Source organism: Calliphora vicina, chromosome 4 (assembly GCF_958450345.1).
Source record: "Calliphora vicina chromosome 4, idCalVici1.1, whole genome shotgun sequence".
In the NCBI taxonomy this organism is placed as follows: domain Eukaryota; kingdom Metazoa; phylum Arthropoda; class Insecta; order Diptera; family Calliphoridae; genus Calliphora; species Calliphora vicina.
Window position 1 is genome coordinate 75440914 of NC_088783.1, and position 144179 is coordinate 75585092.

Consider the following 144179-nt stretch of genomic DNA (forward strand, 5'->3'; position numbering starts at 1 on the left):
TTTTCACCCATAAAAGCATCATGACCAAACAAGTTGTTTGTAGTGAAATTTTCGAAATTTGGCTTTTAACAAAGCAACAACAAAGCAAAGACATGACCGTATTTTCGATTTTATATGTGGAAATATTAGTACTGGAAACGACAAAGTTGTAGACTTTTGCTTATGAATTTTAGATAGTCCATAAAGTCTGGGAGCCGTTGCTGCTGATTTTCGGAAGTCGGCTTCATATGGGAGCAATGACCAAGCATGGGCCGATCGTTATAAAATTTGGTGATATGACTTATTTATAACTTATTTGTGTTAAATTTTATTGCAATACCAATATTTTGAAGAGATTTATGCTAGTTAAAGTGATTTTCGGAAGTGAGCCTTATATGGGAGCGAGTTTGGCATATATAAAACTTATTTGAATTTGGTTTGGATATCTATATAACTAAGATATTTATGAGAGTTTAACTATTTTCAGATAGGGCAATCGTATGGAGGCTAGGAGAAATAATGAACCGATTCTAAGCAAATTCAATAGGCTTTGTCCTTGGGGCAATGGAAGAGCTTGTACCAAATTTGATCGAAATATCTTTAAAACTGCGACCGGTAGTTTGATTACAAGGTTTATATGGACGGACAGACGGACGGACGTCGCTAAATACACTCGGAAACTGATGCTGAGCAGATTGATGTATGGTATAAATATTAAAATTTTGATTTTAACATTTGTATGGGAGGTAGGCGTAATATTGCCACGCCCACCTCAAATTTTTCTCCAAAAATGTATCAAATCTTAGGAAACCTGTGTTTCAAAAATCATTAAATTATCTTTACCCGTTTTTAAAATTCAGACTTTAGTCCCTCTAAATTACACAAATCTGACACTGTGCAATGCTTCGAAACCGCTAAACAGGCAGCACTTTATTTGGTTATACTTTATATAAGATTCCTCATACGCCCTTGTGTGCAAAGAAATTTGATACTGGAATTGTACAAAAAAAATATTGCATACTTTTTGGTGTAAAATATATAATAGTGCATACCTGCGTATACTTAATATGAAGTCTAACATATTTTGTATGGTACTCATACGACGTGTAATATAATGGAGACTTTGTATATGTGGGATACTAAAATAAAGTTAAAATAAATCTGTAACTTCTAAACGTATACTCCGATTTCAATAATATTTCCCATGGCTATAGAGGACGCATAGTTGAAGTTAGGTTTTGAATTTGGATTTTAAACATTAAGAGGTGATGCTTCAAGGCCGCAAAGTAAGGTACCTAGGGTATATGAAAAATTAAAAATAATGACAAATTTTTGTTCTCGATCCGAATTGAAAGATTTGTATATATATGGAATATACTAGAAAAGATAGACATATAACATCACTATATCTATCAAGATATTTCCATATTTTTTACTTCAGTTTGTTTTTTTTTGTTCATAGCGGATTCAAATCTTTCCCGATTTTTCACAAATACTTATTTTTTTATTAATAATAAATATATAAGTACTTATAAGTCAAATTGTTCAGTCAAAGTTATATACATTGCTGATTCAAAAGTTGTTTGCATTGAGGGATCTCTGTATATTGCCAGTTATTGTTTATTCTCGAAATTAAATTCATGGTTTCTTCCTAGAATTTGTCATATTTTAATTTGTTGCGAAATGGCTAAAAATCAATACTATTTATAATATTTAATATGCCACTTACACTAACGGATAACTAGTATTTTTTGCTTTTATTAGATTGATTGAAAAATTACTAAAATTTCTTTAGTTTTTCCATACAATTAAAAAACTACTTTCAAATTGGTTTCTGATGAAAACAAAATAAAAACTACTTAAAACAATAAATACAATACAGACTTTACACAATATTAAGCTCTTATAAAATGCTTTCATATAAAAATAAATCAAAATGTTTAAGCATTTTCTCAAATTTTACAAATAAAATTGTGGAAAATATAAATTTTTTACAATTAAGAATAAGTTTTAAAAGCACTTCGAATATAAAATAGTTAAAATTTAAAATAATTATTTCTGTGAATGTATGGGTCAGTATTTGTCATGAAAATCTTGAAATTTATTTGTAAACGTATAGGTTTTTTTTTGGCTTTTCTAAAGCCAACTAAATTTTGAATTCTTCTAAATGTACTATAATTTAATTTGTTTAAATAATATTACATATGTTTTATGTCTTATTGTTAATTCAAACTACACTAATTTACAATCAAAGACTATAAACAGCAATGAGCTTTCATTGCTGTTTCTAGTCTTTTAATGTATAGATACACTTTAAATCACATAATCACATACACACTTTTCTCAGAAATATTTTCTTTTTACACAAAAACTAGCTACGAAAATAGTGAAAAGCAAAATATTTTCTTTCTGTAATCAACTGTTTATTTCCTATCGGTATAAAAAAAATATTATTTTAAACACATATTCATGACTAACATACACACATATTTAAACTATGTAAATTACGTATGTGCTTTCATGTAAATAAATTTTTCCGTGTAAAAACTACGTGAAAATGAAATATTATATGCATCGTAGTACGTACTCATGTATGCAAGTAACATGTCTGCTTTATATTTAAATTGTCCAAATTAATGTTCATTAACTGCAGACAACGTTAAAGGAGTGAATGGTGGCAGTTTGCAACTAATGTAAACATATTTTAGATTGCAGTTTTTTCTTACAGCTAAATATTCCGTGATTAAGGAAATATTAGCTTTAAAATTAGGTATTCTGGTGCACTTTGTCTTCTGTATGCAAATCAAACATTACTTTTTACGCACATACTTGAATAGCTGTTTGATTTCTGCTTAATTTGCTATATCATACTTAATTTAATTTTTTTTAATTATGTTTAATTTAGATTTTAATTAAATATGTTTAACGGTATAGCAGCATTAAAACTAAATGTACTGTTTATATATAAAAGCTACTTCAAAGGCATATAGAAAAATCAACACTATATTATACTTCCACTTACATTATTTGTATAAACACCACCACATATATTCAGTTTCTAATTCCATTTGTAGCAATTCAAAATGCCAGTAGCAGACCCAGAAAAGTCTGAATGATTTGTATTCATACAGAATTCTATGCTCAGTTAACCCATCACTTAAAAGCACCAGAAATCCTCAGTGCAAAAGCAACACTAAGAAAATAAATCCGTTTTTCAACTGTGTTCAAAGTTTTCAAATTATGGGCGTATAATTTAAAAATGCATAATTTTTTAAATTTTTAGCTTTTATTTTGAAACGCTTGTTTAATGTAAATTAACCTAATTATTTGCCATTGTTAGCAATTACCTTTTCCCACTTTTCTGGCAACATATTGAATCCGACCCAAAAGATCTGCTTATCGTTTCAGGTCAAGAACAAATCAAACCAATATCGGCTACTCTAAATGTACTGTTTATATATTAAATCTGCTTCAGAGGCACATAGAAAAAAAAACACGCTATATTATACTTCCACTTAGATTATTTGTTTCAGTTTCTAATTCCGTTTGTAGCAATTCAAAATGCCAGTAGCAGACCCAGAAAAGTCTGAATGATTTGCATTCATACAGAATTCTATGCTCAGTTAACCCGTCACTTAAAAGCTCCATAAATCCTCAGTGCAAAATCAACACTAAGAAAATAAATCCGTTTTTCAACTGTGTTCAAAGTTTTCAAATTATGGGCGTATAATTTAAAAATGCATAATTTTTAGCTTTTATTTTGAAACGCTTGTATAATGTAAATTAACCTAATTATTTGCCATTGTTAGCAATTACCTTTTCCCACTTTTCTGGCTACATATTGAATCCGACCCAAAAGATCTGCTTATCGTTTCAGGTCAAGAACAAATCAAACCAATATCGGCTACTCTGTTGCAAAGTGGAGTGTTTTGCATCGATCGAAACAAATAGCAGTCGGACTGGCAAGGTTTTTACTATAAAGCGGGTGAGGCAAAACTTCCCAACCACTTCAGATACAATGGTCAGCATATCTACTATGGTCAGCAACTCAAAATAGATAGGAGGCTTTTGCTCCAACCATGGGTATTTGGCTTTGGTATTGACACGGCTGGTTGATAGAGTTTCACATATAATCTCTTTCGGTTCGGAAATTGTCATACAGGATTTGGTTTATATGCATAAAAATCATCTTTTTTTTGCTATCCGTCCATAACTAAAATTATCATATTTAAAGAACGCCATATTCATTTGTTAGAAATTTAAAAGTTTTTTGACCATTTCATAGAAACATATCAAATATGTGGAAAAGAGTTTATTTTATAACCACGGGAGATCTTTGCGAATAACCAAATAAAGTCAAGGTAAAAATCAAACATTTCAAAATTTAAACTGAAATACCTTTAAAGTATAAGAAACAACTGAAAAAAGTAAAAGTATATTCTTTCTTACCATATTTCCTTTCTACAAAAGTAATATAATCTATTTCTATATTTGTACAAGGTACGAACTTTTCTGTATAAATGGGTATGTCAACAAACAAAATTGTCGAGTTTTGGGAAGATACCAATCTACATGAGATCCAAGAGCATCCATTGCATTCCGAAAAAGTCGTAGCGAAGCCGCAGCGAACTTACATATGCACGATGTCATATTCCATACAGTAGGCATCAATAGGCCTTTTAAATAAATTAGAAATGTCGATTACATATATCTCACACACACTTAATAAAAGACCCTTTATTATAAAACACCTAGTTAATATATTGCATTCAAAACCAATTAATCAAAAATTGTACGTATTAAATCGTTTTTCATTTTATTTAAAAATTTAAACGTAATTAAGTAGTTTTTCTTTGTATTTATTTATATATATTTTTTAAATTGCTGTAAAAAACCATTTAGCATAAATATTATTAATTATTACAGCAAAAACTCATGATTTTTAAAAATAAAATCTCATATTTCCAGTTTGGGCAAATTAAAAAAGTGCAATAAAATTAAGGCCAAATAAAACAAATAATATTAATTAAAATTAACTTAAAACAACAATTTTTATTGCCAACTGAAATTTGTGTTTATTTATTATTTGTTTAGTGTTTTATTGTTCAGCGAAATACCTATTATTAGATTTTGTTTTTTTTTTAGTGCCTTGATTTATTAATACATATTTTTTTTTATCTACTCATTTCGTTTTAATTTTAATGTGGTTTATCGGTTGTGGTTAAAAAATGAGCATATATAAGTAAATTAAGCTTATTGAAGTTAATTTTGAGCTACAGTTACTTAATATTGTTGATGCTTAAATATATAATATAAAGGGTCTTCCAATAGGGACTTCCTAAATTTGACAATTTATAGCGGCCATACTGTTGAAGCTACATCTGTCGAATTGGCTGTCATTTATTCAAATTGTTTTGTGAAATCACAGTGAATAGATATAAAGTGCAAATGATGCAACAGTTCTAGCAAAATTGGTGTTCTGTTGAAGTAAATTTCCAAGGACTTTTCATTAAAAAAAACTCTGTATGAATGGGACATGAGATCTAAGTCTCAGCTTGTAGTGTATTATTGTTTGTCGGCTTCATCGGTCCATATTTAGTTGAGAACGACGTTGTCCAGGCCATCACCGTCATCAGCGAGCGTTATAGGCTGATGATTACTAAATTCGGTTGGTCTGAATTGGATGATATGGTTTCAGCAGAGCGATGCTACGTCCCACGCAGCTAATGCAATGTTGGACATTCTGCGGATTCGATTTCAGGGCGTAGTCATCTCATATGGAAGTGATGTGAACTAGCCTTTTGCTTTCAGGGTTTTCTTAAGTAGGTTTTCTTCAGGGGCCCTCAAAGCCAATCGATCAAAGCATTTGAAGGATGTCATGGGCTAACCATCGATCAAAGATATACAATTGGACATTTCGAATGAGCACCTGCTAGTGAAGCCGAGGCGGACGTTTGCTCGATATTATATACTCCACATAATGACATCGACAGATTCTTCAATTTGTTTTGGTAACATTTTAAGATAGGAAGCTCATTAAGAAAGACCCTTTACATTTATACGTATCTATATATAAATACAAAGTTAATCAAATGTTTGTGTAATTTACATTAGCGTATCTATAAGGCAGTTAAACTGGCTATCAATTTCCATGATTATATTTAGTAAATTAATAAACAAACATTTAGCAATCAGTGTTTTTAACTTACCTTTTTTCACTGGCATTACAATACAAATTAATTTTAAATTTTTCTAGAATATGTTATCTAAAATACCAGTTTACATCAATTAAATTCAAATAATTATGCAAAAGTTAAACATTTATTTAAATAAAGATAGTTTTTCCATCTCTCTGTCAGTTTTTCCTAAATGTTGAAATTAAAATTTTTCTGAATGAATAGAAATGAGGTGAGACTGTCAATAAAGAACAAAAAAAGTGAAGAAAAGTTTCCAACATAAATATTAAACAAAAATTTGTGTAAAAAAAAACTTATGAAATTCTTATTTAACAACTGAGCACCACTATGCACAGAGACGGTGTTGTGGTGCTAATTTGTTACGAATATGATGGTACAATTTAAGGTACTTTATTATAGTACAACTAATAAGGTGTATTATAATATAAGACTTGTTTCATCTTTAAAATATTTATAATGGTTTTTTATCAAATGTTCAGACCGTTTTCAAAAACAGCATTTTACGCAATATTTTTTTAATGTTTTTGAATGATTTTTTATGAAAATGTTTATTATTTCGCTATATATCTCCTCACATACCACCAAGCGACCAAAAAGCTCTTAACCTCTTGTGGATCCAGGCTTTAAATCGTTGAAAAAGTTTTATTTTTTTATGAAATACTGAAAAATTTTAACTTGCATACCGAAAGGGACCAAAAGATAAAAAAAACTCATCTTTTGGCGATTTTTGTTTAGATTTTATTAATAGATTGATTAGTTTTGTAACTTTTATAAAATTTCTATTATAAGTCAATTTTATGGTATTTTACGAAACAGTATTTTTCGTCATTACAACATAAATAAACCCCACAATGAGAACATGAATTAATTTACCGTTATTCTGGGTAAGAGATTTTGCCAATAGGCAAAAAAAATATATTATTCCAATGATGATAGTGTACTTCAAAGTACTTTTGGGCAAAAAGGGTCAAAATATGTTTTGTTTTCATTTTGTAAGCTGGATGGTACTTATAAGTACCATCGGTCGCCAAAGGCTTAAAGGAATATACCTAAACTTTCATTTGAGCAAACAAAAAAGGGCCCATTTTGAAAAAAAATCAAAAAAAAATTTTTTCCAAAAAATGTCAAACATTTTTCCATAGATTGAAGAAATAGCTATCTAAACTACATGGATGAGAAGAAAACACCTGCTTGGCCAAAATGTCGAATTTTAACCCCTCTATCTCAGAGAGTTCTACAAAGATCTTGTTGAAAAATTATGTCTGAATTACTATCGATTGATTTCAAAAGTTGGTTCACTTGATATGAAATCCCCCATATATAAAAAAAGTTTTTTTTAATAAAAAAAAAGAGTTAAGTTCCGCCCAAAAACCAGAAAAAAAATCTAAAAATTTTTTAATTGAAAATCGTTTATTTTTGGATCCACAATCAATGATGCTCTGATATCTTTTGTATATTACTTTAATTAATGTAATTTAGTTGTCTTACTAACAAAAAAAAGTACACCCTATATTTTTAGAGAAGTGGACCAAGGTATTGCAAAGTTTAAAAATTTAAATTTTGAAATTCCTATTACCCGGAAATTATAGGCGATTTATATAGCACAATCGGATTGAATCCAAAAAAAATTGCACGTTTTAAACATTCTACATGTCTAAAGTACCCGTTAGTGGAGAATATGTAGGGCCAGTTATAGTAATTTGAACTCGAATACTCCTTGGCTACTCTCACGTCAAATTATCGATCGAATTTTATCAAAGGGTTCAAAGGCACCACTTTTGAACAGCTTTTCTTGTTGTTGTTGTTTGTGTTAATGAAATAGTTTTAGTATTTTTTAATTAAAAGTCCTAAAATGGTAACAAAAAATATAGCTTTAGAGTATTCAGAAGCTACATAAAAGAAATTTGCGTAAATATTAATGATTTTTGTTCTATTGTGATCGTTAGAAATGGAACACTTGGATAACCTTTAATAAATGGTGAACAGTATGTTGGCAACCATCAACTTCAATGATATAAAAATGGTTTACTGAACTTCGTTGTGGCACTACATGGACAGAAAATACACTTCCTAGACGCCTAGTTAGGGTCTCTACACCCGAAACAATTGAAAAAAATCACGATATGGTGTTGGCCAATCGGAGAGTGAAAGTGCGTGAGATTATGAAAGCCACAGGCATCTCATATGCCTCGGTGGTATCAATTTTGAATGGCCACATGGGTATGAGAAAGCTTTCCGCATGGAAAAAAACCATGAATTGGGCTACGAAATGCTCCCTCTTCCACCATTTTTTCTGGATTTGTTTCCAAAACTCAATATTAATGTCTCGGCGGAAAGCTATTTGACTCCCACATATAATATCTATTTTGATGACCTCGAGAAATCTTATTTTTTGGAAGGGACAAAAACATTTAAGAAACGTTGGACAAAGTGCATAGACCTCGAAGGAGACTATGTTGAAAAATAAAATAATTTGTTTGTCCAAAAACCTATGTTTCATTCAAAAAGTCATGGACTTTATATAGGAACTTATATTTAATGGTGAGTTGTATGTTTAACAGATTGTATTGTTATGTAATATAATATTTTTACCTATTTATCTATATTTAGTTGTTTGAAACATATTTATGTTTTTGTGAACAATACTAAAATGGATAATTGCCATGAACATAAAAAATGTTTACCAAGATATTTATGAAATTGAATTCAAACAAAAATTGTATGTATACCACAACAATATATTGTTACAAAAAATACAGTATAGTTGTCGCAACCATGCCGAAACAAGTTTTTCACTGCGTGAAGCAAAATATCTAAAAAGAATTAAGCCTAAATATTGCTACAATTAAGTTCCAAAATTACATTTTATTTCCACATCATTGGTAGAGTAACTTCGGGTATTGTGGACTATGCGTCTAATGTGGACCAGTGTCTTTTTTCAGAAACTATTGAAGGTATGATAAAACTGATTTGTCGTACATTTTACAATTAGTTTGAAACAACAATTGCACATTTGCTTTCATGAGTAATTGATATGTTGGCTTTTTATTCTTGTATTGAAATTAATGCGCGTGCTCAACATTTTTTTCGGCTCAAGTAAGAAACAAAATTTGGTACAGTTACTTGGTAGAATTTAATGTTTGGTTGTTTTATATAATTAAAGTAGACACGTAGTTTTGCATATATTTGGTAAGAATTTAAGCAAATTTAGATTATTAGGTAAAAATAATTTTTTACCACTGTAACCCAAGTTCGTGTAATGTGGACCACTTAAATTACTTGATTATGTACTACTGGTCCATATTACCCGACAATAACTATGTACTTTGTAAGCAATCTGTCTAAGCCAAGAACGCGACTTTTTAGTTTGTATTAATAAAAATATATTGAAATTAAATTTTTTAATCATTCATGATTAGCTGGTTCATGAATTTTATGTATTAAATACTAGTCCACATTACCCTCATATAGTGGTCCATATTACCCTCCATTTTTTTTAATGCTGTTTTTTGGGTTCCTTACAATATTTTCACATACACTTTTTATCCTTTGACGGAAAAAATTTTCAACTGCAAAAACAATTAGAGAATACATTAGCTAATTTATTGCTTCACAACTTTTTTAATATCCATATATATTGTGGCCAAAATTTAGAAAAAACAAAACGGTAGTCCACATTACCCGAAGTTACTCTACTATTTGCAATTTTTGTTTTATATCCCCGCTGCAGACTGCACACACTGAACACAAATACCAACACTAAAGTTATGATTTCGAATATTTGTGTGTTCTTTTCTTTAATTAAACTTTTGGTTTTTTATTTGATATTTTTTTTCTTCTCTAAAATGTCCTCAGTATTTTTGATCTATTAAAAATTTTACGATATTTTTCTCTCGCTTTCTTCACAATTATTTTTTTTTACTTCTAATTACTTGTGCTTTAGTTTTTATATATTGTCTAGAATTTATGGCACTACAAGAAAGTGAAAAGAATGAAAAGTTGCTTGAAGAAAAAACGGCAATAAATTATGGGAAATTAAGTTTGTTTTTGTATGTGTTTAAATTTGTATGGAAGTATGAAAATATGATGGTGGTGTGTGTATCTTAAAATCTGTGTCTTGTAACTCTTGTTTGTAATAATTTTACTTTTATGTCAGTTTCTAGTTTTTTTGCTTTTACTTCATAGTTTTTTGTTTTTCACCCACTTTTTGCTTTTCATAGAAATAGAAATCAAGTCACTAAATTTAGGTTACTTGGTTGATTTTTAAAAAACGGCTTCAAGGGTTTTTCTAGAATCAATGTTTTGTGTTAATTACGGAGCGTTAAAGATAAGAAAGATGGCAAAAACAAAAACATACTCATACACAGAAAAGGGAAACTTTTTCAAACTAAATTTTGTAATTTGGTGTCAATGGGTCTATGGCATAGACTCTATGCCATTGAATTTCTTTAGCTTTATGAATGAATGAATACTCTTGCTCAAGTGATGAGTTTTTAAGAGACTTTAAAATTATTAGATTTTATTTTAAGTAATAGTTGCTTAGAAAATAAATTGCTATATGAAAATGTTAATGTAACATAAAGACTTAAAAACTACAATAAAGTTTTGATTTTTTAGTTTAAAAAATATTCACAATGGAAAACATTCAAACGCTTCTAGTGCCTTTAATTTTGTCAGTAAAGCCATAAATATTTCCATATTTGGTGCTTTTATGTAAATTAAATATTTCCGATGTACAATTTCAGTGATGTCTTTTAGTAAAATGATTGGTTTATGATTATATAATAAAACTTCTACATAACACTTAAAAATTTGGTTTGAAATTTTGTAGCGTTTTTGAATTTGTTTTCCTACTTGCAGCTTTGGATCTGACTTAAGTAAATTCGTGTGCCTGTTTCATAATCTTATATAATTTGAAGTGATAATGATTGACATCACTTTTTTCACAAGAAGCATTAATTGACTTTATCGGAGACCTTGACCTTTCGACCTTGACCTGCTAGATTCTAGACTCAAAGATATAAATCTTTTAACTCAAGGTACGAAAGTCTCATTTTATCGCTGTCTCAAAAAAGTAATTCTTCCATTATTTATCTCAGAAAATTATGTAGTCTTTTGCAATGACATTGGTATCTTTTTAACCAAAATGGGATTCACAAGCCACACAGCAAAGTTTAAAATGAGTTTTACTATGCAATAAGCATGCATACAGTGGTGTCCAGCTATTTAAGACAAATACTTGAATTTTTTTCATCAACTGAATTTTAAGTGCGTTAGAGCCAAAATAAAAGGACCTCTAAGGGTATGAAATTTATTATTAATATTTCTAGTTTCTCAAAAATGTTTGGACAAATCCGTAAAAAAATATGGACAAGGATATGCGGAAATACGTTGACCAACCTCAGCGAACATCCGCTGTTAATAACATGATATGACCGAAACTAATGAAACTAAAATTTGGTCCAAATATTTTATGATAATAAAAATATAATGATATAAATGTAAAAAAATATGTTTATTTAAAAAGATGTTTGGTCAAGTTGTAGAAAAATCTTATAAGTTAGTGGTGTATATATGAATTGAAACATTTGAATAAAACACACTTGTGTGTTAAAACAGTCCTCATGCATATAATATTTGAAAAAATAATTGAGAATCACATGGAATTTAGCAAACAATTTTTGTCTTAATTACCTGGGCACCACTGTATATACCTATTGATCATTCTATGAAATTAAAGGAGAAATTTAAAAACGTAGATCTTGTTTTCAAACAACTTTAGTACTCGGAAGACCCATGGGGTAGATTCGTCGATTTCAAAATTTTTAATTTCTTGTTAGGTCAACAAAGTGGGTACACTAAATTTAGTTTATTTGTCTCCAAAATCAGTGCAGAGCTGTATTATAATCGTATCATTGATTTTTAAAATCAATATAAGTAATTGTTTTCATTAAAAAGTTATACGTTAATACAAAATTAATATTTTGTTAAAAATTAGTGTGCTGAATTCCCAATTATTGATAAATTCACTGAAATTTATTGTTGGGGGTTCCTATGCGCATTTCACTGTTTTTTTTTAGGCCAGATCGTCAGGAAACCTTTCCCTTTCTGTTTTCTAATTTCCAAAAATTCTATGTAAAAAGTCCAATGTATTTGGCATTGTCGAATAATTTTAGTGTCACTCCTTTGATAATATGGTAACAAATTGAGGGATTTTGTTAATAGTACTTATTATGTGTCACTGTCACCATTCTAATAATCATTTTAACACAACCGTATATATTTGTATCTAAGCCCGACAGTTTGCAAATGTTCAATTTGTGTTGATGTAGAGATTATACCTAGGAAGGCAACTAAAGTGTAATTCTATATGACTAACCATTGATCGCAGTCAATGTGGCCCAGCTAGGTAATGTGGTCCAGCATCAATCCATTTTCCGAATAAAGGATGGTATTGTTGAACTTGATCAACTCTATCTTACAAAATTGAAAAGAATCAATAAAGTTTTTATCACAATTTCAAGTGATATTGGTATAAGCATTTTTCGTCTACTTAAAAATTTCGTGTAATTTCGATAATATTTTAAAAAAAATATAAGCAAGTTCCATATAGTTACCTGGTCCTTGTAAAAAGTTACACGTATTCAATATCGAAACATCTACAATGAAGGAAAATTTTGTTCCGAATTTGGACGCGCTTAACATGTTATAGGCACAAGATAACTATGCAACTTGCTCATATTATTATTTTATATTTACCTCGTATTTAGCATTGAGGGGTATTTATTCTACGGAATTCTACTTCATGTATTTCAACATTCATCAAGTTTATTCACATTAAATGACAGCATTAACTGTGAAGTACCTTTAAAAGCTCTATGTGATCATTGTGGAAATAGAACATTCTAGTTTTTTCATTTGATAATTCACGAAACTACTAAAAGATGTCAATGTGTATATAAATAGTAACAGTGAGCAGTCAGTGTAACTCAGGCGCTATTAGAGTTATATTCAATCGTATTACTAGTATGTTTTTAAAGTATGCAATTTTAAAACTACTCGGTGCTTTTATTTTCAATTTAAAAGAATCCGGTTTATTTAAAGGAAATAAACCATCGGTCTTAATAGGTAAAAACGATTACTAATAACATTATATACTTTCAAGTTTTATAAAATGAATTGATCATGCTCTTTTTTTAATTTTGTATATTATGGAGATGGAACCGATTTGCCAGATATCAAATATATAAATTTATGACGTATTGAAAAAATACTAAGGGGTGAAATGTAGCTCTTTTCAAGCCTTGAATAGCAATATGTGATATATTTTGATTAACAAAAAGGGCGGTATTTTGAGGCATGGCAAACAAACAATTTTTTCATTTCTAGAATCGCCTTCAACTAATCTTTAATGCTAGGGGGTGACTGACAAAACTTTGTTTTGTATGGGGACTGACCCACTCTAATAAATAATATCAGGATTCTTGAAAATCACAAGATAATACTTCTACACTATCGACGATAAAAGCATGCACATGTTATCATTGTTTACCCTTAATAACTGCAAAAAAATTCCATTATTAGTTAGATTTATTTAATTTCTTATAAAATTCCTTACTTTACTTTGATGGCCTTAGTGGAGCCCAGCTATCCAGCAGTTAAGCAAGTAGTAAATTTATCCCTTACAGACAGTAATTGTCACTAATTTTTAACCACTTCGCTGACTTTAATTTATATATTTTCGGTAATTTGACACGTATGTGCTCCTTTTAGTGCAGAGATTTGTTACTTTATACATCCCATGTAAACTAGCGTAAAGACAGTTGTCACTTAAGTATCTATAAGTAATCTAGTGCTGGTGGTCTTTTGTTTATCATAAATTGAAAGTGTTTTAATTTATTTTTCTTATCTTTAATTCATTTTCACAATTAGTTTCCATAATTGTACACGCCTAGCTATTTTATCTGATACTCTAATTCATAAATTCACTTGAAAATGCTATTACTTTTAAACAATATTAAAGCAGTTTATTTGTGTAAAATATTTACACAATTTGCAAGTCCCCATCAATTCCAAGTAGTTTTAACTTTTCTCATATAAGTGTAGTTTGCCAAAAGTCATTTTTCTTATAGCTGGTCCCTTAATTATGGTTAAGTTCTTCACTACATTTTTTTAACATGCCAACACCAAAATACTTTATTTTCAACTTTAGTTTTTTTTTCGTTCTCGCAAATTACTACAAGCTGTTAATACCCCAAGGGGAATAAAAAAGTTGTTTTTTGGTACACAAACGAAAAGCGTAAATAATAAATAAGAAAAAATTATATAATTTCTCATTTGTCTTATTTACTGTTTTCGTTTTCATATACAAAAGTGTTTGTTTACTTGTCTATTAACAGAGTGAATAAAATGTGGAAAAATATTTACTCAAAAAATAGGAGGAAACGTGGTATCGTATTCAAAACTATAGAAAACTAAATTAAGTTGGCGGAAAATACTTTATTTTTTTTATGTTTTGCTGTAACTAACAACAACACTTGTGATGTGAGTCATGTGCCGGCATTTGAATTCATCATTTCTATTAAAGTCAGAATTGCCAGGAAGTAGCGATGAATGTGGGTTTTGGAAAAAAAAAATCAAAATTAGTTTTATGTGGAAATAATTCGACAGATCTATCTTTAATGGTTCTTCAAAGTATGAACAAGGTAAAGTTTTGGATTATTTTAAGAGCTTCATAGTTTTAGGATATGGCAACTAGACAAATATTATTTGCAGGATTTTTTTTATAAAAATTATTTGTTTAAATATTTAATATGTTTTAAGTCACAGTCTTATTTAGACTGATTTAAATTTAAATAAAACTACAGCCTTTAAACTTCTTCAGTAGTATTTACACCATTCAGTCATTTTTAAAAAACAGACAAAATTCTTAAAAAAATATGATTTTTTTTTAAACATTCAAAAAATAATAGTAAAATTTCCAGTCCATGCCAATTTACACAACATTTAAAAGCGAAAATAAATACACAAGGCCAATTTATTCATTCATCCACTCACTCATTCATTCAACCATTTCTATTTGTTGTGTTTCCTGTTAAACAGTTTCTATAATTCTCCATTTAAAGTGGTCAATAGAGCGTTTTTTTGTTTTGTATTTTCTGTTTGCTTGTGCATTGAAAATGTTTATTTGTTGCTAGCTCCCAGAGACGACCTTGATGTGTTCATCTTCCTGTTGAAAGCTAAACAGATACAAATTACAAAAAAGAAAATTGTGAAAAAAACTAGGAAGTGAAAAATTGTTGATATTCCTTTGTCATTTTATCTTTTTTTGATATTTAGCCAATAGAGTTTTTCTGCTGTTTAAGTGGTTGCCTTATGTTTGCAATGATTTTCTGCAAAACTGAAAAAAATATATATTAAAAATCTTGACCTAGAATTATGTTGTTACATTGTTTGTGGGGAGGGTTGTTATGGTTTTGTCGGTAGGTGTGTAAATATAAAGATTTTTCAGCGTTGCAACTCTGAAGCAAGCAAGATAAAACTGGACGTGCGAAAAAGATACATTTCTTAAGTTTATATGAGCAACGCTTAGTGATTAGTCTCAAGCCCTGTTTCTTAACCACTCAGTTTTTAGTATTGTAGAAATATACTTGTCTGATTTAAAACCGAATGCAGATCTTGTTGTCCCTCGGTAGAAAAAAAAACATATTTCTTTATTAATTCATTTTTAATGGAGTTTTTGGAGGATTTATATAATAAATTTTTTTTTTTAATATTTTTTTAAAAAAGTATAAAATCTATAAAAAGAGCCAAAATCCATTTCTATTTAAATTCATTTTCTGAGATATGGGATACAAAAAAAGTACCAAAACTTGGTGTTCGACCGTTTTATTCTACTCAATGTTCAAAAATCAAAAAGTACCACTGTCCACTTATTTTTGCATAAATTCAGATTAAGTTGGATTTTTGGTGATAACTTTATTAGTTATGGAGACGTAGAGATACCGATTTTACCAATTCTAATTTCCAAAAATCCTTTCTTAGTGGATATAAACATCGGGAGAAGTGTCTAAAAAATATTTAATTTTAAGACATACAAATGGAAAAAATTCGAAAATCGGCTTCAGGAATGGAATTAATGGACCTAATGCAGTGTTTTAGGTGTCACAAAAAAATAAAACCATTTTGGAGTTCATCGGTAGAATCGATTTTAATATACAGTGTCGGACAAAGTCGGTGAACCAACCTTCAATGTTAATAATCATAGTTCCCATATAGACCCGTTTCCAAAAATCACTTTAATGTGCATAAATCTCTTAAAAATGTTGGTATACACACAAAATTCACCACAAATAACTTTCATATAAACATAAATAACATGACCTAATGTCATGGTACATAATTATTCATAGCTCCCATATAAGGCCCACTTCCGAAATTATTGATATTTTAAAAGAAAAATGTTTTTGCTCATTTACTTGGTGTATAATAATTGTTTTAATTTTGTTTCTGTTCAAAAGAAACCTCAGGTCTAAAATAGTATGTCTTGAGAGACCTAAGCGCCCACGTTAAGAAAAGTTAGATTTTGCAAAAAAAAAATCAAAAAATTTCTTTTTTTAAGATCGAAGAAATAGCTGTCTATTGGGGACACATTTTGCTAAGAACACATGCTTGACCAAAATATAAAAAAACAAAAATTTCGAAATTTTGTAAATTTTTTTTTTGGCATATAAAATCTATATTTTAATATGGTTTCCCAGATTAAAAAATGTTAAGCCTTGCTTAAAGGTAATTTTATTGCCGAACTTGGTTTATATGTTGTGCAACCTCCTCCAATTCCAAATGACGGTATAACTCGAAAACAAGAGCTAACCTGAAAAAACGGTTAGCATCACTGAACTCAGCGCACTTGATTTACTTTGACCCACCGGGTGCCCAGCTTGACAGTTTTTTCAACTAGCACAGTGTGATTATACCCACTTATTTCTTATCATTTGTCTCAGCCCTATAATTATAATTACGGCAAGTAATTATAATTATAATCTCTGTTATAGATTGGCCTTTATTATTACTCAACTCCCCTCTCGCCATTCTACTCAATAGAGTTTATAAATTAGTTATTCCAACTATTTTCACTATTCAATAGAAATAAGCTTGCAAATTTCATCCCGATCGGCAGACATCGATATAAAAAGTTGGTTCACTTGAAGTGATTGACATTTGGCTATAGAAAATTTTGAGCTATATAGAGCGACACAGATTAAGTAATAGAATGTCTTGAGCCGCAATCGAGAGAAAATATCCACATTTGGTTTACGCTTTCATATTGTAATCAATTATTAGTATGAAATCTTATGCTTTACAAACGTATATATAATGTCTATATATTGACCACATAAATTATAGTTTATGTGGTCGCTCATGGCCCATATACATATATCTTTACAATAAATCTTTACCATTATGACGTTTGATTTAAGTTTTTAAAACACAAAGTTTTATTATCCATTTTACACAAACATCTTATTCACATATTTATTTAGCTCTACGAACATAAACAAAACTATGACAATAAATTTTAACGGATATCCCACTATCATCTAGTTATTACTTAATATCAATTCTCTATTTCCGCCAAATCCCATCCACCATTATAATGAAAATTTTCTATGTAGCACAAGTAAAATAAAAAAAATATTTATCGTTTATGATATGATTTGTTTTCTTTACTTATGAATTGTTTTTTCGTTCGCATTAAAATAAAAATGAAATAAAATATTTGTTCTCCCAGGGCCGGCTTCCACTGGTTTAGTGTAAATCTTTTTCGATAATAATGCGGCTAAATTATGCCAACCATTATCGGATTTTGTAAATAGTTAAAATAACATAAACAATAGCTTTAGAGCATGTTATAACAATCGATGGAAATATTTTATACACAAAATATTTTGCACATCTTTCCACACATTCATCCAAACAGGAACAAAATACATTTATTTTAAATGATCATTTTGATGTCCTTAAGAATTTGTAATAAAAAACTTTAAAGAAAATAATTTTTCCAGAGACTTTATTTATGGTTTTAAACAAAAACAAACTGTTGTTTTGACCTATAGCCCTACATTTAAAGGAATTTTGATTAAGGGTGCGTTGTGTATGGTAGTAATGGCGTCATGTTAAATATAAAAAGATTTTATAATTTTCCTATTGAATTTTTGTAGTATTATAGATTAGGTTAATTTTTGCTGGCCTAAACAGAATACTGACTAGGGTATTCAATTAATCTGGTTCCTTGATCGGTTAGTCGAGCAAATCATTAATCGGTGTTTAGATTTAATCGGTTAATTTTAAATTATTCTAATAACCGAATAATTTGTATTTTAATTTTATATTGAAAGGAGAAACGAATTGTGTGTTCTTTTATAAGCATTTTGTTAACCCTCTCATGCCCAATGTTGCGTATATGCAACATTGTGTTTATGAGCGTCTAAGTACCGCTATTTTAAATATTTTTGTTGAACCTTTAGCAAAAATATAGCCTCAAGTGTTGTTAAAGCTTACAGCTAATTGGTTGGTAGTCAGCTATGCACGTGTTCATTTAGTAGCTATTCTCCCGAGAGCAAAGTTGACAAATTCATTTTGCAAAAAAAACCTTGTTTTAAAAAAGTGTTAAAAAACAATAAATAATTAATTCATCCAAAAAGCAAGTTCAACAACTAAATAATAATAGTTAAGAGAGTAATTTAAAAAAAACCCGGCTTGAAAATATTATTCAGTTTGTCTGTAATAATTTTGTTAATGTAGTGTTGTGTATATGCAACATTGCTCTATTGTGGTAATTTTGTACCGCAGAGACATCACACATACAGACGGCGAATTGAAGCATATGCCGCTCATAAAATTCCAATTGGATGTTGCTACCGAGATTTTGAACGCAATTCAAACTATAGTTATCGCAAGCAACAGTTATCACTCCTTTTGACAATGATTTCAGGAACTTCAGCACCTTCTCCATCGACTCCTTCATAACCAGCACCATCATCACCAGCTCTATCATCACCAGCTCCTTCAACGGGTTCTGAATCAAATCTTTATAAAAGAGCATATATTGCAGAGCCTGAAAAATCCCTACTATTTGATGGTTATAATAATTGGCCGAAATGGGGAACAAGGGGCAGATGTAGGCTATTCAACACTGGGTTTCCAAGCTGTAAATGCGGCAAAAGTAATGTACACTTGTGCTCCAATCGTCAAAATAATTTTTTTGTATCCTACCATACATAAATTGAAATAAACGGCATATGAACAAAACTCAACTTGTATTGCAATTTATAACACCATTGCCCAATGTTGCATATACGCAACATCATGTAGCTCTTAAACCAGGACTCCTAGAACATTGAAATTTTTATCATCTGATATCAACTCTATCTTATATGTCTACTCAAAAAAAATTTAGCCACGCCCGTTTTAATTCGGGCATGAGAGGGTTAATAAAAAAACAAAAGCATAAAAACCAAACAAAATAAAACAATTCAATAAAACAATAAATAGGGAATCTTCTGAAATAATCTTTTAAAAAAAGAATATAATTTAAATGCTTTCCTTTTAAACGATTTTTTTACTTTTTAAAAAAACTTGACTTGACAAAACTATCTCACTGATTGTAGAAATCGAAAGTAAGGCATGATAAAGAATATCGGACTTCTCAGTTCTATTTATAGTTTTCTCTAAGCATATAAAATCCTGCATCATACCATTGGAGTTCTTTTTGGATTTTTTTAGATTTTGAATACTTTATTAGTTTCGTCAAGTTCTGATTAAAGACTCGTTTCAATTATGTCTTCAGTTTCGTCTATTTTCATGTCGTCCTCGGACTCATTAGCACAAAGTTCATCATAGAAACATTCTACAAAAAAGGTCATTTCCAAATTCCTTAGTTTCAGTTTTCGTACAATACTTCAAAAAACTATTGCTAGAAGGAAATGTTCACGAGTTCAGAAATAAAATTTGTGCGTTTTTAACTATATTTCTATATACAGTGCAACAAAAATAAATTTCGGTTAATCGACACAAATTAAGCGGTATATTTCTTATTTGAAAATCGTCAATTTTAAATTATTCGAACAGTTAACCTACCAAAATTAATCGGTTAAACTTACTGACAGATTTAACTAAGTTGACTTATTCCCTTTTTTTCAGCAAAAGGTAACTTGACATTAATTTCAAATAGAGAGAAATTCGAAGTTTCCATAACGTGAGAGATTTTTCTCTAAAATATATGGAGCTTCAGTAGCAAGGATTTCTGTTTATAAAATCCTGCATTCCTAAAGCGAGACAGATTTATTTATACAAAAGCTTGAGCTCCAATAGCGAGAGCAATTTTTCTAAAAAAAATTAATCTTTATTTAATTTTAGCTGGAACAATCGACAACTTTTGTAAACCATCACAATGTGTAAATGTGTCCAAAATTATAATAATACAAATATGTTTGTTGCTATCATCAACAGTTTTACAAAATACGACCTTAGTTTCAAATTGCATCATAAAATACCTTTCAGTATTATAATTATCTCATGTAGCCTGCAGTTACACATGCTACTAACTTGAATCGAGTTGAAAATACGTTTTATAATAGAAAATTTTGCAAAATATATATAAAAGTTTCTTGAGTGAGTACACATGTTAAATTCTAAACTTATATTGAAATCATAGTAAAGCGAATTTCAAAAAACAAAACAATAATAACATTTTAATTTTTCATTTGTTGTTTATAATTCAAATTTGTGGTTTTAAATGAAATATTATGTTTTTAATTAATAAAATTACAGCAATAGCCATTTGAAAAATAAAATTTCTGAGAAAAAATTAAATCGATTCAAAATCACGTGCTGAGTAAAGCTTGTGCCTATTGAAACTGGCTGAAAGCGGTCCATTATTTCATCATTCATAAATGTTTAATTTATATAGGTATCCACACTTAATTGTATGATGATCAGTTCATAATTAGTCATACCTCCCAAATAAGGTCCTCTTTAGTCTGTGAGAAAACAAAATAGCTATATATTTGCAATTAATCATTGTTTTTATTCGCTAATATGAAAGACCTTTTGATTTTTCAAGTATCTCTATTGATTCGGAAATGATTTAGCCATCTATGTATAATTATTTGGTAATTCCCACGGTTAACCAGAACGATTCAGGGCGAAGACTATTGAAATACGCTGAAATCGGTCCATTTTCCACCTAGCTCCAAAAAAACTCAAGTCATTTTTGTAATGGTATTCTACACAAAATTCCAGGATATCCACGAAGGATGTTGAAAATTAACTCTTTTCAGTTTCATCCTTATAAGTTTGACCTTTGGTTCAACGATGCACAGTACTATAGAAAATAAAAAATGGAGGGAAATAAATCTTTAACTTCTAAACGGTTATTTTGAGCTCATGAGTCCACCTGTGGTGCAGCCAGGAGTCCCCAAAGTAGGAAACTTCGGGTATATTACATTTTTAAAACCATCCCATTTATTCGTTTGTGTTCCGATTTCAAAAATTGCATATATAGAATCTGCTTGTTGATCACTACAAAAAACATTGTCGCACAGTGGCGCCCGTAGAACAAGTGAGGTTGCAAAAATCAAAAATTGCATGTGCCCCTAAAAAATATTGAATAAACTTTTACAGTAAATTGTCCAACAATTTTAAATATGGTACTCTAAATCCAATCTGATTGTTGGCGTAGATGATATAGCCCTTCAAAGTCTCATGACTCATTTTCAGTTTTCAAAAAAACAGACCATTTTTAGGATCGCCATTATTTTTGATTCTGTTGATATATATATTCACTAAAAATAGAACAAACAAAATTAGTGCTGTTTAATTTGTATTTGTCCAGGTGAATATGTTCCAATCGATATTTACCAACTATACATTTTTTTCAATATTTCTCAACTTTAATGGAAAATAAAAAACTATCAGTTTCTATATTTTCAAAATAAGTTCCTTGATTATTCCTTTACCTGATGCAAAAATTTCCAGCCGCCCGTTCTTGTCGCATTTTTTGCTATAGGTAAAATTTTGAAAAAAGACATATTTCCGTGAAAAAAACCAACCAACAAATTGTTTTTAATCTTTTCTGGAATAATTTTAAATCACAAAAGCCTTTAAAAAGAAACATAAAAAATTTAAAAAATATTTTATTTTACTTCCCATAAAATTGATCAAATATTTTATGTTATTTTATAAAAAATGTGATTTTTGTAAATTTTATCAGAAGTAAATTATCATTACTCGCAAACTATTTTCGATAATTGGATGATTTTTTTGTTATGTTGGTAGGATAATAGTCTTTAAGAACTGGTATGATTGTAACTATACCGTTTATACCTTATGTGTTATTAATTTTTTTCACAGGTACTATAATTTAGTCAAATTTGAATTTCAGTGGAAGAAAAGTGCTTAGGGTCAAAAGGGATAAAACAAATTTTACTACCAGGAGAAAGGCCAAAGTGTCCTCTTTAAGCATTACGACCTGTTTGTTGAACACATTTTTCATTTGAATGAAATTACTCCCAAATTGTTTTTCTATTTTTATTTTACCTGTTCATATGACGGGCGCAAAGTACAAGTCGCAGTTTTGAAGATATTGCTATAAAATTTCGTACGTACATTTTTTTTCGGCCCGAGGAAGAAGCATATTGAAAATGACTGAATTCGGTCCATTATTTCACCTAGCACCCATACAAATGTTCTCCCGCAATTATATTTTATCGGTCGTAAATGGTTAATTTACATAGGTATCTATACAAATTTTGCTCCAAATTAGTTTTATATAAACTGAATTAATGTCACCTAATTTTATGATGATCGGTCCATAATTAGTCATAGCTCCCATATAAGACCCACTTCCGAAAATCCCTTTAACGAGCATAAATCTCTTAAAAATTGTTGGTATAAACACAAAATTCAACACAAATAGCTTCCATATAGACATAAATCACTCTACCTAATTTCATGGCGATCGGTCCATAATTAGTCATAGCTCCTATATAATACCCTCTTCCGAAAATCATTCACGAAAATAAATTATAGTGTAGGGTATTATATTGTCGAGCTTGGCCGAACATACTTCTTCACTGGTTTTTATCTGCTTACAACTTTTTTATAAGTAAAGCTGATGCAAAAAATAAAAAAATCCGCATTTTCATACTAAATTCTATAAAAAAATAAAAGTTCAACTTTAACCTTAAATTGCTCACCAACTGCTGTATCGATTTTAATGAAATTAAAACTGGAGAAAAATTCAAGAAGCTATCTGTGCACCAAAAAATTTCGAATATATCTCTATCGGTTCAAAAGTTACAGAGTTTTGGCTGATGAAAAACGATAATCAGCCACTGTGCGCCCTACATTTTAAAAAGAGCGGACCAGGGTATGACAAAATTCTTTCATTTCAGTTTTGAAATGCCTATAACTCGGAAATTATAAGAGATTAATAGCACGTAAAAATGGCACGTGTTTAAAAATTTTACATGACCCTACTTTAAGCCCCATAGCGCCGCCGCTGTAACACTTGTAGGGCCCATTTTAATAGCTTAAACTCGAATAATCCTTGGCTACGCTCACGTCAAATTTATCTCGATCGGACCAGCCGTTTAGAAATGACGGATTTATTTCCAAATAATTTTGATTCTGCCCCACTGTGCCGTGTTATTTGTTAAAAATAAAAATGATGTAAAAAAGTTAACAGAGACCACACATAAGCTAAAATTTTAACAAAATATCGATAATTAATTAAAAGTTGTATGAAAAATAGTTTGATTTCATAAAAAATATTAAAATTAAATGATTCAGTTATATACATTGATTTTTTCGATTCTAGTAACAAAAAATCAGTTTACTCCTACTAAAATTGTTCATGCACAAGACAAAAATTCAGTCATTAAGACTAATCATTCTATTAGTAATAAATTTGGTTATCACAACCTAAACAGATTTCTCACTGTAACAAGAATAAAAAAGGATATTATTATTTAGAGAAAATAATGCAATAGTAGTGGTTTCAATTTGTTTGTATACATTGTGATTCGAAAAATTTAGTCTGATTGTAAAATAAACGAAAAAAAAGAAAAGATTTCATCATTACCGCTGTCTAACATGGGCACAATTTCACTGGCATATTACTAATAAATTTATTGTCGGGGTCAAATGTTTAATTTTTGAATTTTTAAGATCATTCTTTAAAATATTATAGGTTTAGAAATAAGTTTGTAAGTAAAACAGATGTAAAATAAAACTTCTATGTTCTTGAAACCACAACCAAATGTGTTGGCTTCTTTTGACTCCAATTGCCCAAAATTATTAATCAAACATTTTTAAATCCATTATAAAATTTCACTATGTTTTAGCTAATAAATTAAAATTTTCAAATTTATTTTGTAGATGCTTTAAGTGTAAAAAAAACTCATTCGTAAATTCTTTTACCAGTTGAATTGTATGAAGTGGTATGGGGTGTGAATCATTGAAGACAACCAGCATGCTTTATGTTATAATACAAATTTTGTTCATGACAAATATAACAATGAGGACCAGCAACTTCTACTTTATTCAATTCCTCAAACTAATATTTCAATGAAAATTGCTGTAAAAACTAAACATATAAACAACATGACAACAAGTAAGAAAGTATTTGTATGATTTCATCATTTGTGGTAGATTAACAAAATAAAAGTTTTCTTTTCAAAATTCTGTCTATGAAATTTAATACATGTTTTCCCTAAAAGCATAAAAATCCATATAAAGAATAAAATTGAGCAGAATATAAAAGAAAAGTTTTTTATGTTAAAAAAATGACAAATAAAAGTTGCGCTGGTGGTGGTCATGGATTTACAAACCTTAAGGGAAATTTAAAGTTTTAGTTTGAATAGAAAAACACTTGTAACTTTTTTATACTTTATTATATATTTTTATATTTATTCTTGGCTTTATATTTTATTTTTATTAGTAATAACTCATTTCTATTTAATCTGCTTTCATAAATTTGTATTCAGAAGTGGCTGAGTTATTTTAATAATATTTTCATCTTTTCATTTAAATGCCTTTAAGTATTAAATATTTTCTTAAATTAAACTTTTTATTGCTTTAAAATATTTTCTTTTTTTCTTCTATTTTATTTTACTCTGTGCGTGCGTGTGTTTTTCACTGCGCTGTATGTAGGTCAGTTTAGGTGACGTTAGAATTGCAACAACACAGTTTCATTAAAACGTTGTGGCACAAACAAGAATTTTCATGAAAAATTTTTGTTTTTTTTTTTCTTTTTCTGCGTTTTTCCCGCTGGCAATAGTGGTTGCCTTAACGAAAGTTAACGACTGGCAGTTGCCACTTAAGATGTTTGAAACTGTTGGATTTTTGTTTAAAAATTGTGCTTTTGTTGCTGTTTTTCAGCGCTGTTGATGCTGCCACAGTTTGATGTAAACAATTATTTGATTTTGCTTTGAGCATTAGTTGAATTGCAGGAGATGTCAGTTTCAAAAGTAAATAAATACTCTTTTGAAAATCTCTTAAATTGTAAAATTTTAAGAGAAGTATAATTTAACAAATCTAGAAATACAAAATCCTTGTTTCTCTTTATTGTGGACTCTGAATCCATAAACCTAAGTCTGTTGTCAAAAACCTAATTCATGAGAATGTATTGTCATGTATCTTGTTGTTGTATCAGTCGTATGTGTGAAAAGAGAGTAATTTTTTCCATTGTTATTCCTCTATCCTTCCGTTCTATAGGTTTATTCTATGCCATAAACATTTGAAAAGCTGTTAAACTTCAAAATTTATGTTATAGTTTCCGAAAAACTTTTATTGCCATAGAAATATTGAACTACATAGTTAAAACTTTGTATCTAATGATTATGAATGGTTTTATAGTAGTAACAAAAGCGTTTTTTTCTCGGTATTTATACGATTTATTTCATAATGCTTTGGCAGAATTAAAACTATCCTTTATAACATTATTTTTTCAGCGTAATAGGGAGAAGCTGTGTTAAATACAATTTAACTCATAATCAGCATTAATAATGTTAAAGTGTTGCAGCATCATTGTTATAAATTGTACAATTTATGTAAGGTAACTTTTTACTATTTCATTATACAATAGCTAATTCAAAGATGAAAATGAGGATAATTAAAAATATTTAAAATAATTTCTCAAGAAGTTAGGTTTTGTGTGTTTTTTTTAGTTATTTGAAATATATGTATTTATTTCTTATTCTTTGGTTACAAATAAATATTAATTTGAGTAACCCCCAGTAACACGAAGGCTGGTTATGTGTTAACTAATAGTTATACTGACAGTTTTCATACAGAAATAATTTTAAACGACAGTATAACTATTAGTTAAGGCATAACCAGGCTTTGTGTTAATGGGTGTTAGAGATTTAACTAGTTTAATGTTGCCTTGCGGTTTCCATTATATTGCATAACGTATAATATTGTAATTTCGTTCTCAATATTTTAATATTTATATTTTAATTTTTATGCTTGGCCGAATCCTTGCCGGGTTGTCGTGGTGCGATTTGAGCCATCGTCTGAAGAACCTACAATAGTTGGATTGAGAACGTTTCCAATGCTGGCAATAGTTCGTGGCGATAGATCAAGCATATTGAAATTAGTCCATGATTTCTAATCATCCCCTTTCTATATTCTTCATATAATAACATAATTATGCCATCTTTCTCTAGGGACTTGTTTAACTCAAAAAAAATAATAAAGCATATCCAAAAATGTTTTCTATCTTTTATTTTATGTTTAATATGTAACAAAATGAATTACAATTCAAAACAAAAAACATCCAGTTCTAAATAAAAAAAACAAAGAAATCTAAAATAACTCGCATGTACTCAATTTTGCACTCCGCAATAACTTTAGGGAAGAATTGCATTTTTTAAAATTTTTTTCAAAATCCGTTATTACGTAAATAAATTTTTACACGCATATTGTCTACCAATTTTTCATTATGTTTAAATTATCCAGAAATTGGACACATCGTGAAATTAGTGAAGAGCTCGCAAGGGTGCTCAAACAATTTGATAAAACAATTTTATCATTTGCATGTGTTGCTAAACGTTATATCCGATATTGATATATAACCGCTACTGCATTGTCAAAACAATCTGAATAGTTCAACAGAGTTAGCTTCAACAATATGACAGCTGTCAACTGTCAAAGTTCGGAAGTCCCAGCTACTAATAACGCCACACACCTAGTTTCCCAATAAAGATCAAAATTAATTAGAAATTTAGTAGAAATTCTAAAATCTCGAGAATAATAAAGGATTATTGAAAACAACAAACATTTCAATAATTACAACAATTAAATCATCAAATGAAATATTAATAAAAATATTTGGAATCTGAACATGTCCACGAAAGATACCATAGAGATTGAATCAAAGATTAAACAGAATGCTAAATATTCTTTTTATTATAAAACTTTAACTGTACTTAATATGAGATGCATAAGGCTTCCACAATTTCTCGCACTTTCAATCTGCGATCGGCCAACACCATATCATGAATTTTTTCAATTATTTCGGATCTCCAGAATGTTCGGCAACTTACGTGTTTGCACGGCAATAGCAAAATTCTATAAACCGTTTTTTTACCAAACAAATTTAAGGTGCAGTGTCAACATAGCATTTATCAAGCATAGCCTTGGTAGGAGTGATGGTTTTTCCGTAAAAATTAATGCATAATGAGTACACGAATCTAACTTTTTCCAATTTCTCTTCAAAGATCGCCCAGGCCAGACAAAAATGTTTGAAGATTAAAAATTAAAAGAATTACTCCATAAAGATTGTTGTGAAACTCAACAAGAGTTTTCAAAATCATTGGAAGCTAGCCAGTCAATAATTTTAGAATGTTTGAGGGCAGCAGGATTCTTGCACCATACGATCTGAAGCTGAGAGACCTTGAATGACGATTTTGCATGTGTTAAATGCAAAAAGAAAATAATTTTGGAACCGAAACATTAATTGGGATAGAGATCGTATATGTAGCCCGACCAATCAGCCGAATCAACACCAAATATATGATAATGCGGGTGAGATGGTCCCTGGGACCTTTTTCATTTTCAAATTGAAATTACTCCTTGATGGTCCATGGGAAGTATACCCGCCCCCCCACATGTATTCCAAGGAAATTTTATCTAGAATAGTTTAAAAAAATCAAAGCGATCTGACCAATAGTTTAGTTTCTATTGAGATTTAAATGTGTTTAGTACGGAAACGTATGAAAAGGGACCTTGTACTGAAATTTCAACAATAGTTTTTTAGGCTGTTTTCATATAAAACTCATAAAATATTAATAATGTTATATAAAAAAGAAAAATTTTTTCTAACATTCATTATACATGTATAATTAGTAAATAATAATAAATCAAAACAAAAAAAAAAATTTTAAAAAATTTGTTTTCGTATAAAATTCCCTGTGGACCTTGTACTTCGTATAAGGGCAAAAACTACTCAACCGTGGGAGGGTTAAAGCGAACATTGTCCTCACCCATCATATAATCAAGACCTATCCCCGCCCGACTACTACTCTTTATATCGATCGATGCAAACTGCTCTCTCTGTGATACGCTTCACTTTAGAACAGAGTATCAGAAATTGGCATGATTCGTCCATAGAAAAGGTAATTTTAGAATACCGAATTTCAATTTGGCCAAGTTTAACTCTGTGAAGTCCTAACGTTTGGCGTTTTTTACAAAGTTAAGGAACTTTAGCTTCCAAAACTATTTTTTTAAAGAACTCAGAAGTATTGATTTGCTCACAGATTGGAAAAATGTGGCACTGAGCTTACGATTGAAATACTCGCATTGTTTAACTCTTTCAGCCACGATTTTTTGTGTATAAGTTTAAAATCCAAGCAATTGAATTTTTACTTTAATCCAGGTTAGGTTATTGTAAAAAGTAAGAAAAAATTAATCAAAACATGAAAAAACCACCCTATTCCAAGGCTTTTTGTGGAGTGAAGTGGTTAGTATACTAACCACCGCGGTGCACCGTGTATTAAAAATAACTATGACTCAAATTTTTGTTTCGTATAAATTTTATTGAAATCAAATATGTTTGACTAAATTGTCTGACCAAACAACAGAAATATCAAAGTAACACTGAATTCGCTGAACAATGTGCTTTATTTGACTGAATGAGTGAAAGTCTCTTAAATAAACTGATTTTTTCAATATTTTCAAATTCATATATTTATCTAACCACAGAACCCTGACGGCAAAGTTTTGCAAAAAAATCATAAACGATGACTTCAAAAAATATAGTTGTTTAGCAAAATGGCAATAGATGCCAATAAACTGTGTTTTAAAGAATATGGAATATGTGCTTAGTAAACTGACCACCCAACAGCAAAGAGTTAAAGTTAATCATGCATGGATATTATACTTTTGAATTCTTTTGCAATTACCCCATGACAGCGAATTAAATATTTTAAAAATTTATTGATGCAGGTTCATGTAAAATTCAAAATCAATCTTTTCTTACATTTCCTTACTACAATTGGTAGTTTTCTTGCCGACACAGACTGTAGTGTGTAAGTGAGTAAAGAAAAAACAAAACAACTTGCTTTATTGTTTTCGCAAGAAAATTAAAATAAAGCAAATTTATCGTAAAAAGGTTATTCGGTACTACAAAATTAATATTTTAGTAAAATTGTCTTTATGCTAAATTACCAATTTTATTGATAAACTATATGGTTTTATATGTATAATATCTTTAGTTTTTCTAAAGCCATTTGGGAAAAGGTTTTCTGATGATCTGGCCTAAGCAACCAGTGAAATGCGCATAGGAACTAGCTTATCCCTCGACTATAAATTTCAGTGAATTTATCAATAAAATTGGGAATTTAGCATAAAAACAATTTTACTAAAATATTAATTTTGTATTCCCGAATAACCTTTTAACTATTTTATTTCCATTTTAAAAATATTTTCATTAAACCGATCAAGAAATGTATTTCTTCCCTTACACCTGCATTACTTATGCACTCATTCAATGCATGTAGCTATTATTTGCAAAAACTATATTCTTGTAGTTGTATTCTTTATTTCTCATTTCCTGTTTTTTTAAATAGTGTTCCCTCATTAATACTCTATAATGTCATTTTGACATCTTCTATAATTTTCAATCATTTGTCTGTTGAATCCGAAACTCTCCAAAAACAAAACAACGCATGTCCTCTCTGCTTGCTCTCTTATTATTTAAGATTTTAACATTTAACTTTTACTCTCACATTTATTGTTCACTCACTGATACTAACATACACACTTCTACAGACAAGAATTTGCAGCCGTATACGCCAAAATGTATGCTACATATAACAAGCCGTATTATTTTCTGTTAACTGCTTATTAAGCCTGCAGTCATTAGCAAACTGTGTGTGTCAGAGAAGAGCATAAATGCATGTGTCTGTATCAAAATGTTAGTGTGTGTGATTGTATTGTGTTGTGTCGTGCAAATAATAAGTCTGGTGTTAACTAGCTAAACTGTTGTAAAAGTCAATGGAAGATTATGTTTTGTATTATTTGTTGTATACATGTACTTGTGTAAGTATGTGGTTGTGTAGATTTGTATGTGTGTGTGTTTGTAAGCTTGATGGTTATTTTTTATCCTTTACTCAGTTCATCATTCATTTTATTTATTTCATTTTTTTATTTTTTGCTCCTTCGTTTTAATTTTGTTTGTGTTTGTAAGTGTGCATGTTTTGTTATTTTTATTCTTTAGAATTGTATGAGTAGAACACATAAAATTTACGATTCTAAATGCGCATTGCATTTGTTGTTATAACTGGGATCCTTCTGCTCGATTCCGTTTAGGTTTTTTTCTTTTATTCTTTCCCTTTTAAGTCTACATGTAGTTTTTTCTATTTATATACATATAATTTTTTATTTTTTCCTTTTTTGTTTGTTTTTGTTTCAAGAATCCTAGTGCTATTGTTTATTCCAGTACAAAAGGATTTTATATGATTTAATACTGGAGGGGTCATTATGTTCAGTTTTATTTCATTGCTGGCATTTGTTTTCGATTTCAAATGAAAAAAAAATATTTTTATGTGAAATATAAGAAACTATGTATGAAAAAATAAAAAAAATAAAAATTAAAGGAGTCATTCTAATGAAAAATTCCGTTTCTATCAAATGATTTTCGTAATTAAAATAAAATGTGAATTTTACATGTTTATTACACATTCCAATGGGGAGACTTTTTATACCCACTACCAAAAATATTGGGGATATATTGATTTTGTCATTTCGTATGTAACACCTTGTCATAAACCCACAAAAACCGATATAGCTATGTCCGTCCATCTGGCCGTCTGACTGCCTGTCTGTGTGTTGAGGGCACAAAGAAGGGAGGGTTAAGACTGGAATAAGACAAACACCATCTAATAAAAAGATCCCCCCCATTATCCCTGAGCACGGCCGGAGTATAAAGTAGCACATTCTTCTAGGAGATAGGGCTCGACTAAGATATGGTTCGTTACAAGGGAATAACAGTTTGTTTAAATATGTTTTTTTGATCAGAAATATCTGGTGTTAAAAATGGGAAAAATCGGTCCAAGAGATCCAGAGTCATGGACCAAGATGTCAGACAACCTCCAAAAAAGAGTATATTTATTTTTGGAATTTTCTTCAAATGTATTGCTGATAATATACAAAAATTTTACACACGTTTTAAAAGAGCATATTATAAAAGAGCATTTTCTGTTAAAAATGGTAAGAATCGGTTCATGATTTCTCCTAACATCTATAGAAATTTTTTCTAGACTATTCCACACAAAATTCAGCAAAAATAAGTTCTACGTAAAATGAAATCACATAACTATATTTTGTTTTGTTTAGTTCCCATATAAAATCACTTAATAACGCATAAATCTCATATAAATATGACTTTCAGGTTCTATGGCGATCGGCCTATAATAGGTAATAGTTCTTACGTAAGGACCACTTTCGAAAATCACTCAAATACGCATACAAATATTTTATAAACAATGCTATCAAGTTCATAATTTTGTATTACAAATGTGCAAAATCTGATAAAAATAAATGTTTTTATATCAAATATGGTGGCGGGTAAATAAGACTCGACACAGCCGATTACTTGTTTAAATTAGGGACAGGCAATAAATAAACAAAAAACGTACACAATTAACAAGGACCATACATATATCATTCATATGCAAATTAGGGTGGCTTCTTTTCTTTAGAACACGCAAAATTAGTAAACGGTCCCTTCTAAAAATAATATTTAATGCTTTCGATTAAAATATCGGAATTTTCTAAATCTTTCAAGCCTTATTAATAATAGTATGTTCCAAAATATATGTGGGGATTTCATGTCAAGTAAACCAAATTTCGAAATGGATGTCTTCCGGTCGAGATGAAGGTTAGTCCTGTGGGATCGTAATTCAGACAGAATTTTTCAACAAGATCGGTCAAAAACTCTTTGAGTTAGAAAGGGTCAAAATTTGACATTTTGGCCAAACTGGTGTTTTTTCTTATCCATGTAACTTATTTCCTATTGCTCTTAGCAAAATGTGTCCCAAATAGTTTAAATATCAATTACTTCAATCCTTATCGTGTTTTCAGCATACAGACAGACGGACAGATGGACGGGCTAGATCGTCTTAAAACTTGAGACCCAACAAATTATATAATTTGACATTATTGTCTTAGGATATATAGATATATTTTCAGTTATTTTAACAACCGCTGTAAAAGTGTCTACGCCTCCAGTCACCATGGAAAATTACAGACATTCAAAATGTCCTAGAAACATTGAATATCTTATCAAAGAAAAGAACACTCAGACTTCAACGGCAACAATCGCGATCTCTGAGCGTAATTGTTAAACGTAATCAATTCTAAAAAAAACTTTACGTCGCCTTAAAGATTTAGTATCTGAGATATAAATTTAACAATTTTCGAGAAAATCAAATTTTTTGGCCATATTTTGGAGAATGAGCTCAATTTCCTTACTGTTATAAATTTTATGTTAATCTTATTCATAATATTATAAATATACTCTGAAAATTTTACTTAAATCGGAAGTCATTAACCCCTAAATCGTGAAGGTCAAAAGTAGAATTTTTCAACATTTAGAATTTCAAATGGAAAGATAGCGAAATGCTATATATTTTTGGACCGATTTTAATGAAAATTGAGAATAATATAACATAGAGTCCAGCATTTACAATGACAGCACAAAAATGTTTGCATTATAGTATATCGAACAATTCTAGTGGGGACGGCATGTACCTTGAAACTTAAATAGCAAAATTTGTTGTGCTGCCGCTGCTGCCCAACTGATAATGGAGATGCTGACTGTCAGTTACTTTGCCCATTTAAAAAAATATGTTGTGTAAATATGTCCTTACCCTGATGTCCTATCGTGCCTTCAACTGACGGACGACATAGTCGGAAAATTACCAGGACCCAGAATATATATGGCTTTTGGGGCTAAGACCAATATTTCTATGTATTACAAACGGAGTGACAAACTCAATATACCCCCATATTTTTGATGGTGGGTATAACAAGGCCATTTGTGACTTTTGCACTCTTATATAATACTTAGGGAAAATATGGCGTCTCAAGACATTTAAAATTGCATAATATAGATACATATATCCTATACTAAAGATACACAGTGTTTAAACTACGGTTTAAACCATATTTAATTGAATTTTTTTTATTTTATTTTTATCAATTTTATTAATTGAATTTTATAATATTATTTGAATTTTGTACTATTAATTGTATTTTATTATTGAATGAATTGTATTAAATGAATTGTGTTAGCTATTGAATTTATATACATAAAATCAAATATTACTGAATTGTTAATATTTTTAAATGAAGTTAAATAAGTACTACCTTAATATTTAACATAATAATTAACTACAATATTAGTAATTAAGTAAGATTAGAATAATGTTGCTAACGGTATGTTAGCTATACATAAGAAATTCCAAAACATCTTCGGGTTTTGGAAGTTAAAACTAGGTTTCCTTATTAAAAACAAAATTATAATTTGTCACTTCTTACCTAGCAACAGAAGCCTTAAGTTGCATATTTTACAACCCTTTTTTTATTTTAAATAAACATTAATTTTATTTATAACGTTTACCGAAAAATCCTTGGCTTTATAAATTTTGGTCACACATATACACTAAAAAGGTAAAGTACCCATCACAATTGTACATATATGTCTCAATATATGTACATATTAACAACAATAATAACCCATTTTACCTTTTCTCTATCTTCATATATCAATAACCCAATAATTATATTCGCTTTATGAGTGAATATAATTATTCATTTTCTCCCCAAAATAATATTAGCCTTCAACTTAATAAAGGAGAAAATTTAAATATAATTTGTTTCCCCATACAAATTATTTCATGGTCCTTAACAAAAATTGAACTGGTCACCTCAGCTCAAAAGAAGTCGGCACAAACAAAGAAGAACAAAGAAGAACAAAATAACTCAACTAGATCAACGTTATGAGGCAATGAAAAATTTCTCACGCTCAATTACATTAGTTCAAACAAAAGGTTGATGCTGTAAGTACAAAACCCCAAATTAAAAAGTAAAAGTGTAAGTTAAAATAAAAAAGCCGTCGGCAAAACAAAAAAAAAGAAATACATAAAAAAAGTAAAAGTGTAAGTTAAAATAAAAAAGCCGTCGGCAAAACAAAAAAAAGAAATACATAAAGTGAAAAAGTGCAAGTTTAAGAAATAAAATAACAAAAAAAAAAAAACAAATTAAGAAAAAAATTAAAAAATACATACATAAAGTTTAAATAAATGAAAAAATTAACAAAAATTGAAAAAATACATATAAATATAAAGAAAACAACATTAAACAAAAAGTGAAGAAATCGAACAGAAACTTAAAAAATAAAAAAAAAAAAAAACAACATAAAATGGAAAGAAACGTGAAAATTTAAGAAATTAAATAACAAAAAGTGAAAAATTAAACGAAAATTGAAAAAAAAAAAAAACTGAACAAGAACTGAAAAATTTTAAAAAAAAGTTAACAAAAAAATGAACGGAATTGAACAAATTTAACAAAAATTGAACAAAAAGTGAAAAAAAAATTGAAAAAAAAAAGAGTTTAAACAAATTTAACAAAAGTCAAAAGAAGTCAAAAAATAAGAAATTGCCTAAAAAAAATTTTAAAAAATTAGGAAAAAGAAAAGAATAAAAGTAATTTAAATTAAAAATTAAGAAATTTATGAAAATGAAAAGAAAAAATTTTCAAGGTTAAAAAGCCAAATAATATAAACTAAGAAAATTAAAAGAAATTGTGAAAAAAAAAGTGCCGTTAAAACATAAAAAACATACACATATAATAAGAAAACAAAAAAAAAACAAAAAGTGCCGGTAAAGGAAAAAAAAGAAAGTGCCGTTAAAATTCATATATATATGTATATAACAAAATTTAAAAAAAAAAAAAAAAGATAAATTTCACTTAAAAAATACATAAATATATTGTTATATACATAAATACATAAAAAACATACAAATATAATAAAATAAATAAAAAATACCGTTAAAAATATACGTATGAAGATATAAGATTAAGTTCTAAAAATAAATAATATTGTTATATACATGAATACATAATCTCATACATATATATGTACATACAAATAAAATTAATTACCCAAAAAAGTGATTTTAATAAATATTGCAAGATAAATTCACTTATATGTACATATATATGGGGGATTTCATGTCAAGTGAACCAACTTTTGAAATCGATGTCTTCCGATCGGGATGAAATTTGCACCAAGGTTAGCTCTATTGGATAGTAACTCAGACACAATTTTTCAACAACATCGGTCGAGAACTCTCTGAGTTATAGGGGGTAAAATTTTGACAATTTGGTCAAACAGGGGTTTTTTCTTATCCATGTAACTTATTACCTATTGTTCTTAGCAAAATGTGTCCCAAATAGTATAGATAGCTATTTCTTCGATCTTTCGAAAAAAAATATTTAAAAAAAAAAATAAAAAATTTTTAATATTTTTTTTCCGAAATCAAAAACTTTTTTGTCTTTTTTTTAAAATACGCTATTTTTTTTTATTTTTTTTTTTTTCTTAAAATAAAGTTTAGATATTTTCCTTGAACACCTACTTGGTCGCTTAGTGGGATGCGAGTGGGATATCTATCAAAATAAATATTTTGTAACTCAAAACATAAAATTTTTGACTTTTTTTGCAAAATCAAAAACTTTGTTGACTTTTTTTTTTCAAAATGGACCCTTTTTTAATCTTTTTTTTTAGGTCAAACAAAAGCTTAGATATTATCCTTGAAGACCCTTTTGGTCGCTTAGTGGGATGCGAGTGGGATATCTATCAAAATAAATATTTTTTAACTCAAGACTTACAATTTTTGACTTTTTTTTTTGCAAATACGATTTTTTTTCCAAATGGGCCCTTTTTTTAAAATTTTTTTTGTAGTCAAAAGAAAGCTTAGGTCCATTCCTTTAAGATATTTTTAGTCCCTTAGTGGGATGCGAGTAGGATATCTATCAAAATAAATATTTTGTAACGCAAGACATACAATTTTTTAATTTTTTTTTGCAAAATCAAAATTTTTTTCCAATATGGGCCCTTTTTTAATTTTTTTTTTTTGCTCAAAAGAAAGCCTAGGTCCATTCCTTTAAGATATTTTTAGTCCCTTAGTGGGATGCGAGTGGGATATCTATCAAAATAAATGTTTTAACACAAAAATTGTATGTCTTGAGTTACAAAACATTTATTTTGATATATATCCCACTCGCATCCCACTAAGCGATCAAAACCATCTTAAAGGAATAGGCCTAAGCTTTCTTTATAGCAAAAAAAAAAATTACAAAAAGGGCCCATTTTAAAAAAAAGTCAAAAAAGTTTTTGATTTTGCCAAAAAATCAAAAATTGTATATCTTGAGTTACAAAATATTTATTTTGATAGATATCCCACTCGTATCCCACTAAGGGACCTAAAATATCTTAAAGGAATGGACCTAAGCTTTCTTTTGACTAAAAAAAAATTTTTTAAAAAGGGCCCATTTTGAAAAAAAATTCGAATTTGCAAAAAAAAAGTCAATAATTGAATGTCTTGAGTTACAACATTTTTATTTTAATAGATATCCTACTCACATCTTCCTAAGTGACAAAATAGGTCTTAAAGGAAAAGACATAAGCTTTCTTTTGAGCAAAAAAAATTTTTAAAAAAAAGTCCCATATTGGAAAAAAATTTCGATTTTGCAAAAAAAAATTAAAAAATTGTATGTCTTGCGTTACAAAATATTTATTTTGATAGATATCCCACTCGCATCCCACTAAGGGACTAAAAATATCTTAAAGGAATGGACCTAGGCTTTCTTTTGAGCAAAAAAAAAAAATTAAAAAAGGGCCCATATTGGAAAAAAATTTTGATTTTGCAAAAAAAAATTAAAAAATTGTATGTCTTGCGTTACAAAATATTTATTTTGATAGATATCCTACTCGCATCCCACTAAGGGACTAAAAATATCTTAAAGGAATGGACCTAAGCTTTCTTTTGACTACAAAAAAAATTTTAAAAAAAGGGCCCATTTGGAAAAAAAATCGTATTTGCAAAAAAAAAAGTCAAAAATTGTAAGTCTTGAGTTAAAAAATATTTATTTTGATAGATATCCCACTCGCATCCCACTAAGCGACCAAAAGGGTCTTCAAGGATAATATCTAAGCTTTTGTTTGACCTAAAAAAAAAGATTAAAAAAGGGTCCATTTTGAAAAAAAAAAGTCAACAAAGTTTTTGATTTTGCAAAAAAAGTCAAAAATTTTATGTTTTGAGTTACAAAATATTTATTTTGATAGATATCCCACTCGCATCCCACTAAGCGACCAAGTAGGTGTTCAAGGAAAATATCTAAACTTTATTTTAAGAAAAAAAAAAAATAAAAAAAAATAGCGTATTTTAAAAAAAAGACAAAAAAGTTTTTGATTTCGGAAAAAAAATATTAAAAATTTTTTATTTTTTTTTTTAAATATTTTTTTTCGAAAGATCGAAGAAATAGCTATCTATACTATTTGGAACACATTTTGCTAAGAACAATAGGTAATAAGTTACATGGATAAGAAAAAACCCCTGTTTGACCAAATTGTCAAAATTTTACCCTATAACTCAGAGAGTTCTCGACCGATGTTGTTGAAAAATTGTGTCTGAGTTACTATCCAAGAGAGCTAACCTTGGTGCAAATTTCATCCCGATCGGAAGACATCGATTTCAAAAGTTGTTTCACTTGACATGAAATCCCCCATATATATAATAAACGGAATTCTATAAAACATACATAATTCGGTTTACATACCTTAAAAAGAAAAAAATTTTTATAACGGATACCCTAACTGTCTTTATTTTTTCAACAAAACGAATACCCTAATTGTTTTTTCATATACAACACAAAGCATACATACATATTTGTAAGAAAAAAAAAAACGTGAGAAAATAAGAATTAAGATAAAATAAAATGAAAATAACAGTTATAATAAATAAATAAAATAGGAAAAAAGTAAAAAACACAAAACTACAAAACAGAAACAAGAGAATTGGTTTCTTCTGCATCTCTCCCACTCAAAAAACCAAAAAAGGAAAACAACATAAAAGTTAAGTGGTCAAACATCCCAACCACAACAACCAAAGAAGCTCAATATCAATTAAGATCTCTTGAAGTAAGAGAATCTAGAATATCTCTTGAGGTAAGAGATTCATCAAGTAAGTAATCTCTATATGTATTATACAAACAGACCTACATCAATTTTACACTCAAACATTTAATGTGTGTAATTTAATTTCTACAAAAAATTCAAAATATAAAAAAAGAAAAATATAATGTAAATTATTATAATAATATAAAATATAATAATAAATAACATTTTAACAAAAAATAAATTTATTTGATTTAAAAATTGCGGTTTTGAAAAATATTTATACAGTTTTTCACAGTATTCTTGTGTTTAAGTAAAGTGTACAAAATTCTCTTTAAGAATCAAAAATACAGTCCACTAAATATAGGGTTCGCAACTCCGGTTTACAAAATCCCTAATTTGTGATTATTTATACCCGAAAATCCCAACGATAGAAAAGAAAATTAGAAAATTCCAAATTGTGTGAAATAATATTGCGATAGTGTGTATTAGCGAATGTGGTGTTTATTCTGCTTAATAAGTAGAATAGAATTAAAAACGTATATGTATTTAAAGTTTAAATTCTAAAACATAACTAAGAATACATATGCAGCCACACAAAACACAAACTTGAAGTGGAAATAGCAAATGTGGTGTTTATTCTGCCTAATAAGTAGAATAGAATTAAAAACGTATATGTATTTAAAGTTTGAATTTTAAAACTTAATTAAGAATACATAATACAGCCACACAGGATACAAACTTGAAGAAAAAATTTTATACACTACAATTCTATATAAGTAATCGGGAAATAAGAGAATTGTACATTACACAATAACAAATATATTACGAAACAAAAGTTAATAAAATATTTAACTACTAACCATTTATCTCAGTAATATTTTAAAAATTTCAAATGTATATAACCCTATAATCATTCGTGCCGGTAAAAAAGTTAAGTGCGTTCTCTATATTAACTTGCAAATCTCGCCGGTAAAACATTAAGTGCGTTCTCTTGAGTAAAATACAAATAAAAAACTTGTTGGAACGTTGTCACTCTCTTTAATGTAGATGAACAAACAAAGAGAATAACACGTATACAATAAAAGAAATGAAATTTACAATTAAAAACTGTTGAGTTGAATTTCTTTATACAAGTGTTTATTGTAGTATATTAAAAAACCCAAAACAACAATTTTTCAAGAATTAACAGTTATTTTGCTCATGGTTTGGTTTGTATAATTTTATACAGTAAAAGGTACCTACAATTTTATAAATCAATTTACTAAGGAAATTTATTTTGTTTAATTTTATACAGTAAAAGGTACTTGCAATTTTCATAAACCAATATACCAAGTAAATTTATACAGTAAAAGGTACATGCATTTTCCCAAACCAATTTAAAAAAGTAAATTTATTTTATTTAAAATAAAATTCTTAAAGTATTTACAAAATAGAATTCAAAAATTATTTCAATTAGAATTTTATAAAAGTTAAAATTCATAATAATCGGAAAAATTTTATAATACAAAAGAATTTAAAAATTCATAATAATAAGAATATTCTCTAAAAGAATAAATTTAACATAAAAGGAAAATTTTAATCTCAACAAATTTAAATAAATTTAATTTGCAAATGAAGAAATCTAAAATTTTAAATATTTCTATAAAAATTTTGTCTCATAATAAATAATTTTTTTTCTAAAAATCAAATTTCAAAAAAAAAAAAAAAATAAAAATCAAATTTAATGATTAATACTAAATCCACTTAATAAATTGATTACGAAATAATTTTCCTATTTGTTCACAATTAACCGCTTAAGTGGTATCTCTGAAACAAATTCACAAAATTGTCTCTATAAAAATCAGAATACCACATAGTACACAAAAATTTTAATGAAATTAAAATTGATAAAAATATTAGTCTACATAGGTACTAATAATTGTTTAAACCGCTTCATTATCAATCTCATTGTTTCATTAAAACTAATTTTTTCGATTATAAGTGTATATTCTATTAATTTTGTTTTACTAGATTACAAATATCTAGTGCATTTACCCCATAGCTAAGCTATCACAAAAGGATATAGAAAAAACACTCTGTAATTAACCGCTGCTCCCATTTGTGTACAAACTATTTTATACTTAATACAAAATTCTAATGATATACTAAAAAGTGAACAAATAAATAGGATTTATATCTCTTGTTTTCTTTTATACTAGTACAGGATCTAGTACGATAATTAAATAACATTATATTTCGAAAAATTTAAAATTAATTAAATACAAATTTAATTATTCTCTAAAAATTAAAATAAAATTTGTTCTAAACTAGAAAAATTTAACTGCACATCTCAAAAGTTTATATCTCAATATAATACTTTATAATTTAAAAATTTTAGTCTGTATAACCACAGAAACCTAATTCCTTGAATAAAATACAATATCAAGTACAATTATCAAACAAAATGCCGCGTGAAACAGAAAATTCACCTGCAGCTGATAGGTCATTTAATCCATCCTACAAAGATTATTTTAAATTTGATTGTGAACATTTGCTTCAGTATTGTGGAAAGGTGAATGAGAGCCGAAGAGAAGATCAAAACGAATCTATATTAGAGGCAAGGTTAAAAGAAATAGATGCAAGATGGACAAACGTAGATACTTCATATCAAAAGGTAATGTTATCTCAAGATGACGTAATTGATGCAGAATTTAAGAACCAAGCAAGAGAGGAATTTGATGCTTGTAATGACGCATATGTACAGAGCACATCACAAATTTTTGAAATTCTTAAAAGTATCCGCTTAGATACAGTACAAATGCCAATGTTCCAATCAACATCTCGTCACTCTGTCCCAAATCAAAATCCAATGAGCGATAATTCAAGTATTTGCATTAAACTCCCTCCATGCGACACAGAAATATTTAAAGGCAGTTATGAACAATGGCCCTCGTTTAGAGACATGTTCACTGCAGTTTATATAAATCATTCAAAACTTACTCCTGTAACTAAGCTATACCATCTCAGGAACAAGACAAGAGGCGAAGCAGGTGCTATAGTTAAACGATATCCATTATCTAATGATAATTTTGAATTAGCTTGGAATGCGTTAAAAACAAGATACGAAAACAAACGAGTTTTGGTAGATAACCAAATCAAAATCTTGTTTGATATACCAGCAGCAATTAATGAAGATAGTGAGTCCATAAGAAAAATACAGTCGTCAGTAAACGACTCATTAGCAACACTCAGAACTCTAGGTGTAGAAGTAAATAGTTGGGATCCCATTTTAATTCGTTTAATATCAACAAAATTACCAGATTGTACTTTAGAACTATGGGAGCAATCACTGACTTCCCCTCGAGAACTACCAAAATGGTCACAAATGTCACAATTTTTAGTTGACAGATACGAAGCGGTAGATCGGCTAACAAGCATTAAAACCACAAAAGACAGTTTTACACTGTCTAATACGAAAAAACCTAATATTCAAACATATACATCCCAAGAAAACATAAACACAAATTGCAAACTATGTAATAATGTACATTATTTAAGAAATTGTCCCAATTTTAGAACTTTTTCAACACAACAAAGAATAGATTATGTTTTCAAAAATAAAATATGTAACAATTGTTTAAGTCCTTCACATATTAAGGCAAATTGTAAAAGTAAAAGAACATGTTTTTACTGCAAAAAAGATCACCATTCATTATTGCATATTGCACACAAATCATCAAATGTACAAAAAACATCTGAAAATACTCAAACCAATGGTAATGGTAATCAAAATAAAAATATTGTTCAAAATACAAATACACAAACAGAACAGCCAAGTAATTCTTACAAAGATGAACTTCCAACTACCTCACGGCGTGTTCAAGCAAACTGCTCTACGAGCAACGAAAACATTTTATTGCGTACAGCATTGATGCAAATAGAGCATCAAGGCGAAGTTTTCACGATAAGAGCTTTAATTGATCCAGGCTCTCAAAGAACCTTCATAACAGAAAGAATAAGAAGTCGGTTACAGTTGCCTTATAGAAATTCATATTTTGAAATTATTGGAATAGGAGGTCAAAAACAATCAGCTAAAAAAGAGTGTGATTTCACATTATTTGCAAGAAAATATAATCTGAGAGTCCCAATTAAAGCAATTGTTTTATCAAATGTTACTAAAACACTTCCAGCTGTTACGTTTAATGCCCCATATTCAGCAGAACTTAGAAAATTGGATTTAGCAGACCCGAATTTTAATAAATCTTCCCAAATTGATCTTATTCTTGGCAATGATTATGAACATTGTCTAAACCTCGAAGGGATAAAGAAAAATATATGTGGCCAAACATCAGCTTACAAAACTATATTTGGATGGGTGCTTAGTGGACCGATGAAAACGAAAACCGTTCAAACATTCACAACTGCTGTCACTTCATCAGAATCTTCAGAACTCAGCACACTATTGAGAAAATTTTGGGAGCAAGAGGAAATACCAAAAACTCGCTTTAAATCCGAAGAAGATGAATTTGTTGAACAATTTTTCACTAAAACAACTACTCGAAGCAAAGATGGACGATATATGGTAAGGCTACCATTCAAAAAGGAATATCCCGAATCGGTTTTCTTAGGATCGTCTAGATTCATCGCACTCGCTCAATATGCCAGTATGGACAAAACATTAGGAAAAAATAAAGAATTGCAAGCTGAATATAAAGCTGTTTTGGATGAGTATTTAACTCTCGACCATATGGAAGAAACAACCTCAAACGAAATCAATTCTGAAGGTAAACATAGCTCTTTTTATTTGCCCCATCACGCGGTCGTGCGACCAGAACATAAAACTACAAAGGTAAGAATTGTGTTCAATGCCTCTAGGAAAACAAAATCCAAATTTTCACTAAATGATGTTCTGTACACTGGTCCTACAATTCAAAATGATTTAATAACTGTAATTCTGAATTGGAGAAGATATAAATATGTGTTCAGTGGTGACATACAGAAAATGTATCGTCAAATCCTAGTTCATCCAGACGATAGAGCATTCCAGAGAATTTTATATCAACCTGAACCAAATGGCCCTATTAAAGATTTCGAATTGAAAACAGTAACGTTTGGAGTAAATTGTGCGCCTTTTCTAGCAATTCGTACGTTACATCAACTCGCTTCAGACTCAAAAGCCGAATCCCCCCAAGCATCATCAATTTTAAGGTACGAAACTTATGTAGATGATATTTTAACTGGAGGTTATTCAATTGAAGAAACTCGTTACGCACAAAATCAGCTAATTAAAACTTTAAAATCTGCTGGATTTTTACTCAAGAAGATAACAGCAAACGATGCTCAATTATTATCAGATTTACCAACAGAGGATATATATGATTCAGATTTTTTACGTTTCCACGAAACTAGCTCAACTAAAACTTTAGGCATAAAGTGGAACGCAATCACAGATACATTTACTTATAATTTCTCATCAATAAGTCCTTCTACGAAAATAACAAAACGCCAAGTTCTATCATCTGTCGCAAAACTATTTGATCCAGCTGGATGGCTAGCTCCTATAGTAATCAGAGCAAAAATATGTATGCAGCAATTATGGTTAGACGGTATAGAATGGGACGAAGAAATTAACGCGGAATCTCTACAAAATTGGAACGAGCTAGTTCAGGACTTGTCTGAAGTTGAACTAATATCAATTCCTCGTTGGATTCAACTTATGCCTAGCGACACAATCCAAATTCACGGATTCTGCGATGCATCGAAATCCGCATATTGTGCTACTGTATACATTCGGTGCCAAACAAAAACTCAAAACACATTCTCAAATTTATTGGTAGCAAAAAGTAAAGTAGCCCCTTTACAAACTGTTTGCCTCCCGCGCTTAGAGCTTAATGGCGCAGTGCTATTAGCAAATTTAGTTAATTATGTAAAAAACTCTATCAATTTCAGTAATAGCGAGATATATTTATGGTCGGACTCAGCTATAGTCATAGGATGGTTATCAAAACCACCTTCATCGTGGGAAACCTATGTGGCGAACAGAACAGCACGAATACACGAATTAATGTCTGATGTCACATGGCGACATGTCCCAACACATGATAATCCAGCTGATCTGGGCACACGAGGTTGTAAAGCCCAACATTTGGTAAATAATTCACTTTGGTGGAATGGACCATCATGGTTACAAAAACCTTCATCAGAATGGCCCAAAAGAAATATTTTAAATCGTAGCTCAGAAGATAAAGAAATACAATCTCTACATGTTCAGATTGAAGCAAATGATATATTGGACAATTTTTCATCATACAGTAGAGCTTTACGTGTAATATGCTACATTTTTAGATTTTTTCATAATACAACGAAGAAAATGCGACAAAATGTTGATGAAAATACTCAAGTCTCTTTGACACAAAATGAGATGAAATTTGTTAAATCGAGACTAATTGTTTTAGCCCAAAAAAGATTTTATAATGAGGAATATCAATGCGTTAATGAATCAAAAAATATTTCAAATAAAAGTCCTTTGAAAAGTCTAAATCCATTTATGGATAAAGACTCAATTTTAAGAGTAAATGGTAGATTATCCCAATCATCACTACCATATGGTGAACGTTACCCAATTATTTTACCAGGCAACTCCCGATTTTGCCAATTGTACTTACACCATTTGCATGAGTTTCTCTCTCATGCTGACTGCGGTCAAATGTACAGAATTATACAAACTGAATTTCTCATATTCAGGTTAAAACCACGTATCAAAGGAATAATACGTAAATGTAAAAGATGTATAATGTATAAACAACAGCCAAGCTCTCAAATAATGGCTCCTTTACCTCCGGAAAGATGTACTCTCTCTCTTCCTTTCCAGGTAACAGGAATTGATTTTGCTGGACCATTCGAGACAAAAACATCGATTCTAAGGAAATCTCCAATAACTAAAGGATACGTAAGTGTGTTTGTATGTTTTAGCACAAAAGCTATCCATTTAGAGCCTTGTTCAGAGTTATCCTCAGCGGCGTTCCAAGCTGCTTTCGCTCGCTTCATCGGGAGGCGGGGGCTCCCCCAAAGGGTAGTTACAGACAATGGACGAAATTTCTTAGGAGCTAGTAGAACTCTTGAACGAGAATTTTCTGCGTTTGTCAAAAATAGTGCCCAAGATGTAGCTCAGAAATACATCACATACGGATTTGAATGGAAATTCATTCCACCTCACGCTCCTCATATGGGAGGCCTTTGGGAGGCAGCCGTAAAGAGTTTTAAATATCATTTTAAGCGAATTGCAGGTTCTCATAAATTTACATTTGAAGAATTCGCTACAGTTTTAGCACGAATAGAAGGAGTACTCAATTCAAGGCCTATATCAGCAGTTTCGGAGGATCCCTCGGATATCACAGCTCTAACGCCTGGACATTTTCTAAGAGGTGCCCCCTTGATGGCATTCCCTGAACAAGATTGTTCAAACATGTCGATTTTAAATCGATGGGAAAAACTGAAAGCCATACATCATCAATTTGCTCAACGTTGGAAAACTGATTATCTAAAATCACAACATAAAAGGTATAAGTGGAAAACCTCATGCAAAAATATGCAGATTGGTGATTTAGTTATTGTTATGGACGATCTACTACCACCTCATGAATGGAATCTTGGCAGGATCGAAAAAACATTTTCTGGTTCAGATGGTAATGTACGAACTGCCAACGTACGCACCGCTAGCGGTGTAATTAAGCGCCATATTGTCAAATTATGTTACCTCCCTTTTTTAAATCAAGAGGAAGCTCAAGTTGACTCAAACCTTAAGTAATCCTCTCAAATATTTTCTTATAATTGTTTCTAAAACAGTCTCAAATATTGTATTCAAAATTATTGTCATAATAAAGATTTCCAATTATTCAAAACTCATTGCTGTTTGGTGGCTTTTACCCACATCCATTTATTATCCAACAATTTCCATATAACATACTAATTGAATTGTGTTTTCCTTATTATATACTTTCCCAGCAGGTCAAATCGACGACTGACAGCAACTCGGGTCCCCAATGAGACTCAAAACCCGACCGATGAGAGAAGCGTAGTCCCGAGGGATTTAGAAGTATACTATTGCATTATTTGTAAAGGGTATCACGGCCTCAAATTTTGCCGGAGATTCCGGAAAATGACGCCAGAGAGAAGACGTGACATTGTTGAGCGTCTTGGCTATTGTACAAATTGTTTGGCTCGAAGCCATACTATAAGGTCGTGCACCTCAATGGAGTCTTGCATAAAATGCAACCAACTCCACCACACCATGTTGCATCCATCGAGGACACGCAGCCCATCGCCCAACATGTCCACCGTCAGCAGTCGACGCAATCGGGATACCGAGACCCAGATAGAACCGCACCAACAACCACTTCAACATCATCATCAACATCGTCAAAGTCATCATCAGCGTCGTCAACATCATCATCAGCATCGTCAACACCGGAACAATCATCCTCGTCAGCCACATCATCGTCGTCATCAACGCCAACAGCCACATCATCGTCGTCATCAAACTCAACAACGTCATCAAACTCAACAACGTCATCAAACTCAACAACATCAACTTCAACAATCACCAGCTCCAGTTGTTTCAACTATCACACCACCAGTGCCAGATCAACATATCTTGGCTGAAGCTATAAAATCGCTGGCCAACGTATTATGCTTTCAAAGCAAGCCAGAATAAACCAGGCAAAGGCCGAGGCCGGCGCCATGTTTAAACTACGGTTTAAACCATATTTAATTGAATTTTTTTTATTTTATTTTTATCAATTTTATTAATTGAATTTTATAATATTACTTGAATTTTGTACTATTAATTGTATTTTATTATTGAATGAATTGTATTAAATGAATTGTGTTAGCTATTGAATTTATATACATAAAATCAAATATTACTGAATTGTTAATATTTTTAAATGAAGTTAAATAAGTACTACCTTAATATTTAACATAATAATTAACTACAATATTAGTAATTAAGTAAGATTAGAATAATGTTGCTAACGGTATGTTAGCTATACATAAGAAATTCCAAAACATCTTCGGGTTTTGGAAGTTAAAACTAGGTTTCCTTATTAAAAACAAAATTATAATTTGTCACTTCTTACCAAGCAACAGAAGCCTTAAGTTGCATATTTTACAACCCTTTTTTTATTTTAAATAAACATTAATTTTATTTATAACGTTTACCGAAAAATCCTTGGCTTTATAAATTTTGGTCACACATATACACTAAAAAGGTAAAGTACCCATCACAATTGTACATATATGTCTCAATATATGTACATATTAACAACAATAATAACCCATTTTACCTTTTCTCTATCTTCATATATCAATAACCCAATAATTATATTCGCTTTATGAGTGAATATAATTATTCATTTTCTCCCCAAAATAATATTAGCCTTCAACTTAATAAAGGAGAAAATTTAAATATAATTTGTTTCCCCATACAAATTATTTCACACAGTATTACATACTTTAGTCAAAACCGAAATACATCTATCTACTCTATACATACTGCAGAGACTAGCCTGTCATGTGATCACTAGAAGTGATATTTTCCTCAGAAACACTGTATGCAGCAATCAAGTCTCTCAACTGTATAAATTACCTAACATAGCAATGTGTGCTAAAGCAAGCCATTTTGAAGTAATCTTTTAAAAAACTAATAATAAAATTTAAATGCTTTCCATTGAAACTATTTTGTTAAAAAAACTCTCGCACATGATAAAGAATATCCAATTTCTCAGTTCTTTTTTTAGTTTTTTCTAAGTATATAAAATCCTCCATCATACCATTTAAGAGTGGGTAATTTGAGCTACTTTTTCTGCTATTATTAATTTCAGCCAAAATTTTGGACCGATATGGCTGAGATTTGGCATTTTAGAGTTTTTCACAGCTGGGTTGTGAATATTTTTATGGTTGCCACCATATGAAAAAAACAGTAAAAACTGAATATCTCGATACATTTTTTTTCGAAATTGAGCACTATTAAAATATGCAAGGGGGCTAACGAAATGGCGTACAAAATCTTGCTTTAAAAAGTCGTTAATTTTTCCATGAACGTTGTGCCACCTTAACGATGAATTTTTACAAAAAGTTTGTACCTTTTGCTTTAACAAAGCCAAATCTTGTTTTGAATCATTTAAATTAATTTCACATATAATTAAATTGTAAACAGCATAAGTTTTTTTCTTTTTATTTTTTTTTCGCATATCAAAACACTAGAAAGTTTGCTATATTTTAAGTCAAGCAAGTCAGTGCAAAAACATTATTCCTTTAAAATATCAATAATTTATATTCGTGACTGTTTTTCGGAAGTGGGCCTTATATGGAAGCTATGATCAATTATGGACCGATCACCATGAAATTAGGTCGTGTATTTTATGTGTATGTGGAGTTATAAATTTTGTGTATATGTCAAGAGATTTAAGCTCGTTATAGTTATTTTCGGAAGTGGCTCTATATGGGAACTATGACTAATTATAGACTGATCGTAACAAAATGTGGTGACATCAATTTCGTATATATAAAACTTATTTGGAGCGAAATTTGTATAGATACATATATAAATTAAACATTTATGACCGATAAAGTCCAATATCTGGAGGACATTTATATGGGATTTTTCAGCCATTTTAAATAGGTTTTTTTCTTGGGGCGAAAAAATTATATGTACCAAATTTTATCGAAATATGTATTCTGTATGTGACCTGTACTTTGCTCACAAGGTTTACATGGACAGCCAGCCAGACGGACGGACATTGTTTAATCGACTCAGAAAGTGATTATAAGTCGATCAGTACTTTAAGGTGGGTGTTAGACTAATATTTTTGGGCGTTATAAAAATCTGCACGAACGCATTATACCCTCCCATCTATGGTGGTGTAGGGTATAACTTCTACACGCGAACTACACGACATTAAATGTTATAAAAGACTAAGTTTTTTTAACTTGTTCTGGTTTCATGTAACATTTTAAAATAAATTTTATTATAGGGAGACATAAGATGATAGTAATTGCAAAACCAATCATATTTGAATTTTAAATAAAAGCTTGTTGGACTTGGAATGTAATTTTCAATGTGTATGAAATTTTGTTTTTCATCTGGGGACGTTTCTTAGACCTTATTTTTTAATACAATTTTAAATGTGTGTTGAACAACTTTGTCTTTTATAAGGCCTTCAAAGTGTAGAACTAACATTTACCAAGTTTAGTTATAGCTGCCAATATCAATTTTTTTTCCTAAATTGACACATCTTTCAGGAGCCAAGAGAAGCACCGAAATCTAAAAATTTTTCCCTTAAACATACATACCATTCAAAATGAAAGACAAAAATAAATGTTTGATTTAGAATGAAAATGTTTTTTTTGTTCTTTTATTTATCATTCCATAATATATTTGATTAAATAAATTTATATGTATTTGTATGTTAATGTATGTAAGTGTGTTTGTGTAAATTATGACTATGTTATTGTTGAAGTGTTGGTGAACTTAGTGAGTGAATCAGATTTAAATTAAATTAAAAAAAATAATTCTTTTTATTTTTAATGCTATATTACGACTTGAATATTATCCTCCAGAATGGAAGGTTTCACTGGTTACCATGATACCCAAGCCGGGAAAAGATCACACAAAAGTAGAATCATACAGACCCATCAGCCTATTGTCTAATATGTCAAAGCTATTTTAGAATATACTTATGAACAAGTTGTACCCGATGTTAACTGAAAACAATTGTATTCCGAATCATCAATTTGGATTTAGAAGAAAACACAGTACTATCGAACAAACCCATAGACTTGTAAATATGGTGAGAAAAGCGTTTGAAGAAAAGAAATACTGTTCTGCACTCTTCATCGACATATCTCAAGCGTTTGATAAGGTATGGCGTGATGGATTAATATACAAATTGAGTCAAAATTTACCGGCAAACACACATAAGCTGTTGGAAAGCTATTTAACTGGTCGAACATTTAAGGTTAAAGAGGGAAACTTTTTAAGTACTGCACAACCCATTGAAGCTGGAGTCCCCCAAGGCAGTATCCTGGGACCTTTTTTATATTTGATGTATTCGTCTGATATGCCAACTAACAATCGCACTCATACATCAACATTTGCTGATGATACTGCTATTCTAAGCATTCATGAAAACCCTCAAGAAGCGTCTCGTCACTTACAAAACCACATATTTGAATTAGAAAAATGGTTAAAACAATGGAAAATTAAAGTCAACGAGCAAAAATGTACACACATTACATTTATATTGCGTAGAGAATCATGCCCCCCTATTCATATCAACAACCAAACAATAATTCAACAATCGGAAGTGAAATACCTCGGAATACATCTCGATCGTCGCCTTACATGGAAAAGTCATATAGATGCAAAGTTGACTCAAATGAAATTGAAATCAATTCAAATTAATTGGCTTATTGGCAGAAACTCCACGCTTAGTTTAGATTGTAAACTTCTACTTTATAACATGATCATAAAACCGATATGGTGTTATGGCATACAGTTATGGGGCACGGCCTCAGCGTCAAATGTAGAAAAGATCCAAAGACGCCAAAACAAGTTTCTAAGAATGATCACAGTTAGATCACAAAGATCTAAACGTGCCCATTGTAAAAACTGAAATCTCGAAAAACGTACAAAAATATTTAAAAAAAACTTGAAGTTCACCCAAACCCGCTGGCCCGCAACATATTAGATAACCGTGGCCACACTCGATTAAGAAGGAGGGACACAGCAGACCTAATCTAGAAGGAAGAATGCCAATTTAACCAAAACAACCATGAACACAAAATTTTTTCGTCCGGCACTGGCTGGACTAATTAAATAATAATATTAGATATAAGATTTGAACCACTTATTGTTAGTTCATTAAATAAAGAAGATACAATAAATAAATGATGAAAAAAAAAAAAAACTTTTATATGCGTCTGTCACAGTGTATAAATGTGATCGTATGTGGGGTAATCTCTCCACTATTATGGTTTATCGCTATTAACTCGATTCCCATTTATCTAGACAGAAAAGGGATAAAAGTTGTCGCTTATGCCGTCGATGTGATGAAGCTTGTATCAGTATTGTTTCCGAATGTGATTAGTGATATTATGTTCACTGCTTTAAGGTTGATCGACAACTGGGCCACAGAAAGTGGTCTTGGGGTAATTCCAAGCAAAACAGAACTTGATCCTTTGGCTGGATTTGCCACTGTTTATATATGGCTGAGTTACTGGTGGTGTTAGTTGGCTCTTGACTGTTGTTAATCAAAGAAAAGTGGATTTTATTTTACTTCTTCCTTTAGCTTATTACATATTTTATTATTTTTATGCCAGCGCACCGACATTGCTGCTTATGTCACGGCATTACATAGTTCACAACAGCTGTTACGTAAATCCAATACAATTGTATAAATTGTCTTATAGTTATAGTGTAATAACAGCTGTAGCATTATTATGTTGCACAGCTGCCGGTAACTCACCTGCAAAAAGAAGACAGAAAAACCAATCATGAAATGTGGTAAAAAGATTTTCAAATATATATGTATGTATTGTAAAACTTTATAGAAAATGAGAACAAGTTTGAAGTGCAAAAGAAAAAAAAATGCAAAAATTACTAATAGCTAACTTATGTATTTAAAAATAGATTGAATTGTCAAAAAGTTTTGGATTAAAATCAAGGTTTACTACCATTACCTCTTAGGTACCGTTAATCCAAAAATACCTATTTAGCTCAACTATCGTTACCACCAAATTTATTGAAATCCATAAAGTTTTAAGTATTAAATACCAACTTTGTCAACTTATTTTTAATTTTTGTTAATTTTATTAATAATTTAATTCAGGATAAAATAAGAATAAAATACCATTTCCGAAATAACAGCAATAAATAAACTAAGAATGTTATATAGCTTGCAAAAAAAAAAGACCGTCGAAGCCCGTCCAATGACTATTCACATCATTTAAAGAAACTTCGGCACCCGCCGAAATAATTTTTTTTTTAATTTTTACGGAATTTCATTTTTAGAAATATTTCTTTATTTATTAATGATTTGTATATATCTAGACCCTACTATAACTTGAAATATAGTAAATACGGATCTTTTTAAAAATCTAGTTTCAGAAACACATGAAAACTTATTTTTTTTTTAATTTTTTATTAATGATTTTTATATGTAACTTGAAAAAAAGTTTATATTAATCTTTTAAAAATTTTTTTTGGAATCGGAGATACCAATTCTATATAAAAAGAGCGCCAAGTAATTTTGTCCACCTAGATTTTGATTTGGAACCACAGTGTCCCGGTAACATTTAATTAAATATATGAATCTAGCAAGGTAAAATTTATTACTGAAATTTTCTAGTAATAGAAAATATAAAACAATAAAATCAGGTGAACTAGATATATGTTTTATATAAAATGCAGAACATTCGGTGCCAGTATTATATTGGTGGTTGGTAAATAAGATTCGGCATAGTCGAATATAAACAGTTTTATATACGACTCTACTTTATAAAAATTAAATTAATTATTCGACTAATTTGATTAATTTCACATATGCAGTCAAAATATTCGAATTAATTAAAATCTATTATTCGAATTCTTCATTTTATACGGGATTTACAATAGATGGCGTATCTTTTGAATGCGGTCTTAATTTTTAATCACTTGTATGTATTTCTGTAATTTGTTCTCACTTAGTTATTAAACATTATGTAACCAAAAATAATAACTTGCAAATCAATCAACTTAATGCATGTCAGCATCTCTTATATTCATGAATCATCTCTTCATATTGTTCTCGTTTCTACATTTAATACAAACGTGTCATCTTAGTTAAAGTTTTTGTGTGTGTGGATTCATTTGATTCATTTTTGTAAATACTATTTCTATTTCTATTTCTAATACAAACTCGTATTTTACTTTTTGTGTCAATATGTGAATGTGTTCAAATGCAGTTGCATGTATCTATCTATGTATTTGTGTATTACTGTGTTGACAATTTTTCGGAGGATTAAGCCATTTTAAATTTTAAACTTAATTTGCCATTTTGACAGGTGTATTGATGGTGTAGTTTCTCTATCTCATACATCTTAACAATATTACTCTTTACTATATATGTATGTATGTATTCCGAAATGTGAATGTATAAAGGTGCGTAAGTATAAAGTATTTGTGTATGTGTTCAGTTCACTGTACATACATATATTCAGTAATTGTAGCCGCAGTAAAGTGCGGGTTAGGTAATGTTATTGCGATTGTGAGAACGTGAGTATATTTGTACTTACCTAATGACACCGCGATTGGTGTCATAGTTTAGTTACGCGCTTACTAAACTATGACACCAAGTTACATACGTATATACGATGGTGGTTGAGGACTTTTCAATATGACACATTGTAGTTCAATGGTACTGCCAGCCCTATAATATTTCTCCGGTATAGTTGAACCATATTCATCAAGTATTTCCACATGAGGAACTGAACTGTAAATACAAGTAACACAGCCATATATAAGAAATTAGTTTAAACATGGTGAAGTTGAATGTTTATCTATGTGTGAGCATTTGTGTGGACTTGTAAATAATGAGCATAATTGTATGCCAGTGTAAATGTGCGGTTGAATTTATTTTGAAAAAATAATAAATTTTATTTTCAAAGAAAAAAAATTTTAAATCAAAAAACATGAATGAAAATGTGAATAAAAAGATTTCATATAATGAAATTTAAACCGTTGTTCTTTTTCAAAAATAATTTAAATTTAAGGGCCGTTTTTTAGTTAATATGCAAAAATAAAATTTGTTTATTTTTTATTCGAAAAATTTAATTTTGACAAAACCCATGCTCTTGTCAACAAGAAATATTGTGTTTGTTGTCGAAACGCTCTCACGTTACTTATTACATCATGATATTTTCTATTGAATTTTGAGTTTTGAATTTGATTATTTTGACAATTGAATATACAATTTTCGTTATTGGTTGAATTTCAAATACAAAAATTATTGAATAGATAATTTTCGTAATTGTAACACAAAAAAGTACAAAAATATGTTTTCAATTACGAAAATTATCTATTCAATAATTTTTGTATTTGAAATTCAACCAATAACGAAAATTGTATATTCAATTGTCAAAATAATCAAATTCAAAACTCAAAATTCAATAGAAAATATCAAGAAATTTTGTTTTTGAGCAAATGAATACTTGATTTAATTATGAAATAATTGAAACCAGTTCAATATGTGACAAATATTTGAATTGAAACGGTTTAAGAAATAGATTTTTCTGTGTATATAAGTCCTTAAATGAAGGCTGTTGATTTACTTGAAAGTGTATATCTATGTATATTTCCTTTTTTGGAGTCTTATATCTTGAGGTGTATTTGAATATGTCATCGGATTTCATTTCTTTAAATTGTATTGTATAATATGGGCTGTAGAACGGTTTGTTTTTTGTGCATTTATTTACAAAGTTTTTGTTTTAAGAGTTGTTATTTAACAAAGATGCCCTCTTTAAGAAGTTGTGGTAAAAACTTTTGAAATACTAAAGGTCAAAAGTCAAAATATTATTGAAGTAGTGGCTAATAACACCACTGTACAAATATCTTTGTTTGAAAGGGCTGCTGAATTAAAATCTGGATAAATGTTTAAAATTGTTCGTTTGTTTGATATTTTATTTAATTATTGTCTTATTAAACAACTAATATGAACTGTTAGACCAACAATTGATACATAATAAAATATGATTAATTTTGTTAATTCTGGAGCTGAGGAATCCGAAAAATATTTAAAACTAGTTGATCGCCCCGGCTTCGCCCGGTAGCATTTACTAATGTTATTTTTTCAAGTTTCTCCAAACCACGCACACCAGCCTGTTCTTATTTATTTGCAAATAAAATATCTAAATTTGTACTGCATACTTTAGGGAGCTTTTTTATTACAGTTGACTGGACTCACAAAAAAAGAAATTCCGAGTTTTAGCTGGAATTTTTGAATTTTTTTCTTTACAAACCATCTCCTGAAAATGTCGAATCGAATAAAAAAAATCAGCCCAATCGCTCCAGCCGTTCTCAAGTGATGACATTACATACATGAACCATTTAATTTTTAGATATATAGATATTTTTCAATTGCAAATAATTATACATTTTTTATATCATCTTATATATAAATAGGCCACACGTTTCTTTTTTGTGGTACACTTTTAAGTATGTCCACCAATATTGATAAAATATATATGGTTTAAAAGGTTTTTTCTCTACACCATTTCCAATTGTATTTCAGAAGTTTCTAATTGTATTTCAGAAATTTCCAATTGAATTTCAGAAATTTCTAATTATATTTCAGAAAATTCCAATTCAATTTCAGAAATTTCCAATTATATTTCAGAAATTTCTAATTGAATTTCAGAAATTTCCAATTATATTTCAGAATTTTCCATTTATATTTCAGAAATTTCTAATTGCATTTCAGAAATTTCCAATTGTATTTCAGAATTTTCCAATTGTATTTCAGAAATTTCCATTTGTATTTCAGAATTTTTATTTTGTACTTAAAAAGTTTCCAATTGTATTTCAGAATTTTCCAATTGTATTTCAGAAATATCCATTTGTATTTCAGAAAATTCTAATAGCAATACCAATGAATATTTCTGAAATACAAATAGAAAATTCTGAAATAAAATTGGAAAATTCTGAAATACAATTAGAATCATTTTAAATATAAATTAAAAATTCTGAAATACAAATGGAAATTTCTGAAATACAATTGGAAAATTCTGAAATACAATTAGAAAATTCTGAAATACAATTAGAAAGTTCTGAAATATAATTGGAATATTCTGAAATATAATTAGAAAATTCTGAAATATAATTAGAAATTTCTGAAATATAATTGGAAATTTCTGAAATATAAATGGAAATTTCTGAAATATAAATGGAAATTTCTGAAATTGAATTGGAATTTTCTGAAATATAATTAGAAATTTCTGAAATTCAATTGGAAATTTCTGAAATACAATTTGAAACTTCTGAAATACAATTGGAAATGGTGTAGATGTGCACAATATAAAAAAATATTTAATGATATCTTTCCATAAAAGTGGTCGAATTTCGACCACCAGGCGATCCTGGTTTTGATAAATATATAAATGGGAAAATCTGAAGAATATTAATTTTATTATAAGAAAGTAATTACTAAATTTCAGCATCAGTTAATCTCGTTGAAGCACTATAATTTTTGGCAGAATGGGAGAACAATTTCATTGCACAATCTGAAATCAGCTAAATAAACAAATCTGTAATAGTTATTGCCTTGGAAAAAATGTCTTGAATATGTATCTAAATGTCTTTGTCTGTCTATGAATGCCTTTTTTTCCGAGATAGAAAATTTTTAACCAACAGATAAATTGAAATTGTTAAGTATGTGAACTATGAGTAGGTAAGAGTGAATCATTTTTTTTCTTTACAATTTTTTTTGCAGGTTTTAATTTATTTTAGCACATAAATGTTGCATATAGCTTCATGTTACAGACACTTACACACACATAAAAATAACAAAAATGAAAGAAAACAAAATATCATCATGTTTATATGAAGTTTGTCTAATTTGTTATGACCAAATTTCAGAATTCAGTCAATACAATCAACATCTACAGCATCTCTAATGCCATAGATACAGATGTACATATCTCAGCAGTATCGACATGTAACATCAACGTCAACACAGATACAGATACACAAACACTTACAGCACTTGAACACATACAAACCATAAACAATTATACAAAGGAATAGGAAAAAATGTAAAGATATTTTGATTTTGGGCAGAGAAGGATGAAAATAATTGTTATTAGTTTGGATTTAAATGACCAAAGGGTATATTTTCAAAGGAATATTTAAAAATATATGTATGAACGGGTAGTTGTACTATTTGCTATATTTTTCCTTCGTTTTTAAATATATTCTTTCAAAGATAATAATACATCAAAACAAATTTTGGCATAGAACGGAAATGAAAATATTCGTAGGAGTTTTATAGTTAGAGATGAAAATATAAAGTTAGGGATGTTTTATAATACAAAACACATAGTTGATAGCATCGTCTTCCATTTCGTAAGCTTATCTTTGCTAAAAGTTCAATTGATAGGGTGTAAAGCTAATGTGCAGCTTTGAATTTTGTGTTGATGTGTTTGAATTTGCAACATTGTGGTTATGATTTGTGGTAAATATAATGTTTGTGAAATGTGCATAGGAACTAGCTTATCCCCTAACAATAAATTGCAATGAATTTATCCAAATAAAATACATAACTGGGACGAAAAAATCCTACTAATATTTCTATTCAAGTTATCTAGATATAACTTGAATTGTACTTAAATTAACAAATTTATGTTAAAGAGTTTTAAAGCATTTTCTATTTCTTCTACATTTTTTTGATGAACATTGGCTCTTGAAAGTCAGTTGTATTTGTAGTGAAATTTTTCAAGAACATTCATACTTTTAACAAAGCATGGGTTGTGGCTAGGGTTGCCAGATTCAGATTTGCAAAAAGCTGGACATTGGGGTCTAAAAAGCTGGACAAATCCAAAAAAAACTGGACGTTACAAAAATTACTGAGAAAATGTTAATTTTGGTTTTGTTTAATCAAATGTATTACACAGTGCTACAGTAAGAAAAAATATGGAAAACGACAAAGCGTGGGTTATAGGTGCATTACAAATTGTGTCAGAAAATTTCAGAACACTCTCAATTTCAGAAGTTTTTCTAAAAAACCGTTTTAAGTGATGTTCGTCAACTTATCGACCAGTCAGTTTTTGTCTGATTTTAATTTTTTAACGGGTTTAGAAAGAAAATTGATTACGCTTTAAAATGTCGTGCATTTTTTGATATATTTGTAAGATATAAGTATTGTTTTTGTTAAGAATATCTAAACAAAACAAAATTCATCAACTTTTTTATTTTAAGTGGCTTTTCATTGCTTATTTTGCTATGAGAGCTTATGCAAATTTATAGCAATGTATAAAGAAAATTTAGTTCTTAACAAAACGTGGTTTTATTCAACTTTTCATTAATACGTTTTTTAGTAAAATAATTGTAGCTTTTAATTTACAAGTAAATTTTTTCGAACTTTTTCGAAAAAGTTTACAAACTTTAGCAAATTTAAACCGATTTTAAAAAGTAATGTCTCGTTTACAAATTACAAATTTGTTTATAACATTGTACAAAAAAATAGTTTTTAATAGAAAATACATTTTATGTATACATTTTGTGAAAGCTTAATTCTTTGCCTTTCCATAACTCTTTACAATTTTTCGGTCTAAAAATGTGTGAGTTAGAGGTACTAAAGTACTACGACCTATCGTAAAACAGTTTTTTTCAAATTAATTAAAAATTTTGAGGGTGTTTCAAAATCTTTGGGTCTACATTTCATTCCTTAAAATTTATTTAACTAAACTTAAATTTGTTCGGTTAAGTCCGTCGTATACATATTTATATTATTAAATACTAAAAACACTGCGACTTTATTTCGTTTTTGAGCTTACGCATTTTGGCCAATTCCAAACCTAGAGGTTTGGAAACCATTTTGAAAATTTTTACAAAATTCCTATAAATTTTTTCGTATTAATATTTCAGGTCGAATTACATTCGGTTTCTTTCTTTAGTATAAGGATTGTTTAAAATAGAAAAAATCTTTCACAAAAAGCTTTGCTTACTGGTATTGAAAATACGAAACATGCAGCTTTTCTTAAATTCTCGAATTCATTCGTTTCAACTTTGGTAAAAAAATAGGACCATATCATTTGACAAATATCTTGGTATTTATTTATAAACTTCACGAATGCTGCAGTAATCAATGTATGTATATTTTGTCGTTTTCTATTTCTTCAGATATTTCAAGGTAAAATTTAAAAATGCTTTTTTTAAAAAAATCTTAAAAGTTTTTTGTTCATTAGGCGAAATTTTTTTCAAAATGCTGTTAACTTTGGAGCCAAAAAATTTGTCATTTATTCTACTTTTGCGGCTTATAAATAGCCTCATAAATAGCCAGTACAAAAGTACGGTCATTATATCGAGCAACTGTACACGAGTTATTCTCAAAAGCTGTAAATTCCTGCATTATGTTTTGCATAAAATATAAATATTTCTGAAAATCCTTAACTTTTACATTCTTCTTCATTGACATCATTAACAGAAATTCCACACGACACGTATTCCCATAAAACATTTTGGTATTTATTTTTTTCTTTCTGCAAAAAATACATACACTTTTTTGCATAAGTTATTACTGTCTACTAATTAGTAGTAAATAAATTTGAAGTAATAAATAATATAGATATTATTGTAAAAAATTTAAATTTAGCTGGGCAAATGAAATTTTAGCTTGAAACTGGACAGGCATCAAAAAAGCTGGACAATCCAGCCAAGTCCAGCCAGGCTGGCATCCCTAGTTGTGGCCTACGGAAAATTCTAGAGCAAATCATCAATTAGAAACATACTCGCTTAATTGTACTGTTTGGAAATTGCTTGGTTTACATTTCTTTGACAATCAACGCAGTTTTGCTGCACACATTACTTATCTGAGCGAGGAAATTAAAATTCGAATGGTAAAGTGCAGCTTAGTGCAGCCAGTTAATAAATTAAAGGTAATAAATCTGTTAAATTTAATGTCATTACAGAAATAACTTTAAACATATAGTTGAACAGGGTTGATAAACCTTTCAGACCTTTTTTTATTTCACAAAAAAAAAGTAAACCAAATATGGGTAAATCCCCATATATTTTCATATCACTTATCTGGCAAATAATTTATAAATTAGCGAATTTTAATAAATTATGTTTACACTTTTGCTATGGCGGGTCAATAAGAATGTAATTTTTAATTTCTCGCCTCTTAACTTCTCCCATCAACAGGCATCAGTCAGTAGACTTCTGTTAAAATTTGATGCGTCATTTAGTTTGTGTTTGACAACTATTGATAGGAGACTATGGCAACTATTGATAGCAGACTATAAAATGGAATTTCGTCTGCTCATTAAGCATTATTTTGTGTCAAGGCAAAGCTTGATAAATACTATGGAAACTCTACACTATCAATGTCATTGGTAAAAAAGTGGATTATTGAATTTCGTTGTGGCCTTATAAACACGGAAGAGGACGAACGTTCCTGATGCCCAGTTGAGATATCTGCACCCGAAACAATTTAAAAAAATCATGATATGTTGTTGACCGATTGGAGATTTAAAGTACGTGTGATTGTGGAAGCCATAGGTATTTCACATGGCTCCAATTTTGAATGAACAGTTTTTCGCAAGATGGGTATCGTGTTTTCGCACAATAGACCACAAACTCAATCGTGCGACAATTTCGCCAGAGTGTTTGGACCGTTTCCCAATCGTGAACGAAACATGGATCCATCACAATACAAACAGACAGTCAAATCAGTAGGTTTTTTGGGGTGAATCAGTGCCAAGGATGGCAAAGTTGGGTTCGTTAACCAATAAAGTCATGGTGACCTTTTTTTGGGATGCATGTGGTATAATCCACATTGACTTCAAAGGGGTAAAACAATCAATGGCGAATATTGGGAATTGGAAAAAAAACAAAAATACATGAATTAGGTTTGGAATTACTTCTTCATCATTCCTATTCTCCGGATTTAGTCCCGAGTTTTTTCTCGGGAAATGGGAGAATTGATTCCAATGATGAAGTCATCTCACAAACAAATACCTATTTTGATGAACTCGACAAATCTTATTTTTCAGAAGGTATAACAAAGTGGAAAAACGTCGCTTGAGTTATCCACATATTTATTATGGACCGATCCTCACAAAAGTTGGTAGAACGATTTATGTTCATATAAAACTTGTTTATCCAATTTCATCGCGATATTAATAATGATAACTCAAAGGGACCTTGTATGAGAACTAGGGATAACTTTTACCCGATTTTCGCGATACTTTACAATATAATTTCAAAGTACTTAGAACTAATTTTTGCAAAAGTTCGAAGTAGTTATGACTGCTCAAATAGTATTCCGGAAGAACATTTGTATGGGGGCTAGGTAAAATCATGGATCGATAGTGCCCATCTAATCTAAATCCATTTTTCCATGTGTATTATTTTTACAGATTAATTCTCCACAAACATCTGTTTATAAATGGCGTTAAAGTCTTATGTTGTAGCCTAGTCTAATGTAGACGTAAAAGTTTCGTAGTTTTTCACTGTTTTCGAAGGTTAGAGCCTCAATCTGGGGTCAGTCTCAAAAAACTGGTAATAAATCTGAATCTTCTAATTAATGTTCCGATTGCAAAATGTTGTATAAGCCAATCGTAGATGAGTATATAGGTAAAGTCAAAAAATCACAAATTTTACTTGGACAAAAAGTCAGCAGATGCATTTCTGAATCACTTTCTGAGTCTATTGTTCCATAAGGTCCATTACTTTTGGGCGATACAAACATCATTAGATATGTTGTTTTTTTTAAAATTTGACATCGATTGAAAAACAACTGTGGACAAGAACTCTTTAACGAAGTCTGTGCCGCAATTCTGTAACTTTTTAACGACAAAATTTTGTCGTTAAGTAATCAAAATTCGTTAGTTAACAATATTTATCGTTAAGAGATATTCCGAATTAAATTTTACCGGTTATTTTCGTTACAAATAGTCGGTAGATAACGAAATTTGTCGGTAGGTTAACGACAAATAAAATGTTCTAGTTAAGCCATAACGATAATTGTTTTCGGAGTTAGTTTTGTAACATAAATATGCGAAATAAGTTGTTTTTTGATTTAAGTTTTTAATATAAAAATTAATATGCTTTAATTATATTTTTAAGATAAATTTGGACATATATTTGGTCAATTCACTAGGTCTCTTATCAGTCATAATGTCCTAACATATCTCGTCTCGGCGGCTCGGCTTAACCGACTCTTAGGCATTCAGCGCAGGTCTCTGCTGGCTGGTTACGATAACACAATAAACATAGTATACATAGTAGTATTATTTTAGGACTTTTTTAGCTTGAAAATCAATAAAAAACAATATTTATTTTGAAAAGCAATACAAACCACTGTGAAATATTAGGACAATATGATTAATTTTAGAAAATAATATTTGAATTTTAAGAGCAACTTTTATTTGGGGCATAATATCCATAATTAACACATTTCTGGTTATAAAATTGTTTTTAAGACAGTATTCTAAGAAGGAAATTCATCTGAATTTGTCGACTGTCCTTATAACAACACATATCTAAATTCTGAATTAATGATCACTTGTGGTGGTATAGACATATGTATTACACTTTTATTTTTAGAAAAAAAACTCTTGTTCTTTTGTTTTCAGTAGGTTTCGCGAACATATATGGGTGAGCTGATTTTAGAAAAAAAACTCTTGTTCTTTTGTTTTCAGTAGGTTTCGCGAACATATTTGGGTGAGCTGATTCTTGATTTTTATATATAAATGCGATTATTTATTCACACGACTACGAATTTATCTGCAAACACGAAAAAATAGTAAATATTTTTATGATTTTTTAATTTTAAAAATATTGAAATATCGTTAACTACAAATAGTGAATATTAAATTCGTTAAAGCAACCGATAGTTTTCGTTACTTAACGACATCGGTAGGAAAGTATAAAAAGTTACAGAATTGCGGTACTGGTTGTGTTTTAACTAATAGTTATACTGACAGTTTTCATACAAAAATAATTTTAACCGACAGTTTTAGTTAAGGCATAACCAGACTTCGTGTTAATGGGAATTACTCTTCTTATATAATGATAGATTAAAATCAACTGTTCTTTAAAATTTTTATGTCCAGTATGTATACAATTTGGCAACACTAGTATGCATCGAAATAAAACAAAATTTTGCTTCTTTCTGAATAAATAAATTGGCAAGAAAAACTTGTCTATTGCAAGTATTAAAATATTTTAACATAGTTTTATCTATGAAGTTAAATGATAAAGGTACACGAGAACTATAGCAAGTAATAACAATATATAAAATGTATTTATTTTCAGAAATTATAAAAAAAATATTTAAAACAATTGGTTTATTTGTTCACAGTTTTTTCAATAATTTTCTTTCAGAGGTGACAACATTATCACATACATATTCTTAATCTAGAAAAAATTTTCTTTTCAATAATACTAAACACATATGAGAAAAACTGATGCAGCGGTTGATTAATCGTGAATTTTGTTCATGTTTTTTCCTATATACATTGTGTAATTAAATAATAAGTATACGTACACGTGTACCACATACATTATATGTATTTCATCCTTAAAGTATGCAATTTTACATAGCTACATGGTTGATAGAACTTAATGCTTATGAGGAATATTTAAGTCAAGAAAATATAAAGTATACGCAATAATTAAATTTTGTTATATAAAAATTTTAAAAAATCTCTTCATACATTTTTTAATGAAGTTTGCTGTAACAAAAATACGACTTGTAATTTTTTTTTATTATAAGTATAAAATATTTTGTACAATTAAAGCTGTTTCTGTCTTTAATTCAAATAAATGTAAATAATTTTTACAATACATAAAAAAAGTAAAGTAAAATCAAAGCAGCCCTATGTTAAGCTTATAGTTAAATTACAAATATCATCATTCATTTTTGGGAAGGGCTACCATGGCTAGCTTACTTTCGTGATACATTCTTTTGTCCACATGTCAAGTCAAACATCTTCAACACTTCATTATAGTCTCCATCAGCCAGTCACTCAGCAAATGCTTGAACATGATGATACATCAAAAAATTTGTGTCAGATTTTCCATAGGAATTTCCCAAAAATTAATTTATAATTTGATGGGGAAACAGAAAAAAAATAAACGTAATGCAAGCAGGGTGGGTGCCTGCGTTACTAGCACTGATTTCATGTATCCGATCGCATAATATACTATTTAAACAGTAGTTCATGCACTGAACCACTACATGTCAAAAATGAAGGAAAGGCAGAAGAAGAAATTAGGAGGGCAAACTGAGAAGTTCTTTAATTTTAAAATTAATGGGAAGACAATGCAGAAATAAGAATCACAAACATTTCCAAAACAAAATATTTTAATTTGTTGCATAAATTATATTCCAAATATCGTTTCAATAAATTTCAGAAAAACTAAGTTAAAAAAAATGAATTCCCAATAAATTTTGTAGTATCCCCAAATTTTAAATCCCCAAAATTATACAAAAAAACGTAATTCTAAAAAAATTTTAACTTTTTACTAACAAACCTGCAGAATTTTACATTATTTTGACTAAACTGCGTAAACACATGAACATAACATATGTGTTACTTATTGCTTTGCAATAAGTTTTCAGTCTTCCCTTGTAGCTATGTGAAAGCACTTGTCATTTAGGTCCATCAGTAAAATACACGTACCGTATAATCTTGAAGTGAAATCACAACAGTGGACTGTTTTTATTTCCGTTTTAACTTGAAATATTTAGAAAGGAGTACGAGAACGTTGAGAATGTGACGATGATGAACATAATGAAAAGTAGGTGTGATACGTTGGCAACATATCAACATGATTGATTGTGGACAATAATACGACCACATGTATACAAACACACTAATACCTACGTATATGTATATGTATGCAGGAATGAAAGATTAAGTGCGGCTACAATAAATATTTTGGTTTGATATACTAGCAGTATATTGATTATTGGATTTTTGCTCAACACTGAAATTCAACATATGGTTCTAGATGACGGAGACAAATTTTCAAATCGATAATCCAAAAAGTGACACCCTAATGTACATGTATGTATGAGTGTATGTTATCCAAAGGAAACTTACCAATTACAGTTAAGTAGACTAACAACACTAAAGGCGGATGTGATGAATCTTTACACTCATAAATACACTTGTCACGTTCGTTGGCGTATTGGATTAAACGTTTTCAATCGCTTGGTTCTTCAAACTCTAACGAGTATCTGTGATCACCGCTATATGTATGACGACCAAATGAAGTAAGTGCCAGTTCGTCGCCTCTTCGATGCATCAATGATACCTTTTATTGTTTCATTTATTGTATTTGTTGTTCTTATAGTTGTATTTTTTGTTTTCGTTCATCGAAGCAAGAGTGCGGAAAAGAAAGAGAGAGAGAAAAAAAACAAATCAGCATAAGAATAATAAATAATAAATGAACGAATGAATAAATTGAACAAAACTGAGTACACGATGAAGTAATAAGAAAATACTGTTGAATTAGTTAATATTAAATATTTCTCGGTAAGTACGTGCTTGTGCCGGCAACTTGACTAAATCCAGCTGCAGCAGTAGCAGCAGCCCAACCAAAAACCGAGTAAGCAAAACCAGAGCATGTGGTAAAATTGTGGTTGGATTATGTATATTTAAATGTCAAAACAGCAACAAGAAGCGTCGCAGCAGATCACACAGTAAGTATTTAATTCTTGTTATTTTATTTAAATATATTTATACATATTTATTTTTTTGATGTGTTCCCATAATAACTTATCTTATTTTTAAAATGCAGAGGAGTGTTTGATATTTTTACAGAGACTGTTTTAAAAGTTTCAGGCTTGTTAATAAAAACTAAACAAATTCTCTTAGAGCTGGATTTTTATTTTGGACCAAAAGTTAAATTTAATTTAAGTAAACAGTAAAAGAGTATATTAAAAAATGTTGGAAAATTTTACTAAAAGTTTTTAGTCCAATTTTTCGAACTTTTCACACCCTTCATCACCAAAAGTGGTGAAAGAGAGTTTATATAAGTTTGGTATTCCGTGTGTAACATTGAGAAATATTCATCTGAGACCCAACGAAGTTTATATTTGATTGATCCTTATTAAATTCTAACCCCCAGTAACACGAAGTCTGATTATGTTTTAACTAATAGTTATACTGACAGTTTTCATATAGAAATAATTTTAACCGTTAGTATAACTATTAGTTAAGGCATAACCAGACTTCGTGTTAATGGGGGTTAGTCGATTAAGCTATGCCCTTCTATCCGTCTGTGTAGAATATGTCATAAAGCTCAGGTTAAAATAATATCGTAACTGGGGTGAAACGGAATGTTTTGAAAATAAAAATTGTTCATGACAGCAAATATTGGTGAAGTAAAAGAGAAACTTTAAGAAACACAATGGTCCATAATCATAGTCAGAAATAAAATATATTTTAATAGAAATAAAGTCGTCTTTACTTAAGAGTAGACTTTAGGTCTACCATAGACAAGTTAAAGTATATTTTTGACGTTAAAGTCGACTGTAAATATAAAACAAGCTGAAGCTGTTATTAACTCATTTAACAACAGCATCAGCTGTTCGTCGCCATGTAAAAAAGTTGGGCAAAAAGAAAAAAAAAAATAAGTTACAAGAATCTGGCAGAGATTTTGCAATTATTGAACAGTTATCAATAAAATTAGTATCAAAATATTCTAAATATGATATTAGTATTAACTTTTCCATTTTTCCACCACAAAAAACTTTTTTCTTTAGTTGTCCCTGTTATTTTTATTGTTTACCTTTTTTGTTTTAATTTTCTATGTCAGCTGTTCAGCGGTGCCACTTGTCTATATTTTGTTGCATATTGTATGAAAACATTTTCTACATTTGAGGTGGCATCCAGTTAAAGTCGGTTCAATTTAAAACATACTTTAATTTTGACTATAGTTGTGAAATAATATAAAGCGGGTGTTTAATTTAAAGTTTTTTTTAAAAAAACCGACTTTAATGTTTGACTATGATTATGGGCCAATGATTTGAAAGTAATTTTTTTAGGTTCAGGATTTAAATAAACAAAAATTTTGAAAAGCATCTAAGATAATGATAATCAAAAGCAACATAGACATTTTTGTCACAAACACTTACATAATTACAAAAAATATGTATATAAATGAATGCAGCAGTAGTGTGAATAGTAACTTTAGCATATTTTGGTTGCCGCAATCATATAAATAATAAATTTGTAATCATGTTAAAAAATGTCTGTGATCAAACTACATACATATATTTTTCTCTGGTTGTGCAAATGCACTATGTTTAAAGTTGACCAATTTGGGTTTGAAAATCATTCTAAACTTGTAACTTTTACAAATATGAGTAGATTTTAAAAATATGTGAAAATAAAGTTTTTTTTTAACTTTATATTTATTTATTGAATCTGCCTATATCATTAGGCCTTACAATAAGTTGTTAAATCTTATAACTAAAACTTAAACTAATTGCTCTCCGACGAGAGCATTTAAAGATAAATGGACCTCATCTCCTCTACGAAGCCTTGATTTGTTTTGGGTCTATGTGAGATGCCGAGCAAGCGGATTCGGGTGGCACTGTAGTTTAGTATATATTTATCACGTACTTTCTTAAACTCATCCTTCACTAGTGGTACTTCCAAGTCCCTGTGGATATTCTCATTTCTTATGTACCATGGTGCACATTCTTAGGACCCGTCATGGTCCTAAGAATTTTCTATTACGCCATCTGTATAAGTTCAATACTGGAATCACTGGCCGTTCCCCACAATTGGATTCTATATGTCCAAATTGGTTTTAAAACACTTTTATACAGGATGACTTTATAGTCAAGGCTTAATTTTGATTGGTCATTGATTAACCAGTGAAGGCTAGAGGATCTTAACTTCATGTTAAGTCTTTTGGCTTCTATATGACGACGTCAAGTAAGTCGTCTATCCAAGTGAATACCAAGGTATGTAACAGTATCTGTCTGTGGAATGTTTATATTACTTAGTGTGATAGGTGGACAATCACCCCTTCTGAGAGTAAATGTGATGTGTTTGCTCTTGAGTTCATTTACTCGTATTCTCCAGTTGTTGAACCATATCTCCACAAGTCCTAGATAATTGGCCAATTTCATAAAAGCTACCTGTGGATCTGAGTGGGAGCTAAGTATTGCCGTATCATCAGCGAATGACGATATGGTAAGTCTATCACACACAGGCAAATCAGAAGTATATATGTGGAACACCAGCTTTAATTGCATAATTTCCTGTTACATAATCGCAATTTTGCACTCTAAAAACTCGATCTGATAAGTATGACTCCAGCAATCCATGGGTACTTGGTGGCAGTAGACATTTAATTTTGTTAATTTTATGCTATACCCTATCAAAGGCCTGGGCGATGTCCAAAAAGATAGCACAGCAGTATTTTTTATTTTCAAAAGACTTTCTTATCTCTCCAGTCAATCGATTTACTTGCTCAATGGTTCCATGTTGCTCACGAAAACCAAATTGATGAACTGGGATAATTTAGGTATGGTATAATTTTACATTGTAATACTTTCTCAAATAACTTTGATAAGCAGGGCAGTAGACTTATAGGTCTGTATGAAGATGGCATTGTTAAATCTTTTCCTGGCTTAGGTATCATTAAAATCTGAGCAATTTTCCAATTTGTTGGGAAGACGCATAGTCTTATGATCGCAGAAAACAGTACAGATATCACGATTATAGCTATATTAGGAAGATTTTTAATCATGGATGGTTTAATTTTGTCATAACCTGGAGATTTTTTTGTATTTATGTTATGCTTGATGACCTTTCGAACGTCCTCAGGACTCACTCTTATTTGATCATACTCTGTCTCATAAACAGGAGGATCATCCAGTACAAAATCATTGTTGGATGGGTTTGTCTTGAACACGTTACTCAGATGCTCGGCAAAAATTAATGCTTTGTCCTTAGCATTTCTTGCTTAATTAACACCAGCTTTTCTCAACGGACTTTTTCCATCTACCGGTGGTTTGATGTTACGTGTGGCTTTCCAAAGAGAAAAGTTTGTGTATTTAGTATTCGTCAAAATAAAGTTTGTAGACACGATTAATAGCTTTCCGAATTGCATAGAATTCGATTCAGAATTTGAGAAGGTCCATTAATATAATTTATACTGCAATCAAACACATGTAATAATAATAATTTTGGAGTAGTCAGTCAGGCATTACCTGTACTAAGTCACTTGGCTATTGTTTTTTCGCTGTAACATAATGTTATTAAGACATTTCAAAATTAAATTAATTTTAACGACCGATATTTATAGCAGTGCATTTTACAAACATAAGTACACTGTTAAAAGCCATTTTAATGTTAATGTCACATATTTGTGTGTCATTAAACATTTTAGAAAACATCATTTTGGGTGTGGCATTCTCATCCTGCCTTATGGCATCAATTTATCTACCAAAGGTATGACTTAAGATTAATGACTACAAATGTTGTTCAACATAAATGTTGAAGAGTGTTTATGGTATAACATACATAATTTACAATTATTTTTTTTTTTGCAGAAAACAAAATATAAAAAGTATATGCTTTAACATTTTAAGTAGTAAAGTCTAAAAAAACAAAATAAACAAATAATCAGTTACTTTTTTTTAATTTGCCCATTTTTTTTATTGCATGTTTATTTTTAGAAACATACAAAATAATATTGTGTTAGTGTGTGAAAACCATTATTTGATGCACAATAAAATAACTAAGCAGTGGTTAACTCTACTAACAAAACAACTTATTTCCGGCCAAAAAATATAGCTTACTTTTGGGACATCGCGAACAAAAATAAGTACTTATTCCGCCGAAAAATAAGTAGTCTAATTGTCAAATTCCCCTTATTTTCGGCTAATTTGTAAGCAAAGTTTTTGCTGGGTTATTGAATGCCTCAGTAATTTTGAAAACTCATTTTTTAAAAAAATAGTTCTATGACGAACATATACATATGTACATTAGGGATATAACTATTGACAATTTTTGCAAATATGCGAATTGGCATAGCATAGTCGAATAGAGCATTAAAAAATATAAAAAACCACGGTATTTTTTTTCGCGGGTGTTAAAAAATTTCACGCACCAAACGCAATAAAGTTTTTCATGAAATATTTTCAATTATTTTGAAACACAATATATTTTATTTTAATAGTAACGGCGGACATACTTTAAAATATAATTTTTAAATAAAGGAAGTATCCCTCACACTTGCAAAAAAAAATATGAAATAATTTATATAATTTTTCAGAGAAATAGAAGTTTGGTTTGTTTTAGAAATTGGTGTTGGTGCGTGATGTTTTTGATTCCGAATGATCTAAAAAAATTATTTTCATTACGTATACAACATTGGCCATCATGTGGTGGTATGCCAAAAATTTCGCCAAAATTAGTTATATGTCTAATGTACATAACATTATTTGTATGAAATAATATTTAATAAAATGATATTGATATTCTAACCAATTTTTTTGTTTTATGTTAATACAATTGAATTGTAATGTATTGTTTTTCTTTTTGTTTTTAATAAAATGACACAATTTTATAAAGTAATTTTCTTTTTTACTTATTTTACTAATAGTAAAAAATTCCCGGGAATCCCGGGATGTGAAATTTTTTATTCCCGTTTCCCGGGAAATAAAATTATCCGGGAAACCCCAAACCCTAATAACATCCTATAATAAAATGAGTGTTTTTAGTGCTTGTAGACACTACACAGAAAAAAATAAATAGTAAAAAACTGAACAAACGTTTAATTTTTCTGAATATTTCTTAGGTTTTTTGCACCCATTATGACTGTAGTAGAAAACCGAATAAAACGTTCAGCTTTACGTTGAACGTGCATTCAGCTTTTTACTAGTTATATAGAGTTCAGCTTGAGCAAAAGTAAACGGGCGTTCAGGTTTTAACTATATTCGTTTAATTTTCGCAATACAGAACGAGAGTTTAGTTTTATATCAGATGCGTTCAATTTCTTCATTACTGAACGTAACCTTATTATTTTACCAGCTGCGTTCAGAGAATTAAATAAAAAAGTTTTTTAATATTAACAAAATTTATTAAATATATTTTACATGCATTATTCATACACAAATGTTTACATAAACAACTATTTCTATAAACTCACCGAAACCTGTTTTTCTTGAGGAAATTCCTGCATATGTCATCGGCAATTACCTTAAAATTAGATGGTGTTTGTAGAATGCGTTTTCCAGAATTATATTTGTACTAAATTCAAAAACATAAACTTAAAAATAAATAATGAACAAAATTAATTACCATAAACTCACCTTTTTAAAATACACACTGTCTTGTTCCACTTCTTAAAAGGCTCAGGGTCCAATTTGATTAATAGATGTAGATGCCTATACTCGATTCCCGCTTCTATAATAAACAATTATATTAGTTAAATAATATATCCAATAATTATTAAATATTCACATAAATACTTACCTTGTATCTCCTGCAATAGAAATTGAGTTGCTCTAACAAAGCTTAATGTTAATGTATGGATGTCAGTATATAAAATATGAACCACTCACTTCAAAAATCAACACACAAATGAGATTTGGTCAAAGTCAATATTTGTTGTTTTTCTATTAGAATCCCGTTATTTCTGTAGCCGCTTTAAAAAATTTTGCCAAAAATATTTTTAACACGTCCCGTTCAGATTTATTGAACGATGCGTTTAGTTTTGTTTTACTATTCCACTATGCTGAACGGCATGTTTTAAGGTTTCTATGAAGAAGTTTACTGAATTTTGCATTCAGTTATGCTAAATGAGTGTTCAGCGAAGAATTATTTAATTGATTTTAAAAATCTGAACAAAACGTTCAGGTCGCTAGTAGGAAAGTCTGGTTTTTAATATGCTGCGTTCAGAAAAACGTTTGCTTGGTCTATTACGAGCTGAACATTGCGTAGTAAACACCAACTAAGCCTTCAGATCTTGGATATTTGAATGCGACTTTAAAGGGGCGTAGTAAATGCGCCTAGTAGCATTCAGTTTGACTTCTAAACGATACGTTCAGATAATTTATTTTTTTGTGTGTAGTTTACTTTTTATTTTATGTGTTACCAATGCTTACTTTATTATACTTATTATTTTTATAGTAGGATTTGGTTTATTGTAAATCTATAAGGGCATTTACTTCCCCAACATACTACGTAATTATATAAGACTTCAAACAATTTTTTTTCTTCATCAGTCTGTGTAAACATTTATACGAATCTTCATCAGCTTCATTCAAAGACGTTACACAAGAATTGTTACGAACCCATTATGTTGTGTGATTTAATTGCTGGTTGCTTCTGTGGGTTTTGCATCAGAAATACAAAGATATTCCATGCTCTAGATATGTACATTAGGATGGACTTGTTTGTATCGAGGAAAAATAAAGTGTCGTTGTTCCCTACTAAAATTAAAGTTTATCTTGTTTAAGGATCAATGGAACAAAGGGATCATCTGAAATACTGATATCATGTGAAAGATTGTTACGCGCCGGCTAGATCTTTGTAGTAATGTCTAAATGTCTAAGGAAAGATCTCTGAAGAAATATAAGTCAGGAGGCATGTTAGGTCTAATTTCCCAGCTAGCTACTAAGGGATTTGGTTACGTGGTTCTTAACCCAAATTTCTAGCGCGTTACATATAAAAATCTTCTTTCATGCCAAATTAATAAAACCAAAAGTAGATTAAAATAATGAATTTTTAAAAATTAGAAATAGTTGTTATGAGGCTTGATGTTCTGCCAAAGGGTACAATTGTTCCCACCCATCTGATGTTCTGTATATCAGACACCTATGACAATCATAATACCCTATAGTTTAAACGGATTGTCCCTAAATAAAAATCTAGACTGATTAATCTAATTTATATATTGCTAATTCTGTCATTCCCAAAATAATTAAATGCTTATAGATTCATGTTTAAATTCAAAATATTGACATGTTTATTAAAAGAAAATTAAGAAAAATAAATGTTGATAAAGAAAATTAATAATAATATAATCTAACCATTTGTATATAATTTTAATATTCACGTATAATTGAATAAAAGAAGAAGAGATTAAAAAGAATAAAACAAAATCATAAACATAGATATATTCAATTTACATTGATTGTAAGTAACACTTTGAGTTGCATTACTAGACTAAAACATTATGCAAATAAACAAAATTGATGAGAACTAGATTGACTAATGAAACGGACGGAATCGGACTAATAATATCATCTATATATATAAAAGAGTAACGTTACTGACTGACTGACTGACTGACTGATTCATCATCGCACAGCCCAAACGGCTGAAGCTAGAATCACGAAATTTTAACTGTGGGTTCCTCCCTCCCCAAAACGATCCGATAAGAAGGGATTTTTGGAAATTCGAACGTTTAGGGGGTAAAAAAGGGTAAAAACGGGTAAATTCGGTAACCTTATATCTTCAAAACTAATAAAGATACAAAAAAACTTAAAATAGCATGTTAATCCATTTAAAAAATAAGCTGACAGGTGTTTCGTACTTTTTGGAAATTCGAAACTTTTAGGGGAGAAAACGGGTAAAAACTGTATTTTGGTACTTTTTTTGCACCCTCTGTATCTTTTAAACCAATAAACATAGAAACAAATTTTAAATCGTATTCTTTAACTAACAAAAAATAAAAAATATAAGTTTGGTACTTTTTGGAAATTCGAACCTTTAAGGGATAAAAATTGTGTTTATTTTTGGTACTTTTTCATAAAATATGTTTTTCTATAATTTGATATGTTTTTCTATAAATAGACATACGAATATTTTATTATGAGCTCCCACCACGTTACAGAAATTTATTTGAATGAAATTGTATTACCTCAATGGGGATAAAAAAGGTACCAAAAAGGGGATAAAATCGGGAAAATACATTATATTTGAAATTATTAAGCCAATTTTGATAATTTTTTTAACGTTGGTTCCTGGATTCATACAAAAATTAACTAACAGGGTGTTATTTGGAACTCGAGTGCCAAGGTGTATATTGGGCCAAATCCCGGTAAACAGTTTGGTACTTTTTTTAAAACATGTTTATTCTTGGGCACATTAACACAGATTTTAATATTTTGATACATGCCTGTAGCATAAACAATTTTGGCAAAATGGATATTTTTAAATTTCAAACTTGAGGGGTGTTCAAGTAAGAAAAGGGAAATTGGTACTTTTCTCCTAATGGTACTTTTTTAACATTTTAAATTATTTCAGTTATCGACATTAAAGTTAGCTGATATGTATTTGAGTGAATTTAGTGTTAGGAATAGGGGATAATATTTAGGTACCAAAATGTGTGAACTGTACTATAGGTACTTTTTTGTTCTTCTAATGGTACTTTTTTGAAATTTCTATAATAATGGACTTAGAAACATAAAATTAAACATATATGGTCCTAAGTGAGTGAGAATTCTAGGGGGAGACTTTTTGGTACTTTTTCTTTATTGGAATGGTACTTTTTGTAATTTCTTCACCAATGAACCTAGAAACATGAAATAAAGCTTATATATAAACCGAGTGCGTGGGAAACCACAAGTGTGGGTTTTTTGGTACTTTTTCTATATTCTAATGGTACTTTTTTGAATTTTCTATAACTATGGACTTAGGAACATGAAATTAAGCATATATGGTCATAAGTGAGTGAGAATTCTAGGGGGAGACTTTTTGGTACTTTTTCTTTATTCTAATGGTACTTTTTGAATTTTCTATAACTATGGACTTAGAAACATGAAATTAAGCATATATGGTCCTAAGTAAGTGATAATTCTAGGGGGAGACTTTTTGGTACTTTTTCTTTATTCGATTGGTACTTTTTGTAATTTCTTCACCAATGAACCTAGAAACATGAAATAAAGCTTATATGGAACCGAGTGAGTGAGAAACCACAAGTGTGGGCTTTTTGGTACTTTTTCTATATTCTAATGGTACTTTTTTGAATTTTCTTTAACAATGGACTTAGAGACATGAAATTAAGCATATATGGTCCTAAATGAGTGAGAATTCTAGGGGGAAACTTTTTGGTACTTTTTGTTTATTCTAATAGTACTTTTTGAATTTTCTATAATATAATGGACCTAGAAATATGAAATTAAGCGTATATGGTCCTAAGTGATTGAAAATTCAAGCGGATAATTCATGGTACTTTTTGTTTATTCTAATGATACTTTTTTTAATTTTCTATAGCAATGGACTTTAAAACATGAAATTGAGCATACATGGTCCTAAGTGAGTTAGAATTCTAGGGGGCGACTTTTTGGTACTTTTTCTTTATTCGAATGGTACTTTTTGTAATTTCTTCACCAATGAACCTAGAATCATGAAATAAAGCTTATATGAACCCGAGTGACTGGAAAACCACAAGTGTATACTTTTTAGTACTTTTTCTATATTATAATGGTACTTTTTTGAATTTTCTATAACAATGGACTTAGAAACACGAAATTAAACATATATGGTCCTAAGTGAGTGAGAAGTCTAGGGGGAGGCTTTTTGGTACTTATTCTTTATTCAAATGGTACTTTTTGTAATTTCTTCACCAATGAACCTAGAAACATTAAGGCCCTAATTTTGTAAATCACGTCACCAAAGTGATATTTATGTGCAAAGCACACATTTCAAAAATTTGTTTTTGTTTTATGTACAAATTGTGAACCAAACAAACGCACAAAAATTCAAGCGTTGATTTGCCTTTCATAATTTGAAAATTGTGTACACAAAACAAAAACAAATTTTTAAAATGTGTGAAATGTTGTTTTTGCTTTGCACATAAACATCACTTTGGTGACGTGATTTACAAAATTAGGGCCTAAATAACGGTTATACGGACCCGAGTGGGTGGGCAACTACAAGTGGGTGCTTTTTGGTACTTTTTCTATATTCTAATGGTACTTTTTGAATTTTCTATAATATAATGGACCTAGAAATATGAAATTAAGCGTATATGGTCCTAAGTGATTGAAAATTCAAGCGGATACCTCATGGTACCTTTTGTTTATTCTAATGGTACTTTTTTTTAATTTTCTATAGCAATGGACTTAAAAACATGAAATTAAGCATACTCGGTCCTAAGTCAGTTAGAATTCTAGAGATAGACATTTTGGTACTATTTCTTTATTGGAATGGTACTTTTTGTAATTTCTTCACCAATGAACCAAAAGCCATGAAATTAAGCTTATATGAACCCGAGTGAGTGGGAAACCACAAGTGGGGGATTTTTGGTACTTTTTATATATTCTAATGGTACTTTTTTGAATTTCCTATAATAATGGACCTAGAGTTTCTAAAAAATCGAAGAATTTCAAAACCGCGGTTTCGGTTTTAAAAAATTAAAAACCGATCGGTTTCGGTTTTGTGATAATTTATTAAATCTTAAGTATTATAGAAACAAAATTAGTTGATAATATAGGATATGATATACAAATCTAAAATACAAACTTGACGGGTTATGGTTTAGTGAATGCGAATTTAAAAGTGATAATCAATGGTACTATTTCCTTATTGCAATGGTACTTTTTGAATATTTTATAATAATAAACCTAAAAATTTAAAATTAGGAACACATTTTGCATTTTCTATAATAATGGACCCAGAAATATGAAATTAGACATTTTCAATTAGATTCACAAAGTGAGACTTGACTATTTACTATTTCTTTCTTCTAATTGGGGTGGCGAAGCGCACCGGGTCAGCTAGTTAATAATAAAGATAATAAAAAAAAATACTAATGAGAGTAAGAGATAATTATTAATTTTGCATTACTTACAGAATGTTATATTGTTGTTATTTGTTATTTTGTTTAAAATTTCATACCATTTCGTTCCGGTGTTGGGCCCAGCAAAGGAATGTGGTGATGATCATGATGACGTTGACAATTTCTATTTTTAGAATAATCTCAATATAAATTAATAATTCTTGTTACTCTCTAGTTAAGATACATCAAAAAAAAAATGCGTAATAAAATAAAATAGGGTTTGCAGTACTTAAAATTAAATATATAGGATTTTAGTTATAATTAGAAATATTCATATTTAATTATTGTGGGTAAATTGTAATTATAAAAATTAAATACAAAGCATTTTAATTGTGCTAAATAAGGAAAAATATATAAGTTTTAGTATAGGTTGTACATATTGAAAAAAAGGATTTTACTTAAATAAAATATTTTAATTCATATTCTAAGATTTTAATGTTAATATTTCGCAAAATTTAGGTTGATAATTATGTATGTATATAAAAGAATAGGTTAATATTTTATGTGATTTTAGATTTTATATCATTTTATATATATATTAGATTTTTAAGCTAAATTTGTAAGTTTTAAATAATAGTTTAATCCATAATTAATCGTAATATGAAGTATTTAAATTTTAAGTAGTAATTATGTAGTTCATAGTAGTTTTTTGTTTCTGATAGTTCTAAGTGAAAATATAGGTTTTTAGGTTATTTTTAATTAATAATAGACTTATATAATTAGTATTAGAAATAATTAATTAATTTTATATATATAGTTGAGCGTAGGTTTAGAAAAAGAAATACTTGGTTATGTCAGGGAAAATATTACCAAATGGCGGATGATCACGTTATTAAAAGGGGTCACGTGTTCCAGAGGCCTAAGGTTTTGGCCAGGTTTATGAAGCCTCTTGCTCTAGATCACGCTGATGATGTTGAAAATCTGGGTTTGTGGTGATTAAGAAAAGCCAAATTGTATGGTCCAACAATAAAAGATGTCTTACTTTGAAATCACGTTGGCACACTAATCTTGGAAAGGTTTTATATATTTGTCGTCACTTCTATTTCCCAGTCCTTTTGATGATTTAAACTGGATTTCCTTTAAATTCCGGATTGTGTGTCAAAATTTGGACAATGTACCATAAAAATGGTTAGAATTCCTAAAGCAAATCTATTGTTAGGTTTATTTAAATTAGAATTCTAAACCAAATTTTACCTTTTTAATATTCTCAAATGATGAAATTATAAAGTTGTGAAGAATTATGTACAGTCTTATACACATTTAATTTTAAATAAAATTTTTCGACTTAAACACTTTTTGCTTTATTTTTCTAATTTTAGCGAGTTTATTACCGCACTGTTTTAAATCTTGATTTCAATTAAACGCTCAAGAAGTTGAATGACAAAATTAGAGTCAAAGTGGAGGAATAATTAGTGTACATCAAAATATACATATAAATTTAACGGGATTGACATTCCTCTTGTAGACGATCTCTTTCTCACAATTTATTTATTAGTCTATATGCCAATTACGACGTAATTACCCAAAAAAAATATATGATCTCTCACTATAAAAGTTGTATGTATAAAAAAAAATCTCTCATAAAAAATAAAATAAAAAGTAACCTATAGATAAGTATAGGGTTTTCGATAACTGAATTTATTTGATTTAAAAATTTGTAGGTGTTAAGTTTTATAACAATTTTACCATTAAAAAAAATCCGTAACAAGATGTTTGAAAAGTGCTTTCAATTTCGTCTCTGAATTCTAGTGATAGTCCAAGTCCAGCATGGTCTGGTCTATAAAGCTGGTAGGTGCAAAACTTCCTAACCACTTAATTTTAAATAGTTTTTAACAGGTATTTTATCCGAATTTATTTTAATTTTTAGGAACCTATTTTCTTCCCGATCTGAGGTAGTGAGATATAATATAGGCTGCTTGCAATTCAATATAACTTATCATATTTCATTGGAACCTGTAACAGCTACAGGATGCGTCCCCATGTGACGTATAGGAGATGGGTGGTAAGACGGAAATGAAATAAGTCTCGCGAACCAACACGTAGCTGCATATGTCTTAAATTTAGCGGTAGCAAACTACGTCTATACTAGGGATAAAACGATAATATAGGCTGCTTGCAATTCAATATAACTTATCATATTTCATTGGAACCTGTAACCTCTACAGGATGCGTCCCCATGTGACGTATAGGAGATGGGTGGTAAGACGGAAATGAAATAAGTCTCGCGAACCAACACGTAGCTGCATATGTCTTAAATTTAGCGGTAGCAAACTACGTCTATACTAGGGATAAAACGATACCACTAGGGTATCGATACATGTACTCGATACTGTATCGGTAGTAAAGTATCGATACTTACTTGTATCGTTTGATTAGAACCAGTGCTGATTAAAAGTATTGCCAAAATACCGCACGCTTTTGAAGCAATTTTTCATCTTTTTTTTGTAAAATATAACCACACAGCCGATTTTGTCCATTTCCCATTTCTAGGGCTTTTTGATCAAATTAAAATTTTAAAACACAAATTAAAAATTATATTGAAAAAAGCGTTTGTTTTGTTTACTAATATGAAACGAGTATTTTTGACCGATACGAGTACTTTTAACCGATACCTACTTGGTACACGGTGCCAAAGTATCGATGCTAAAAGTACTTGGTTTCGAAACAAATGTATCGATATTAACTTGCAGTTACTCGTATCGTTTCATCCCTAGTCTGTACTCCAAAATCGAATAGATGAAAAAATATAAACATGAATATAATATGCCTTGAAAAACAGACTTTAACACATGGCCCTAATTCTCCGGAAATACGAGGGTGCTAAGAATTCTGAGAGGTAAATTTAAACACAAACTCAATATCGGAACATGGAACGTACGAAGTCTGTAAGAAGAGATTTTTGGGGAAATTTAACCCAAAATGCGAAGATGTTCTACTCTGACAATGAAATCAGAACCCAAAGAATTGGCCTTGGATTAATAATGTAAAGCAATATAGTGTGAAAAACGATTTATTCCATGCTAATAAAGCTCAAAACTCAACATACCACTTTTCTGCATCCCCTTAATATACTTACTTTTGTATTACTTATATATAGAATATAAGTATGTAGATGTAAACCTTAGACGTTATTTTAAGTGTAATTTATTTAAATCCACAAAGGATTTATTAATTTCAGATAAATTGTTTAACGTAATACAGTTGTTGCGTTGTGTTGTCTAAGCATTTGAATTTCTTAATGAGTGTTTCTTTTCTGTGTTTTTATTTTGATTCTTAAAAGTGGCTGGTGAGTCTTAGGTTGTTTGTTTGGCTGATAAATTGATGTTCATAGCCAAGCAATGTGTAGCCAATGTTGTGGCATTTGTTAATAAGGGTTAAGAATTGGGTTTCAGGTGCACTTTGGGCAAAAAAAAATTACTTTTCAATTTATTAATTAAATTTAAATTAAATTAATTGAAAACTTTGCATAATTGAGACTTGCATTGTGAATAGACATAAAGAAAAGAAAGCAAACAGATTGTAAGGGAGAAGGTGCCAAATATTCACTTATTTTGTTAAACAAATTTAAAAATTTAAGTATTTTATTGCTTCCATACATTTCTATTGCATCCGAAAGATAAATACTTTTTGCTGGGTAATGACTTTAAAACAAATACTTGCATGGGACACAGTGCTCTTTTGAATGTTTTCTAAAATTGTCTAAAAGGCAAAAACTTTAAGCATCACACACTACTGTGTGTGAAAGCGGTATACCAGAAGAAAAATTAATAGACTGGCAAATTAACACCAATGGAATTCGAAACTACGTACTTCACTTTAAATCACAGAAACTTACAAAGAACAAACATCAAACAGCCAACTGAAAATAAAGAAACACAAATGTTTCCTTCACATTAAGTTCTAGACACAACTGAAATTAAAACATCAAAAAAGTAGTGGATAATTAAGATGACCCAATAAAATGAAAATAATGAAACATAGAAAGGAAAAAAAAACTGAGCAATAAAGAGAGAGACAGAGACAATATGGAAGAAGTACAAATCTACGTGCGTCTGTCATTACAGCGATTTAGACAAAGGCATATAAAAAAACAAAAAGGTATCATATGACGGCGGTATATATTTACAGAAAACTGGTAGTCAAATGTCTGGCTTATTATGTTAAAATTCTGTAGAGAAATTCACGTGTAAAGAAGTGCGTCAATCTAATAATAAGACGCAAGGAAAATACAACATAACCTAAACTTTAGATTCAAAAAATTCTCAAACGAAATCTTAATGACTTCCAACATTTCATTTTTATTTTCGGCGCGATTATTCGATTACATATTTATTTTCGCCGCTATAACTAAAGGTACATACATATTTAATTGAATATATTAAGGTACATATTAAATTGGCATAAGTTAATTTTCCACTATTACGATTTAATTTACTATGTATTTTATCTTGGCGTTTAAAAATAATGTTCAACAATTAAAAGGGATTAATACATAAAAATCCACACACACTAAGCACTTTAATAAAATTATATGCGCAAACCTTAAACCTACACATACATAACGATAATAAATGCCCAGCAGTTTGAAAAGTGTCAATTGGAAACCTTGCACTAGCTATATTACTACTTGTACAACTAACTAGTTCGATGTGGCTGCTAAAGTGGTAGTTAAATGGCTATCATTTGCGCTACATTTCACCAGCATATTCAGTAATAAGCAATAGTCAGCTATTTGTCCTAAGTTTTTGAAAATAAATTCAAGAAAAATAAAATCTTCTAGAATATACCACTTCGATGGCCACATGTAATGCTGAATGTGGCCGTTTGTGTTTTCATTCTCAGTGATGATGTAGAAAATGCAAAAATAGAGAGTAGACTCACATGTTATTTTTAATAACAATTAGAGAGCAGTACAAATAAGTGCTCAGTGGTTTAGTGGTTAGAGCATTTGACTAGAAAACGAGAGGTTATGTGTTCAACCCCGCTCTCAGAAAAATTTATTTTTTCTTTATTTCTCAAATGCTGGAGTATTTTCACTATTGAATTTAATAGTGAAGTGTTATGCACCTTCAATGACATCCCCGTGTTAAATTCACCAGTCAATAACGTTGCGAGTGGGTTGAAAATTCACTAGTAGTAGTTCTTAGTGGCCAACGAATTCGACGTAGCGGAACTAGTGCAATGAACTGCAGGGGTAGTACTCACTAGACACCAGAATAGTGTGGCTAGTATTATGGTTGTTGTATGAAAAATATTTATTCAACATGTTCTTGTTGTTATTATTTAGTACAGGTGAGAATATACTATTTGTTTATTAAATACTTGTAGACCAGTGCACTATAGGCTAAATGACTACTTTTTCTGTGCAAAATTAATAACTACTACAAAATCATGGTATTCAAACCAAAATCTTAAAGAATTTCATAAGTAAGAATAATTCTATTAAAAAAAATTGAACTTAACCCACTAACGACCAAAAATTAACCCTTTTGCAATCATTAATGCAAACATAATACATTAATTTATTTTAATTATACTAAAACTTTTAGTAATTGCTTAAATCTAATTCCTTTTGTAAATTTAAATCAAAAAGGTCCTCTTAACTTTCATTAATTTCATCGTCTTGGTGGGTATAGTGAATTACTTCAGGTTGAAGTGTGGAACTTTTCCGATTTTGTAAGCGCCTATATAAAATGATGTGGAAATCAATGGATCTGAGGTACAGCTTAATATTAATATTAATTCGGAGCTTAAAAAATCTGTCTTCTCCGACTCCATTACAGCGTCTTTTTGCATCTCAAAAAATTTTTCAGCAATATGCAGTAAAATTGATTGCAAAGAAACTTTGGTAAGAGTCTCATTTTCTTTATAATTTTTCTTTTAAAATTTCAATAATTTATATTCGTGAGTGATTTTCGGAAATGGGTTATATGGGAGTTATGACCAATTATGGGCCGATCGTCATGAAATTAGGTCGTGTGATTAATTCCTTTATGAGAGTTGAATTTTATGTGTATACCAACAATTTTAAGTGATTTATGCACGTTAAAGTGATTTTCGGAAGCGGGAGCTATGACTAATTTAGGACTGATCATCATAAAATTAGGTGACCTGAATTCCGTATATATAAAACTTATTTGGAGCTAAATTTGTGTAGATACCTCTACAAGTTAAACATTTATGACCGATAAAGTCCAATTACGGGTGGGCATTTGTATGGGGGCTAGGTGAAATAATGGACCGATTTCTGCCAGTTTCAATAGGCTTCGTCCTTGGGCAGAAAAAATTATATGTACCATATTAAGGTGGGTCTTAGACTAATATTCTTGGACATTACAAACATCTGCACAAACGCATAATACCCTCCCCACTATGGTTGTGTAGGATATAAAAAAATGCATTGTTTGGATTATATGCTTCTCCACTTCATCTGAAAATATGTTAACTTCAATTTTGTCCACTACATGTTTGAAAACGACATAAAATGTTTCTTTTTTTGAAATTTCGTTAAGCCAAATTTCAAACAATAACCTAAAAAATATAGTATTATTCGAAAACGGCTAAAAATGGCTATTGAATGTAAATGAAAATCGGTTTATAACATTTCAATATATTCATTTCTGTTTGCATTTAATCTGCCGAACTTTGCCGAAATTTTAAAAGCTTCCACGAAGTTACATTTTGAAAACAGTCGCAGCACTTTTAAGGTTATGTTAAAAAAGTGGCTTTATTTCAAGCAAGCTAAATATTTTTATCACATTTTTTAACAAAAAACCTTACTGACTTACTTAGATTATTGTTCCCCATTTTCACTTTCTTCTTTATAACTCGCGAAATTATTTAAACATGCAATTGAAACTTTGAAAGCAATACAGGCTTTTCAACAAAATTTATTAAGTGATTATAATGCAATGTCTTTGACTGCGTGTTGTCAAACGGAATTTAATATTTACCAAAAACAAAAAGCTGACTTAGTTAATTTGGAGTATTGGTTACAAAATGGCATTAAAAAAAGTGCAATATTTGCATTTGAAAAATTGGACTTTAGCACAGTTTTGGTAGCCGTTTAACCTATAGTGCAGTGATAAGCATAAAAAGAGAGTGAAATATGTATTATAATAACCTGATATATAATTTATTTAGGTTCATATGTCCAATTTCATCGCGATATTGATTATTATAAAACAATTAGGAATGTTCAGGGTCTTTTTCTGACGGTAAACTTGTATGGGGAATAGGGAGATGTTGACCGTTTTTCGCCATACTTTACAGTGTAATTTCAAAGTACTTAGAACTAATTTGTGAATTTAGGTGGATTACCGAATAATCAACATATGTATTCCGGGGGACATTTGTATGGGACTATTTGAAATCACTACCATAAGTAGACTTGCCACCTTTTGAAATTTCCAAAACGGGACACCACTAAATGATCAGAGAACGATGGAAAAAAACATGGAAAATGACACCTTCAAATTCAGTTGCCCAAACATGCCCTTGAGGGCATTGTGTTATTCTCACTAATACACACGCAATACGAATGTTCTCAGCAAAAACTCAAAATAAACACAAAACAAAACAATTTAATTTAATTTTCGGTGCAAAGTACACATATGTATATTCATTTGTGTTCTCTTTTATATTTTACACTACACCATATGCATTTTAAACACTCTCTTTCTGGCTACCTCTGGTTTACAGTGATGTTTTTCAACTTATCGATCTGTAACTCAGTCAGTTTTTGTTCAATTTTTATTTTTTTTAACGTGTTGGTAAAGAAAACTTATTACGCTTCAAAATGACATGCATTTATTGATACATTTGTAAGTTATAAGTAGTTTTTGTTACGATCTTTTTTTGATTTGAGTCGCTTTTCATTGCTTATTTTGATATGAAAGCTCATACAAATTTAATCAATTTCAAATCGGACGAAAACTGTAAAAGTTATTCAACTTTTCATTAATACCTTTTTGAGTATTTTCTCCCCCAGCGCATATAAATGTAAAAAAAACAGGGTAAATATTCTCGAACTTTTCTAGAAAATGTTTAAATATAAACCGATTTTAATAAGTAATATCTCCTTTTTGTCTATATAAAATTGTCTTTAAAGCACTGTGCAAAAAAAAAATTGGTTTTCATAGAAAAAAATTAAAATAACTATTGTTGAATTTGAAAAATTACGAATAGGCATACAACCTCCATTAGGACGCTTTTCAAGTTCTGACAAAAAGTGTTATTTTGAAGCAGTGTTATCCTATTTTATTTATTAAAATCAACAATAACACATTAATTTTAATTGTGTAAAATCTGGAGAACTATTACTGTGAAAGTCTTCGAACTTTATACAGGAGTAAATAGTTATTTTCGAATATCTGGAGAACTATAATTGTGAAAGTCTTAAAATTTTGCCCTAATATCACCCTTACTATTCTACATTTTTTGGGTGAAAATGTTATTGTGTTAGTGGGCGTGACATCTCTCATACAAAGTAAATAGTTAATTTCGAATATCTGGAGTACTATAATTGTAAAGTATTTAAACTTTGTATGAATCAAATTCTTGTTACTATACGGAGATTGGCTGAAAATGGGCGAGACTGAATTTTTTAAAGTAAATAGTTATTTTCAAATATCTGGAGTACTATAATTGTGAAATTCTTCAAACTTTATACGAATCAATTTCATATCACGACATGAAGTTTAACCAAATTGGGAAGAATCGGAACAAGGTTTAAGTCACCTACCACACAAAGGAAAATAAATATTTTCAGAACTATAATTGCGAGATTCCTCAAACTTGTCCGATAGCTCACTTATCATTTTACATAGTTTGGCTGTAAAATGGTCGGGATTGGATTAGTGGGAGTGACACCTCCCATACAAAGTATATAGTTAATTTCGAATATCTGGAGTAATTGTAATGTATTTAAACTTTGTATGAATCAAATTCTTATCACTGTACAGAGTTTAGCTAAAATGGTCTAGATAGGAACAGTGGGTGTGGAACTTTCCATTAAAAGTACATACTTAGTAAATTTTGAATATCTGGATAATTAAAATTGCGAGATTCTTCAAACTTTGTCTGAAAATTTATTTTTTATAATTTTACCTAATTTGTTTCACCTCATTAAAAAAATAGTTTATAAAATCTTTAAAATTTTTTTATTTTACTACGTAGGAGTAACGAAGCGCTGCGGGTTATTTAATAAAGTTTACCTATTTCAGTCCATAATTTAAAATTTAAATTTTTAATCGCTTTTATCAGCTTTTTTATTATTATTTGAAGTAATAAATTCGACAAACTCAGTCCATTTCAATGGACCAACAACTCACCTTTAACTAAAGGTACAAGCATTCTAGAGCGAGTATCGTGCCATTTATTTTTCATGAAAGTTAAATAATGTTTACTAATGAGTTTATTGAAACTCATAGAAGTTAATGCACTAAGTACCTATGTATATTGTTAAATAGTGATATTCAGTTTTTAGAAAATACTATATTTCAGAAAATAAAGCATCCTTGTTTTTCGGTATTTCCAATTTTTGATTTTTTTATATTTTTTGTGGTAATTAATGAAAAAGTTGTTTTTTTTTTTAAACGGGGCAAATGGTGGGACACGGGACATTCGACTCTAAAACTGGTCTGTCCCGTCGAAAACGGGACGGTTGGCAAGTCTAACCATAAGTGGTGAATGAGGGTGTATATAAGAGTGTCATTCCGTGCGTAACATTGAGAAATAATCATCTAAGATTCAACAAAGTGTATATATTATTGATCCTTATGAAATTCTAAGTCGATTAAGCCATGTCCTTCCGTCTGTCCGTCTATGTAAAACACACTCACGTCCAAAATAGACAAACAAAATTGGTAAACTTGCAAAAGAAGTTTATCATTGTCCTATGCAGTTTGGAATTGAAATCAAGCAAAAATTGGTTCATTAGAACCAGAGCTATGAAACAAAATCTGAGACTACCTAAAAAAAGTAATAATTTTCACATATTTTTGGTTTTTTTTTGTAAATATATTGTAGATAATTTCATAAAACTTTACGCACGTTATTTTTATGATAAAAAGAGCAACTCTGTTGAAAATTATAAGAATCGGTCCATGATTTTTCCTTCTGTATGGTCTACAAGTGCCTACAGAATTGCATTATCCATACAAAATTCAGCAAAAATAAATTTCGTACTAAAATAGATTACAGCACTAAATTTTTTTGTGGATCGGCGCATGTTTAACCATATCCCCCACTTCAGAAAATAACTTAAATAAGCATATATATCTTATAAATATCGCTATTAAGTTGACATTCGTCATAAATATTCGGCTCATAATATGTTATAGCTCCCATATAAAGACCACTTTCCAAAAACACATTAACATGCATAAATTTAAAAAAAAATTAATATCAAACCAAAATTTTACACAGATCAGTAATTGTATTCAAAAATCTGACTACTGAATTTTGTGACTTTCGGTCCATAATTGGCCACAGATTCCATATAAGTTTCATTTGCGTTAATAACTATAATATCCATAAAACTATTGTAAAAATTAAAATACATAGAAATCACGTTAAAATATTTTAAGACAATCGAATCATAATAGGTCATAGCTGCCATATAAGTCCAACAAACCAATATTTTGAAATTTGTCTAAATATATTTGTATACCCTTTTTTATACTCTGTTTCATCACTTGAGGTTCATCAGGAAAATTGTTAAGTACTAGCTGATGTTGTCGTGTCCTAGTTAAAAAAATGCATGTGTTCGATTTGTGAATTTGTGAGAAGCGGTTTGAAAAGGGTAAAAATAGTTAAAAAGAAAAAAAACGTATTATTGAATGCTAATTTTAATTCATATAGGCCATAGAATAACATATACATAGAAGCGCTACTGAGCGACAAAGAACCTAAGTTTGTTGTCGAAAAGTGTAAGTAATTGAATTTTGGTCTGAAAAATGAGTGATCACAGATCTAGCCCTTTTTCTTGATTAAACGCTTATTGGCCAAGTTATTAGCGAATTTAGATATTTTGAGTTTTAATATAAAAAATCGATTTTTGGTCAGAAATATGAGTGATCACAGATCGAGCTCTTTTTCTTGATTACACGCTTATTGGCCAAGTTATTAACGAATTCAGATATTTTGAGTTTTAATATAAAAAATCGAGTTTTTGTCAGAAATATGAGTGATCACAGATCGAGCTCCTTTTCTTGATTAAACGCTTATTGGCCAAGTTATTAGTAAATTTAAAGATTTTGAGTTTTTATATAAAAAATCGATTTTCGGTCAGAAATATGAGTGATCACAGATCGAGCTCTTTTTCTTGATTACACGCTTATTGGCCAAGTTATTAGCGAATTTAGATATTTTGAGTTTTTATATAAAAAATCGAGTTTTTGTCAGAAATATGAGTGATCACACATCGAGCACTTTTTCTTGATTAAACGCTTATTGGCCAAGTTATTAGCGAATTTAGATATTTTGAGTTTTAATATAAAAAATCGAGTTTTTTTCTTGATTAAACGCTTATTGGCCAAGTTATTAGCGTATTTAGATATTTTGAGTTTTTATATAAAAAATCGATTTTTGGTCAGAAATATGAGTGATCACAGATATAGCGTCTTTTTTATTAATGATTTAATATATTGTGAGTTTTAATATAAGTAATCGAATTTTGGTCTAAAATATGGGTGATCACAGTTCGATGTATTTTGCAGATGTATTCAATAAGTGGGCGTATTAGTGGACGGGGACAATTTTTATTTCTATAAAAACTTTCGCGGACTATTGCGAACATTATAAAATATAGTTAAATCGGTCCTGGCGTCCTGGGATTTTAGATTTCAGTAAAAACTTAAATTGGTTTACTGTTAACATTTAAACAAAAAATTAGCGAAATCGGAATAGCCCTTTATCGATTTTAGATAAATCGAAAAAAGTGGTCGTCAAGGTGGGAGTGGTCATTATAACACTATGACCAAATAGCAAACCCTGTGAATACCCCAATTGTATATACATGTCCAACTATATAGACAGCCAATCACTTACATACACAAGTTAATTATATATAAGATTACAATTATATATTTTCAGAGACTACATATATTTTTTATTACTGATAATTTAATTAATTTTTTTATGTAAACATATTCAACACTATAAATACATATATACGTGAGTGTGTGTATTCGTATGCAAGCACATATTTACAGTTCATGCGGTACATACGTGCGTGTGCATGTTTGTATAAATAATTATACTTTTTCTTGATGACGATCTGCGTAATGTGAAGATGTGTCTAGTATATACATAGATAGATAGATAGATACATTCATATGAAGTGTGGGTATAAGGATTCAGACCACAATGTTGATTGTTTGCGAAAGGTAACAGGTGAAGACAATAACAAGTTTTTTTTGTTGTACCGTTTTTGCAACCAATTTAACCAAAAATGTATATCTACACACGAATATAACTATATATAGTGGTTATGGTATTATAGTATTTTCTAGATGATGGAACATTTAAGGGGGCAATCGGAAAATTAGTTTCAGAAATGATGTTCAAATTTACAGATATGAAGATAAAAGGCCTTATTCATAATCAATTTTTAAATTTATTAAAGGTTTATAAAACAAAATTTCCATACAAAATCTGTTTTATAAACCTTTGATAAATTTAAAAATTGATTATGAATAAGGCCTAAGGTATTTTGCACTTGTTTAGATGACGAGGTGTCTGTTCAATATGAAATTTAAAGCATGCATAAAAGAGGGGCCAGGCTTGCAACATACGTTATGATAATCTGTCAAATTTAAAAGTTGGAGGAACTGCAGTGTATCAAAGTTTAATGCAGATCTAGTACAGATTTACAAACTGTAAACAAATTGTTACATTTTGTAAATCTGTACTAGTTGCTTTAATAATAATACTTCTCAGTACGGCATCGTAGTTATATATATTAGTATATTTAATACAAGAATAATCAAATTCGTGTGAGTATATTTGTTGTATTATAAATGTATGTGTGCATAAACTTTGGGTAACCATAGCCAATATTTGTTGTAAATAACCACAGTACAAACTCATACACAAATAAAAAGAACAAAAAAATTATCAGTGGTGAGAATGTACATACGTACATATATATCAATATGTATGTATATATAGATATCTATACATATTTATACAGCTACCAAAACAATGTAAAAAAACTTTTCAAATCTACTTTAACTTATGAAGTGATGCGTGTTGTAAACCACAAAAACAGGTTAAATTTCTATGTACATATAAATGTACATATGTATGGTGTATAGGTAAGTGTTCACCCATACATAACACAGTTTATGAAACAAATTTGTAAAATATACTGGGTCAAGCCATTTTATTTTGACCCAGTTTGGATTTGTACCTGCAATATTTCGCATGACGTATAGTTGATTTATTGCAGCTTTTACCATATTTGGAACAGATAGGACTTGTTCGTTACAAAAATTAAAAAATCAAGATTCTGGCAGTCCTTTTGGAACATTATCTATATTTTTACTTGACTTAAAATTGCAGTTAGCAGAAAAACTTGTTTGTTCCATTCATCAGTCATTTTCAAAACTCTCTCATTACATATTCCGTAGCAAAACTCGCAGATTCAATGTTTTAGTGATTCTAACTGAGGTATGCTAATCTCTAAATTATCAAGATTTTAATTACTTTTTTAGTTTTTTAGTTTTCCTACTGGGCGAGGTTCATATATATGATCGGAAAACTGCTGTATCTTCTGTCAACAGATCAACTTCGATTTAAATTCAAATTTTCAAAGAAAATGACAATAGAAAATCCGAGAAAGGACTGTTAAATCAGCTAGGGAGATTAATTACGGAACCAACCTTTGCACCCTTAAATATTTCTGGAAAAGACAATTAATAAAATTGATCCAGAACTGCTTCCCATCAGTATGGAAATTAAAAATGAAAAGAAAAAAGATATTGAAACCCTTTTATCAAACCACTTTGGGACAAATATTAGAAGCAATAATGTCCTGCAATTTTATGCTATGGTATGGATAATAAAAATAACATTGACGAAATGAACGGAGCGGTGAATGTTAAGGTTTCACCTTATCAGTATACAAATTCATAGGTATACTTCTTTTCTAAAACTTCTAAAAATGTACTTGAATTACTGTTTTACTACTGCTACCATAACTTTAATAAACTAAGTATCAAAATATAGAAAAGCAGAATGATAGAATTTCATTGTGGGCTATAGTGTGCTTCAACTTGTTTGTTTTGAAAATTTGTTGCAAAAATCGTTTGTTCCAAACTTTTATCAATTATTTTTCTATGTTTCAGTTTATTTCAATTTTACAACTTTATGAGTTTTAGTCAAGAATGTAATAACATTCAACTAATTTGGTCCATTTAATCAGCCGCATTTTTCCAAAATTCTTTTTATTTGTAACGAGCGAGTTTTGCATTTCACCTACTCATTTTTACGATGTTTATCTAAAATTAGCGGGATCGGCTTAGTGGGAATGATCCCTCTCATATATTGAAAATAGTTATAACTGAATATCGTGAGAAGTATAATAACACTGTCCAACAAATTAAGACTTTTTGATTGGAACAGAATAGCGACCCTATAATTCTGAAAGGGCATGTTGAGTAGATCATTCTCGTAGAATAAACTTATAGTCCAGCTGGTCCCAATTTTTTTACATTGGGTCAAAGTTTTAATTTTTTGATCGAAGGGAGCATTATACTAACTGAAAAAAATGTTGTAAGTTAATATCTGAGAGAATTCTTGTGGTCAGAGTTTTACTATGGAATTTTATGGGGATTAATTTTGTGGAAAAACTTAACCAGCAGCTCCTCACTTTAGGAGTAAAAGTCCTTTCAAAAAGGACATTTAAGGATTCAAATATTCTTCGAAAATATTTCCGGAAAATTTCAGTGGTGGTCACCTTGGGTCTCATATTTGCAAAAAAAATCACAAAAAATCTATTTATGATCAGAATGAGCTGATATTTAAAAAATGAATAGTCCTAGAAAATATCTATATAATATATGTATACATATAAGTAGATTATCACTTTTAGGGCAAGAGTTATTTAGGTTTATTTATTTTTATTTTATTTTTTAATTTTGTTCGATCTTTTTTTAGTTTTTTAGATATATCGGGCCTACGGTGGTTCGAAATTGTTTTCTAAAATATCATCAATATTTGCGATAAAATTTCGAATACTATACAAAGAACTTGCTAACAGTTATGTCGTCCCTGTAAAAAGTTACAGGCATCAATGTTAAAATGGCCGTACTTTTACGTTTTTTCAAAAACACATTTTGCGTGGAATATATAAAACAATTAAAATTTCAAAAGGGAGCAAGGTTTATGGAGGTCCTGATGAATAAATATAAGCCTTTTGTATAAGTAGTTGGCATTGGAGAAAACCTTTGAACTTGAGGATTAACAGTTTAGTGAAATGAAATAATTTTATGAATCTTTTGGACTTCATTTACCTTAGAAACTAAAAAAATAGAATTTTGGGATTTTCTGTGAACAAAAATTTGAATTGATGTAAAATTTTAACGGTTAAAGATATTACAACAAGATTTGGAAATATTGTAGATCCAAATATCCTTAAAGCAATGGAATTATAATTTTTGACACCTTTTTATTTTCAAATACCAAAATTCCTAATACGGGGAAAATGTGTTCCAAAAACTGAGTTTTTTTATAAAACACACTACTGCGACATTATTTACTTAGTGATAGTAAAATAACTTTGCATGTGTTTAAATAAGATATATTGCTATACAAGCATGGAGACTTTTCGAGGATCGGTGTTTTGCCTTTTTAGAATTTTTTGCTCAAACCAAAAATTTTGCCAAAGTTTGGATAGGTCTCGAGGCAACTAGGTCGACATAAGTGAGCCAAGTTTTACTTTCCACGCTTTTGCATTAGGTCCTCTTTTCGGATCATATATAAATTTTATATCGTCCCGAAGAAAAATTTTTTCTACAAAAGAAAATATATAGGGACATTTTTGGGAAAAAACGAAAAAAACGGCCATTTTTACATGTACCAACTTTGGAAGCGTGTAACTTTTTATAGGGACGATATAACTGTTAATAGGTTTTTTATAGTATTTGAAATTTTATCGCAAATATAGGTAATATTTTAAAAAAACAATTTCGAACCTCTGTGGTCCCGACATATCAAAAAAACTAAAAAAAAAATCGTGCAAAATTAAAATAAAGTAAGAGCTTTATTACAACTTTGGTATCTTAGATGACCACAACTGAAATTTTCCGGCAAACATTTTCGAAGAATATTTAATCCTTAAATGTCCTTTTTGAAAAGATTTTTATTGATTTTCTCGAAAAAATTGTCAAATTTACCCCTAAACATAGGAGCTAGCTGGTAAAGATCTTCCACAAATTCATCCCCATAAAATTATACAATATAATTCTGACAATAAGAATTCTCTTAGACATTAACTTTTTTTTCAGTTAGTATAATTCTCCCTTAGATCAAAAAATGAAAACTTTGACCCACTTTTTTCATGCCAACTGGACTATAAGTTTATTCTACAAAAATGATCTACTCAACATGCCCTTTCAGAATTATAGGGTCGAGTTTGTGCAGATGTTTGTAACGCCCAAAAATATTAGTCTAACACCCACCTTAAAGTATACCAATCGACTTAGAATCACCACCTTAAAGTATACCGATCGACTTAGAATCACTTTCTGAAATCGGTGCATTATTTTACCTAGCCCCCATACAAATGTCCTTCCGAAATTGGACTTTATCGGTCAAAAATGTTTAATTTATAAATATATCTCCACAAATTGCCCTTCAAATAAGTTTTATATATACAAAAGTCATGTCACCAAATTTTTTACGATCGGTTCATAATTAGTCATAGCTCCCATATGACCCGCTTCCGAAAATCACATTAACGTGCATAAATCGCTTAAGAGTGTTGGTATACTCACAAAATTAAACATAGTAAACTTTCATGTAGACATAAATCACACGACCTAATTTCATGGTGATCGGTCCATAATTGGTCATAGCTCCCATATAAGTCCCACTTCCAAAAATCACTCAAAAATATAAATTATTGAAATTTTAAAAGAAAAATGTTTTTCCTCTTTTACTGTGTGTATGGTATTATATGGTCGGGCTTGACCGACCATACTTTCTTAGTTGTTTTTTTATAAAGTCGCAAATTTTTCTCTTAATAAATATTATCAAATCTCATCTGTGTGTCCTCTAATAAGGAACTTCAATGGTGTTCCTTTTTGTTTCTTCAAAATCCAAAAGAATTAAAGAAAATATATTTTTTCATTTAAAATTTTTGGAATTATTTTAGGTACGAATTATTCTGTGTAACACTGTAAATACTTTTCAGGTAATGTACTATGTAGTACGTATTTTAGTAAATATTCTATTTCTATAAGTGTATATAAGTGGATGTTAGAGTTTATAAGATTGTTTTCAACACAATAAATTTTGTAGGTGTATTCCACTCACGAATATGGAAACTGTCAGTAATTCCGCACACGTTTCAACACAAAAAGCATTGAAAACAGCATGTGATTTTGGACCATTCCAGTCAAAGAAACTTTATGATGAGGATGTTCTTGCAAGTATATAGTTTTATTTGATGTTGCTGATGTTGACGATGTAGTACCGTGTTATACGAGTAGCAATAGTAGCAGCAACATCAATAACCATCAGTGTTGCTACTAGCAACATGCATCAACATAAACAGTATTACCACTCTATTTCATAGACTAAAACACAGCGGGAAAATGATACAGTAAAGAGGATTTCCTAAGGGCCTTATTTTGCTGATACAAGGACCTCCAGCCGAATTCCCAAATCTTTTTAATTTAACACGTTGTGTCATTGGGAACCAAGGCCTTCCTTACTCGCTTCTGGTAGCGGGCTGATAGAAGTCCTACTTAAGAAGGATAAAAGAACATGTCGTTGGTGTGCCAAAAGAATTTGTTAATCATCGATTTATAGCGTTCGCCGATGATGGTAATGGTCAGCGAATTCGACAGATTTGGTTTCAACAATATTGATGGTATCAACTGTCAAAGTTCGAAAGTCCTTATTGGAAGCTCTTTATATAAATAAAATACTTCAGGTGAACTTCAAATCATAACATTTTATAAAAGATTAAATTTTTTAGACGATTTTTGTAATAAAGAGCGCAAAATAAATTTTATTATAGAGAAGAAGAATTGCAAATCCAGTCTTGTTTGAATAAATGTTTGTTAGGCTTTGTTTTGAAATCCACTTAGGCATTTTAAGAAGGAAAAGCTAAGTTTTTCTAGAACAACTTCTGAGAGAAGGCAAGTTGCTTAAAAGGCCTGCAAAGTGAGGTCCTAACATTTCCCCCCTGGCTACTTAAGCTAACATATTTAAATTATGTAAATAAATCAGCAGCTGCACAACTTGCTGCAAAAAAAAACATAAAAAAACAAAAGATCAACAGGGTTGTTGATAAAAAATTTATCAAACTCATTGCCCAATGGTAAAAGTTGCTTTTTTTTCTATTTTTTTTTTTTTTGGATTATTTTTCCTTGGTTGAAATTTTCCTCAAAATAATTTGAACAGGTTTCTGCAATTGCTCAACAGATTTTCTATGTGTTTTCCCGTTCCCATATCTTAAAGGCAAAATTTTGTTAATGGACTTTGTACAATCATGGAATAATTTCGCTGATGCTGGCATTTCATTATCCTGTACTTTGATTGAAGAGAGAACAGAATGTTTGTTGAATGGAAATAATGTAGATTGAGATATTTTTTTTGGTTTGGTTGTATATGCAAATTATCAAAGCTAAAGTACAAAATTGATTTTAAATGAGAAAAGTTAGTGGTTGATATCTTAAATATTTGGTATTAGTGGCCATAAGCTTATTTTCAATGTGGTTGTTTTATCAGATAAACTGTTTGTTGAAAGAATGTGTACGAAATTGGAAATCAATTGGAGTATTGATGAAATTAATTTTTATTTATGGGAGGAAAAATTTAGATATTTACAAAATTATCAAAATCATCCAAATAATCCTAAAATTTTTTTTGATTTTAATAAATACTAAATGGGTACTAAAAAAGCAAATTTTAACTGTTGCACCAATTCTATGGCAAAGTAGTAACACACATACGCAATCATTTTTACATAAACTTTTCGGGATGCTTTACTTTAAACGACACTTCTAAATGTGTATTATCATGTCATGTTGAATGCCATTAACAAGTTATACATCTATACCAAAAAACAACACGTATTTTGTTTTTGTAAAAATATTTCCTAGCTGTCAAAGTGGTGGATATAAATAAAAACTTGAAATTTTCTTTCGCGGAGTACAGCAACGCATTTTATTTATATTTTTGCAATATACATATGTAGGATATCAACCGTGGTCGGCACATAGGGGGAACGGACGGAATGGTAAAGGGACAATGACAATGAAACAAACAGTGTATATTACTTTTAGAATTAAGTGAGTCTATAAGAAGCCACGGAGGCTGTAAGAAACTTTTAGTAGTTCTAAGTAAACACTTATAGTGATAAGTTGAAGCTAAGTCTACTTTAATTGAAATAAGTGAATAAAAGTTATATTATAATGAATTAAAATACTAAGAGAGTGCGTTTTAATTCCACATATACATATGTATAATGTTTAATACGATTTACTTATTTTCTGTTCCACTGTTTTAATTTTAAACAATTTTTAAAACAGAAGCGTTATATTTAAATTAAGAAACCAATGTAAACAAACTTTGATAGACAGAAATCAGAAAACATATCGAGCAAAAAATAATCCGCCGGCTTTTTAACGACATCTGTAATAAATTCGCTGTATTAAATAGTATGCAGAACAACTTTTTAATACATATATTGGAAATTTTAAACAGTCAGAACTAAATGAAAAAATAGTTTAATCATATTTATACCTCAATTCTTAAATTGACAAAAAAAGCTAAAAATCGGTTATTCGAATCAGTTTTTGATAGAAAAACCTCAAAACACGGTTTTGAAAATGTTTAAATGTGATTTTTGTTATATGTATGCACTTAAAACATATTTTTGGAGTAATTTGTGTAGATACCTGTATAATATAGACATTTATGACAAAGAAGTTCTATTTCGGGAGGACATTTGTATGGAGGCTAGGTGATATAATGGATGGATTTAAACCTGTTTCAATAGACTTCGTCTTTGGACCGACGAAAACGAATGTACCAAATTATATCGAAAAAGCTTAAAAGTGTCGACTTGTACTATGCGCGCACGCTTTTTCAGCGTCGAAAATTATTTTTTTTGTCGTAGCGGACATTTTTTTCTTCATGCCAAATGCTATCGAAAATTCGATGTACATAGGTACACGTATAATTAATATTGTAATAAATATCTCTCATACGTACTGTCAAATATGAGTTATAAATCTATATATATAAAAGTGAATGTGTGTTTATATGTATGTATATTTATTGGTTTGAAGTCTATAGACGGCTAAACGGCTAACCAGATTTGCTTGAAATTTTGACTGTATGTTGACAATAGAATACTTTTTGTTTTGAATTTTCAAGTGGGCGTGGTACCTCCCATACAAAGTTAATTTTAAATATCAAATATTTTGGAAACTATAATAGCTATAGTCCTCAAATTTAGCATGAGCACTACCACCGTTTGTATAAATATTTGAGGCCAAAATGGGAGTAGAAGCCATAGAGGGAAAGCTATAGCAGCTATCCATATTAATTTCTAGTACAGAAGTGCGCGGACTACCAACAATATTAAGTAAATGTTTAAATTTGTATACTTTTGAAACCCTTATATTTGTAAAAGGCAATGTGTGTTTGTTTGCGTATTTGTAATGACACTCGACCCACAGTAAGGCAAGTAATGAACAGTCTAATCGGAGCGACCTTTATAACTGGGAATTATAACTTCGGAAATGTCATTTGATTTTAATCGATTGCAGTTTCCTACTTGCTTAGTATTTGCAATGACAATTGATAAATCTTCATTTGATTTTCGATTTGCAAAGTTGTTCCAAAAAATATATTTTTCTTAATGGAGCGACATCATTTTCAAAGTGAAAATAAATTTCTTGCAAAATTATTTGTTTAAACGAGTAAATAATAACTTTTTAACTTAATTTAAACTGTTTTTATTTTTAAATTAATAAAATAATATTTATAACAATTAAACTAAGTTTTTTTACATAAATTTCGCAGTCAATTATGATTTGTTTGAAATTTCTTCTTTCTTTAATCCCGCCAGCTAAAACTCAAATGCAAACAATTACTAAAGTTTAGTGCCTTAAAAAAATGAAAATTCATAAGCTTTAATTAGGTTTTTAAGCCCTCAGCAAATGGCGAAGATTTTGATTTTTCAGTTTATTTTACATTGTTTTTATGATATTTTAAAGTTCAAAGTTGCTTAGAAACAGCTTGATTGCACATTTCAGATGTAACATGTTACAAAACTGTTGCAAAACAAAGTTATGATGTTGCTGCTGTCGTTTGTTTCTTTGTTTGTTTGTGTTTTCTTGTTATTGTTATTAACTACATGGTAAATTGTATGTACATGAGTATAAGTGCCACTACATGTTCCCTAAAATATCTAAACACGTGCAACGTACAACTACAGCTAAAGCTACATAGAAATATTTATGTACAAGTAAGAATAACAGCAAAATATTACATAGAAACACAACCTACACTTAAGCATTTTATGAGAACACACACTTAAATAAAGGTTTTTGTATAAATAATAGTATGACTCAAAATCCAAATCTTAACGCAGGAATATGAAGGAAAGCCTTTAGCTTGGCTTTCAAAATAATTGCAAAAATAATTTTCTTTTATAACGTTCAATCATTTCGGATTGAACGTCTTTCAATGTCTCTCATCTTTAATTCACATGGTACCCAATTTCCCAGCTTTTGAATGAATCCTGCTGCTAGCAAACGTTTTAAAATTGCTGCTCCAAATGATTTTGGAAGCTCTTGTTTGTTTGAGTGAGTTTGATGATCAATGTATTCCGTGTCAGAATCACCAATTCTGAACTGAACAAACCATCTCTCGCATGTTGAAACCCATGGAACACATTCACCACATGATTTAGTGAGCAATCGTTGTGCTTCAGCGGCACTTTTTTTAAATTAAATAAGTAAAGCAAAACTTCCCGCATATGACGACATATTTGATGAAAAAAAACCTTGTTGTTTATTTATTGGAAAAATCAATACTTTTTGTTTCTCCTTTGAAATGGCACCAGTCTAATGTACATGCTTTAGATAATTCTACTGAGATTGTTTGCTAAACAAGTTTGAGTTTTCTTTAGAGAAATTGTTGATGTTTGTTTCCTTAAGAATTGTTTTGAATAACAACAAAAAAATATTAAAAATAGATAAACAAGAATTCTAAACAATAAAAATTTATTTTATTTGTGGAATGATTAACGAAACGATTTAATCTCTCCATTAGGTTGTTTAGCTAAATTTAACTCTGTGGTGATTAAAATGAGATTATTTAATGTCTATTATGGTTTAAACGATTTTAAATATTTATAGGTGGTAAATATCAGATAGAGAAATAAGTATTATGTTACTTGTTTTAGGTATCCTCCTAAGGACCAACCCCATTTAAGAATTTGAAACAAAAGACATAGCGAAACTAAATTGTAAAACAGTATTATGATACTCCATGGGCTTAGTTCTAGGTAGCCTTTATTTTCACATATTTTCCATATCATTGATTATCTATAGTTTTGAAAATCGTATTGATATTTAACAGATAATCTAGAATAAAATCTTTAAAGTTATAAAACTTTCTAGTATATCAAACTATAATTTAACTCTTTATCGGTTTAAATTCCCTTACCTAATAATCGTAAAGAGTCTATTATGTTAAATGATTTGCAATAAATGTAACAATATTAAAATCTTTGAATATGTTATGTAATGATTTGGAAATATTACGCATACACATCCAACTTTATCCTTATAAACATATACAGAAGCACACAAGGGTGGCCCCTATTTCGATGGTATTAGATTTTAGATAATCCCAGGGTCTAAAATTACCTAAATCGTCTTTCATTTAGCGATTCCTATCTTTAAATTTAATTAAAACAACAATCTGGAATTTATTATAAAAAAAATAGATTCGAAATGTAAAATCTTCTACAAATCTTCACATTCCCCTCTTGAAATATCCAAATTCCATTTTGGTCAAATTTTTTTGTTCTTCAATCGCCCAACACTACACCGCGATGTCTTGCAATTGTTTCGTGTATAGAGACATCAACTGGGAGTCCGGAACGTTAGGCATTTTTCGTGCCTAACCACGAAAAATTGAAATTTGATTTTGAAATTGATTGTGCAGAGCTCCCATAGTATTTGTCAAGCTTAGCCTTCGAGGTTGTCTGCTATAAATGGCTGTCAAACACAAACTAATTGACCCACCCTTAAATTCTTTGATAAGTAAATAATACGATATAAAATTTATTTATTGGTTGGTTGATTTAAGAGATACATATGGTGCCAAAAAAGTACTAAAACAAAAATTTTGGACTGACTATGTTGAATTGGTCAGACACTTCTCTCTATCTTTTTTATACATATGTATATAGATGTTAGAAATCTTTTTAGAGTAACGCATAAAATCTATTTTTGAAATAGAGTTACTTCATTAAACCTTTCAATATATTTTTTTTGGAAAATATTGATACTTTGACTCAAAACTATAAAGAACAATTTTAGATCATAGGAACATCATAAAGCCAAAAAATGCAAAATAAGGTCCACCCTAATACACTCACTCAAACACATCGAAAATATCCATATTAATTTGGTCTATTGTGTGGGTATAAATTCATGAGTGTAAGTATATCTGTATAGGTATTTTATATGTAAATAGCTTTAGGTTTTATGTGTGTAAATATTTTACCCGAATGTACCCTGCAAGCTAGGAAACTAGTTTCTCTTAGATAAGTGTTAGCAACAAAAATCTATTACTAGTTACTCACCAAATTACTTTGTAGGCTTACAATGTAATACATCCACAGATTAATATCAGTTGTTTGATTTCAGCCACTTAATGTATATAATATAATAATTTTACATTAAGAAAGTAACTACTAATTGTTCATTAAGTTAGCATCAGATCTAACTTAATGAACTATTAGTAGTTAATTACTGAGTAAAATATACTTTTAGGTCTGCAGGGTATACTTATACATATGAACAACACACCTTAAGTAGGTTTCTGTAATCAATGCACACACATTTGTAACGTGACCAATAACTTTTTAATCTTTAAATAACTAAATCACTTTTACTTTTAGGAAAACATTTGCTCTTTTGTGCGATAAAACAAAAATCATGATGGGCAGGTAAATTGATTTTGTTCTACTAGAAAATGTAAATATCCTTACTTTGTCATTTTACTGTTAACACCTTGAACTATTTGTAGATTATTTTGTTCAATTTTATTAAAAGTCAAAATTTAATGAGAAGCTCATTTATATCTTTATCAAAAGTATATACTTACAGTTAATAACAGATTTCCGGATGTATGTTATGAACTCTGCGACCAAATATCGAATATGAACCTTATATAGGTTCATTTTAGTTTGTAAAAAAACATTTATGTTCTTATTCCGTTTGAAGAGGTCTTAAAAAATGTTCCTACTTTCTTCTGAATTAAATAGGGATACCGAAATTTATGATTTATGATTTCAATGAAAAACCTACGGCTTAGGGAATATCATAAAAAATATTATCTTTATCATATAGCGGTCCTAGATGTTGTGAAAGCAATTGATTCAGTATATGGTAGTTTTATCTTTGAAACAATATAATCAGAACTCCACCCGAAGACTACATTAAACGGGTATACACTACATCTAGTATCAACTTCTCAAACGATTAATGGGAGTCAGAGGTGACGAATTGGTCATCTAGACTTCCACAACACCAAGGTGTTCAAAAGTAGCTGGAAATTGCTGCTTCAATCGTGTGGACTCTGCTTAAACAGGTACAAATTTATTTCTGTGTCAACTAGATGACAACGGAAACTGAAACGTTCCGTGGTTATTTGACAGGAAATCAAGATTACAGGTCACTCTATAGAAGTATGATGGTAGGGCCAATCTGAATTTGAAGGCAAATCTTATTTAGAAGTTAATAGATTGTTTTCATTACGAGCCGTGCTGATTTCTCTTCTTTATGATGTACTGACCGTCGGTCACGTCATGATACGTAGTATAAATCAATCGACTGACGATATCTTGCTCGCATTTTTCCATGGTTTTGTGCTAGGGCGACAACCCTAAACAGCAACAGGGTGAACGGAAGAGGTTTTCGGGCTAAAAGCGCCCTATGTTGAACTACAGGTCTTTAGAATTAAGTGATGCGACGACTTTGACTACAAGAAAAGAGATTGAAGTGCAAATATATCTAACGCATTTAGAAGTATAGGCCTATGCTTAATATTACTCTTGTGGAAGAAAGACAACAAATACCAAGGTCTTTGAACAAAACAGAACAAGAAGGTTAACACGGCTAACCCGTACCAGCTATTTACCGAACACAATCCAACTTTAAAGAGATCATATAGGGATTAAAGATGTTCAATGCAGCAGGACGAAGTCTGAGATCAATCTACAAAAAGAACTTTTATCATCTCCCTCTATTATTGTTTTGGCAACAGCTACCAAAGTTTCTGCAAGCTAACCGAGTATCAAGCGACTGCAATAGAGTGAAACGCATGAGTCTGAGGATGAGCTATTGAAACCTTCAACTAGCATGTCATCAATAGCTTAGATACAAGTGGCCATTGCTGATAGTCAACCTGAGTGTAAAATGACGACGGACAGATGGCTTCCCTTGGAAGATCTTGCTGACGATGATTGACGAACTTACATGCAGTGATGATGTTTCCATTTTGAAGGGTGTAAAGGTCATCGGATATGGTAAAGATAAGGCTTTAGGTTTCCTCACAAACTCCATCTGAGGATTTGGCGAACTATGGCCCAAATCTACGATAGAAACTGTTTCCTTGATTCAAGTCCATTTTGGAACCTATAATAGCTAGTGTGGACAAAGTATTGAGAGCTGCTTACATCTTCCTCTACTCGAGTTACTGCAAAAGTTACCAAAGCTTTTGCAAGCATACCGAGTATTCAGCGGCAATGATGTGTCTTAGGCAAAATGGCGAAGACTTCTGATGGGACGTTAAATTATGAACTCACATATAGTGGTTACTTCACTGCGTTCGATGGTGCAAAATATCTGAAGGGTGTCAGGGTCATCGGTGTGGTAATGAAAAGGCCTTAGGTTTCTTCACAAACTGGATCTGAGGAGTTCCTTAACTCTGTGACAAATTCAATGTGGATCCCTTTCGAAAGAGATCATGGATCCTCCACCTTCTCTGGGGGATGAAGCTATATTAGTAGTAATAAAATTTCCTCTTGGTAAGGATTAATGAGAAGTTCTCTGGATCAGAATTGGTTCATAATCTCTTTATCAGCTGTGTTCCTCTGAAAGAGTGATAAAGTACGTGATGGATCAAATTGAAAAAATATTGCCCCAGAGAAATGTAGCGATGAATCGATGAATCTAAATGACCTGAGAGTGATGCATATAAAAATACAGAACTCCGAGGCCTCAACGCATTACTTGGTATATTTCTTGAAGAAGCAAGTTATATACTTGGCAGTTATCCAAGAACTCTGGCTTGTAAATAGTAAAGTTCGTGAATTATGGACAAGAAATAATGGGTTCCATTCTCCAACCCTCGAATTTAATGTTAGAAACTGTATTTTGGCTCGGACAATTTGAATATTGAAGCGCTTGAGGGAAGGTTTACCAACCTTGATAATACCATTACTATATGAACACTGCTACGCGGATGACTTTCTCCCACATGCCGTTCAATTCTTGGTAAACTGGTGCAGCACAAGAACACTGGTCTCATCTTTGGGTGCCCCATGACACTGTGCTGGAATGCATTACTATAGGAACGAAAAAAATTTGGCAGTTTTATAAAAATTGGGTAACTAGATTTGATTTTCCCAAAAGTGGTGAGTCAAAAGTCTGATGATTGCGGATACGATTAACGCCAAAGCCTCTGGGTGTTTTAGGAGACAAGCAAAAAGGCTTCGCAGTATGAGTCTATTAAAGAAAAAGTAACATTATATGTAGAAGCTGGAATATAAACAACCATAATTCATCAAATACATAATATTATGTACAGTAGCTGTTATATCATAAATAATTGTTTAATTTTTCTTAGTATTATTATTAAAAATCATATCTAATTGAGTGATCTCTTCCAAATAAAATAATAATTGGGTCATAATACTCAGCAATTCGACTTTAACACATGTATCTCTTAACATACATAAACTAAATTTAGTTTTACTCATAATAAACAGTAAATAATCCTGTTCAGCTTATAATTTAAACTCTCCTTATGATTTTCTAAGAACGAAAGCAAAAAATCAAATCATATACATTTTGCTAAATGTTTTTTTTTTTATTTTTTGTCTACATTTGTGAAACGAGGGTTTAATCTTACAAAAGCATGTTACATCATGCGATTGTTATTATTTGTTATGGAAGTAAACAATGTTAAAAAGCAAATTGATATTGAGTAGTAAGTACCATTCTTCCAAACCATACAACTACTATTATTTCTATCAATTTCATTTTTCTATTCTTCTTATAAAATTTTTTGTTGCCTCAAACAGATGTCTATTTATCATTGTTCGTTAAAAATGTAGATGAGTGATATTGTGTTAAATGGTAATGGGTGAATTCGTGGAAAGTGACGTGGATATGAGATTGGCAGACATGTGTATGCATGTACAATAAAAAAGATTGTCAAAACCATTCCTTCGTTTTGATAAAATTCTAGGAACTATGGTAGGATAAGTAGTTAAAAGGGTATTGTTTGGTAGTGTGAAGGATGCAAGCTGAATTGCTGTGAAACATTTTAATGAATATATTGCCTTAGTTACTTCTTACATTAAAAAAAATGGACACTTTATATCAGTATATTCATTTACAGATGCTCTGCTTTTGCTTTCTTCGTTGTTTTTAAAAAAATTCCCTGCAACAATTGAAATAAATAAAAGACTTACTGTTTTGCCTTGCAAATCATTGACGCGACAATGCAGGTAAACATTTGCTACCAGTTGTGTGCTCACATTTACGGTTGCAATTGGATCGGCAAAGAAGGGAAATGGTTCATGTGTGGTTGTTTCCGTTATCTCTAATTCCTCATCTTCCGGTGTGTCTGTGAAGGGTGATGAGAATTCTTGCCAAAAGTTCTTCGGAAATGTATCAAAAGGATCACCAGCCCGTGGTCGTTTCACTAGAATTGGATTAAAATCAAATAAAGAGTAAATTAAATTTTAAAATTTAATATAAGTATTAAACGTTAATTAAATGGAAATTATTAATTAAAATTAAATGCCATTTTCATGTTTGTTTAAGTTATTTATCAATTCACACAATTTTCTTATTTATTCATACATGTACACAAGCAACTAACAGCCCTGCAGTTTTAGGTACAACATCCGAACTAAAGATTTTTTTCATGGACCAGTACACTGGGGATGACCCCTACTCATGCAAAGTATTGTGTCGGAATTAGGAAAATATGTTATGGGAGGAAGGGAAGAGGGGGTAGTGTTTGTGGACATGGGATTTGAACATTCCTATGTTCCACATACCTACAGTACGGCTAAAGACTGGCCAGTCGACCACATTGAGACGTGCTCTTGATGAAAAATGTGCATTACATAAAAATCTGGGGGTATCCCTAATTTTATCAGAACATATTCCAATCTAAATAGTACCAACAGAACAGTAAAACGCTGCCCACATTGAAAATTCCAAAAATTAGTCCTCTCTTCTAAAATTTGGAAAATACGGCCATGAAGATGGGAGTCACAATGAAACAGTTTTCTCTTTGTAATTATTTCAAGACGTGTCGATTAAGTTACATGACATAAAGAAAAAGTAGTAGCTACAAGGCAAACATTATCACTACCAAAACTTAAGGAAACATTCATATAACCACTCACAATTTAATAGTTGAAGTTTGTGTTTGTTGAAACATAAATAAATATACTTACAGGGTGCTGAACAGGATACAAAATGCTGGATTGCTGAACAAACAATGGCAAATATCCAAATTGTTTTTGATTCCATATCTAAATTATAGAGAGAGAGAGAGAGAGAGAGAAAGAAAGATAAAATTAGAAACATATTCGATTTTATATTGTTATAACTATATTTATAATGTATGCATTATTTTAGATAATTGGAACAATTTAATTAATTGAAATGTACACAAATTGTGGAATAGAAAAACGTTTTACTAAAAACACTTTCACATCGACATATAAATAAACAATATATATTAAATACGAGGTCAGCGTTAGAAAGTAGTGGTTATGATTTGTTAATAATGATTTGTTTTTAATAACATATGTGTCATTTGGAAGGGTAAATATCTGTAATTTATTCTCATTTTGTTATTGAACATTATAGTGTAAACAATAAAGCTTTGTTTGCTTCCAAAATGTCGAATTTTATACCAACGAATCGTCATATGAGGAAGTTTTTATTTACTTCTTAAGTTTGAAAAAAGTGACGCTGAAGCACACTGATTACTCACAGTGAATGTGACACGGAAGACAAAGATTTCCCAGGCCAACCAACCAAGTTTTAATGCCAAGAATTGGAGTCATTACTCCACGAGGATTGTTGTAAAACTCAACAGGAGCTTTCAAAATCTTTGGGAGCTACTCAAGCAGCAATTTCAAAATGTTTGCGACCAGCTCGATTCAATCAAAAGCAGGAAAATTGGGTACCATACTACAGACTTGGGCGTTGCCAATTACTTTTCAATTACCAATTACATTACATGTAATTGGTAATTGAAAAATACCAATTACTAGCAATTAGTAATTGAAATTTGCCAATTACAAATCCAATTACATTTTGTAATTGGCAACCAACAAATACCAATTACAATTACAAGTAATTGGTAATTGGCTTTTATCAATTACTGTAATTAGTAATTGGTATATGGTAATTACCAATTACATATAATTGGTAATTGGTAAAGTAATTGCAAGTAATTGATAAAAAAGTAATTCTAATTACATGAAAGGTAATTACATTTAATTTTTTTTCTAAATTTCTAAACAACATTAAATGTGCTACAAAATAACACTTTTTATCAGAACTTGAAAATCGGCCTAATGGGGGTTGTAGGCCTAGGTGAGGACATACTAAAACCGTTTTAAAAGATTTTGAAACCCCCTCAAAACTTTGAGTTATTTTGAAGAAAACTGTTTAGGTTAGATCCTAGTACTTTAGTACCTAGAGGCAAAGAATTAAGCTTTCATAAAATGTATATTTTTTTCGTAATTTTTCAAATTCAACAATAGCACAGGCAACAAAATCGCAAAGCCTCAATTAAGTAAATAAAGTAATAAATCTATACTTTATAGACTAATGTTTGATGACTTGACTGACTCCAATTGATATATTTTGGGTCACGTATGTGCTATTTGTCACTTAAGTGCCTCTAAGTAATCTAAGTAATGCATTCGTCTCTAAGTAATACAAACGTGGGACATTCACGTGTTAAAATAACTAGTCACGTAGCTAGTTACGTAACTAGCTGTCACTCTAAATTATAGGTAAAATCACTAGTATCTGTATGAAGTTACAAAATCGTTCGATAACGAAATCTCTTAAAAATTGAAATTGCAAATTGTAATGAAACAACATAACTCTAAACTTTGATAAAAAATTATAATTTTCAATTGCTCATAGAAATGAAGAAGTTAGTCGACAACATTTGGAGCTATTTCTATAACAAATTCGACAAAAAATGTTGCCCATTGACGACAAAAAATTCAATTTTTATTAAAAACTTGGATAATATGCACATAAATATGCATTTTGAACTTTAATATAATTAAATATGCATTATTAATAAAATATGCACTAGCAAATCAATGCCATTTTACAGCAAAATGTGCGATTCTAATATATAATTAGTCTACATTTTATTTGGACGTTCGAGAAGAAACATGCATTTACATATTAATAACATTTACATATTAATAACATAACATATTTGGTTTCTATTAATTTTTTTTTTATTTTTTGTATATTGTGTAATGTACGAGTTATTTAATAATTACATTGTTGGTAATAAATACTTTAAAAGTAATCATTACACATTTTTATCAATTACTCTCAATTTCAATTAATTTTTACCCATTACATGTAATTTGTATTTGCCAATAACCCAATACCAATTACATGTAATTACCAATTATATGTAATTGGTAATTGGCATTCAGCAATTACAAATTACATTTAATTGGTAATTGGCATTTGCCAATTACAAATTACTTATAATTGGTAATTGGTTATTGCCAATTACCAATTACACGTAATTGGTCCTGTAATTAATTACAAAATGTATTTGGTAGTGCCCAAGTCTGCCATACGAATTGAAGCCGAGAGACCTTCAAAGACGATTTTGAATTTCGGAAATGATGTGTGAACTCTATAAAAGAAAATAATTTTTCACCAAATCATTACTTGCGTTGAAATGAACCGACGCAACATTTTTTGGAAATAAATCTGGTATTTCTAAACGGTTGGTCCGACCGGGACTTGGGCGTAGCCAAGGACTATTCGAGTTTAAATTATTACAATAGGCCCTATAACTGAATCAGGGGCGACCCTATGGGGGCTCAAATTAGGGTACCTTCGACATGTACAATTTTTAAACTCGTGCAATTTTTTTTGTTTCCTATCGGATTTCAAAGATTTTTATATTTTTGGAAAGCTCTCGGCTAGCTCATGAAAACACATGTTTGCGTGTGCTATATATTTCTTATAATTTTTGAGTTTCAGGCATATCCAAATTTAAATTTTAAAATTTTGCCAAACCTTGGTCTGCTTTTTTAAAAATATAGGTCGTAATTTTAGACCGAATAGCCTCGCATTTTTCTGTTAGTTAGACAGCTAAATTACGTATAACATACAAAAGATTTCAGAGCAATATCAATTATGGATTCAAAAATAAATGCTGTTTATTGGCCAAAAAGGCTACTTAACGCTCTTTTTTATTAAAAATACACTTTTTTTAAGAACATATAACAATTTTATATTTTTCTCTAAGGTATCTTTACGAAGAACATTGTGGTATAAAAAACATGTCCCACTTTTCAAAGATGTCGCCCCTACACCCTTCGGAATGTGACCTATTTTTTTATCAAAATTTCAACTTTGTGCCATATGTTCTAAAATCCCAAAGCTGGGATCAGAAAACGGAAAGCAGCTTCTGAAACTCTGATATGTTTCCTATTTATTCTAAAAGTATTTTCCCAGCACCGAAGGAAATGTGGACCCTATGGGCAACATAGTAAAAAATACCATTTTTGGGATTTTCGCTTAAATTTTTAGGAATTGATGGATTCCCTTTCACCTTTTGACAAGTTTTTTTCCACTTTCTTATTTAGAATGACAAATTTAAAAAGTGTTGAAAATTTCATTGAGTTTTGTTAATAAATAAAGATTTTATTACATATTACATATTTATTGAGTTTCTGAAACTAAAATATGTATAAAAATTTTAATAGGAATGCAAATATTAGGACCAATTTGATCCACATTTATCCGAACTAATTTTTTTTATTTAGGTAAGTTAATTTTTGGTCTTAAAAAAAATTTCAATTCAATATCTCAATTAAATTAAAAAATATGCCACTTTAAAACTCCGTGCTTCAAAAATATTGCACTTGGACTTAACTTCGTTTGAAGCGAGCATAGAGCCCACGCATGAAACCGTAATATTCCATTACGACAACGCTCGACCACATATCGCAATACCTGTTAAAAGTATTTAGAATGAAGTGGTTGGGAAGTTTTGCCTTACCCGCTTTATAGGCCAGACCGTGCCCCGTCCAACTACTATTTGTTTCGATCGATGCGGAACTCTCTATGAAATACTCTTCACTATTTAACAGAGTATCCTATATTGACATGATTCAGGTGTGATCTCAGTTCCATACGACCAGTAGGACCTATCACAAAATTTTTATTTAATTTTCGAAATCGCTCCATACTCGTTTCATTGGAGTTTCAATATAACGATCTTCCCCCTGACTAGTCGTCCCTCTGGCAAGTGTACTCTGCCAGTGATTGACGTGTTTATTAGATGCAATCTTCCTGAGAACAACATTTAACTTATTTTTTCAACGTCGACGGAATCTAGGAAGGAGCCTTTACTGTATGGCTCATCTACCTTTTCATTTGCCATGATTGCCGTACTGTGTCCTGATAAACTCCCAAAGAAGAAAATAGTATATTACTATTTTTCTGATCACACATCAAAACGATCCATTTAGGTCAGTCACAGATGCTGGTGAACCATTTTGGGGAAGGGGAGGGAGGTTGTTACATAAAGTAAAATTTATTTTACATTTTTCTATTTTTCTTTTATCATATTTTGTATTAAAACTTTTCGGGTTTTTCGCCTTCCTTTACGCATAAGAGATACAATTGGAAACCAATCTAATTACTATTCCATATAGAGTATTTGAGTCTGAAATTATCAAGCTGGAGTTATTAACTTCAAATGAAATTATATGAGCTGCCCCATGCAATAAGCCAATCGATTTAAGTTGCTGGGTGTAAATATCGACAATCTAGAGAATTTGTTGTGCAAAGAGATAACAGATTCGAATGATTTTATAGAAGGCATAACAAAAGTTTTGTTGCTTTAACAAAAATTCTGCTTTATAAACGGACTTTCTGTTGATAGAGCCGAAAAATTCTATGTGTGCAACCGAATCGTTCGACTGGCAACAAATTCGGTTGCTACTACAAATCTTTTGTTTCTGTGTGCTTTATCAAAGGCCTAAATTGGCTTAATCACATTGTAGTAACTTATTCCCTAAATTTTTTCACTGAAGTGATTCATAATGTAGGCATTGTGGGACTTCGAGTGGAGGTGAGCAATATACAGCAGCCTTCCGAACTAAAGTAAGATATTTAAACATCTATAGTTTACGTTTTCTGATTTGAAATTCTGAATTTAAGGAATGAAATCGAAAATTACACATTAACTGTACATGGGCGATACATCTACTAAAAAAATTCACGTGATATGTGTAACTTACTCTAATTCACGAATACCTCTACTTAACAAAAAGGGTTTGAAAAATTTTAAATTCATTTAGCTTAAATCATTGTTAATGGAAATCAGGAAAACTTTAAAAATTTTGTCAAATAAAAAAAAATTAACGAAATTTTATTTTGTAAACTAAACGGATTTGAAAAATTTCTATACAACATTCCTTTAGCTTTAAAAAATTTAAATTAAAACCAAGAAAAATTTAAAAATTTTGTGAATATAAAAAACTTAACGAAACTTTTTTTTCTAAACCAAAAGGAATTGAATTATTTCTATACTAAATTCACTTAACTTAAGTAAATGTAAATTGAAACCTGGAAAAATTTCAGAATTTTGTGAATTGAAAAAACTTAACGAAACTTTATTTTCTAAACCAAAAGTATTTAAATCATTTCAATACCACATTCGTTTGAATGTGAAAATTTTGAAAATTTTGAAAATTAAAAAAACTTAACGAAACTTTATTTTTGAAACCGAAAGTATTTGAATAATTTCAATAACATATCAATATGATTTTGAATTCCTGAACAATTAAAAGCTTCTTCAAACACTATATAAAAATTAAATTTACAAATCTAAAGAACTTTTCATCCATACCCCCATATACTATCGAAATTGCTAAACAAAGATGTCCATCTGTCTGTACATGGAAAATTATTTCCATGTCTATGTCGTTCTTGCTAAACAATCAACCAAAATAGATTTATTTTGTTGCCAAAAATGTTTTGCTCCATTTTGCTATTGTTGTTTTTGTTGATTCCATCTTGTATTGTGCCTTGACAATTGATTGAAATTTATGGCAAACAGTAGATACATATTTATTTTTATTAATTTATGCATACATGATTTTATAGCTAAAATTTAATTAAATTGAATTTTGGTTCATTTAGTTATTTTGAATTTATTTAAAGGACTCTTTTAAAGAGCCTTTTTAGTTGAATATGTAAGTATTGCAACAATTTTGTTAAACGTTATGTCAATAAATTGTTTCCGATTGATTGGTGTTTAATTTATAAATGGAGTTTAATAAGTAATTTTAATGATTTGATGTAATGATATTTTTTGATATACATTTCATAATAAAATACCAAAAATTAAGACAATATATGAGTTTAAGAAGCTAAATTTTATACTAAAATTCCACACATTCTATGAAAAAATTCAAAAACAAGCTGGCCCCATGGTCAACAATAACTCAAATAACATTTTCTATTCAAATGAAATATTAAGTTATCCGATGCGTTTTTAGTTTCCATTATCTATCATGTTAGTTTCATTCAACAATCATGTGCAGGATTTTATCCTGTTTAATATAACAAGCCATTTATTATTTTAATAACCATAAACATTAAATTCATAATTATTCTGCAAGGATTGAGCTTGTTATCAATATTATTGATTTATTTATTTTATATTTTTATTTGCTGTTATTGTTTTTTGAATGTAAGTTTAGACTTGTAATTAATATTTATAATTTTGTGTAATACTCTTGAAAAATTAAATAATTAATTAAATTTAAAATGTATTGAAATTAAATTCTTTGTAATATATTTAATATGTACTTTAGCCATAGCGAATTGATGGAATGGTATATTTTGTTAATTAACTGTAACAACTGTTTAATCGCATTAAAAATATACAGTAAATATAAAAGTTCTGTTAGACAATTAAATATAAAACTAATCATTAAACTAGTATTTTGTGATCATAAAATTTAAATAAAAGTTTAGTTTAGACTCAAACGTAGGTCTTAACAGAGTCTAAAGGTAGGGTCATACAGGGCGTAACCATTTTAGCTCAATCGATCGAAGCAAATAGTGGTCGCACGGGGCATGGTCTGGACTATAAATCAGGCGAGCCAAAACTTCCCAACCACTTCATTATATAGTTTTTATAGTTTTTACCACACTCATAAAAAAAATTGAGTAATCCGTACTTAAATCAATCCGGAGCGGTGTCAATAGTAGGGTAAGTATGGATTTTCTTAAACCGAGTACATAATACTTGATTCAAGTACGGATTCATCAATCCCAAAAATCTTAATTTTAGCTCTCCCTAAGTACGGCCGAGATTGAATTAATCTTAAAATGAGCTTGATTCAAGAATTCTAAACTTGTTTTAAGCACGAATTCATACTTGATATAATCCAAAAATCGGATTGATCCCAAAATGAGCTTGTTTCAAGAATTCTAAACTAGATTTAAGCACGAATTCGTACTTGATGTAAGCCAACTAAGATTGATTTAAGAAAAACACATTATTTTTTAATTTTAATAAATTTTATTTTGTTTTTTTTTTAATTTAAATTTAATACAATTCAACAATTATTACCTTGCTTAAATCTCGTTTGCCACGGAAGTCATCTTCTTCAATTAGCCAGTTGTCAACTTTGGATTCAACAGAAATTGTGTCGTCATCGACGCCTAACTATAGAATAAGATTAAGATTTGTTAAATTATATTTGCAAAATTTACCTGAATTTTGTCCACTTAAAAGCTTCTTCCTAAATTCGATTCGAAGACCAAGAGGAGGTATTGCTTCCTTAATGTTTTCACCATTGCAAGCTGTTGTATGTTACCTGAGAAGCTAAAAATGTACAAACAAATGATATATGAAAATTATTTATAAATTCATTTATAATATTAACTATACGATATTAAAGATTTACCCCCATATTCATAAACAATTTTCAAAGGTTTATAAAACAATAATTCCACACAAAATTCGTTTTATAAAACTTTGATAAATTTAAAAATTATTTATTAATATGAGGATAAATCATTAATATCGTATAGTTATTTTTATATTTTTTCTAAGTGACTGTACTTGTATTTTTGCAATAAGTAACATATTTTTCATTTGTGGTACAAAAATACCATCAGTTCATGGACAAAACGCAGTTATTTATACTAATACACACAACGACGCAAACAACAAATTGTGCACATGTCAATACATATATAGGTGTTTGTGTGCCTATAATATAGAGTCTATATTATAGACACACAAACATCCAGCACGAAAATTCTTAAACTAAGAACAAAATGCTTGTATTATTTGTTTACAAGAGCAAATTTTGTTGTTTGCGTCTTAAAAAACCTGTTTCTAAACGATATGCGCAACTACATATGTATGTATGTGTGTGTTAGTACATTGCTGTATAGTGTTTATAAACCGGATAACCGGTTAACCGAAAAACCGGTTTTTCTTTGAAATCTCGGTTTTTTGCGAACCGGTTAATTTAAAATGTTGATTTTCGGTTAACCGGTTTATCCGGTTTTTATCACTCGGTTAACCGGTTTTTAAAATTTGGGACTTAAATTAATAAATCTAATGTTTTTGTGCATTTTTTATATTCATTGTGTACACATTATATCAAACATTCGGTCTGATTTGAAACCTCTACTGCTGATTTACAATACAAACCTCTTTAGATTAATATTTTTAAGAATTACAATTATTCTAAATAGTAGAGGATGATGAGTTTACTGAAAAACTTTTTCAGAATAAATTGCACATATTGACACTATTAAAAATTAAATTCCTCATAATTCTAGAAGTTAAACTAAATTTTAATAATGATTCATTATAAATTTTGTGATGATTTTGCGAAACGTTAAATTGAATTTGATGTACATACCTTCTTTCAATAAATTTGACTTCAGTCGTTTTTTTTTCTTAAAATTTTAATTTATTAATCATTTCGTTTAGCTTAGTGTACAAAGTCCTTTTCAGAAATATTGAAATCCATGATTTGAAATCTGATAATGGAGTTTTATTAGTTATTTGGTATGATTTATAATAACAAATAATCACAGCTAAGAAGAAGCGCGTTTGCATCTTATAGGACCTTTTTTGGGACTTGTAACATTTTCTGTTTCATATCAAAAATTCGAGGTGATAATAAATTTCAAAACTATCAAATATTTAATTAATTTGACATTTTTTGGTTGAAATTTAATGAAAAAAACAATAATTAAAACAAGTATTATATATTTAGTAACATATTTATACTCAATTCCATTTGACTGAGATAATAATTTTGAAATTTTTACAAAATAAAATGGACTCAGCTCTTTTATATATATAGTTATTTATAGTTATTTAATATTAACCATTATTCCTGGCTACTAAAAACTAAAATTTTCAAAGTTGTGTATACTTTATTGGACATTTTATGTTTTCTACATATATATGACGGTTAACCGGTTTAACCGGTTTTTTCGATGTCGGTTAACCGGAAAACCGGTTTTCGAAAAAAGTCCAATTTTCGGTTAACCGACAAACCGGTTTTTTAAAAAGTCGGTTTTTTATAAACACTATTGCTGTATTATGTTTTATAAATATAATAACTGTATTATTTAAAAATAAATCACAATAATAAATAAATTATAGACTTTCCTTTTAAATACCCATAAACACTGGGCTGATGAAACTCCTGGAGAAGCTGGAGCAGGAGGGTGTCTTCCTTCTGCCTCACTCATATTTTTTTCACACAACACAAGAAAACACAAAAGACCGAAAACAATACAGAACAACACGGAACGCACAACACAGACTGATGAAATTGCTTCTTTATTCATGTAACTAACCGACAGCGCGAGTAGAAAATTGCTTTGAGAACAGCTCAGAGAATAAATTTTATACCGGTCTTTTTCTATTATGGATCAATATAAGAATTTTTTTCTTATTTCAAGTTATCTTACTCTTAATTTGAAGTTTAAGAATTAACTACTTGATTTAACTTCTCACTTGTACTTAAAACAAGATTTTCTTGCTTAATTCAAGAATTTCGTTCTTGTTTTAAGAAAATTTCAGCTTGATTTTTGTAATCAATCCCGTTTATACTTATTCTAAGTACAAATGAGTATGAATCGTACTTAAATTTTTAAGTACAATTCTGGCTAAATTTGAGTAAAATAAACTTAAATTTAGAAGTGCTTTTTTCTTTCTGTGAAGGAATTGCATAATGTGGCTGATCGTTGTCATGATGAAATATTACGGTTTTATGTCTGGTCACATATTCTGGATATTATTGTGCAAATGCTCTCTTCAAATTAATCAGCTGCATTTGGTAAAGGTTTCCTGTGATGTTCTGGCCAGAATTGAGCAGCTCATAATAGATAGAACCCTTTTGCTAATAAAAAATGTAGATAATTACATTAGCGCCATGGGTATTTGGACTTGGTGTCGTTTCGACTGGCTGACGGGGCTTCAGGGATTAATTTTTATTGCAAGTAATGATTCTGACCAAAAATAATTTTGTTTATATCATTCAAGAATCATTTTGGACATGCAACATCGTCTTTCAATGCATCTCGGCTTCAATGCGTATGGTATCAAATTTCATTGCTTTTGAATGAATCCTGCTACTCACAAACGTTTTGAAATTGCAGCTTGAGTAACTCCCAATGATTTTGCAAGCTCTTGTTGAGTTTTACAAAAATCTTTATGGATTAATGCCTTCATTTCTTGGTCTTCAAACTTTTTTGGCTGCCCTGGGTGATCTTAGTCTTCCATGTCAAAATCATCACTTCTGAACCCAAGAAAACATTTCTCGCACGTTGATACCGATGAAACACATTCACCAGTGAGTTATCGGTGTGCTTCAGTGGCACTTTTTTTCAAATTAAAAAAATAAAGCAAAACTTCCTGCATATGACGATTCGTTGACATTTTCGAAGCAAAAAATAACTTTGTTGTTTAGACTATAATGTTCAATAACTAAGTGAGAGTAAGTGACAGATATGTACCCTTCCAAATGACATAAGTTATTAAAAACAAAACTCGCGTTTATAAAATTTAGCCTTAATCGTTGGCCTTTATAATCCACATTTAGCCTTAAGCGTAAGTCTTTATATAGTAAAAGTTTTGCCCCAAAAGTTGGTTTTTATATTGTCTAGGTATAACCTCAATCGTTGGTCTTTGTATTGTCTAAGTATAGCCTCAAGCGTAGGCTGTTATATAGTAAAAGTATGATCCCATCCATAGACCTTTATATAAACTCAATCGCAGGTCTTTATATAGGCTAAGTTTAGCCTTAGTCGTTGGTCTTTATATTTTTTTGTATAACCAACACTGAACAACACCCAGCATGTATACAATAAATTCCGATGATGTTCTAAAGTATAACCGGGTAACAGTTTCATTACCTATAAGATCAACCGCCCTTCTTTGAACCCGGTCCAGCACCTCAAGACTTGACCTTGTAGCTCTGGCCCATATGTGGGAATTATGTTCCATTTTTGGACGAATGAAGGTTGTGTATATGACACCTTCAAGAAGCCCAAGTATCTAAAAATTTCCTTCGAAACATCGAATATATGACGATTCCAACGGACGTCACATCTGAAACTCCAACAGTTGCGTTACCCATACGATGAAGTGATTGTGGTGAAATCTCAAGACATTTGTGTGCCAATAGGCAGCACTGAGTTTTGAATGCATTGAAATTAATTCGGTTCAATTCACCCCATCTGGAGATTATTATAAGGTCACGATTTATCGAGTCATCCATATCGAAGGAATATGAGTGAAAGATATTACTATCATCAGCGAAAGAATTAATAGGATTTAAAGTGATTGTCAGTAAATCATTCATGAAAATTAAAAAAAGGGAAGGAGAAAGAACAGAGCTGTGGGGGACTCCAGATCTCAATATGAGTTTCTGGGGCAAACACAATCTATTACTACCATTATAGTACGTTCACGAATGAAACGACGAAATTCAACCCCGACACCGCACAGAGGGATGGCTTCATACATTTTTTGCCAAAAATTATAAGGAGTGGTCGTAGAGCGCTGAAATTTGGCACAGAGAATTATATGCACCAAACTAAGAATCGACCACTCCCAACGCAGTGGCATACAGTCCAAATGGATTTTTTCGAATAAAATTTTTCCTATCCAAGAAATTTGGTGTATATATTTTCTGAAACAAAAGAAGAACGTATGTCGAGTTTCAATAAAATCGGCCATGCCCACCGCATACAGCCCATGCAATACAAATGCAATACATTTTTGTATAAAAATTATAAGGAATGGTCGTAGAGCATTGAAATTTGGCACCGAGAATTATATGGACTAAATTAAGAAAAAAAATCAATTTTATAATCGACCACGCCCAATGCCCACTGCCCATACAATCCAAATAGATTTTTTCGCATAAAATTTTTCCTATCCAAGTAAAAGTGTTGAAATTTGGTACTGTAACGATTTCGATTTATCATTAACTTTTATGTCATGCCATTGAGATAAATTTTATATGGCAACGTTACACATGTAAATTATATTGTCCAACACTGATCGAACACCGGTTATTTATAATAATCGGTTTGTTTCAAGCCTTTTGAAATACGAAGACACTTGACTTGACTTCGTGCTTTTCGTGTAACATACTTCCTTGTCAGTAATGAAATCAGCGTGACGGTCATCTGTGGAAAATTCCAAGCTTTTACAAATAAAAATCACAAGTATTTTTGCAATCGATTGATTTAAATAAATTAATTATATAGAATCGGTAAATCTGTTTGATCAATATAATTCAATAGAATACGTATTTTCTATTCCACTGGGTAAGCTAAATTTCAATACAAATTTTGCGACATGTGATTACAATGGCATATTATTTTTCAGTTGCCCTTGGCAAAAATTATAAATTCCAGTACATGATTCGGAATATCAAAGCATTTTAAAATTTTGAGAACGACCGCTAATTTTTCCAAATATTAAATATTTTGTTTAAGAGGATACGATTAAATTGCCCAAATGCATGGTATGATTAGTTGTCGGGAAGGTAAGTTGTAGTAGGTTATTCGGCATTTTATGGAAATAATTTTTGATTAATTTTATAGCATGATAACCACACCAACATCAATTTTACAAAACTACAATTAATTAGATGGAACAGAATATTCGAACATCTGGGATCGCAACTTACGACCATATAGAGTTGTAAGAGAATTGGGTTCCAGAATTAGACTACTTGAAATTGATCATTCATTGTACACCGTAATTATAGTGCTACAAAGATTCCCACAACTGCACAACATAAAAAAAAAATACTATTTGTGTAAACGTAGTAAAAAAAAAAAAAAATACAACAATTTCATTCATATTTAAGAACCATTCAATAATTCTTAACACTAACTTCATCCATTATTACGTTACATCATTTATTTTTATCCTATTTTGCTAATTCCTACATTCTTGATCAAAACTCCTCATATCATATTCATTCTAACACCATCAGCTATCCTTTTTCATCACACAGATAATTGCTTAATAACATTAACATCATTGTCCAAAAATAAAAACAAAATAGACAGTATAAATTTTGCTATCGTTAAACTTGTCCGTCCGCATTAATTTAGTTTAAAATCCAATATAAAAAAAAAATAATAATAACTTTTGAAGAATTAAAAAAATAAATAAGTGATTTAGAATGTGTAGAATGTGAGTCCTTGATAATTAAACATAGTTTACAACATAAAATTTTAATTACACAATTTAAGTAAATTTTGTGAGTGAAAAAAAAAAAAAAACAAAGCAAATAACATAAAAATAATCAAAACATTTATAAAACCCATATTAATTTATCTGGAATCGAATCGCTGCAGTCAAAAGGGCCCTTGTCGACAACACCGAGGATAAATTGTAAGTTCCACAACATATTTTTATTAATATTTATTTATTTGTTTTAATTACAACCAAAAATTAAGACAAATTCTGTCACTTTATTTATTTGCTTTGACATTGTTCTCTGTTATTAACAGAGTTCAATAACCATATAAATTATATTTAACATTACTTATATATTTCGTTTTTGTTTATACATAATCAGATGTTCACAGCAATGAACAAAACAAAGTATTTATATAAAATTTCATGAATTTTAGTAACGAAAATATATGAACTAATTATTGTATTATACATTTATACTATTTTTATTTTTATTGTTATTGATTTTTTTTTCTCTTTTTAAAAAAAAAAAAAAATCCCAAATATGAATTGCTAAATATATTAACATTAGAGAAATGTTAAAAATGAATCCGTGTAGTTAAATTATTGAGTGAAGTATTTACATAAGGGGCAGTTATATAAAAGCTGAGCACCATAATTGCCATAGGCGTTTAATATGGGTGGGAAAAATGCGCTCCGGGGCCAATAAACATCACCTGGCCCAGGTTTGTAAAATTTGTTAAATAAATATTGATTACGGCAATACCAAGAGGCATGAATCAATTTTCTATTGTTGTGTAAATTAGAAATCTAGAAAAGAACCACACCACGACTGAAGATAGCCGGAAAGAAAAACTACCATGCCTCGTACATCTAGATTATTGCAGGAAAGCACAACAAAGAATGGCGCCCAACGAGAGCAACTTTATCGCTCATCAAATTTTCAAACACAAAAACTTCGAATATCATCCAAAAGCATTCTTCACATGACTAGGCCCAGTAAATTGAATTATAAATATTCGAACTGAGTTGCAATCTGTTTAAGGTAGTTTTCTTTGGTGATAACTTGAAGAAACGTAATAGTTAGATTGAATTTAAAAAGGTAAACATCTATACAACGATTACGATTTTGTTAGTCCAGGTTTAACAATTGGGAATAGGGAAACCTTGTGCAACAAATTCATAATCTAAAATCTATAGTATAGGTAATTATTCTTTCTGTTGCGTTAAATATATACATATATTATTTTCTGAAGTACATACATAAATAATGTGTCATTGATGTTCATCGGAAGTTGACACAATTTGCCATTAATATGATTCGGTATAGTCTGTGCGCATAAGATATGTTATCGTATATCCGCATACCAGTACTTCGGAAAATTTTTCAATATTTTATTTACTACATGGATTCATAATAACATTTCTCTAAAAGCTTTTATGTAAATTCAAAACTTGATGCCAAATAAATACGTAAATAATTTTTATTATACCGGTGTAAGCATATAATGAACACGCGACAATCTTCTAGTAAACAGGGTACTAAGGGAGTCATTGATAGTAGAAATACCAGAAAAACTAATAACAGCAGTAAGAGATCTGATACCAGTGCAGGAAATAGAGTTGGTAATACAAGGGGTCGTGGTAGAAATATTGGTGAAACTTCCCCCGGAAACTTATTCAATTCTCCGTTTCAAACAATTTCTAATATTTTACGTACACCCATTAGAGGAGCTGGTTCGGACACGCCGACTAATAAGACTGTCGTTTCACGAGATTCATCTCACACTGAATTTAATATCAGCGGAAACACAGGATGTAAAGAAGCTTCGCGAGAACAATCACATACTGACGTTATTACTGAATCTCAAAATTCCTCAAATACTCATAATCCCAACTCCACCAATTGTGATAGTTTAAATTCTAACATTAGAACAGAGTTGGATAATTTTGTTCATAATTGTGACAACGATAATTTTACCATAGATATTCCCCATACAAGTTCGAGTAATAATACTTCAGGAACAGTTATTACTGGAGATATTAAAGCTTCGGATATGAATCCTAACTCAGATAATATACCTACGGCCGAACAGGATGAAACTGATAATGCAGTTGATCCAATTATATTGGCTCTCCAGCAAACAATTCTGACTACACAGGAAGAATTTAGGCATGAATTAACTTCAATGAAGAGTACAATGGCCATGTTGGCCCGTAGGGAATCAAATGATTTACCCCAATCAATACAGCCATCTACGTCCAATGCAAATACTAGTTTAGGTTGTGGTACATCACACTCAATTAAATTTAAGGACTGGAATGTGCAATATGACGGTGTTGGGAGAGTATCAGATTTCTTGTTTAAGTTAGAGACCCTAAGTTCTAGATCTAATTGTTCTGAAGACCAGCTGATGGATAATATACATATGTTTTTATCAGGAAAAGCTGAGGATTGGTTTTGGCTCTTCATTAAACAGAATCCTAAAGCTAAATACCCATTCTTTAAATATTCAATTTCTAAACAATTTGGTTCACTAGAGAATGATCATGACGTTGTTGTCAAAATTTCTCTTAGAAAACAGGGAACACGTGAACTATATGATGATTTTCACACTGCAATAGTGTCCATGAATTCCAGATTGGCAGAACCAATTTCGGAATGTAAACTTATAGACATCATTAAAGGAAATTTGAATCCAAATTTAAAATACATGCTTTTTAATTCAGAATCCGATAACTTGGAAACGTTTAGACAAACTGCACGAAGGGCGGAAAAACTTTTGCTTGATAACAGAAACCACACGCCATTTTCTTTTAATCGCCAAGTTAGTGAATTAGATAATTCTGTGGAGGATTTGGATAATGATCCACAGATTGAAGCATTCCAGATAAACCGCCGGCAGGTTGACTTATCCAAATTGCAATGTTGGAATTGCAACAAGTATGGACATTCTTATATATACTGTCCGGATGAAATTAGGAACATTTTTTGTTTCAAATGTGGGCAGTCAGGGGTTACTACCCCAAAGTGTCCTAATCAACATGTGGGAAACTACAAAAAGAGCGAGTTGTTAACCGGGGACTCTCGTTCTGCCCGTTAAAACCCGAGTTAAATAATTCTAACGACAATTGTCATACACAAAAACCCAATTATGTACACTATACTCAAATTTTACAACCAAACTCTTATGATAAGCAAACACAAGTTAACTTAAATTTTTATTCTTTAATCGACCGCAAACAGAACTACTATAACATAAGGGATAGAATTTTTGCTAATACACCTTCTCCTAAGATTTTGAAATGTAGAAAAAGATTTCAGGCTCGTAGAAATGTAAGGAAACAACTTGAAAGTACACGCCTTTGCACCGAAAATGACGAACGACCATTTGCTATGATCAAAATCCTTGATGACGAAGTTGTAGGGCTGCTAGATTCTGGTGCCAGTATATCTGTCCTTGGAAACAAATGTCTTACCTTTCTTGAGAAGCACAACATCAAGTACAAACCACTTAATTCGTCAGTATCGACCGCAGATGGGACGAAACAATTTGTCATTGGGTTTTGTTCACTTCCTGTTACCTATAAAAATGTTGTTAAAAGCATCACGTTCTACTTAGTTCCAACGCTCAAACAGGAGGCATATCTCGGAGTAGATTTCTGGAGAGCATATGCTCTAGCTCCAAATATCATTCCCGAAGTAGCTGATCTGGAAATTGTTCGCGACGAGGAAACTAGTTTTCATAATTTAACACCTGAACAGAAGCTAGAATTAGAAAAAGTTTTGTTAGAATTCCCATCGTTCTCAAAAGTAGGATTAGGTTGCACCTCTTTGGTCGAGCACCACATAGACACAGGAGACGCTGCCCCAGTCAAGTCTAAACATTTTCCACTCTCTCCACCCAGACAGGAAGAAGCGTATGCTGAAATAGATAGGCTCCTAAAAATGAATGTTATTGAGGAATCAAATTCCCCATGGTGCAGCCCCGTAGTCTTAGTCTGTAAGCCAGGCAAGGTACGTCTATGTTTGGACTGCAGGAAAGTTAATGAGCTCACAAAGAAAGACTCATATCCCCTACCTCACATAAATGGGCTGTTAACCAGATTAAAGGATACGCATTACATAAGCGGAATCGACCTAAAGGACGAATTTCTTCAGATCAAACTCACGGAGTCATCAAAGGAAAAGACAGCATTCGCTGTGCCGGGAAAACCATTGTATCAGTACCGCGTCATGCCATTTGGCCTGTGCAATGGTCCCCAAATGATGAGCCGGCTTATGGACAGGGTTGTGCCTTCAAGACTCCGTGAGAATGTCTTTATATATTTGGACGATCTGCTGGTCTGTAGTGCTGACTTTGATTCCCATTTGCGGCTTTTGAGAGAAGTTTCAGAGTGTTTACGAAACGCAAATTTAACCATCAATGTGGGGAAAAGCAAATTTGCTCAAATGGAAATTAAGTACCTTGGTTTTAGGGTAGGTCAAGGTTGTCTTAAAGCAGACCCCGATAAGGTTGAGGCCATTAGATCCTTTCCACTACCAAAAACTCCAAGACAACTTCGCAGATTCATCGGAATGTCAAACTGGTACCGGGTTTTTATAAAAAATTATGCCGATTTGTAGGGTCCGCTCACAGATTGTTTAAAAAAATCTGTTAAGCCGTTCAAACTTTCTGAAAAGGCTATTATTTCATTCGGTTTGCTTAAAGATGCACTATCTTCTGCACCAGTCCTTGCCCAACCAGATTTTAGTCGCGAATTTATCATACAGTGCGATGCATCGAAAGTAGGCGTGGGAGGGGTCCTATATCAATACGATGATGGAGGTAGAGAAAGGCCGATTGCTTTCGTCTCCCAGAAACTTAATAAGGCTCAACGCAACTATACAGTTACCGAGCTTGAGTGTATGGCGGCGATAGTTTGCGTTAAGAGATTTAGGCCATATGTTGAGGGATTAACATTTCGTATCATCACAGACCATTCAAGTCTTAAATGGTTAATGAACCAAAAAGACTTGAATGGTCGCCTTGCAAGATGGAGTTTGAAGCTCCAAGCTTTTAATTTTAAAATAGAGCACCGCAAAGGTTCCCTCAACATCGTCCCCGGCACTTTATCAAGGTTTGATGTGGATGAATTAACAGTTGACTTGAATGATTTAACAGTTGAAATAGATTTAAAATCCCCGGAATTCGACGATAGTGAATATGAGTCTCTTAGGAACACAATCAGGGATAAGAAGGATGCCATGCCAGATTTATGTGTATCCGAAAACCTGGTCTTTAAAAGGGTAAAATTTCGTGAGGGCTCTGAAGTCGAGGAAGAAAGTCTATGGAGACTTTGGTTACCAAGATCATTAGTTATAACAATAATAGAAAAGTACCATGACGGCATTGCTGGATGTCACGGTGGCTATCAGAAAACTCTTGCACGTATTCGACTTAAGTACTTTTGGACAACTATGTGCAAGGACATTCGTGAATATGTCAGTCAATGTGATTTATGTAAACAGGTGAAAGCACAAAATCAAACCCTAAGACCTTTAATGGGAGAAGCTTTTACTACCCAACGCCCATTTCAGCGTCTATATTGTGATTTTTTGGGCCCATATCCAAGGACAAAGGCCCAAAATTCTTCACTTCTTATAGTCATAGACCATCTCACTAAGTATTTATTTTTAAAACCTATGAAGGCAGCCACTTCCGCCAACGTAATAGATTACTTTCAGAACACCATTTTTCCAGCTTACGGCGTTCCCCAATATTTGCACAGCGATAATGGCAAGCAATTTGTGTCGAAGGACTTCGCAGACTTTCTCACTCAGTATGGAATTATACACATCAGAACAGGCTTATATTCACCACAGGCCAATGCGAGTGAAAGGGCAAATCGTGAGATCATTTCAAAAGTACGAATATTTCTCAAGGACGACAGTAATCATCAAAAGTGGGATCGCTGTATTCCCCAAATCTTATCTGTACTTCGTAGCGACTTTCATTCTGTCATTGGTTGTTCTCCCTTTTATGCCTTAACAGGACAGAACATGATTCACCATGGATCAACATACGAATTACTAACTAAAATTGGATGTCTACAGAATGATGATTTCGATATAAAAGTTAACGCGGACAAGCTAAATCATATTAGACAAAATATAAGTGAGAAATTGGCAAAAGCCCATGATAAATCCAGCAAAACCTACAATACGAGATGTAAACCAGTTAACTTTTGTGAGAATCAGGAAGTTTTTGTTAGAAATTTTACTCAAAGTGATTTCTCGAAGGCAGTTAATGCTAAGTTTTTACCGAAATTTCTTAAATGTCGTGTTAGGAAGAAGATAGGAAACTCATTGTACGATATAGAGGATTTTAGAGGAAAGTTTATGGGCAGGTACCATGCATCCGATATTCGTCCGTGATTTATACTTATATTTACTTTTTCAATTGCCCGGCTAATGGGTCGTGCCCCACGTTTCTTTACGAGACAAAGAGAAATCTGCCTGTTCGTTCTATTGATTGAATTTAGATATCAACCAATAAAACGTAGCTGGTTTGTAACGATTTCGATTTATCATTAACTTTTATGTCATGGCATTGAGATAAATTTTATATGGCAACGTTACACATGTAAATTATATTGTCCAACACTGATCGAACACCGGTTATTTATAATAATCGGTTTGTTTCAAGCCTTTTGAAATACGAAGACACTTGACTTGACTTCGTGCTTTTCGTGTAACATACTTCCTTGTCAGTAATGAAATCAGCGTGACGGTCATCTGTGGAAAATTCCAAGCTTTTACAAATAAAAATCACAAGTATTTTTGCAATCGATTGATTTAAATAAATTAATTATATAGAATCGGTAAATCTGTTTGATCAATATAATTCAATAGAATACGTATTTTCTATTCCACTGGGTAAGCTAAATTTCAATACAAATTTTGCGACATGTGATTACAATGGCATATTATTTTTCAGTTGCCCTTGGCAAAAATTATAAATTCCAGTACATGATTCGGAATATCAAAGCATTTTAAAATTTTGAGAACGACCGCTAATTTTTCCAAATATTAAATATTTTGTTTAAGAGGATACGATTAAATTGCCCAAATGCATGGTATGATTAGTTGTCGGGAAGGTAAGTTGTAGTAGGTTATTCGGCATTTTATGGAAATAATTTTTGATTAATTTTATAGCATGATAACCACACCAACATCAATTTTACAAAACTACAATTAATTAGATGGAACAGAATATTCGAACATCTGGGATCGCAACTTACGACCATATAGAGTTGTAAGAGAATTGGGTTCCAGAATTAGACTACTTGAAATTGATCATTCATTGTACACCGTAATTATAGTGCTACAAAGATTCCCACAACTGCACAACATAAAAAAAAAAATACTATTTGTGTAAACGTAGTAAAAAAAAAAAAAAATACAACAATTTCATTCATATTTAAGAACCATTCAATAATTCTTAACACTAACTTCATCCATTATTACGTTACATCATTTATTTTTATCCTATTTTGCTAATTCCTACATTCTTGATCAAAACTCCTCATATCATATTCATTCTAACACCATCTAGCTATCCTTTTTCATCACACAGATAATTGCTTAATAACATTAACATCATTGTCCAAAAATAAAAACAAAATAGACAGTATAAATTTTGCTATCGTTAAACTTGTCCGTCCGCATTAATTTAGTTTAAAATCCAATATAAAAAAAAAAATAATAATAACTTTTGAAGAATTAAAAAAATAAATAAGTGATTTAGAATGTGTAGAATGTGAGTCCTTGATAATTAAACATAGTTTACAACATAAAATTTTAATTACACAATTTAAGTAAATTTTGTGAGTGAAAAAAAAAAAAACAAAGCAAATAACATAAAAATAATCAAAACATTTATAAAACCCATATTAATTTATCTGGAACCGAATCGCTGCAGTCAAAAGGGCCCTTGTCGACAACACCGAGGATAAATTGTAAGTTCCACAACATATTTTTATTAATATTTATTTATTTGTTTTTGTTTTAATTACAACCAAAAATTAAGACAAATTCTGTCACTTTATTTATTTGCTTTGACATTGTTCTCTGTTATTAACAGAGTTCAATAACCATATAAATTATATTTAACATTACTTATATATTTCGTTTTTGTTTATACATAATCAGATGTTCACAGCAATGAACAAAACAAAGTATTTATATAAAATTTCATGAATTTTAGTAACGAAAATATATGAACTAATTATTGTATTATACATTTATACTATTTTTATTTTTATTGTTATTGATTTTTTTTTAAAAAAAAAAAAAAATCCCAAATATGAATTGCTAAATATATTAACATTAGAGAAATGTTAAAAATGAATCCGTGTAGTTAAATTATTGAGTGAAGTATTTACATAAGGGGCAGTTATATAAAAGCTGAGCACCATAATTGCCATAGGCGTTTAATATGGGTGGGAAAAATGCGCTCCGGGGCCAATAAACATCACCTGGCCCAGGTTTGTAAAATTTGTTAAATAAATATTGATTACGGCAATACCAAGAGGCATGAATCAATTTTCTATTGTTGTGTAAATTAGAAATCTAGAAAAGAACCACACCACGACTGAAGATAGCCGGAAAGAAAAACTACCATGCCTCGTACATCTAGATTATTGCAGGAAAGCACAACAGTACATATATTTTTTGAATCAAAAGAAGAATGCATGCCGAGTTTCAATAAGATCGGCCATGCCCACAAAACCCATACATAGACAAGAATTTTTTGGATATTTCGTTTATTATTCGACAAAAATTTTTAAGTTTTCATCCTGTTCCGAAAACTATTTTTTCTTTTAATCGAAACAAGACACACCCAACTTTCATTTTATTAAAGAAACAGCTTGGGCGAAAGTGGGGCTACATTTTTTTTCTCCATTGAAAAACAAAAATAAAATAATTTTTAGAGACTTATAGATTTGGGCATATTTTCTTAACGGTTTATGATAACCCCATAATTTTTTTTTTATGTATGGAGAAAAGTTATATTTTTCAAATATGTTAAAGGTAAATGGTATCGTTAGGAAAATTATACATATATAAACCACTGAATTGCGTGAAAATATAAGTAAATTTTTGCTTAACACTCTTGCATGGACTTTACTTCAATTTTTTAAAAATTAAATTTTTCTTAAAACTATAGGTGTACATTTCATCTTTAATCATTTCTCTACAAAACTGCATCATTTGCAAATTTGACAGAGGGATTTTGGTGTCAAAACCAAGCACCGGACGGGGTCGAGATTAATTTCGAAACTAGTCTCTCAATGCTTTCGAGTAGTCGAGTAGTCGCACTCTCTCCCATGCGATGTATTGAACGACACTACTGTTCCGAAAGAAACGCCATTAGGTCCCCAGTGGAACTACGGAAGCCATACTGTCCGTCATTTAGAAGTATGTTCGATTCTAAATAATAGATAAGGTGATAGTTTAACAAATTGCGATTCGGCGATATTTATCCAGATTGCATGGGTCGTCTTTTTGTGGATTGGCTGGACGTTGCTAAACCTCCAACAATTGGGGAAAATTCGAGATTGATATGAAAGGTAGAAATGGTTCCTAAGTGGACTGGCAATCGATGATTACAATTTTTTTAAAACAAGTAATCGTAAGTCTTAATTTAAAGCTTAGATTTTATTATACATCTTTATGAGGTCCAGTTTGATTTGCAATCAATTTTTGAAACTTCTCACTTTTAGGATAATATAATCTAGTCTTTCAAGTATTGCAAAATATGCTTTGGAATCTTAATATACATATATACTCTACTTAATAGATAAAAATTTATGCATATAATGTACATATGGAGTATATGTGACAGTGGTATCGACTGGAATCACATGCTCACAAATCAACGTTTATATGATTTATAGAAATTTTCGTAGATATTTAAAATCATATTAAAATTCAATATTTTTAAACAATGCTGATGTAGAGTTCTTGTCTAAGTCAATTTTAAGTAACACACAGAAGAACAGAGCAGATATACATACATAACATAAATTTCTTTTGATTCCAATTACTCTCAATGGCTCTTCTAGACAATATATTATTTTCAGATTGAGACATGTGTTGCTAACCTTTCTAATTACTCATGCCTATCTGCAGTCCCTGCACTTAATCTTCTTAATGATTTTTCCAAGTTTTCTTTTGCTTATTTTTTGTATATCTTCATAGACTACAAACCATCTATCTCTTTGACCATTGTGCTAATCAATTACATTCCAAAGCGCATAAATTATGTTCGCTAACTAAATTACACTGTGTCTCAATTAATTTGTTCAGCCACTGTGAATTTGTAGCAAATAGAAAAGTAAATAAAGTGAAAACCTTTATACAAAATTTGTTAGCAAACGTTAGAGTTGTCAAAGAAATTCTGGTTTGAAAAATTTCTAAATCTGTTTCTCATATTTAATGATATTAAACATAGACTGTGTTGTAAATGAGTAAATGAAGAAAACCATATAATATTTATATATGTAAGTACATGTTTATTTTTAATAAATAAAACCCTAATAAAATGCCAATATGATGTACATGACATATGAGTGCAAATGTTTTGTTCTCTTTTAAAGTGTTGAGTTACATGTGTAAGTTATGACGTTAATAAAAATATAGTAATAAATAATATATGTTTGGATGTTTGTATATACTCGAATATGAAAAAAATATAAGGGAACAGTTGTTTATTAAGGAGGCTTTAAAAATCTTTTCAAAATAAAGTTAAAGATTGGATTGATTTTGAGCCAATTTCTTAATAATTTATTTGTAATAAAATTCAAACTAGTAACACTTTCACAAAAGTTGGAAATATTTCTGAAAATTGAAGCCCTGCTAATGTGCACATGTTTTATTGGTTCGTTTAGAAATGGAAATATCGTTTCAATAAAACCATAAAGGAGATTTCAGTTCATTAGTTCAATCATCATTTTAAAGCTTATATTTATATGAAAGAAGTATATTGATGTATTGATATATACTTAAAAAATGTACAAATATTTTTATGTAGGAGCATGTTTGTGCATGTGTGGTTATGAAAGGATGCGTTAGAATGTTAGAGTATTTATTTTTATATGTTCTTTTGTCTGTGTACTTAATATACGTTAAAATGTGTGCGAATATATAAACATACTTTTTAATGTATTTATGTAAGTACGGATGTTCCCGTTTATTTCTGTATAAGTATAAACAACAATATTTTGAAATAAAATTGAAAAATAAATAAATAAATAAATTTATGTGTATATTTTTGATATAAAATTACGCATACATTCATACACTCACACATGTTTTGTTAGGATAATATGTTTTCTTTTTTTTACATGAACTCTTCAACAGCGTAATGAAATGGGTTTTAAAGATACAGACTGTTTTTGATAAATCATCATCTTATTGTGAATGTAAATGTAGAGTGAAAATGTAAATGTATGATTGTTGTCGGCAGCATACAGTCATTGTTATAAGTAGTGTAAGTTTATTATAGTTTGAGAGAAAAGTGTTTAAGAAAATGGCTAAATATATATTTTTGAAAAAAAAAATATGCAAAATACATTTAATAAAGCACAAAACTCCAGAAAGAAAAAAAATATTTTTTTTAAAAGTTATTAGTTCAAAAATTTTTTTTTTTAATATTTTAGTAAAATTTTGAACAAAAAAATTTAAAAAAAATTTTCAAAGAATATATTTTCATTTTGCTTAAAACACCAGTTAGGGATTTTTAAATTTAAAATAAAGGAAATTGGAGGGGAAGTTATTAAATAAATCATTGGTGTTAAAAATTCACAAAAAATAAAATTAGATTTTTTTTTACAGATATCAGTTATTAGTTCAAAAAATATTGAAAACAACATTATACAATTTTTAAAATTTTTTATTCATTCTTAAAAAATATTCATAATCAAAATAAAAATTTTAAAAATTTTGCTTAAAACACAAGTTATGGATTTTCAAAGTTAAAATAATCAAAATTGGTGGGGAAGTTATAAAATACATTTAATAAATCATTGGTGTTCAAAAAACAGAAAAAGTTAAAAAGAATTAAATTTGATTTTTTTTATAAAGATGTCATAATCAGTCCAAAAAATATGTTAAAAACAACATAATAAAATTTTTGATTTTTTTTTAAATTTTTGTTAAAATTTTTTTAAAAAAAAATTATTTTGAAAGAATATTTTTTCATTCTTAAAAAATAGTAGCACTTGTGAATATTCATAATCAAAATAAAAATTCTAAAGATTTTGCTTAAAGCACAAGTTATGGATTTTCAAATTTCAAATAATCAAAATTGGCGGGGAAGTTATAAAATACATTTAATAAATCATTGGTGTTCAAAATACAGAAAAAGTTAAAAAAAAATAAAATTTGATTTTTTTTAACAGATGTCATAATTAGTTCAAAAAATATGTTAAAAACAATATAATAAAATTTTTTAAATTTTGGTAAAATTTTTAAAAAAAAAAATAATTTTGAAAGAATATATTTTCATTCTTAAAAAATAGTAGTACTTGTGAATATTCATAATAAAAATAAAAATTCTAAAAATGTTGTTTAAAACACATGTTATGGATTTTTAAAGTTAAAATAAACGAAATTGGCGGGGAAGTTAAACTTAATACACTAATACCCCGGTTTGCGTCGCGTCGTTCTGCGTCGGTTTCAAAGATGCATCGATTTTGTTCCAGTTTGCGTTGTATGGCTTCGAAGTTGCATTGTTAGTGCTTCTATTTGCATCGTTTTTGTTTCAGTTTGCGTCGCATGACTTCGAAGTTGCGTCGTTAGTACACGTTTTTTTGTAATTTTTTGTTAAGATTTTTTGTATCAAATTTTTAAACATTGGATCTTCCGTGAATCTTTGGTTTGTGAACTTTTTTATTTTAAAATATTGTCATATAACACCTAACGGTCAAACAATAATATAATTTTGGTGTGCAAAAATTTTATAATCTTATTGTCAGTTTTCGGGATATTTCCACTTTTAGGTTTTCACTACTAATTCGGTTTTTTAGCAGTTTTATATTAAGAACGATTAACAGTTTTTAAAACTGAATGTTTTAAAAACTGTTAGTGGCTTAAAATACATGGACGTTAATCGTTCATAATATGAACTCCTGGGAGACATTTCAATTATTATTACCTATAAATTCCGACAAAATAACAAAAAACTTTTTTGTTTTATTTTTTAAAATATATTTAAGTAATAAAATTATAATATGAATTTTTGTATTTTTTTTGATATTTTTTTTAAATAAAATTTTAATATTATATTTTTGAAAATTTTGTTTAGATCCCAATATATGGAATTTTAAATTTAAAAAAAAAAAATTGTCGGGGAAGTCATGTTCTGCTATATCATGAATTTCACCTATTAACACAATTTTTAACATTGGCTCTGAGGATTTTGTTCATATTTGGCATATATAATCTTGTAAATATAAATAAATTTTCTGTTGCTCTTTCAAAAACATTTTGTCAAGATTGTGACTAGTGCAAATAGATCTGGTAAATTTATTTCACAATTTGTTTTCCAAATAAATTTGTTAAAACAAATATGACCCATTTTTTTATCAAAATTTTTGTTATATGGCACGTTTTGGTCATCAATTTTTGCGATCACTGATAGACATTAGCGTAAATGGTAAATCACTATTTTTCTATGTTCTTGAACTTTCTTACACATCAAGTTCCACTTGGCTTTGAACTCCTATTTAGTTGACAGGGACATTCCTGTCTTAGTTTAATTTATTTCTATACTTGACAAATATTGCTCTATTTGTAGCAATTCGGCACTATTAAGTGGATTATATTCTTTTGAAATCAAACCGATTTCGTTGTGCTCCTATGCCATTTAATACAAAGGTTACCTTTTGTCCGCATTGCTCATTGACACCGCCACTTATTATTTTTTTTGCGATTACGAAGAGTTCATTAAATCTTTCAACGTAGGATTTGTTCATTTAATATTTTTGGATCAGAGTATGGCTTGATTTGTTCTTGACCTCAAAAGATGAGCAGTTGTTGATGGGAAATGGTCATAGCTAACAATGGGCAATACTTTGAATTAATTTATATTGTACAAATGTTTCAAAATTAAATCTCTGAAATGCATGGTGTGGAGTAGAAATTTTATCATTTTAAGGTACGACAAACTTTATAAACCTTAGTAATATTCTTAGGGTTTTAATACAGTCTAGTTGTACTTATAAAAATAAAATATCTTTCAAATAAAACATTTTATGGGAATATTAATAAACCACTATTTTGTAGCACAGTGTTATCTACAATTTCTATCCAGGAATTTTTTTATTGTTCAACTTTTAACTTCAAATCTGAACATACATATATTTAATTTCACTACAATCTGATTGATATTTTCAATTGTATTGTCACTCACTGTTGGCATACATTTGTATACGCAGATACATTTACAACGTATTGATATTTACTTGAATGTAGTAGATGGATGGCTGTGAGTAGAATGACTGTATATATATGCAAGTGTTTATTATTGCTTTCTTACGACGTGTTTTTTTACATTCCTTTTTTTGTTTCAGTTTTTTTTTATACTTTTGTATTTATTTACTGTTTGCTGCAATATGTCAAACGAGTAAGAAACGCCCTTAACATACAAACACACATTCAAACACTTGATAGGCAATGGCAATCAAGCATTCATCACAATCACACACATATTCAGAGTAATAAAAATTTTACAAATATCAACATCTTAAATCCAGAAGGAGAAACAAGAGTTTGAGAAAATAAGTAAAAGGATATTTACCCTTGTATTTAATAGGAAAAGTAGTATTTCTTTCCTTTTTTCTGGTTTATTGCTGGGATAAATAAATTTGAAGTGCTTGTATGACATAAGAACTACTTACAAATAGGCAAATTGTAAATAAAATTTTAAGAACAGGAAATTTAAGATGAATTTTTATGAAAAGTATTAAAATTGTGGGTATTGTTTAAAGGATTTCGTATAAAATGTGAAATAAGCAGTATTATTGCAAGGGATTTAGTTAGGCTGGTATGTATTGTAAAAATATTGTTATATTAATAAATTATTGAAAATAAAATAACCATGCAATTTTGAGCTTAAATTCAAAAGTATGTAAATAATAAATTGTATATTTTGTTGAGTTCATTATATTGAGTAAATTAATTCCTTGTAAAAGTTTTAAAATTTTGGGAAAAATATCATTAGGCCCATTGTGAAAACCTTAGACTAATGTTTAATTTATGTAAATGCTTATAATATATATAGAGAAAAGCTGCAACATAAAAATAAGTTCGTGTCATATTAATTCAATAATGTTCATTATAATAGATTAGAATATAAAAATTATATTGAAATACGATAAATCAATTATCTTCACTTTAAATTAAATGTTCCATATTGAAATAAACAAATTCAACATAACTAGACTTTCGTTAATGTTTCCTATTGAGTCAATATTGGTTTTATTGATTTTTCTTTTTTTCTGGATGTAATTTTATGTAAATTATAAACTATCCGTCACTTTTTATAAATTTGGGTAGATCCATCAGTGACATACCAATGAAATACTCCAGATAATCATACAGTACCTAGTAATTATATCTATAAAAAGTCTCTACCAATTATGGCCTGAGTATTTTGCTTCTTCATTCGTTAAATTCATTAAATTGGATACCGCAACCAAAGTGCTCCGGTAGACTAGACGATAGTGTGCTGGAATATCAATCCAATGGTTGCGGGTTCGATTACTGCCAGATACTCTTTGGGTGTTTCTGCAGACAACAAAATGCTTCGCAGTTTGTGTTTGTTTTTTTTTTAAGGAAAAGAAAGTGATCACTTTTGTTCAAGGATGACATGTAGATTGAACATTTTTTTGTTCATTCCATCAAAGAAAATTTCGATTAAAACTATGGAAAAATCCTGGTTTAATCAGAAGTGCAAAATTGCAATCAGATCTAGAGAGGAAGCATGACCCGGTTGATAAAGCTAACCTTTATGCTGAATTATTTGCAAATAATTTGAACTTACCGGATAGCAGTCAATCACTACCCGAGCTCGAAAGAGTATCAGTTACTATGACGGATATATTCTTTCTCGCTCGCTCCATTAGCTAACCTTTTCAGCAATTTATACCGTGCCGTCAAATTTCCTGTATGTTGAAAGGTTGCTAATGCAACGCCAATTCCTAAAAAGGGAGAGTCTAACAACCCTGAAAATTATCGCCCAATAGCAATTTGTTCTGCACTTTCCAAAGTTATGGAGAGTATGCTTAACTACTATCTTGTGAAATATTTAGAGTCCAACAATTTACTCAGCGACCGGCAGAATGGCTTTCGTAGAGGACGCTCTACGGGAGACTTACTAGCCTTCCTATCGGAAAAATGGTGTCGTTCCATACAGCGTTTGGTCGAAAGTAAAGTGGTGGCTCTAGATATTTCTAAAGCGTTTGATAGAGTATGGCATGGTGTACTTTTTGCAAAACTTATAGATTTTGGTGTCGATAATAACGTCTCTCGATTTATATCGAGCTTTCTCAGAGATCTCACTAAACAAGTTGTTATAGATGGAATTTCATCAAACGAGTTCAAGATCAATTCAGGGGTACCGCAATGCTCTGTCCTTTCTCCTACACTATTTCTTATCTTTATTAACGACCTTCTAAGCCTGTCGGAGATTGGGGCAATGAGGCAAAGCATGAATGATACGCTCAACCAAGATCTTGTGAAAATCTCTGAATTGGGTTGTGCGAATAGAGTCGATTTCAATGTATGCAAGACTCAATGTTGTATGTTAACTCACAAACGCACAGCAGATCATGTTGCTCCATCTGTTTTTATGGGTGGTGTAAATATTATGGAATCAGAAGCTCTTGATGTTCTAGGCATGAGTATTCAGTGCGATGTCCGCTGGACAAAACACATTTTTCGAGTGTCGAAAGAAGCACTCAAGTGCCTTGCTATCTGATCACCTTACTATATACACCACTTATATCCGATCTAAAATTTAATACAACTCTTATGTGTGGGCCGGTGCTTCAAAGTCTATTTTGGAGTTACTCGACCGCATACAGGAGAGGGCGAAGATGCTTATCGGTGACAGTAGGTTATCCAGCTCTATTGACTCACTGGAACATCGTCGCAATGTGGGTTATGTTTCACTGTTGTACAGATACTACAATGGTATGTGCTCTGCAGAAATTAGGGAATTTGTTCCCGAAACCCTTAGTTTTTTACGCAACACACGTTCTTCGGCAAGGGCTCATCGTTGACTGGAAAGTCAATCGCACAACACATTACAGAGAAAATTCGTTCTTTAGCCGTACTGTCCGTATGTAGAATAAGCTTATTTCTGAAGTCTTTACTGTCACTTTCAATATAGGAAAATTCAAATCAAATGTCCACAAACACTACTCCCTCTATCCTCCCTCCCATAGCCTATTTTCCTAGTTCCAACACAATGACAACCATTTTTATGATGGTACCCAGGGAAATTGGGTACTTTACAAATTAAAGCGAATCATTACTTGCGATGAAAAATGAATTCATTGCGATAACCGGAATCGTAACAAATTTTGTTTTCGAATTTATTAAACAAATTTTATAATTTTCAAACGAATTTCTAGGAAATTTTGGCATAAAAAATATATGAAAAACTAAGGTACGTATGTGGCGTATGATTAATATATATTATAATCATACGCACTGTTGCAACATTTCTTTGCTACCAATGTGCGTACTAAATGATGGCGACTCATTTCTAGAATTGAAACAAAAATGTTTCATTAGTTTGTATGAATAATAAATTTAAATAAATGACATTTGAAAAATATAAGCTTTAACATACATTGTTTTGATGCATTTTGTTAATATGTTTATTATGTGGCTTTCTCTTAAATGAAAATAGTTTTTGGGTATTTGACTAAAACAAATTTACTTACTACAATGAATTTTTATAACCTGCATCAAAAATATTTGGAGAATTTGTCTAAAAATATTTTTAAAACTGTATGTCTTATAACTTGAAAGCAATTTTGTAGTTGTATATATGTATACAGATACAGCTTTTGCTTAATTGAAATTAAAATTATTCAAATTCATAGAACACTCCAAAAACTATCAGCGTTTGGTAAAATATTTGTTTTAAGTATATTTAATAGTTTTTAATATACACAGAAAAGGGAAAATTTTAATTAATTTTTTTGCACGAATTCGTTAACAAATATGTAGATATCTATCAATGCTTTTTAACCGTAGATATTGGTTTGAAATTAATATCAAGTTACATTTTATGCAAATTTATCTGGTGGGTGTTTAAAATGTAGATATAATATACAAAATGTGCTTGGAGATTCATGCTGTTGTGACGGATATAAGTTTTGCTTTACTTCTTTAATTTGAAAAAAGACCCGCTGAAGCACATCGATTGCTCATCGAAGCTTATCGGTTTAAAATTGCAAGAGATGGTTTTTGCGGTTCAGAAGTGGTGATTTTCATACGGAAGATAAAGATCGTCCAGGTCAGGCAAAAAATTTTGAAGACTGAGAATTGGAGATATTACTCCATGAATAATGTTGTCAAACTCAACATGAGCATGCAAAATCATTGGGAGCTACTAAAGCAGAAATTTCATTTCCAAGCAGCTGGATTCATCCAAAAGCAGGGATACCATACGAAATGAAGCTAGGAGACCTTGAAAGATGTCTGACGATCTTTTATAAATAAGTTTTGCACCGAATCATTACTTGCGATGAAAAATGTATCCATTACGACAACCCGAAGCGTAAAAAATTATATGTGAAGTACAGTCAACAAGGCGAATCGACACCAAAACCAAATATGCATGGCGCTAATATAATGCTCTCAATTTGGTGGGACCAAAAAGGTCCTATCTATGTGCCGCTTAAATCTGGTCATACCATCACAGGAAATGATGGTACCTAATGCAACAGCATCTGTGGAAAAACGCCTAGACTTAAAACCATAATATTGCATCATGAAAACGCTCGGCCATATGTTGCAATACCTGTTAAAAACTATTTAAAATTAAGTGGTTGGGAAGTTTTGCCTCACCCGCTTTGTAGTTCAGACAGTGCCCCTTCCTATAAAGTATTATTTGTTTCCATCGATGCAGAACACTCTCTCTCTTTGGGTTTCGTTCTTGGCCTCAAAAGGTGAACATTTCTTTTGGTTCGGAATCCATATGTTGCCAGAAATATGGGAAATGGTCATTGCTAACAATGGCCAGTACTTTGAATAAATTTATTTTGTACAAATGTTTCAAAATAAAAGTTAAAAATTTGAAAAAATCCCGTATCTTTAAGTCATATACCCAATACATTTATGTGTCATTCGTACAAAAAATTCAAATAAATGTTCTGGAGTAAATTCTTAATAGTTAATGTTAGTATTCAACAAATATTTTTGTTTTATCAGAAAATCTTACAGAAATTTCTTTATCAATTCTAGAATATTTTATACACTTTATTCGATACAGATATTGATATTTATATTGTCAAGTTTTAAATCCTTTGGTAAATCCTTTGATAATTGAAAAATCCTTTAAAAAAAAGATCTGAAAATGAAAAGCTGAGTACGGGTTTCACTACTTTTGGTATGTAGATGGATGAGGATGTCCAATTATTTATGGCCAGACATACTAGATTCTTCCCTTACAATTTTCATATTCCCTTCTATTTGTATGTACGGTAGTTTAGAAGTAACATATTTATAACCCAATTTTATGTTCAGTGTTGCGCTAGAATTAATACTGTCATTATGATGTGGAAATAAAAAAATCATAAACACTTCTGTTAGTACAATATATAATGAAATAAAAAGTCTTTACACAGGATTACTCCAATAATAGCTATAAATTTGTCTTAATATAATTTTGTTAAGTTTTAAGCTAAATTTAAAATTAATTGGATTAAATTTGACGTAAAAATGCTCATACCTAGTAACAAACAGAATATGCACACAAAATATATTACCGACTAGACTTTTAGCATTTGGTTAACAAAGAGTTCTTGTTTGCTGGGTTATAAACACAAACACATACATGCAATAAACTCGTTTACAATAAAATATGAATTCTTGAATATAAAAATACAACGACAACGAGCCTGTCGGAATTTTTACAAGTGTGTTTAGGGGTAAGCACGTGTGTTAGGGTGGTCCTTATTTTTATTTTTTTTTTTATTTTTGATCTAGAAACCAAATGCTGAAAATTTGAGCAAAATCGAATAATTTCATTTGAATTTTCGAGTAGAAATTATTTCCAAAAATATATGTTGAAAAAAAATCGAATTGAAAATAGTTTTATTATTCGTTTAACTATGGATGTTCAAATACATGTATAATATAAACGCTTTGTGAGATCAAAATTAACAAAAATTATCATAAAATTGCATGCATATTACAAATCCCAAATTTTATATTTTCAAAAATTAAATCAATTGTTTTTGATGCTAATGAAACCTACGTGAGGATTAAAAAGTGATAATAGTACCTGATATGGGTTAACGTGGGACCGATATTTATTTGACAAATTGAGAGAAAATTTGACCACAAATTTCTTAAAATTATATTATTTAATTTTAAAATTTTTAGGACTTCATTATCTCTTAATATCTAGAATCAAATCTATCTAAATCTAAATCAATAAACAAACTGATACTAAAAAATCTTACAGTTAACCAATTTGGCTCAAATTTCCTGCATTTGGTTTTTATACCTTAAAGGAATCGAATGCAATATAACTGCCACCCTAATATACATTCATGTATGGAAGTACTTGTGTTTGTTTATAAGCATGTATCAGAATTACTTACTTATCGTGTAAATAAACTGTTTCTTTACGTTAAAACCCCGAAAGGGCACAACATTTCTAAAATAGCAAAAATAACACAAAAAAAACACAACTAAAAAGGGAAAAATCTGTAAGATTTTAAAAGAGTCTTATTTTTTCTTAAAAAAACATGAAAACAAACAATAACAAAATGCCTTATTTAAAAATTTACCCATCGTTTGATACGATTTGAAATTTGCGTATTTTTAAATAAAGAACAGCACAAAAAACACAAAAGAGACGAGTGAAGACAAAAACATTTTTTTTTATTTTTTTTTGCAACAGTAAAAAAACTCGTAAAAAAGAAAAGTTGTGATTTAAGATGAGTGGTAAATGAAAGGAAAATATAAAAATCCAAGAATTTAAACAACCACGCAACCAAACACAGACAGTGACAGACAAAACAATTTGACTAAATTTCCAAAATGTTTAAATTGGATTTTATATGATTACAAAGACAGTTTTAAAGTTGTTTCTTAATATAAATTTCAAACCAAACATTTTTTGCTAAGAAAACTTAAAAATAAGAGTTCGCATGAAACTCTTAAAAAAAGTGTTTTAAATTGCCCCATTTGAGGAGTTTTATTTTTCCCTTCAGACAAAAAATTCATTGAGGAGTTATATTTTTTCGTCGTAAACTAAAAGTCTTTTTATGAGTTTCATTTTTCCAGTCAGAAAATAAAAGTAATTTGAGGATTTTATTTTCTAACGAAAAAAATAAAACTCCTCAAATGAGTTTTATTTTCTGACGGAAAAAATAAAACTCCACAAATTTGGTTTTTTCATGACGGCTATTTAAAAGGCTTTTTTAAGAGTTTCATTCGAACTTTTATTTTTACGTTGAATAATTTTTTTAGATGAATTTTTATTTTTGAAGTCACAAAATAACTGTTATAAAATTACTTTTTTGATATCACTTATATCCGTTACGGAACCTGTCTGAAACTGTATAAATGCAACTTTAAATTTGGTATCGCCATTAGTAAACTGTGTATGAAGTTTGAACGACTTTGGAACGTGTAAGGTTTGATGTCTTGTCGAAAATTTCTGTTTCCTCCTTAACCAATTTTGTTATACACTGCTCTTACATTTCATATGAGTGAAGGAAACCCATCTGAACAGTAAAAAAGAAATATAAAATACAACATGCAAGACGAAAGACTGGAAAAAATATAAAGAGAAGAACAAACAGAAATAAAAGGAAAAAAAACTGACACAGTGGTAGGCAATTTGTCATTAGATCCCAGGAGTCGCATTCTAAACGTCATCGACCATGCTTAGGACTGAGTATTTTTACACACTACTTGTGTAAGAAAAAGTTGCTCTTATACAATCTACCCCACCATCACTTGCTTGGCTCCATGCAAATTGTATTCATACACAGCAACAACAGTGTGCCGTACTGGGCTGTGTTGTGCTATAACTCTAATACCGGCGGGACTTAAATTAGAAATGAGAATTTGTTAAGGTTTTATAAGCAAATAACTACGACATCAATTTTCAAGCCTAGATAGTAAGTTTATGTCTGTATGTGCTTGAATATCTGCATGATTGCGTTATAATAAGGTTTAATCTAATGATTGCTTCAAACATATTGAGGTGTTTACTTTAAAGATCTTCTTAGGATTTTAATAAATGTTGGAGACGTGTTTTGAAAAGATTTAGTTATATCGTAAAAATGTCTATGATTTTTAAGTGAACGAAATTTTATTGTTCAACCTTCACATTTTATGGCGTATGTTTATATTATATCGTAAGTAACATCAGATTTGTCACATGCAATTTGTTTAACTTGATTTGTAGTATTGTGTCTTGTTATAAATAATAAATTAGGCAAAGAGGCTTAAATGAGAAAGCGATTTGGAAAGCAAGATTTGGCTCAGGGGTTTATGGCTATGTAGTTTGTATATATTTATCTATATGCATCGCTACAACTCATTTCATATGATATCATTATTGTTGTTTGATACATACTTTATAATCAAACAAAATTAGAAAAAATACTTTTTGTCGTTTGATCCATATTAGCAATACAATTTATTAAATCAGTGGTAAATTGTTTGCATAACAAAATTGTTATGTTTTAGTTTTTTTTGGGAACAATAAGATAATTTTTAAGTTGTTTGGAATAGTTGCGTTTTGGTCAGAATCAAAGTATTTATTTAATTTTGTTATGAACCCGAGTGGTTATGTTGAATTTTGTTATGAACTGATTAAATTTAATAAATTCTACATAAACATGATAAACAATTTAAATACATTAATTACACTCAAAGCCCTACATTACATTCAAGTATTACAAAAAATCAACATTATGTTAGAACAACAATGTATAAACAAGTTTACATCATATATGTATTTGGCACTTTAACTTTACTGGTCTATTAATTCTTTGTATAATATATGAAATGCTTGACCAATGTTTGTCATAATCTGTTTCCAATAGTTCAACTATCGTAGCAAAATAAAAAAGCTGTAAAGCTTTTAATTAATTTTTAGATAACTATAACTATTTGCTTTATATAATGGGAGTCATTCCTACTAAGAAAATTGATTCAGTGTGAAGAGTGAAGATTTTCATAATTATAGTAATTTGGTCCAGGAATACCGAGCATCCTTAAATTAGATGGCGAGGCATTCAACATTCGTACTCATGTGGGAACGGGGACACGGAGATACTATGAGCAACTGCGTTGCTGATGATTTGGTGAAAAAAGGCGCCATGCTACCTAACGGAGACATATACATATTTCCTATGTTTTCTTACAATGAGCTCGGTCAGATAAGATGAGGCTGTGAACCCACATGCACTATAACCAGAATGATATGGTCCCGACTGAATCGTGGACGATAATTGACGCTCACAATTGAGTGGTGTTTTGGCGGTCATTACCGGACTGCACTTTTGGCAACCACGCGAGGAAACTTGGCTTGCCCTACAACGACTTCTGCAGAAGTTGTCAAAACGTGAAGGAGGATGAGACCATTTTCCATCTTCTTTGCCACTGTCCAGTATTAGGAGATCTACGATTAAGGTTTTTGGAACATCG

At 30.1% G+C, this 144179-nt stretch overlaps 1 protein-coding gene and 1 pseudogene across 1 annotated transcript; one reads left to right on the top strand and one right to left on the bottom strand.

Annotated features, from left to right (window-relative positions):
* Positions 1-41368: 41368 nt before the first annotated feature.
* Positions 41369-46711, top strand: LOC135958507 (uncharacterized). The gene has a single exon (XM_065509413.1). The coding sequence runs from the start codon at positions 41369-41371 to the stop codon at positions 46709-46711; it is 5343 nt and encodes a 1780-aa protein (XP_065365485.1).
* Positions 46712-52063: 5352 nt separating this feature from the next.
* Positions 52064-106740, bottom strand: LOC135958508 (uncharacterized; annotated as a pseudogene).
* Positions 106741-144179: the final 37439 nt, after the last annotated feature.

Excerpts from the sequence above, each read along its gene's own strand:
- LOC135958507 (XM_065509413.1), top strand. The coding sequence starts at position 41,369 with ATGCCGCGTGAAACAGAAAATTCACCTGCAGCTGATAGGTCATTTAAT.